Here is a 120989-nt window from a genome sequence, read left to right as displayed (position 1 = left end):
TTCCCATGCGCCTGCTGCCTTTGTCCTTCTAGGTGGAAGAGGTCGCAGGTTTGGGAGGTGCTGCCAAAGAAACCTTGACGAGTTGCTGCAGTGCATTTTGTAGATGGTACACACTGCAGCCACAGTGTGCCGGTGGTGGAGGGAGTGAATGTTCAAGGTGGTGGATGGGGTGCCGATCAAGCGGGCTGCTTTGTCCTGGATGGTGTCGAGCTTCTTGAGTGTTGTTGGAGCTGCACTCATCCAGGCAAGTGGAGAGTATTCCATCACACTCCTGACTTGTGCCTTGTCGATGGTTTGATAGCTGGTAAGCGGAGCAGCTGCTGCCTGCAGGGGATGGATGGGTGCAAAGGAGAACTGCCCTGCTTGACACTACTGGGCACTCTTCGCTAAGGACAGCAGTTCACTCTCCCTGGCAGCAGACTGTTTACACTAACAGCAGGGACTTGGGATCAGCTGCAGAAAACAGCACATTTTAAGAAAGGCTTGCATTTATATCGCGCCTTTCATGACCCCGGGACATCTCAAAGCGCTTCACAGCCAATGAAGTACTTTCTGAAGTGTAGTCACTGTTGTAATGTAGAAAACACAGCAGCCAATTTGCACACAGCAAGCTCCCATGAACAGCAATTTGATAATTACCAGATCATGTTTTTTTGTTATGTTGGTTAAGGGTTAAATATTGGCCAGGACACCGGGGGTAACTCCCCTGCTCTTCTTTGAAATAGTGCCACGGGATCTTTTACATCCACCCGAGAGAGCAGATGGGGCCTCGGTTTAATGTCTCAGCAGAACGACCAACTGAGACATGGCTGGCTCGAAGGAATCTGCCAGTTTGAGATGACCAGACATTACCCTGTATCCGGTAGACAGCCTGAGATTGTATGTGACAAGGTGTGGACTCTCAACATATTTCGCATTCCCCGATTACCCACGTCAAGCCCTTACACAAACTTGCAGCTCAGTGGGCAGCACTCTCACCGCTGAGTCAGAAGGTTGTGGGTCCGAGCCCCACTCGAGAGACTTGAGCACAAGAATCTAGGCTGACACTCCAGTGCAGTACTGAAGGAGCGCTGCACTGTCGGAGGTGCCGTCTTTCAAATGAGACATTAAACCGAGGCCCGTCTGCCCTCTCAGGTGGACGTAAAAGAGCCCATGGCCACTATTTCAAAGTAAACGTCCCAGGGCGCTTGACAGGAGCGATTATCAAACAAAATTTGACACGAGCCACATAAGGAGATATTAGGACAGATGACCAAAAGCTTGGTCAAAGAGGTAGGTTTTAAGGAGCGTCTTAAAGGAGGAGAGGCAGAGAGGTTTAGGGAGGGAATTCCAGAACTTAGGGCTTCGGCAGCTGAAGGCACAGCCGCTGATGGTGGAGCGATTAAAATCGGGGATGCGCAAGAGGCCAGAACTGGAGGAGGCGCAGAGATCTCGGAGGGTTGTATTCCTACCCCAATAGTGATTTGGGCATCTTAACGTCAGAATCTTAAAATACTAGATTGAGTGCAATGTTTGTTTAAATTGATTAATCATTCAATGTTATCAGAGCGTATTGCAAACCCTCTTTTCAGTGTTTTGGAAAGTCTTTTTATGGCAACATGCGCGATCAAAACAAATCCACTCAGAGCCAGCTTCATGTATAAACATTGGACAGACATAATAATTGGGGCTCGTTTAATTATATAGCCCTTTAAATTTAATGCGGCCTTCATTAGATAATGTTTTAATATTTTAACGGGATTTATGAAATTTTAATGGGCTATATTTGGAGGGAGCACGAAAACTATTTGATGTGTTACTGACTGCCAAACCAGAAAGTATATTGGTGCATCGATAATAATTACGGAAGTCAGGTTTATTAACCAATTTAAAAGTCATTTAAAAAAAAAATCTGAATTTATTATTTGTAGTACAAAAAAAACCCAGGAGAAAACTAGGTCTCAAAAAACCCAGGTAAATTCAGACAAATTCAATAAAATAAAATATTTTAATTTTGAATGTGGCCAATGTTCAAGAAAAGTAGCTAGGGACTTCAAAATTGTAAACTCTAGTTAATTGATAACTCAATGATTTACAGTTCACTTTTACAAGGCTCACCACCACACTCTCACTTAACTCCTGGAACATTAAAAAAAAACTTAATGTTAAATTGAAAACCTGTAGCTCCAGCCACTTACCTGTTAAAAGAAAGACGTGCATTTCTATAGCGCCTTTCACGACCACCAGGACGTCCCAAAGCACTTCACAGCCAATGAAGTACTTTTTTGGAGTGTAGTCACTGTTGGAATGTGGGAAACGCGGCAGCCAATTTACGCACAGCAAGCTCCCACAAACAGCAATGTGATAATGACCAGATCATGTTTTTTTGTGATGTTGATTGACGGGTAAATATTGGCCCAGGACACTAGAGGTTAACTCCCCCTGCTCTTCGAAATAGTGCCGTGGGATCTTTTACGCCCACCTGAGAGAGCAGACTCCGAGCACAAAACCTCAGTTTTATGTCTTATCCGAAAGACGGCACCTCCGACAGTGCAGCACTCCCTCAGCACTGCACTGGAGTGTCAGCCGGGATTTTGGTGCTCAGATCTCTGGGGTGGGACTTGGACCCACAACTTTCTGACTCGGAGGCGAGGGTGCTACACACTGAGCCACAGCTGACCATGCAGGTGGGATAGTAAAATTGTTTGGATTATTCACAGGGGAATAGTTGCAATCTTGCTTTTTGTTGCCTTCAGACTCGACTATTCCAATGCTCTCCTGGCCGGCCTCCACCTTGCTCCCTCCATAAACCTGAGCTCATCCAAAACTCTGCTGCCCGTATCCTGACTCAAACCAAACCCCGTTCGCCCATCACCCCCATGCTTGCTGACCAACATTGGCTTCTGATCCACCAGCGCCTCGATTTTAAAATTCTCATCCCTGTTTTCAAATCCCTCCATGGCCTCGCCCCCTCCCTATCTCTGTAAACTCCTCCAGCTCTACAGTCCTTGGAGACCTCTGCGCTCCTCCAATTCCAGCCTCTTGCACATTCCTGATTATAATCGCTCCACCATTGGCGGCCGTGCCTTCAGTTGCCTGGGCCCCAAGATCTGGAATTCCCTCCCTAAACCTCTCCGCCTCTCTACCCTCCTTGAAGATGCTCCTTAAATCCGACCTCTTTGACCAAGCTTTTGATCACCTGTCCTAATATCTCCTTATGTGGCTCAGTGTCAATTTCTTTTTGGTAACACTCCCGTGAAGCCCCTTGGGGATGTTTTACTACATTATATAAATACAAGTTGTTGTCATTATAATTTTCTATAGCTCAATATTGCAGCCAATGGCCCAGAAATTCGGGTCTCCACGGGTGAGTACGCACGGGGTACTCACCTGTAGGCCCAATGGAAGTGCCGGTTTCCTGCATGCACTGCGCATGCGCGGGAAACCGGCACTTCCGTTCCCCTGAACAAAGGGGTTCAGAGGTCGAATGCGTGCGCGGGAGACGAACTTAGTTTTTTTTTTTTTTTTACAGGTTTTCCCGGGAGGGTAAGCCTGCAGAAGTTAGAAATGTAAAAAGCAGTTGTAAGGCCTGCTTTTCACAAGGTAATTGGTGAATTAATTAAAATTAAAACCTTTTTGCCACAGGTTTATTATTTTTAAATACTTTAAAACAAGGTAAGTTTATTTTTAGCCCCGTTAGAAAATAAAATTATTTTTTTCAAAAATTTAAATTATTGTTTAAAATAGTTATTTCATGTAATTTATAGTTTATTTAAAAAATGTGACTTAAAAAAAAAATTATTTGATGATTTAGTGCTATTTTAGGGCTGTAGTATTTATAAGTTTTGACAGCTCGTCCTGTCAATCGTATGAATGGAGCATTCCCTGCTCCGATTGGCTCCCCATGGCCCACGTGATCCCAGGGGACGCATCGAACTAACTGCGCCCCTGGGATACGCAAGCACTGCGCGCCGGCAGCTGGACCAGTCCCCGGATCGGAATTCCATGCGGGCCCACAGCTCAACGGCCGGCGCGCAAGGCAAGTGCAGGTTCGGGGGCTTACACCCGCGGGAAGCCCGACCCGAATTTCTGGGCCATTATCTTCTGCTCCTGCATTGGTGGCAGAGCCTTCCGCTGCCTTGGCCCCGACTCTCTCTCCACCTCTAAAAACATTCGCAATATCTATCTCTTCAACCCAGATGCAAGACAGCAATATACACATGCACCTCAGTTTTTTCCACAAGTGCGACCCTAAGCACACTGTGCCTTGCCACCTCAGCTTGTCCTTCCATTTCCACTCTGATTCCTCCATCTTTGACCCTCGTGCATTGTTCAAAACAAGCTTCAGGAACAGTGCGTCCGCTTTCAGCTGGGAAACCTGCAATCCTCCGGTCCAAATAACGGCCTGCATTCTGCAGTGGTGATAACGACGAAAGTTTCAACAACAACTTATATTTATATAGCGCCTTTCACGTAGTAAACAACCCCACGAGGCTGCACAGGAGTATTTTAAGCCAAAAAATTTGACACCGATCCCCATAAGGATAAATTAGGGCAGGTGACCAAAAACTTGGACAAAGAGGTAGGTTTTAAGGAAGGTCTTAAAGGAGGAAAGAGAGGTAGAGAGGCGGAGAGGTTTAGGCAGGGAATTCCAGAGCTTAGGGCAGAGGCAACAGAAGGCACGGCCACTAAAGGTTGAGCAATTATAATCAGGGATGCTCAAGAAGGCAGAATTAGAGGAGCGCAGATATTTCTGGGGTTGTGGAGCTGAAGGAGATTACAGAGATAGAGAGGGGCGAGGCCATGGAGGAATTTGAAAACAAGGATGAGAATTTTGAAATCAAGGCGCTGCTTAACCAGGAGCCAATGTAGGTCAGCGAGCACAGGGGTGATGGGTGAACAGGACTTGGTGCGAGTTAGGACACGGGCAGCCGAGTTTTGGATCACCTCAAGTTTACGTAGGGTAGAATTTGGGAAGCCAGCCAGGAGTGCGTTGGAATAGTCAAGTCTAGAGGTAACAAAGGCATGGATGAGGGTTTCAGCAGCGGATGAGCTGAGGCAAGGGCGGAGGCGGACGATGTTACGGAGGTGGAAATAGGCGTCCTTAGTTATGCTGTGGATATGACGGCTGAACTATTGTTCTGGCCCTGAAAACTAATTTTATATTTGTGGTATGTCAAATTTTTCCATTAATATGATAAGAATCACATGGCTTTTAATATAACTTGTTAAAAAATGTTTGTTTATATTTCAGCTTTTCCTTAATCCTATGTTTATGTCCCAATCTTTATTTCGTGCTCTGTAAAATTTATAAATAGTAAATTATAATCTGTGCCTTTTACTTCCTGGTTTGCGGTCTGTGAGAATTCTTCAATGCTGGACACTGGTGATTCACTTGATTTGGCGTCAGATTCAAATGAAGGTCGGGAGAGCTGAAATTGACGCCACAGAGGTCGCTAGACCTTGGTGGGCAGCTTCCTTTGCTTCGCCCCTGACCGCAAATTCGGGGCCAATGACGTTAGTAACTTCTGATCTTAGCTGCATCCTCCATTTCCCAGCACTTCACTTTTAACTCTAGGTTCTCTGTAATTTTCCAATCCTCCAATATTTTATCAGCTCCTATAACTTCCGCCTATTGCGTGTCTGAGATGGTCCTTCATATCATCCAATGATCACCTGCTTCTGTTTCAGTTTGAAGGCCATTCACCTACTAACGACTTCTCTGATTCCACGATCTGTTATTTGTTTCTACCCATTATTAAAATAGGTTATCATTTTCCATTCTTCAGTTCTGAAGGACACTGTCTGAATTACTAAGCAGTTTTTTCTCTCTTGACAGATATTGACTGACCTGCAATTTCTGTTTTTGCTTCGGTTCTGCCTGTGGCTAGTTTCTTACTCGCTGGTTTGTCTGGTGAGAATGGGGGCTGGAAAAAGGTAGCTCTCCACCCTATCACAGCCCGTCCCCATTCCACCCTATCACAGCCCCGTCCCCATTCCACTCTATCACAGCCCATCCCCATTCCACCCTATCACAGCCCCTTCCCCATTCCACCCTATCACAGCCCAGCCCTTCCCTACCCGTTCCACTCTATCCCAGCTATTCCCCATTCCACCCTATCACAGCCCAGCGCTTCCCCATTCCACCCTATCACAGCCCAGCGCTTCCCCATTCCACCCTATCACAGCCCAGCGCTTCCCCATTCCACCCTATCACAGCCCAGCGCTTCCCCATTCCACCCTATCACAGCCCAGCACTTCCCCATTCCACCCTATCACAGCCCAGCGCTTCCCCATTCCACCCTATCACAGCACAGCATTTCCCCATTCCACCCTATCACAGCACTTCCCCATTCCACCCTATCACAGCCCAGTCGTTCCCTATCCGTTCCACCCTATCACAGCCCAGCGCTTCCCCATTCCACCCCATCACAGCCCAGCGCTTCCCCATTCCACCCTATCACAGCCCAGCGTTTCCCCATTCCACCCTATCACAGCACAGCGTTTCCCCATTCCACCCTATCACAGCCCAGTCGTTCCCTATCCGTTCCACCCTATCACAGCCCATCACTTCCCCATTCCACCCCATCACAGCCCTTCCCCCTCCCCATTCCACCCCATCACAGCCCTTCCCCCTCCCCATTCCACCCCATCACATCCCAGCCCTTCCTTACCCGTTTCACCCTATCCCAGCTATTCCCTGTTCCACCCAATCATAGCCCCTTTCCCGTCCCACCCCTTCCCTTCCCCATTCCACCCTATCCAAGCTATTCCCCATTCCACCCCATCACAGCTCTTCTCCATTCCACCCCAATAGCCCTTCCCCTTTTGTTCTTTTCTCCCCCCATCCCTGGCTCTGTACTTGCTTAAAAACTGTTAAATCTCTAACATCTTCCAGCTCTGACAGAAGGTCATCAACCTGAAATATTAACTCTGTTTCTCTCTCCACAGATGCTGACCTGCTGAGTACTTCCAGCAATTGCTGCTTTTTTTTTCCAGATTTCCAGCATCTGCAGTATCCCGTTTTTCTTTAAGATCTTTTAGTAGTTGAGATATGTGTGGTAAACCACTGCTAACTCTGTACATGTCTGTGTGATAAACCACTGTTAACTCTGTACAGGTCCGGGCATGTCTCCGCCCCTGGCTCCACCCCTAAGCCCGGGTATAAAGGTGACTCACCACCCTTCCCCCGGGAGCTCTTAGGATGGATCCACTAGCAGAGGCATGCTCCAGTTCTTAGTCAATAAAAGCCTACTTCGTATAAGTTCAACTCGTAGTCTTTGGTGTTGTTGATAGTGCATCAATTTTATTGACTAAATTTTCGACATGGAGCAAATCTTGAAGCCAGAACGTTTAGACCTGGATCCTCAAGCAGCAGATGCAGCCAATAACTTTGAATACTGGCTGAGCTGTTTCGAAGCCTTCCTGGAGGCCTCCAGCACTACCGTCACTACAGATGACGCGAAACGGCTTGTCTTGAACTCACGGGTGAGCCACCGAGTCTACTCGATCATCCGAGACACCACAACTTACGCGGCCGCCATCGCGACGCTAAAGGAACAATACGTGAGGCCTATTAACGAGGTCTACACCACACACCTCCTGGCTACCCGAAAACAGCGCCCCGGGGAATCGGGCGCCGAGTATTTACTGGCACTGAGTCCTCGGCCAGGCCTGTAATTGCAAAGCGGTGACGGCCAAGGAATGCACGGAAGACCTGATCCGAGACGCCTACGTAGCCGGCATCAGGTCCAACTATACACGGCAGAGGCTGCTGGAACAGAGGGGGCTCAACCTGCAGAAGACGGTGGCCCTCGCTAACTCGTTAGACGTGGCCCTCCAGAACATGGACGCCTACCCCCCCTGACCGGATGGCCACGTGGATGTCACGGGAGCAGCCATCTTGGGACCCGGTAAGGCCACAAGCCGCCAGCAGCCCAACTACAGCTGCAATGACCAGAGGCCAGAAATGCTACTTCTGCGGCCAGGCCAAGCACCCCAGACAGCAATGCCCAGCAAAGGACGCGACCTGCTCCAAATGCAGCAAGAAAGGCCACTACGCGAGAGTGTGCAGGGCGAAATCGACCCCCAATTCCAGCAGCGCCGCGTGTGAACCGTGCAGGCCGCCATTTTGGACCCCACCAACCACGTGTGAGCCGTGCGGGCCGCCATTTTGGGCACCACCGGCCGCGGGGGAACCGCCCTCTTGGACACCATTTCGGGACCAGGCCCCCGGCGTGGGCAAATACTACAGCGACCCACCAACCTCAACGATGGCCTCCATCACCCTGGACCAATCTAGGCCCCATCAACTAGCCAGGTCCATGATGAACGTAAAGGTAAATGGCTATGCCACAAATTGCCTTTTCGACTGCGGAAGCACGGAGAGCTTCATCCACCCCGACACGGTGCGACGCTACTCCCTATCGGTTATGCCCACACGCCACCAGGTCTTTATGGCCTCAAAGTCCCATACGGCGGACATCGGCGGCTACTGTGTAGCGACTCTGACAGTGAACGGCGTGGAGTACAGAGATTTTAAATTCCTTGTCTTGCCACAGCTCTGCGCTCCCGTACTGCTAGGATTAGACTTCCAGTGCCACCTGGAGAGCGTCACGATGGCATATGGCAGGCCCCTGCCCCCACTTACAGTCTGCAGCCGGCAGAATTTAAACACAGCGCCGCGCAAAGTATGCAGCCTGTCCACCCTGAAGGTCAAACCCCCCCCGTTGTTCGCTAACCTCGCCAAAGACTGCAAGCCAATTGCTACTAAAAGCAGGCGGTACTGTGCCGGGGATAGGAGCTTTATTAAATCAGAAGTAGAAAGACTCCTGAGGGAAGGGATTATCGAGGGCAGCACCAGCCCATGGCGAGCCCAAGTGGTGGTAGTAAAGACCGGCGAAAAACAGCGCCTGGTTATTGATTACAGCCAGACGATCAATCGATACACGCAATTAGACGCATACCCACTACCCCGCATATCTGACATGGTCAACCAGATAGCACAATATCAGGTATTCTCGACGATTGATCTGAAGTCGGCATACCACCAGCTCCCCATCAGGCCTGAGGACCGCCAGTACACGGCCTTCGAGGCTGACGGTCGCCTCTACCACTTCCTCCGAGTCCCCTTCGGCGTCACCAATGGGGTTTCGGTCTTCCAAAGGGAGATGGATAGGATGGTTGACCAGAACGCGCTGCAGGCCACCTTCCCCTATCTAGACAACGTCACCATCTGCGGCCATGACCGGCAGGACCACGATGCCAACCAAGAAAAATTCCTCCGTACGGGCCAACGGCTGAATCTGACATACAACAGAGAAAAATGTATGTTCCGCACCGCACGCCTCGCTATTCTTGGCTGCGTGGTGGAAAACAGAGTCATCGGCCCCGACCCCGACCGAATGCGCCCCCTCCTGGAACTACCCCCCCCCCACTGCCTAAAAGCCCTGAAGAGATGCCTAGGGTTCTTCTCTTACTACGCCCAGTGGGTGCCCAACTATGCGGACAAAGCCCGGCCCCTCATCAAGTCATCTTCCTTCCCCTTGACGGCAGAGGCCCGTGCGGCCTTCACCCTCATAAAAGAGGACATTGCGAAGGCCACAATGCACGCAGTGGATGAGTCCATCCCTTTCCAAGTGGAGAGCAATGCATCCGACTTCGCCCTAGCCGCAACCCTTAACCAGGCGGGGAGACCCATGGCCTTCTTTTCACGGACCCTCCAGGGCCCTGAAATTCGACACTCCTCAGTCGAGAAGGAGGCCCAGGCGATAGTGGAGGCTGTACGGCACTGGAGGCATTACCTGGCCGGTAAATTTTCACCCTGCTCACTGACCAACGGTCAGTAGCATTTATGTTTAACAACAGACAAAGGGGGAAAATCAAAAATGATAAGATATTGCGGTGGAGGATCGAGTTATCCACCTACAACTACAATATCTTATACCGGCCCGGGAAACTTAATGAGCCCCCAGACGCCCTATCCCGTGGGACATGTGCCAACGCACAAGTCGATAGGTTACGGACCCTCCACAATGATCTCTGCCACCCGGGGGTCACCAGGTTCTTCCACTTTATTAAAGCTCGCAACCTGCCTTACTCCATCGAGGAGGTCAGGACCATGACCAGGAACTGCCAGGTCTGCGCCGAATGCAAACCGCATTTTTATAGGCCAGACAGGGCACACCTGATTAAAGCCACCCGCCCCTTCGAACGTCTCAGCGTCGATTTCAAGGGGCCCCTTCCCTCCTCTGACCGCAACACGTACTTCCTCAATATTATTGACGAGTACTCCCGTTTTCCCCTTCGCCATCCCCTTCCCGGACATGACCAGCGCCAGTGTCATCAGGTGCCTCAACAACCTGTTCGCCATATTTGGCTTCCCCAATTACATCCACAGCGACAGGGGCTCGTCGTTCATGACCGACGAGCTGCGCCAGTACCTGCTCGAGAAGGGCATAGCCACGAGCAGGACTACCAGCTACAACCCCCGGGGTAACGGACAGGTAGAGGGAGAACGCAACGGTGTGGAAGACCTCCATACTCGCCCTAAAATCCAAGGGCCTCCCAATCTCCCGCTGGCAAGATGTCCTCCCCGATGCGCTCCACTCCATACGATCACTGCTCTGTACTGCCACAAACGCCACCCCTCACGAGAAGATGTTCGTCTTCCCCAGGAAATCCACCTCGGGGACATCACTACCACCATGGCTGACGTCTCCGGGACCCGTCCTGCTCAGGAAACACGCGAGGAGCCATAAGACGGACCCCCTGGTCGAAAAGGTTCACCTCCTCCATGCCAACCCACAGTACGCCTACGTGGTGTATCCTGACGGGCGGGAGGACACAGTCTCAATTCGAGACCTCGCACCCTCAGGTGCCACCCGAAACACCATCGATCACCATCCACTACCTCCACCCACCACCACTACCCACGACGCACCACCGGGGTGTCTACCACGAACTGACGACATGCCGGTGCCATCCCTACCCCGAGAGGACGACACGCCAGTGCTCCGTCCCACGCGAGAAGCGGCCGCGGGCAAAGAACCGCCGCAACCGGCACCGCGAAGATCATTACGGCAGACAAGACCCCCGGAGAGACTTTCGTATACGAACTTTTGAAACACTTCACCCCGCCGGACTCTTTTTTAAACGAGGGGTGAATGTGGTAAACCACTGCTAACTCTGTACATGTCTGTGTGATAAACCACTGTTAACTCTGTACAGGTCCGGGCATGTCTCCGCCCCTGGCTCCACCCCTAAGCCCGGGTATAAAGGTGACTCACCACCCTTCCCCCGGGAGCTCTTAGGATGGATCCACTAGCAGAGGCATGCTCCAGTTCTTAGTCAATAAAAGCCTACTTCGTATAAGTTCAACTCGTAGTCTTTGGTGTTGTTGATAGTGCATCAATATGTACGTGCAAATTAATAGGAGCGTGGAATTAAACTTTACTGGGGTAAAACGTGTCTTGGGCAGTAGCGCAAAACAGACCATAGCGAATTGGCCGTGGGTTTTACACACAACCCGATTTACATCGGCGTCAATGGAAATTAAAAAAATCGGGCGGTGCGTAAAACAGGCGGATGAACCGCTACCACCCTAGACTATTTTCAGCCCTATACGCAGTGAGGCTCCATGGCGTTCACTGGTGTAACAATGAAGACAAAGAGCTTAGACACGCTGATGTAGAGCATCCAGCAATTTACTTTAAGCAAGGGAGGCATTTTATACAATTAGTCCGGCCATTGCAGTTATTTCCATCCCTCTTTGAAGCAGCACCTCACCCTCCCCATCTCACACTCAGTTTCCCCAAATAATTTTGAAGTACTCAAGTCTTTAGACGGGCGACAACCCCTGTACAACTCACCTTCCCGCTGTCTGCTTCGGTACAAAAGCATCCGCTTCGGCCCGAAGCAGCGTTTGGATAGCTCCAGCGAGCTGCACCTTGCAGGAACTACTGTGGCCCATTCCCAAACACAACTTGGAAACGCCATCCTCACCCTCGCAACAGCTCGACTGAAAGCGCAGCCAGGACTGAAAAATGCCACTCTCCCAAATTTTCATAATGTATAAAGAGGACAGTCGCCCCCCCCCCAAAAGCAGAGATAAAACATAATCAGAATAGGGTCTTGGATAGTTGTAAAAACACTGCACCCCACCACTGAACACGTTTACAGCCCAACAACCCTGCAAATCTACTGAGCAAAAGTTTGGCTCCATTTCTCCCCTAAAGAACATTATTTTGCAACCCCCCCACCCCATTAATGAACAAGATTTCAAACTCTACCCCTGTTGGCTACATTTCCCATCTCAACCCATGCACTGGCTGCCAATCCCTCCACCTCCTCCCACTCTCACTGGGTGCAATCGTCTCTCTCCGATTACCCCTACCCCACTTCAATTCCTCTTTTACAGTAACCCCCATCACCAACTGCATTTCCCCTCCACAGTACCACCTCGACTGACTGCATTTCTTCTCCCCCAATGGCTGGCTGTTCTATGCCTCAAACCACTTACCTTCACTGCACTGAATTCTGCTTCCCCAGTACGCCCTTCCTCTCTCTCTCTCTCTCTCTCTCTCTCTCTTCCACTGTCCTTTTCCTTCCCTCTCTCCCTCCCCCGACTTTTCACATCTCTGCTCCTGCCTCTCACACCCGGATTTTCCTCCTCCTCAATTCCCTTTCTCCCTCCCCACCTTGGTATTCCTCACCCTCTAACCCTGCGTGAGCTGAAAAATCCAAATTGGTCTCAAACATCTGTACACAATACCACAGGGAATCTTTTGAGGGTGGGAAAAAATATACAATGCATACATATTAATTTGCTAAATTTATTTGAACAAATCAACTTAGAAATTCATTGCATTTTAACAAACTTTAGAACATGTAAACATACTTGCTATGTTTCTGGAACAGGTATAAATACATTTGTTTAACTTTAGTAATCAAGGTAATTACAAAAGCACAACAAATACCACGTCATAACCAATTAAGGCAGGTTACTGGGAGCATAATGACACTCATTATTTAAACTTTGCAAAACCTTAGGAATCTGGTTGCCACCAAACTAAGTAACAGTCATGAGACAGTAGATTAGTGGACGAGGAACCATTAGTATCCGCTCGTTTTAAACTTATGCTCCATTTTCTTTCGCTGTGCAGCACGAACATCTTACACCCATTCAAAAACAATAATCATGGCTTACGATGATCAGGTTAACTCAAGTAGGTGGTGTAAAATACCATGGTCCTTATCGAGAGAATGTACATTTGGTAAAGTTATTAAACAATGCACATGGCTTTGCATGCACGAGTCATCTCTTAACAATACTCAGATGCCAACACTGCAAAGTCAAAACTGGAATTTTTTTTTTTTTTTTTTTTTTTTAAAACCTGCAGCAGGGTTATGGTTTAGGTTCTAACCAGACTATTTAAGTTTAATATTTTGTATTTTTCTCTAATATCTGTGCTTTAAACTCGGACCTCTAGTTTTAAAACCTTTTATTTCAAGTATTTCCATTTGTTCTTAACCAATTAAATTGTTTCCCCTCTCTCTGGCTTTCTCAACCGTTTGAAGGCACGAGTAACGAGGCCCTCTGACCAACAGCAGCTCTGTTGGCTGCGACTGATCGGTATCCGTTTGATTTATGCTGATTGCCGAAGTCTAGTGATCGACCATTGAACGGTGTTAACACCCACCAGTCTTTTGGGAGTGGGTGGGGGGTGGGGGCAAATTTTCAGCAGAACCAAATTGCAGGTTAGACAATCCCACTTTAATCATCAGCGGGATGGCATCTGGAGATTGATTTTTTTTTTGTAAAAAAGAAAATATCTGTCTAAACATCTGGATATTTTGTAGTGCCTGTCCAATGTTAATTGACACTAAACACCACACCACCATATGCAACTGCTAATTTCTCCCCACCCACCCTCCCACTGTTATGAATCAGCATTTAATGATTCTTAGAAAACTGTCATTTCCCTTTAGGTTATCTAAACACATTTCTCTCTACACACTACAGGTTAAGGCAGTAAAATGTCATTCCTGATATAAATTGAAATTCTGTCCACAGATATTAAAGCTATCTAAGTGTTTTCTTCCCTTTTTCCTTCTGCTTTGCGCTCAACCCGAAACCGTCTCAACACCATGTGATCTACAATTAACTGTGGTTTTCTAAAAGTGATGTGCTCACTGCAGCGCAGACTCTCTCCCGCTCCCGGCCGGAAACAACTTGCAGTCTTCACGCCGTTGAAATTAAACCCGAGTTTGGGGATAGGGGTGGGGTGGGGTGGGGAGGAGGGGGCGACGAGAGGCAGAAACCGAAAAGCGAAATCTTGCCGTGAATTACTCCTCATAAGACCCAGTTTTCTGAATTTGAACGTCGACTTTCAGTTGTAAATTTCTAGTGTGGAGCGAATGGTCATAATATATGATTTGGTTCTGCACAGATTTTTCCTAATACCTTAAAAAAAAATTAAAGAAAAAGACAAAAAAAAAATCACACGTTTTCTAGTGTCAACAAACTTAGACCCAGCATAAAGGTGGCTGTAGACAGCATCAGTGTGTTTCACTTGAAGTTTGTTACATTGTACCAAATCAAGTTGCTCATGCGCATCACAATAGGTTTTAATAAAAATTAGTCAAATTTTCTTCTATAAAATTCTGTACATTTTCACAAATTATTGCATAAACAGATTTTTTTTCTTCAAGATCATTTTGCATAACAACTGACCGCTGAATACAAAAAAACACACAACTCATGTTTCCCTTCTTGCTCGCTTCTTCTTCTTGATCTGCTTCGGCGACTCCCAGCTATCTTCCGATTTCGCTGAAACGAAGAGAATATAGGATTGGGACAGCGGGCACCATTAGTCACAATAACGCGTACCTTTGATCAAAAAGCACGACCGCCGTAAACAGAAACAGGAAAAGCAGCAGCGCCACATTAATCGCCTTCTGAATATTTAACCGCAAGCCATGTTAACAGAGCAGCAATAAATGTTCCCATTAATTCTTTTTCTTCCGGGTGCGTGGCCCCTTTAACGGGCTGCGCCGCCCATCGAAACGTCTGCGCATGGGTGGTTATTTCGATTGAAAATCTGGCCTGCACGGCCGTGCGGCTTAACAGGAACATTGCAGGGCAGTACTGTTTCATTCCCCGTTGACTGATGAGACAAGCATCGGAGAAAGACACATTATTCACAGATTCGAATCATTTTTAAAAGCTATATGAACACACATGTAACCAAGAAACACCTGTCTTTAAAGTCAGAGTGATTTTAAGGTTAGTGCATTGAGCTCTTTCTTTACACGACGCATTGCCTCTGCCGAAGACAACTTGAAATACACTTCAAACTATTTTCTTTGTCTAGAGAGGTGGTCACTTCATAGACGCGTGACCGGGCCCATTCGTATATAAGAACATAAGAAATAGGAGCAGGAGTAGGCCATACAGCCCCTTGAGCCTGCTCCGCCATTCAATAAGATCGCGGCTGATCATCGACCTCAACTCCACTTTCCCGCCCAATCCCCATATCCCTTTTTTTTTAGTGCCCCCAAAATCTAGCGATCTCAGCCTTGAATATACTCAATGATTCAGCATCCACAGCCCTCTGGGGTAGAGAATTCCAAAGATTCACAACCCTCAGTGAAGAAATTTCTCCTCACCTCAGTCCTAAATGGCCGACCCCTTATCCCGAGACTGCGACCCTTAGCTCTAGACTCACCAGCCAGGGGAAAACAGCCTCTCAGCATCTACCCTGTCAAGCCCTCTAAAGAATTTTACATATTTCAACGAGATCACCTCTCATTCTTCTAAACTCCAGTGTTTTGTGTTAAACGGGCCTCCGAGCCCTTTCGGGATGCATCTAGCACTATGAAGAATGTGGGTGTGGAACTATTACTACACACGTCCGATGTGTGATTCTGCCTTGCCTGTGTCTGGTAAACGTCGACTGCCTACTTGAAAATTCTCTGCTCTGTCCTTCCCCCTCCCTCAAGCGGATTCCAGCCAGGCTGCGCAGAGTGAGCGTGCGTTTCAGCATTTCTAGGCCACGGCACTTGTCTGCCACTTAAATTCTATTTGGCTACGATAGCATTTTAACAGATTGTGTTGTACAAGGAGTGATCTTCGGAAGGTAAGAAGCAGCCGCCTCAGGACCATTAAAGATATTCTAGTTCAATTAAAAAAATAACTACTGAAACATCTCAAAAACAGCTTTACAGCAATTCCAAAATGTGCTGCTCTTAAAATTGCACAATCTGTGCCTTCAAAATTGAACTGGTTTTCTTCTATTTCTACAGCGCCTTTCATGTCCTCGGGACGTCCCAAAGCACTTTACAACCAGTGAAGTACTTTGGAAGTGGAGTCACTGTTGTAATGTGGGAAACACGGCAGCCAATTTGCGCACAGCAAGCTCCCACAATCAGCAATGTGATAATGACCAGATAATCTGTTTGAACGAGGTTGGTTGAGGGATAAATATTTGCCCCAGGACACCAGGGAGAACTCCCCTGTTCCTAGGCCTCTATGAGCTATTTCAACACTATTCATAGAGTACATGTTCACTTTTTTAAAATCTTTCTTTGTAAAGTACTTTAGACTTGTCTACATTAAGCTGCATCTGCCATCGTTCTGCTCACTTGTACATTTTACCCAAACTATTGAGATTTCTAAGCTACCTCCCGATTCCACTGGCATCCTGGTCTAGTATCAGCTGCAAATTTGATCACTTGGATCAAGTTTCTGAATTAGGACATTTAGGTAAACCAGAAACAGCAGTGGTCTCAACACTGAGTATTGGGCACCCTACTCAGTACTTCCCTTTCCACCTCAATTTTTTTATTTTTTAAAAACTCGTTCCTGGGATGAGCAGAGAAGGTTGAGAGGAGATTTGATAGAGGTGTTCAAAATCATGAGGGGTCTGGACAGAGTAGAGAGAAACTGTTCCCATTCATAGAATCATAGAAATTTACAGCACAGAAGGAGGCCATTCGGCCCATCGTGTCCGTGCCGGTCGACAAAGAGCTCTCCAGCCTAATCCCTCTTTCCAGCTCTTGGTCCGTAGCCCTGTGGGTTACGGCACTTCAAGTGCATATCCAAGTACTTTATAAAAAAAAAAAAATGTGATGAGAGTTTCTGCCTCTCCCACCCTTTCAGGCAGAGAGTTCCAGACCCCCACCACCCTCTGGGTGAAAACATTTCTCCTCAAATCCCCTCTAATCCTTTTACCAATTACTTTAAATCTATGCCCCCTCTGGTTATTGACCCCTCTGCTAAGGAAAATAGGTCCTTCCTAGCTACTATATCTCAGCCCCTCATAATTTTACACATCTCAATTCGGTCTCCCCTCAGACGCCTCTGTTCCAAAGAAAACAACCCCAGCCTAGCCAATCTTTCCTCATAGCATATCTTCCTGCAGTCTACAGCTTTCTTCTTCATTATCAACCACACGGCTAATTTTTGTATCATCTGCCAGCTTCTTAATCATACTTCCTACATTCAAGTCCAAATCATTGATATATACCACAAAAAGCAAAGGACCCAGTACTGAGCCCTGCGGAACCCCACTGGAAACAGCCTTCCAGTCACAAAAACACCCTTCGACCATTACCCTTTGTTTCCTGCCTCTGAGCCAATCATGGATCTAACTTGCCACTTTGCCACTGGCGGAAGGGTCGAGCACCAGAGGACACAGATTTAAGGTGATTGCAAGAAAAAACTTTTTACTCAGCAAGTGGTTAGGATCTGGAATGCACTACCTGAAAGGGTGGTGAAGGCAGACTCAATCACAGCTTTCAAAAGGGAGTTGGATAAGTACCTGAAAGAAAAGCATTTGCTACGGGGAAAGGGCGGGTGAGCGGAACGAGCTAAGGTGCTCTTGCAGAGAGCCGGCACGGGCTCGACGGGCCAAATGGCCTTCTTCCGTGCTGTAACCATTTTATGATTCTAATGATGTGGGCGCCGCTGGCAAGGCCAGCATTTATTACCCATCCCTAATTGCCCTCGAGGTGGTGGCAGTGAGCCGCCGCCTTGAACCGCTGCAGACCGTGTGGTGAAGGTACTCCCAGTGCTGTTAGGGAGGGAGTGCCAGGATACTGACCCAGCGACGATGAAGGAATGGCCGATATATTTCCAAATCAGGATGATGTGTAACTTGGAGGTGGTGGTGTTCCCATGCCCTTGCCCTTCTAGATGGTAGAGGTCGCGGGTTTGGGAGGTGCTGTTGAAGATGTAACGCCTCAAATGAGCATTTATTGTTTTCTACCCTTTAACCGATTTCTTATCCATTCCCAGAGTTTATCCTCAATTACTGCAGCTTCAAGTTTAATAAACAGCCTATTATGTGGTACATTGTTAATTGCCTTTGGAAGTCAAAGTACGCCACACTGTAGGACTTTTTATAGTCCATTTGGGTTGTCACTTCCTTGAAGCTGAAGAGGTTGGTCCAGATCCATATTTAAGAAGTCACACAACACCAGATTATAGTCCAACAGCTTTATTTGAAGTCACAAGCTTTCGGAGCGCTGCTCCTTTGTCAGGTGAAGTGGAGAGATGCATAAAGACACAGCTTATATAGTCAGAGAATAATGTCAGATGTTTACAGGTAATCTTTGATGTAATGTTTTCCTGACTGACCTGTTTGGACACCATTCACACCTTTAATTGCTGTGATTATCTCTCTGCCGAGGTGTGATAAATGGCAGTTAGAAAGATTACCTGTAAACATCTGACATTATTCTCTGACTATATAAGCTGTGTCTTTATGCATCTCTCCACTTCACCTGACGAAGGAGCAGCGCTCCGAAAGCTTGTGACTTCAAATAAAGCTGTTGGACTATAACCTGGTGTTGTGTGACTTCTTACATTTGTCCACCCCAGTCCAACTCCGGCATCTCCACACCAGATCCATATTGACTGCTATTTACTGGTACGTACATAAGCTGTATATACCATGTACAGAAGCTGAGGGAGTGGAGTGGGATAAAAGTAGTGTTCTTTTGGCACTGGGGCCTTGTTTTATATCCATCCCAGGCTGAGGGAATGAAAGTCTCCCACTCTGTTGCTGAAACAAGTTTGAGCAGTCCCATCCCAGCTCAACTCAATAGATTCATTGCTCAAAATTATTAAATACGCAATGTCATTCAGTCAGGCCCCAGGGATGGGAGAAATGGGAAATGCCGAAACAGCGTGGGTACTTTTCTGAGGTTGGGGAAAGGCAAATTGCCAAAGAGCAGAAAGAGCTTTACTCCAATTCTGGTTGCATCATTTGCAACCTAGTGATGCTTTACGCTGCCACTCCAGTACGGAACCGAGTGGATGCGGAGTTATCGGAGGCCCCTCCGTTTGGGAGAGGTTTCCTCTGCCGGTTTTGGTGATTCAGGTGGTATTAAATGTTCTATGGCACTATTTGAAGAGGAGAACATTCCTCCCTCAACCACACAGTTTGATCGATCATTCATCCCATGGGTTTATGGGATGCTGTTAGCGCAGAATGGCTGCTGAGTTTGTCTAGACAACCATCACTGCACTTTCTTGAGTAATTCATGGTGTACATTGCTTAGCAATGTTTTGGTGTGAAAGATGCTATATTTGTTTCTGTTCGTTCCTGGGATGTGGGCGTCGCTGGCAAGGCTGACATTTATTGCCCATCCCTAATCGCCCTCGAGAAGATGGTGGTGAGCTGCCTTCTCAAACCGCTGCAGTCCGTGTGGTGAAGGCCTTGGACAACGTGGACCACTTTCCATACCTCGGGAACCTACTGTCAACAGGGGCAGACGTCGACGACGAAGTCCAACACCGCCTTCAGTGTGCCAGTGCAGCCTTCGGTCGCCTGAGGAAGAGATTGTTTGAACACCAGAACCTCAAACCCGGCACCAAGCTCATGGTCTACAGGGCAGCAGTGATACTCGCCCTCCTGTATGCTTCAGACACATGGACCATGTACAGCAGGCACCTCAAAGCACCGGAGAGGTACCACCAATGCTGCCTCCGCAAGATCCTGAAAATCCATTGGCAGGATAGGTGCACCAACGTCAGTGTTCTCGCTCAGGCCAACATCCCCAGCATCGAAGTTTTGACCACGCTCGATCAGCTCCGATGGACGGGTCACATCGTCCGCATGCCTGATGCGAGACTCCCAAAACAAGCGCTCTACTCGGAGCTCAGACACGGCAAGAGAGCCCCAGGTGGGCAGTGGAAACGCTTCAAGGACACCCTCAAAGCCTCCTTGAAAAAGTGTAACATCCCCATCGACACCTGGGAATCCCTGGCCCAAAGACCGTACAAACATAGAAGATAGGAGCAGGAGTAGGCCATTCGGCCCCTCGAGCCTGCTCTGCCATTTAATGAGATCATGGCTGATCATCCAAATTCAGTACCCTGTTCCTGCCTTCTCCCCATATCCCTTGATCGCTTTAGCCTTAAGAAATATATCTAACTCCTTCTTGAATATATTTAATGAATTGGCTTCAACTGCCTTCTGTGGTAGAGAATTCCACAGGTTCACCACTCTCTGGGTGAAGAAATTCCTCCTCATCTCTGTCCTAAATGGCTTACCCCTTATCCTTAGACTGTGACCCCTGGTTCTGGACTCCCCGGCCATCGGGAACATCCTTCCTGCATCTAGTCCTGTTAGAATTTTATAAGTTTCAATGAGATCCCTTCGTTCTTCTAAACTCCAGCGAATATAAGCCCAATCGACCCAATCTCTCCTCATACATCATTCCTGCCATCCCAGGTATCAGTGGAGGAGAAGCATCCGGGAAGGCGCCGAACACCTCGAGTCTTTTCGCCGGGAGCAAGCGGAAGCCAAGCGCAAACAGCGGAAGGAGCGCACGTCAACCCAAGCACCCCACCCACCTGCCCCTTCAACCACCGTCTGCACCACCTGTGACAGAGACTGTAGGTCCCACATTGGACTCATCAGTCACCTGCGAACTCATTTTTAATGTGGAAGCAAGTCATCCTCGGTTCCGAGGGACAGGGACAGACGGTGCTCCCACAGCGCTGTCAGGGAGGGAGTTCTAGGATTTTAACCCAGCGACGATGAAGGAACGACAATATATTTCCGAGTCAGGATGGTGTATAAATTGAATGGGGAACTTGCAGGTGATGGTGTTCCCATGCACCTGCTGCCCTTGTCCTTCTAGTTGGTAGAAGTCATGGGTTTGGGAGGTGCTGTTGAAGCAGCCTTGGCGAGTTGCTGCAGTGCATCTTGTAGATTGTACACACTGCAGCCACGGTGCGCCGGTGGTGGAGGGAGTGAATGTTTAAGGTGGTGGATGGGGTGCCAATCAAGCGGGCTGCTTTGTCCTGGATGGTGTCGAGCTTCTTGAGTGTTGTTGGAGCTGCAACTCATCCAGTGGATGAGTGCTTAGAGACATTTTGCTGTGAAAGATGCTATATAAATTCAATATTAGTGATGCATTCTTCTTGAAGAGCACAACAATTCAGCATAAAATTGGGAGGGGGAACCGCAAAAAGAAAAAGGTAGTAAATGACTGCTTTTTGTGTGGCATAGGCGCTCATCAACTCAATCTCAACTTCAATGTAACTCCTTGTTGCACTGCATAAACATCACATCTTTTCCATAACCAACACTTAGATGGTACAAGAGTGACTGGTCTTCACAACATAGTGAGAAAGGTCTCTTACTGAAGAAAGACTAAACTCAAAGAACGCAGATCTTTGAGGTATTTGTCAATTCAGGAAGGGACCATATGGACTGAAATTAAAACAAATAGGAATTATTCCATCTGAAAACATAACTATGAACTCTGCATAGAGGTTTTTTTTTAAAAATTCATTCATGGGATGTGGGCGTCGTTGGCAAGGCCAGCATTTATTGCCCATCCCTAATTGCCCTCCAGGTGGTGGTGGTGAGCCGCTGCCTTGAACCGATTTACCGCAGAAACATTTTATCTTGGAGTCCAATTTGTAGGTCTACATTTATGGTAATGCAGCTATTTCGCTCCCTCCTCCACTCTCTTCAGTGAGGAGAGAATCGTGGCAGAGTACGCTTATACGGCCACCAGCAGGCTTCTGGTACCGTACCAAGAGACCATTCTTCAGTCGTAACCCTACCAATGGATGCCAGCCGGCGATTCAACTGTGGAGTCATTCATTTGCTTCTCACTTGACATTCGCGCAGACTTGCCTTCCAGGCGGCATTAAGAACATAAGAAACAGGAGCAGGAGTGGGCCTAACGGCCCCTCGAGCCTGCTCCACCATTCAATAAGATCATGGCTGATCTTCGACCTCAACTCCACTTTCCCACCCAATCCCCATATCCCTTAATTCCCCTAGAGTCCAAAAATCTAACGATCTCAACCTTGAATATACTCAAAGACACAGCATGCACAACCCTCTAGGGCAGAGAATTCCAAAGATTCACAACCCTCTGAGTGAAGAAATTCCTCATCTAGGTCTTAATGGCCGACTCCTTATCCTGAGACTATGGCCCCTAGTTCTGGACACTCCAGCCAGGGGAAACAACCTCTCAGCCTAACAATCCCCTGCAGAATCTTGTATGTTTCAATGAGAATCAGCTAGAGTTGGAATGTGGGCTAATTTCTCTCCCCTCCTTTGACGAAGGGGTGTTGTAGCTCCCCCTAATGCTGCCTTGACCGAAATCAGCAAACTCAACAAAGACAGCAACTGAACTGAAGACCTTCCTGGTGCACTGGCTTAGCATTACACACGCCACACACACCACTCATACCCACGCGCACACTGTGCAGTTATCCCATGAGCCATCGTGCGACGACCTCACCGTCTTTATGACAGGAAATGCCAAAGCTGGTTACAATACTGCTAGTTATTTGTTCAGTTATTTTTTTTTATATTCGTTCGTGGGATGTGGGCGTCGCTGGCAAGGCCAGCATTTATTGCCCGTCCCTAGTTGCTCTCGAGAAGGTGGTGGTGAGCCGCCGCCTTGAACCGCTGCAGTCCGTGTGGTGAAGGTGCTCCCACAGTGCTGTTCGGGAGGGAGTTCCAGGATTCTCCATGCTAAATAGAAACTTTGTAAGTTGTAGCTTAATGTACCATAAAATTTGTCTGATCTTCATTACATCACATATACACACACGTTACTGGACTCGTAATCCCGAGGCCCGGACTAATGATCCGGAGACATGAGTTCAAATCCCGTCACAGCAGCTGGGAATTTAAATTCAGTTAATTAAATAAATCTGGAATAAAAAGCTAGTATCAGTAATGGTGACCGTGTGACTACCAGATTGTCCTAACACAGCTGTTCACTAATGTCCTTTAGGGAAGGGAATCTGCCGTCCTTACTGAGTCTGGCCTATGTGTGACTCCAGACCCACAGCAATGTGGTTGACGGTTAACTGCCCTCTGAAATGGTCTAGCGAGCCACTCAGTTGTATAAGGCGGTGGCTCACCACCACCTCGAGGGCAATTAGGGATGGGCAATAAATGCTCGTCTTGCCAGCGACGCCCACATCCCATGAATGAATTAAAAAAAAGTCTGATCTTCATTACATATATACATACAACCCTGGCCACATTTAGAGAGGTTTCAAACACTGACCTTGTGAAGGAAGCAGGCTGTTCTGTTTCGTGGCAGAAGCGGATGGTTCCGACTCTGATAGTGTGTCTGGCACTTGGGAAGGGATATCCTCGGAAGAACTTTCCACAATTACAGCTGGTTCTTGGGTGATGACTACTGGCTGTGCCTCTTCAACCTGGAAGGAAATGACAATTTAAAATCTCCTAAACCTTTTTTTTTTAAATAAGAAAACACAATTCTGCAAACGAAAGGAGGAAACGCTCGACATGTACGGATGTAGGATCCCACCTGAAACGTTAACCCATCTTTCTCTTTCAACAACTTGCATTTGTATAGCAAATTTAATGTCGAAAAACTTCCCTTGGCACTTGAGGTTTAAAGATGCGGAGTCCAAGAAGAGGAGATTGGGTGGGGGTGGCCCAATGTTTGGTCAAAGTGGTTGGTTTTAAGGAGGTTTAGGGAGGGAATTACCGAGCGTAGGGCCTAGCTACCAATGTCAGGTGAAGGGAGTGGAGGATGCACAAGAGGCCAAAGTTGGAGGAATACAGAGCTCTTGAGGGGTGTAAGGCTGAAGAAAGTTAGAGATGGGGAACAGCGAAGCCATGGAGAGATTTAAACACGATGAGGAGAATTTTAAATTTGAGGCACTGAGGGACCAGAAGCCAATACATGCCATCGAGCACAAGGTGATGGACGAGTGGAACTTGGTATGGGATAGAATACAGGCAGCAGAGTTCTGGATGAGGCGAAGTTGATGGAGGGCGGCCAGGGGAGCACTGGAATAGTCAAGTCTCCCGGCCGGCTTGCTCCTGGGCCCAGCAAAGTCAACCATCCACAGGTCCAGGATGCCTGGAATCGCCTCTGACTGCTTGTCCATATTTAAAACTGTAGTTTGCACTCGAGTGACCCTTTAATACCACCACAGTGTCCACTGGATACTCTGTGACCAGTGAGCACTGCGTGGAATATTTTGTTTGTCTTAAATCGCTTTAATTAAATTGTTAATTTTGTTGACTAGCCCTCCTTAAAACCTTTAATTGGAGGCACTCGATCTGCCTTCATAGGGATGGGCTTTTCCCAATCCTACATTTCCACAGGCCTATCGTAAAATAGGATTCTATTATCCTGTATATTTCATGTTCCCAACTTCCAAAATCTTACATGGGGCCAAAATGTGAGCAAATAGTTCTGATCACATTTACCTATTCTATTCCCAAATCCCTTCAACCACTTTTCCTTCCTCCACCTCTCCAATCTAACCTTGAATGCTGACGTAGTTTTCTGCCTCAATCACTAACCCCGGAGTGACTTCCACCACCTCACACCAACGCTCTCCTCCACTCTTGTAAAACTCTTACATTTAATCCTGTACCTATGATCCCCCTCAAAGCTGCAGGTTCCATGGGAATGGATAAAAAAAAAATGTGGAAGGGAAGATGAGGTACGTCAGGGTATGAGGGTAAGTATTGAGTGGTATGCCCAAGGGCTTGGTGTTGGGACCACTGCGGTTTGTAATTTACATAAATGACCCGGATTCAGAAACTCAACGCAAAGAGGTCAAATTTGCAAACGATACCAGTGGGGCAGTGGACACGGGGGAAGCAGCTTAGGAATGACAGAATATGTAACTGAGCAGAGCAATGGCTGATGTAATTTAATACAGTCAAGTGTAACATAGGAACAGGAGTGGGCCATTTAGCCCCTCGAGCCTGTTCTGCCTCTTCAATGAGATCAGGGCTGATCGGCCTTTGCCCCATATCCATTAATACCTTTGGTTAACATAACACAGGAATTAGGAGCAGGAGTAGGCCATTCGGCCCCTCGAGCCTGCTCTGCCATTCAATAAGATCATGGCTGATCTTCAATCTCAACTCCACTTTCCAGCCCTATCCTTATATCCCTCGATTCCCTTAGGGGGAAAAATTCAGTATCGCCCCGTTTGGGGCGCCATTACCGGCCGTGCGCAAAGTTTAGCGCCTGCCGCTAATTATCGCCTCCAACGGCAAACTTGGCTTTAATCGCCCCGGAGGTGATTGGAGCGCTAAATCAGGCGCTTCACACCTGTCTTAAGGCGCAAAGGCCGAGGAGTGAGGCGCTACCTCAGAGCGCTGGCGAAGCAAGGAAGGGCAAATCAAAATGAACCTGCAAAGTGCTGCTCAGTACCCAAAACTCCTTCACACAGCGTTGAATCTCTCCAGAAGTCTCTCTCTCTCTCTCTCTCAGAATGCGTGGTGCAAAAATGTCACCGACAAAAAAGGCAGGAAGCGGTCGCCTTTAAATAGCGCTCCCCCAGTCCCTTTCTGACAGCAAAACGCTCCCCTCAACTTGTCGTTGCTAGCGGCAGGCGGTAAGGCAGGGGGCGCCACTCAATATCCAGTCCGGGGCGTTGCATACTCGACTGACGTCAGATCTGCCGGCGCAGGAGATTGTGGCGGTAGTGTTTAGCGCCGCCGCAAAATGTCTAGTTAATTTCGCGAGCGGCGCAAACATCGCCGCGCCCGGGCGCTAGTTGCTTTGCGCCCCAATTAGTGCCCTAATGCACTAACGGGAGGCGCAAACAACTGAATTTTTCCCCCCTAGTGTCCAAAAATCTACCTACCTCAGCCTTGAATATACTCAACTCTACATCCCTTTTGGGGTAGAGAATTCCAATGATTCACAACCCTTTGAGCGCAAAAATTCCTCCTCATCTCAGTCTTAAATGGCCGACCCTTTATCCTGAGACTATGCCCCCTAGTTCTAGATTCTCCAGCCAGGGGAAACAGTCTCTCAGCATCTATCCTGTCAATCCCCCTCAAAATTTTACTTGTTTCAATGAGATCACCTCAAATTCTTCAAAACTCCAGAGAGTATCGGCCCATTCTACACAATCTCTCCTCATAGGACAACCCTCTCATCCAGGAATCAATCTAGTGAACCTTTGTTGCACCGCCTCTAAGGCAAGAATATCCTTCCTTAGGTATGGAGAGCAAAACTGTACACAGTACGCCAGGTGTGGCTTCACCAAAGCCCTGTACAAATGCAGCAAAGTGGTTACTTTACTAGACTAGTAATCCAGAGGCCTGGACTAATGATCTGGAGACATGAGTTCAAATCCCACCATGGCAACTGGGGAATTTAAATTCAATTCATTAAATAAATCTGGAATAATAAACTAGTATCAGTAATGGTGACCATGAAACTACCGGATTGTCACAACAACCCATCTGGTTCACTAATGTCCTTTAGGGAAGGAAATCTGCCGTCCTTACCCGGTCTGGCCTATATGTGCAACGCGGTTGACTCTTAACTGCCCTCTGAAATGGCCCAGCAAGACACTCAGTTGTCAAGGCAGCAGCTCACCACCACCACCACCATCTTCAAGGGCAATTAGGGATGGGCAATAAATGCTGGCCTTGCCAGCGACGCCCACATCCCGTGAATGAATATAAAAAAAATTTTCCTTACTTTTGCACTCCAATCCCCTTGTAATGAAGGCCAACAGACCATTTGGCTTCCTAATTGCTTGCTGTAGCTACATGTTAACTTTGTGTTTCGTGCAGGATACCCAAGTCTCTCTGAACACCAACATTTAATAGTTTCTCGTCATTTAAAAAAAGATTCTGTTTTTCTATTCTTCCTACCAAAGTGAATAACCTCACTTTCCTACATTATACTCCATCTGCCACCTTCTTCACTACTCACTTAACCTGTCCAAATCCCTTTGCAGACTCTGTCCTCCTCACAGCTTACTTTCCCACCTAGCTTTGTAACAAAAATCCACCAATCTCAGATTTAAAATCAACAATTGACCTAGCCAATATTTATCCCTCAACCAACATAACAAAAACAGATTTGGTCATTATCACATTGCTGTTTGTGGGACCTTGCTGTGTGCAAATTGGCTGCCGCACTTACCACATTACAACAGTGACTACACTCCAAAAAGTGCTTCATTGGCTGTAAAGCACTTTGAGACGTCCGGTGGTCGTGAAAGGTGCTATATAAATGCAAGTCTTCTTTCTAGCATCAACTGCCGTTTGCGGAAGAGAGTTCCAAACGTCAACTACCCTTTGCGTGTAGAAATGTTTCCTAACTTCACTCCTGAAAGATCTGGCTCTAATTTTCAGGCTTTGTCCCCTTGTCCTAGACGCCACAACTAGCGGAGAGAGTTTCTGTCTGCAGTAACGAGCTGCACACAGCAAGAACGCTGTTGAAATAGTTATGAAACAGAAAGAGACCCATGTGTTTCTGTAAACTCAATGCTCAGCGTATCCAACCAATGCAAGGCAGTCAACAATGGCAAATAGACGTTGAACTGTATAGTCAAAAGAGTAGAATTAAGTCAGAAGAACCTGGGACCAAGTTATATCGTGCTGAGGTCAGACAGCATACATTTCTCAGAGATGAAATGGAGACAGCCAAGTGCTGGAGGCCGTGTAAAGAAAAGGGAGGGGTGAGAATGCACTAGAGGCCAGAGTCAGAGAGATGGAGTGGGCGGGGGTGGTAAATTATATCACTGCAGTTGGTTAGAGATAAAAAGGCACAAAGCCATGGAGGGACTTGCACGAGAATTTTAAATTTGGGGCATTGAGGGACCGGGAACCAACACAGGTCACCAAGGGCAGGAGTGATGCGTGAGGAGGACGTGTTGCGTGATAGGAGAGAGCAGAGCTTGGGATTACCCGTCGTTAACTGAAGGTGGAGGAGGAGACACAGCAAAAGAACCAAATGAGGTGCTAAATTTTGAACTCGACAGAGCAGCTCGGTCTCGCACATCAATTAAAACCCCCGTCTCTGGAATCGGCAAGATTTCACACGTCAAATCCAACTTTTAAGTCTGCCATTTATTAAAAATTCACACGTTCCGACGTGCTAATTCTTACCTCAGCTGGTTCACTAGTGCATATGGTTTCAACGGGTGGAGCAGTCTCCTTTTCAGGCTGTGCTGGTACAACAAGCTGCTCCTGGTCTCCACTAATGGGCTCCTTGTCTTGCTCCTCCACCTCCTTTCATAAATACAGTAAACATTTTAAACACTTAAAAGCAGGGGTGAGAATTTCTTAACTTTTATTCCCTTCAGAATATTTTTGAAAATTAACGAAACAGAAAATTGCTTAATTAATATTTTGGCATTCTAATCCCTGCATGTAACCGAGGATTGTCCCTTTAGAATCAGTTTTGCCTCACTCCCTTTCTCTCCCACCAACCCCCCATTTATCTTCCCTCCTCTAGTGTCAGCTGCGGCTCAGTGGGCAGCACTCTTGCCTCTGAATCAGAAGGTTGTGGGTTCAAGTCCCACGCCAGGGACTTGAGCACAAAAATCTAGTCTGTCACTCCAGTGCAGTGCTGAGGGAGCGCTGCACTGTCGGAGGCGACGTCTTTCGGATGAGATGATAAACCGAGGCCCCATCTGCCCCCTCAGGTGGATGTAAAAGATCTCATGGCACTATATCGAAGAAGAGCAGGAGAGTTCTCCCCGATGTCCTGGTCAATATTCATCCCTCAATCAACATCACTAAAAATAGATTATCTGGTCATTATCACATTGCTGTTCGTGGGATCTTGCTGTGCGCAAATTGGCTGCCACGTTTCCTACATAACATAAGTAGGAGCAGGAGTAGGCCATACAGCCCCTCGGGCCTGCTCCGCCACTCAATAGTATCATGGCTGATCCGAAACTAAACTCACATCCACTCCCCGTAATTCCCTTATCAGCTAGGAAACTGTCTATCTCCGTTTTAAATTTATTTAATGTCGCAGCTTCCACAGCTCTGAGGTAGCAAATTCCATAGATTTACTACCCTCTGGGTGAAGAAGTTTCTCCTCATCTGTTTTGAAAGGGCAGCCCCTTATTCTAAGATTATGCCCCCTAGTTCTAGTCTCACCCATCAGTGGAAACATCCTCCCCGCATCCACCCGATCAAGCCCCCTCATAATCTTATATGTTTCGATAAGATCGCCTCTCATTCTTCTGAATTCCAATGAGTAGAGGCCCAACCTACACAACCTTTCCTCATAAGTCAACCCCCTCATCTCCGGAATCAACTGAGTGAACCTTCTCTGAACTGCCTCGAGAGCAAGTATATCTTTTCTTAAATATGGAAACCAAAACTGCACGCAGTATTCCAGGTGTGGCCTCACCAGTACCCTGTATAACTGCAGCAAGACTTCACTGCTTTTATACTCCATCCCCCTTGCAATAAAAGCCAAGATTCCATTGGCCTTCCTGATCACCTGCTGTACCTGCATACTAACCTTGTGTTTCATGCACCAGGACCCCCAGATCCTTTTGTGCTGTAGCACTTTGCAGTTTCTCTCCATTTAGATAATAACTTGCTCTTTGATTTTTTCTGCCAAAGTGCATAACCTCACACTTTCCAACATTATATTCCATCTGCCAAATTACTGCCCACTCACTTAGCCTATCTATGTCCTTTTGCAGGTTTTTATGTCCTCCTCACTCACTGCTTTCCCTCCCATCTTTGTATCGTCGGCAAACTTGGATATGTTGCACTCGGTCCCTTCCTCCAAATCGTTAATATAGATTGTAGATACATTACAACAGTGACTACACTTCAAAAAGTACTTCATTGGCTGTAAAGCGCTTTGGGACGTCCCGAGGCCGTGAAAGGCGCTATATAAATGCAAGGCTTTCTAGGGATGGAATCACATCACTTACTGTGATCAGGAATGTACTATGGCCAAGTCAGGAGCTACTGTATGCAAACCACGAGGATTCCAGTAAATGCAGCAGTTAATAAAACTAATGTTTTCCAACAAAGGCTACAAGACAAAACACATCATGATGTTTAAAAATAGAAATTAAATTTCATTACAATTTCTGTGACCAATTTAACCCAATGGAAAAAACCCAAAAGGGCCGATCCAAACTAGTACATCCACATATTGTACCATGACTACACAATGCAATAGGTTTAAAAAAAACCTAGGCCGTGGGCCATTTATACAAGACAGCTTCACTATGTATCACATCACCTTCAGCTGCCAAGGCCCTAAGCTCTGGAATTATCTCCCTAAATCTGCCTCTCTTCCCTCCTTAAAACCTACCTCTTTCTGCCCTAATATCTCCTTATGTGGCTCGGTGTCAAATTTTGTTAGTTAACGCTTCTATGAAGTGCTTTGGGATGTTTTACTAAGTTATAGGTGCTATACAAATAAAAGTTGTTGCGCACTGTTTGCTCTGGTTTTCCACATGGTCTTTTCCCCATGCAAAGCCATTCCATTACCTTTGGAGGGCATCACTCAAACCATGGCCCACATATCCTGCCCATTTAAATCTTCTCACGGCAACTGCATGCAAGTCCCTCCTTCTCATAACACTAGTGCTAGTTATTTTGTTCCTTGTAGCTCATATCCAACATCCTATTTGTACCAGGCAAATTTTTGACAGCACCTCCCAAACCCGCAACCTCTACCACCTGGAAGGACAAGGGCAGCAGGCGCATGGGAACACCACCACCTCCAAGTTTCCCTCCAAGTCACACACCATCCTGACTTGGAAATATATCGGCCGTTCCTTCATCATCGCTAGGTCAAAATCTTGGAACTCCGTCCCCCACAGCACTGTGGGAGCACCTTCACCACACGGACTGCAGCGGTTCAAGGCGGAGGCTCACCACCACCTTCTCAAGGGCAATTAGGGATGGGCAATAAATGCTGGCCTTGCCAGCGACACCAACTGGCTACTCTCACTCGAACTACAGCGAATGTAATAAAAAAGGGCATTTCAAAAGCATCCAGATTTGCTTGCGTCAGAATCCAGCTCTCAAAACTGTAGAGACATCCACTGCACACTAGCCTCCAATACATTTCTCTGTTGCACATGTCACAATGCATCTTTGCTCCTCCACAGCCTGTCAACAGCACACGGAGCTGAAGCAATGTGTCTCGGCAACTCTCGCTTACAGCTCTCTCTGCCTGGCATACTAATTGCCAGGTGTACCAGCTTCTCCATCACATCCACCCCCACACCATCAACGTCTCTATTCTTCAGTCCTCATACTTCGCTGCTCTCCCTCCTACGGGCACAACCTAGATTTCTTTTGGAAGCTGGTTGCGAGTCCCCCCACTTCTTTCTTTCATTCACTAGCCAGCTGACTTATGACACCAAGGTTCGAGTGAGAGTAGCCAGTCCGTTACGAGGCTCTGGGCTGTCCTTAACCTTTAGGCTCATTCACATTCACTGTCTAGTTCCCACTCCCTGGTTCATTACAATGCTGCACAAGGTGGGTAATGAGATGCAGTCTTGCAAGACTTCGGTCTTCACTTCAAATCTTTTTCCCTTCAATCACGATACAAGTCTTTATACTCTCAATTATCTGCTTTAGTAGCCAAGTCGTCTTTCAAGTTACTCCCAGGCACTATGGGGGCAATTTTAATCTTAACCCGAACGTCAGGAGGCTGACAGGATCGGGTGCAACGCTGGTTTTACCCCCTACCATTGGGAGCAGTTTAGGATTCAGCAAAGGAGGACAAAGGGATTAATTAAGAGGGGGAAAATAGATTATGAGAGTAAGCTTGCAGGGAACATAAAAACTGACTGTAAAAGCTTTTATAGATATATGAAGAGAAAAAGATTGGTGAAGTCAAGCGTAGGTGCCTTGCAGTCAGAATCAGGGGAATTTATAATAGGGAACAAAGAAATGGCAGACCAATTAAATGCATACTTTGGTTCTGTCTTCACAAAGGAGGACACAAATAACCTCCCAGAGGGGTCAGGGAACATAGGGTCTAATGAGAGGGAGGAACTGAAAGAAATCAGTATTTGTGGGGAAATGGCGTTAGGGAAATTGACTGGATTGAAGGCCGATAAATCCCCAGGGCCTGATCTACATCCTAGGGTACTTAAGGAAGTGGCCCTAGAAATAGTAGATGCATTGCTGGTCATCTTCCAAAACTCGATAGGCTCTGGAACAGTTCCCATGGATTGGAGGGTAGCTAATGTCACCCCACTATTCAAAAAAGGTGGTAGAGAGAAAACGGGGAATTATAGACTGGTAAGCCTGACATCAGTAGTGGGGAAAATGCTAGAGTCCATTATAAAAGATGTAATAGCAGAGCACTTGGAAAACAGTGACAGGATCGGACAAAGTCAACATGGATTTACAAAAGGTAAATCGTGCTTGACTAATCTACTGGAATTTTTTGAGGATGTAACTGGTAGGATAGATACGGGAGATCCAGTGGATGTGGTGTATTTGGACTTTCAGAAGGCTTTCGATAAGTTCCCGCATAAGAGATTAGCGTGTAAAGTTAAGGCACATGGGATTGGGGGCAAGGTACTGACTTGGATAAAGAACTGGTTGGCAGACAGGAAGCAAAGAGTTGGAATAAACAACTCTTTTTCCAAGTGGCAGGCAGTGACTAGTGGGGTACTGCAGGGATCGGTCCTAGGACCCCAGCTATTCACAATACATATATATATATATGATCTAGATGAGGGAACTAGATGTAATATCTCCAAGTTTGCAAACGACACAAAGCTGGGTGGGCGTGTGTGCTGTGAGGAGGATGCCAAGGAACTCCAGTATGATTTGGACAGGTTGGGTGATTATACTGCATCTGCCATGCTTCTGCCCAATGTGGATAAATGTGAGGTTATCCACTTTGGTGGCAAAAACAGGAAGGCAGATTATTATCTGAACGGCAATAGATTGGGAGAAGGGGAAGCGCAACGAGACCTGGGTGTCCTTGTGCACCAGTCGCTGAAGGTAAGCATGCAGGTGCAGCAGGCGGTTAAGAAGGCAAATGGTATGTTGGCCTTCGTAGCGAGAGGGTTTGAGTACAAGAACATGGATGTTTTGCTGCAGTTGTACAGTTGGTGAGACCACACTTTGGGTATTGTGTGCAGTTTTGGTCACCTTATCTGAGGAAGGATGTTCTTGCCATGGAGGGAGTGCAGCGAAGATTCACCAGACTGATACCTGGGATGGCAGGAATGATGTATGAGGAGAGATTGGGCTTATACTTGCTGGAGTTTAGAAGAATGAGAGGGGATCTCATTGAAACTTATAAAATTCTAACAGGACTGGACAGACTAGATGCAGGAAGGATGTTCCCGATGGTTGGGGAGTCCAGAACCAGAGGTCACAGTCTAAGGATAAGGGGTAAGCCATTTAGGACAGAAATGAGGAGGAATTTCTTCACCCAGAGAGTGGTGAAGCTGTGGAATTCTCTACCACAGAAGGCAGTGGAGGCCAATTCATTATATATATATTCAAGAAGGAGTTAGATATATTTCTTAAGGCTAAAGGAATCAAGGGATATGGGGTGAAAGCAGGAACAGGGTACTGAATTTGGATGATCAGCCATGATCGCACTGAATGGTGGAGCAGGCTCGAGGGGCTGAATGGCCTACTCCTGCTCCTATCTTCTATGTGTCTATATTTCTGCCCAATTTCACACTCTGTTGAAGTCAGCGTAGTGTGATATTGGGTGGGGTGTAAAACCGCCGTTCCACCCGATCCTGTGGGGTTCCCGCCGGCGAGTCAGGTTAAAATGACCTACCATCAAATTTCCCACTAAGCTGCGCGGCAGCACAGCGGTCTGCAGGTCCCGCGCGGGCCGCTCACCGGCTTTTATATGGCAGAAACCTTACACGCGCAAAAATGTGAAGGGGCCGCGCACCCAAAAAATAAAGCAAGCGGGAACATTGTGTGTCTCCACACTCGGGAATTGCTAGATGAAAAAAGACCATGGCTCATCGAGTTCGCCTTCTACCATCCAGAATGTCGCGTCATACAACTGCAGGTAGACTATCCTTTATCCGAAAACCTTGGGACCAGCCGTGTTTCGATTTTCGGAAAATTTCGGATTTCGGAAGGTGGGTCGGCGGGGGTCCACGGGGGGGTCCGCAGTCGTGGCTTGTCCGTCGCTGCTAGCCTGGAATGCAATGAAGTTCCGCATTTCCACCAACAGGTCGTCGTGCTCGGTCGAACAGGGGCCGGCACCGCCGCGGGCTCAGAGCTCTCGTTGCTTTCGAGCCTTTGGAAGAGAGTCAGGTGGTTCCGCGGGGGGGGGGTCGGCGGACTTACGCTGACCGAAAAAACCTTCGGTTTTTAGAGGGTTTCGGTTTTCGGAAGTTCGGATAAAGGGTAGTCTACCTGTACTGTATAATGGAGTTGTTGACTAAGCATGGCAAATCAATCTCTATCAATTAGTTTACAACAGATCCTGACATGAAGCGAGGAAAATCCCCAGTGGGAACCATGACACCCGTTCCTCCCACGCATGCTACACTTACTATATGCCATGTCTCAAATTACTCACAGTTTGTGAAACAAGTCGATCTAATTTGCATTTGAACGAATCAATATCTACTTCCACTGTCTCCCTAGAGAGCCTGTTTCACAGATTTACCACTCGCTCACGGAAACAATATTTCCGCAGATTAAGTTTGAATTGACCCTCCTTCAAGCGCAGGCCATGTCCTCTGGTTCTACTGTCCTGGGCAAGGTGAAATAGCTGGTCATGGTCTACATTACCGAGTCCTTTCAGAATCCTAAAAACAGCCATCACATCAGCGCTCAACCTTCTGCTTTCCAGCGAGAATGCTCCAGGGCAGTACTGAGGGAGTGCTGCACTGTCGGAGCTGCCATCTTTTGGATGAGACGTGAAACTGAGGCCCCGTCTGCTCTCTTGGGTAAAAGATCTCATGGCACCATTTCGAAGAAGAGCAGGGGAGTTCTCCCCGGTGTCCTGGCCAATATTTATCCCTCAATCAACATCACTAACACAGATTATCTGGTCATTTATTACCTCGCTGTTTGTGGGAGCTTGCCGTGCGCAAATTGGCTGCCGTGTTTCCCACATTACAAGTGACTAGACTTCAAAGTACTTCATTAGCAGTAAAGCGCTTTGGGACGTCTGGTGGTCGTGAAAGGCGCTATAGAAATGCAAGTCTTTCTGCATCATTTTTATACTGCAGAGAAGTGTACACACTATGCCAAGTGCAGTTGCATCAATGATGTATAAAGTGCCTGGATTACAACACGATTTTGGCTCAATATTGAACTTTTAATGTATCCTAACATCTGATTTGCTTCACTCATCGAGCACTGATGTGATAGTTTCATTTTGTCACAGGATACCTCAGATCGTTTCCATTTTCCATACAAATTATTTTCTTTCCATTTAAGTAATAGTCCCTTCCTGGGTTCTGGTCCCATGTGAAGTAATTTACATTCCTCTGTATTGAATTTCATCTGCCACCTGTCTTCCCAATTCCCAAATATATTCCGGCTTATCCTGTTCAGTTTTGCAGCCTACCATCTCCGTTAGCTTTGCATCGTCTGCAAACCTAGTCACTGGGCCTGTGAATCCTAGCTCCAGATAATTGATCACTCCCAACACTTTCCCATAACATCTCAGCGTGATGATCTGGTTGGTGCATCCACACCTCATTCTGAAGACACCCCCATTTCCCTGTGGCCTTTCATCCGACGGAGGAACATTTCAGCTAGCGCCTTCCAGTCCCTTTCCCCACCCCCCCCCACTTGTAACAAAACTACTGCGTCCAGTTACAAAACCGACAACACTTTCTGGGTCTCCAGCCTGTTTTGGATGACATGCTGAAGCTTGCACACCACCATAAATACTTTGGTGGCAACTCTGCACACATTCAAAACTTGATCCCTGTTCCGCTGCTTTGCTATCGGTACAACCTCCACCAACAAAACTTGTGTCACAGCCTGCCATTACTACAACCAGCGCGCCACTGTGAGCTCTCATCTCCACCAGATAGATCATCGCTGGAACCATTTCATAGAATCATACAGCACAGAAGGCGGCCATTCAGCCCACTGTGCCTGTGCCGGCTCTTTGAAAGAGCGATCCAATTAGTCCCACTGCCACTGTTCTTTCCCCAATAGCCCTATAATTCCCTCACCCCACGCCCCATAAAAGTATTTATCCAATTCCCTTTTGAAAGTTACTGTTGAATCTGCTTTCACCGCCCTTCCAGATCATGACAACATGCTGTGTGAAAAAGGTTCTCATCTCCCCTCTGGTTCACTTCCCAGTTGCCTTAAATCAGTGTCCTCTGGTTACCAACCCTCCTGCCACTGGAAACTGTTTCTGCCTATTTACTCTATCAAAATTTATCTGGCTTTTGATAAAGTGCCACATAATAGGCTTTCCAGCAAAGTTGAAGCCCATGGAATAAAAGGGACAGTGGCAGCATGGATACGAAATTGGCTAAGTGACAGGAAACAGAGAGTAGTGGTGAGCGGTTGTTTTTCGGACTGGAGGAAGGTATACAGTGGTGTTCCCCAGGGGTCGGTACTGGGACCGCTGCTTTTCTTTGACATGGGTGTACAGGGCACAATTTCAAAATTTGCAGATGACACAAAACTTAGAAGTATATAGTGAACAGTGAGGAGGATAGTGATAGACTTCAAGAGGATGCAGACAGGCTGGTGGAATGGGTGGACACGTGGCAGATAAAATTTAACGCAGAAAAGTGTGAAGTGATACATTTTGGTGGGAAGAACAAGGAGAGGCAATATAAACTAAAGGGTACAATCCTAAAGAGGGTGCATGAACAGGGAGATCTGGGGGTATATGTGCAGAAATCATTGAAGGAGGCAGGGCAGGTTGAGAAAGCAGTTAAAAAAGCATACAGGATCCTGGGCTTCATAAATAGACATGGTGTGGAGATGCCGGAGTTGGACTGGGGTGGACAAATGTAAGAAGTCACACAACACCAGGTTATAGTCCAACAGCTTTATTTGAAATCACAAGCTTTCGGAGCGCTGCTCCTTCGTCAGGTGAAGGAGGAGCAGCGCTCCGAAAGCTTGTGATTTCAAATAAAGCTGTTGGACTATAACCTGGTGTTGTGTGACTTCTTACATTCATAAATAGAGGCATAGAGTACAAAAGCAAGGAAGTTATGAAGAACTTTTATAAAACACTGGTTCGGCCTTAACTGGAGTATTGTGTCCAATTCTGGGCACCGTAATTTAGGAAGGATGTGAAGGCCTTAGAGAGGGTGCAGAAAAGATTTACGAGAATGATTCCAGGGATGAGGGCCTTCAGTTACGTGGATAGGCTGGCGTTGTTCTCCTTAGAGCAGAGAAGGTTGAGAGGAGATTTGACAGAGGTGTTCAAAATAATGAGCGGTCTGGACAGAGTAGAGAGAGAGAAACTGTTCCCATTGGCAGAAGGGTCGAGAACCAGAGGACACAGATTTAAGGTGACTGGCAGAAGAACCAAAGGTGACATGAGGAAAAGCTTTTTAACGCAGCGAGTGGTTAGGATCTGGAATGCACTGCCTGATAGGGTGGAGGAGGCAGACTCAATCGTGGCTTTCAAAAGGGAATTGGATAAGTACCTGAAGGAAAAACATTTGCAGGGCTATAGGGAAAGGGCGGGGGGAGTGGGACTAGCTGAAGTGCTCTTGCAGAGAGCCGGCACGGGCTCGATGGGCCGAATGGCCTCCTTCTGTGCTGTAACCATTCTATGATTCTATAAGCTCTCAATTATTTTTTTAATTTTTTAATTTTTTAAAATTTCCACCTTCTCTCTTTGTAGTGAGTACCTCCCTTGCCGTCTCTACCACAGCCCCCTTTTAAAACGAGACCGTAGGCTGATTTTTTATATCTCCACTGAACACAGCACACGTGCTTACTTGTGCAGGAGTAGTCACATCTTCACCCTTCTTCTTCTTCTTTTTCTTCTTTTTTGATTTGTTGCTTGCAGAACCTTGCAAACCCGAGTCTGCCTTTTCTTTATCTTCATCTGACAGCTGCAAATGGAACATCTCTGTTTTTAATACAGTCTGTAACTTCATCAACATAGGAACATAACATAAGAAATAGGAGCAGGAATAGGCCACTTGGCCCCTCGAGCCTGCGCCGCCATTCAATAAGATCATGGCTGATCTTGGGCTCAAAGCCACTTCCCCGCCCGCTCCCCATAACCCTTCACTCCCTTATCTTATAAAAATCTCTATCTCCACCTTAAATGTATTTAATGACCCAGCCTCCACAGCTCTCTGGGGCAGAGAATGCCACAGATTTACAACCCTTAGAGAAGAAATTCCTCCTCATCTCAGTTCTAAAAAGGCGACCCTTTATTCTGAAACTGTGCCCCCGAGGGGGAAACATCCTCTCTGCATCTACCTTGTCGAGCCCCCTCAGTATCTTATATGTTTCAATAAGATCTCCTCTCTCACTACAGTTCAGTCCTCCGCAAAACTGTAAGCCTCTTCCTCAGGCTACTGGGCAGGCCTATTTTATTTGCAGATCAGGACTGAAGCACCACAAAATAGAAATGAAAAAAAAAATCCATTCCATCCTGGAATCAATATAAGAAATGGATTCTAATCCTGCATGCAGAACTTCAAATTCACCCTTCTGAAACTATCAACTTATCATCTTATATAGAATCATACAGCACAGGAGTCAGCCATTTGGCCCATTGCGCATGTGCCGGCTCTTTGAAAGAGCTGTCAATCATAGAGTCATAGAGTAATACAGCACGGATAGAGGCCCTTCGGCCCATCGTGTCCGCGCCGGCCATCAAGCCCTGTCTAATCTAACCCCATATTCCAGCATTTGGCCTGTAGCCTTGTATGCTATGGCATTTCAAGTGCACATCCAAATGCTTCTTAAATGTTGTGAGGGTTTCTGCCTCCACAACCCTTTCAGGCAGTGAGTTCCAGACTCCAACCACCCTCTGGGTGAAAAAGTTCTTTCTCAAATCCCCTCAGTCCCACTCCCCCGCTCTTTCCCCATAGCCCTGAAAAATTTTACCTTTTAAAAGTAGAGATCTAATTCCCGTTTTGAAAGTTATTACCGAGTCTGCTTCCACCGCCCTTTCAGGCAGCGCATTCCAGAGCATCACAAGGTGCCGAGTAAAAACATTGCTCACCTCCAATGTTCCCGCGGATTCTTTTTTGGATGCATGGCCCCTTTAACGAGCTGCGCGCGGCCCATTCAATTTCCCACGCAAGCTCGATTATATCAGTGTTAAAGCCATTGAGCGGCCTGCACGGGAAACACTGCTCATCTCCCTCCCCCCCCCTGACCTTTTTTTTGGTTGGCCAATTATTTATTTTGCCTAAATTTAACATCGATCTTGTAGGAGATATTTTAGATTGTTATTTACCCTTCTGTCGAACTCTGCTATTTTCCTATTTCCAGAGTCAGATGGGGAGCCGCTCAGCTGACATCATTGAGCGTCTCAAAGGGAAAACAATGCTAATTGATGCCTTTTTAGCCCCAGGTGCCCGTTGGGATCAGTAGTTGCTAAAGGTCTGCAACTCAGATGGCTCCCCAATGCCATCTGATGCCATTAAGGACACCAATTCACATTACTCCTGTGGTGCCATCACCGACAGGCTTCGTTGCTTATGACAGCTGTGCAGCTCCCCACTGGCTACAAGAACCCAAAAATAGCAAATCGCTGCGGCAGAGAGAAATCAAAATATTGTAAATATCAAAACATCTGTGCGATAGGACTACACCAAGACTTTTGGGTGGGTTTGAAGAGATGGGCTTAAGACTGAAAGTACCGCTAATCCCCTTCACTCATGTTCTCCTTTAATCCCATTTTCATCATTTACCAGCTTCTCGCATTCAAGAAAAATGTTGTTGCTAAAAATAATTCAAGCTTGATTAAATTATTTTTTCACATTGTGTTTTGGTGCTAGAGGTAGCTGCAGAATTGGCGATCCCCAAGACAATTAACACGTTCCTAACACGATTTGTTACGTAAATGTACTTGCATTAGTGCAGATTGAACAAGAACACTACAAGTGTCTATACTTAATTATTATATTCATTGAGAGCTCTCAGCACCATGAATTTATTTTGTTCTGTTTAAGCCGTGTTGCGGGCTATAATCCATTTGAAAATTAAGCCAGCTGCTAGAGAGACACGGAATAGCACACTGCCAAAGCACTGAAAGATGTTCGGAGTGGTTTCTTGGGAGAAGCAATCCACCCACCGCCCCCCCACCAAAAAAATTCAAGTGCTCCAATGCTCAACACAGCTGGGAATTCCTCAGTAACACATGGCACGGCTGCAAATGTGAAGGCCCTGCTACTTCAGCTCGACTCTGTTCAGAGAGTTTCTCGTGTTGAAAAGAGTAATGATGCTATCTGGCTAAAATTCAGACTAGTTTTCCAGCGAGAGTGGAGTTCTTCAGCTTACCCTCGACTCTGGAGTGGGGGCTCGGGGGCAGGTAGGGGTCAAAGAAGCAGACATCATCAGATCTATCTAATTCAGTAATTTTCTCCTCACATTCTTTCATTTGCTTCCTTCTTATAATCTTTACTTATTTATTTACTGTAATTACTTTTCTTTCCTTTGGGCTTTGATTTGTTTATCTCGTTTTTGCAATCCTTTATCTTTCCTCCACCAGTTTCTCATTATATTTGCCCTTTCACTTTTTCCTCTTCCATTTCTTTACTTTCATCTTCTAGCGTGCATTTTCTGTTTGTTATTTGTCCCTTCCCCTATTTTGTCTCCATACCATATTCCATCTGCTTCACCCCTAACTGCCCTTAGCCGAGTGGCTTGCTCGGCCATTTCAGAGGACAGTTAAGAGTCAACCACATTGCTGTGGGTCTGGAGTCACATATAGGCCAGACTGGGTAAGGACAGCAGATTTCCTTCCCTAAAAGGACATTACTGAACCAGATGGGTCTTTATGACAATCCGGTAGTTTCATGGTCACCATTACTGAGTGTTTCCACTTGTGGAGAAAGAGCAAAGCTGGAGACCATCAATATGATAGTCACCAAGAAATCCGATAGGGAATTCAAAAGAAACTTCTTTACCCAGAGAGTGGTGAGAATGTGGAACTCGCTACCACAGGGAGTAGTTGAGGTAAATAGTATAGATGCATTTAAGGGGAGGTTAGATAAGCACGAGGGAGAAAGGGATAGAGAGTTATGCTGATAAGAGTTAGATGAGGAAAGATGGGAGGAGAAATAACAACAGCAAATGCTGGAAATACTCAGCAGGCCAGGCAGCATCCATGGAGAGAAACAGAGTTAATGTTTCAGGTCTGGGACCCATCAGTTCTGATGAAGGGTCCCAGACCTGAAACGTTAACCCTGTTTCTCTCTCCACGGATGCTGCCTGGCCTGCTGAGTATTTCCAGCATTTTCTGTTGTTATTTCAGATTTCCAGCATCCGCAGTATTTTGCTATTATAAAGATGGGAGGAGGCTTGAGTAGAGCATAAATGCCGGCATGAACTGGTTGGGCCGAATGGCCCGTTTCTGTGCCGTATATCCTATGTAATCATAAGTAAAATGCTAAAGGACACAAAGGCCACAGGGTCCTTGTTGCAGTTCATCGCTGTTTGAACTCACGCCAAAAATACAGATGCGCATCAATGAGCATTTGCCAACAGGCATTCCCACTGTTGAGCCAAGCGTGTGTGTGTGAAGTGAAGGTCGCAGGAGGAGAACTCCGCCACAGTGGCCAGGGCTACTAACCTTCTGAGCTTCTGCAACAGCCTCTTCAGGCTGCGCAGTTGACGCAGCTTCCTCCTCTTGCCAATTTCCCCACTCTTCTGTCGGGGCGTTCCAGTCCGAGCTCGGGTCAGCTGTCGAAATTCCATCTATAGAACGACGGGCAAAATAGGAAATCAAATCAATCCGAACAACTGTTGAGGCAATTCAGCTTTGACTTCTGTTAAGTCTGTATGATATAAATACACAGTGAAGATTTAAGGACAGTAATTCCAAAGGGCTTTATTTTAAGGTTCTTCAAATAAGGGATATTTAAAACGGAGGTAAAATCTTGTACGTAGCAATTATTCCGATTTCAAATGTTAAATATTTGAACTTGGTACTTAACATTTACCAAGGCAGGCACATAATTCTTGGGCTAACCACTACTGGGAGAATGAGAGATGAATGAAACGGTTGCTATTTCTATTGATACCCTCGATCTGTCTTTATCTTATCCAGCTTTTAAAAAAAAAAACCAGCACCAATTAGGGGGCCAGATTCAGACAGATGGATCATAGCAAATGAAAAAAAGTTAGCGTAGAAAAACTACCATCCAAAGATGGAAATAGCCAACAAAGGCGCAGATAAGAATCAACTTATTGTACATCAAGTCAGCTGCAGAACAGACAGAAACAAATTGCAAATTCAAGATATGTGATAAAGGCAGGGTATAAATTTATTCTTTCATTTATGTACAAGGAATCAGAACACTGAACAATGAAAAGGTAGAAAGGCAAACAGGAAGGAAAAGAAAAAAACCAAGACACTCGCGACATGCAAGTTAGAACATTAAAAAAAAACTGCATTTGCTTTCATCTCCCATTGGTTTTGGAGTTAATATTGGCAGAGCAACACAGAACAGATCCCTAAAATAAATCCTAGAGGGAATTCTATTACTAGTAAACACAGTTTAGAACCGCGCTGGGGAAAACAGCAATTATAACTGCTACTTGCTATGGCTGCATAATAGAGCCATTTAAAGATACACTCATGTAAAGTACACAGTTGTAGATGTGCCTCAAAACAGCAGCTGTTAAATATGCCTTAGCCTTTCAAAATTATCTACAGTTCGAAGGCACCTCCGCAAATGTGATTGCGGGTTATTTCACCTCAGGAGATTGAATGCATACATGTGATCAGGCCAGAGAAACCCTACAGTGGTATCGGATGGCCAGGAGTAAATTTAACAAAGAGCGTTGAAGGAAAAAGGCCACTCTGTGAGGAGAAATTGGTGAAATCACAACAAGGAGTGGGGATTAGTAGCCAAATACTGGATACCAAACTTGGCACTGATCTTGACATAGCATCAGTAAAAAGTTCAGTGCTAACTGGAAACCCCAAGTGCCAGCCAATCATAGAATGGTACAGCACAGGAGGAGGCCACTCGGCCCATCGAGTCTGCGCCGGCTCTTTCGAAGAGCAATCCAGTTAGTCCCGCTCCCCTCGCTCTTTCCCCATAGCCCTGCAGTTTCTTCTCCAATATTTATCTTGCTTGAACCCGATCTGCCAGGGATCGGCTTCAGGATCAAGGGATCAGCTTTGATGTGCTGAGCGGCCGTTTCTGCTCCTGGGCTGGTGTTCTTAGGATAATTATTTAGGCTAGGAATTATAAATTCACGTGTTGCAACAACAGCCAGGCAAAGGCACTCCCACCTACTGATCACTTGTGAACCGGAAAACCTGAATAGGTACACTTCCACACCGCTCTTTTTAAAAAAAAATAGGCACAAGTGGAAAACTTTACATAGAAGCTCGAGCAAGTCCTTACCTGACATAGGAACATAGGAAGGAGGCGGCCATTCAGCCCCTCGAGCCTGTTCTGCCATTCAATGAGATCATGGCTGATCTGTTTTCCAACTCTATCCACCCATCTTGGCTCCATATCCCTTATTATCCTTGGGAGCAAAAATCTATTGATCTCAGATTGAAAAATATTAGCTAGCATCTACTGCTTTTTATGGGACACTTCCACACTTCTACCACCCTTAGCGTGAAGAAATGTTTCCTAACTTCTCTCCTGAATGGCCTGGCTCTGATTTTAAGGCCATGTCCCCTTGTCCTAGACACCCCCATCAGTGGAAAAAGTTTCTCTCTATCTAACCTATCAATTCCTTTCAAAATCCTACAAACTTCAAACCAAATCACCCCGTAACCCTCTATATTCCAGGGAATACAAGCTGACATTCGCTTTCAACATGGGTCTCTGGTTAGCAATCATGAATCCCGACCAATTTTAAATGATTTACTTTCGCTAGTTTTTGTAGGGGGAATACTTCAGAATCAAAATAGTTCCTCCATCAAGAGAAATTTCCTTAAAAAAACCACTAGCCAGCAAGACTTGATCATAACTTCTTTCTTCCTCCTTCTCCTGCCAACGTTCCACCTTCCTCCTCTTCTGGAGTGTCAAGTCCTCGATGGGGCATGCCCTCCAATACCTTCCCCAAGTGGCCGTTGTTGATTTTTGAGTCTAGACAGCGAGATATGTCAAGCTATTCAATTGGGGGGGGGAGGGAGGGGAGGGAAAGAGAACAGGGAAATCAATGTTCCCTTTAAACTGCGCAGTTGCGCAGCGGTCTGCAACTCCCGCGAAGGCGGCTTGACGGCTTTTCATTTGGAATAACCGTGTATGCACGAAGATTTGAATGGACCGCGCACCCAAAAATAATTACAGGGAACACTAGGGGAGATCGCATAAGAGCTCGAGCCAGGCACCCACTAATATTCGCTTTCGACACAGGTCTCTGGTTAGCGACCGAGAATGCCGGACAATTTTTAAACCGTGCTAAACAAGGGCACTAAGGCCAAGTTACTCATGGTCTTAACTTGCTGAACCAACCGGGGTTGGTGGTGGGGGGGGGGGAAAAAGAGAAGAAAGGGAGCCAAACTGAAATGAGTTTCACGCAGATTGAAGCCAGTTCTCAATTAACAGATTTCCACGGCAAAACCAGTCTCCAATTTAATGATTTGACTCAAAAGGGTGGTACCAGCGCAGTGCACACACCGACTCTTATGGTGCGACAGTTTGCGGTTTAACTACATGGTTTGTATCAAAGATTTTGGTAACAAGATGAGGTCACTTAATACGCCCAGTGCTACTTTTTGATTAGCTGGCAGCTACACTATATTGCAGGTTTCGATAATTTAACAACCCCTTGCTTTTTTCCCCCCTCCTGGTCATCAAACACCCAGTTTACTTTGTCCAACGTCCGCACGGGATTTACTTGCAACTAAAGCATACACGGCGGGATCACATACTTATCCCAGACCAGGCGTCGTCAATGGAGCTGGGAGCCGGTGTGGCGTCCCACTGACGGTCAGCAGTGCTTGGCTGGGAGGCTGGCTCATTGGTGGTAGCTGAAAAAGGGAGACGAGGAAATTATACACGATCAAAGCGACATGAAATAACAGCTTTCAAACATAACTACTGTACTCAAATTGGCAGGGACGACCTATTTGGATTCTCGATTCTGGTTGACTGATGGGGGATTCTTGGCGAGAAGTAGTGTCAAATGAACCAACTTTTGTTGCCATCAGCTGTGGCTCAGTGGGCAGCACCCTCACCTGAGTCAGAAGGTCGTGGGTTCAAGTCCCACTCCAGCGACTTCAGCACAAAAATCCAGGCTGACACGCTAGCGCAGTGCTGAGGGAGTGCTGCACTGTTGGAGTGCCGTCTTTCAGATGAGACGTTAAACTGAGGCCCCGTCTGCTCTCTGTAAAATATCCCGCGGCACTATTTCGAAGAGGAGCAGGGGAGTTATCCCCAGTGTCCTGGCCAATATTTATCCCTCAATTAACATCACTAGAAACAGATTATCAGGTTATCACATTGCTGTTCGTGGGAGCTTGCTTTGCGCGATTTGGCTGCTGCTTTTCCTACATTACAACAATGACTGCACTTCAAAAAGTACTTAATTGGCTGTAAAGTGCTTTGGGACGTCCGGTGGTCGTGAAAGGCGCTGTATAAATGCAAGACTTTCTTTCTATCGGCAAAAACTTAATTACATTCTAATCATCTAAATTTTTTTTTTTTTTTTTTTATAAATGGTTACTAGTAGTCACTCAAGACTCGCAAGCAGAATGCTAAACAATCGGAAGTGTCAAGAATGCTCTTGGTTAGAAGGAATGGTTCTGACAGGGCCCTCTAATCCCACAGTTCCTTTAAAAAACATGCCCCCGCTGAAGAGAAATGGACAAAGATTTTGGCTGGTGACTTCAGATAATAATAGTCGGGTACAATTTTAAGAATCAAATTACAAGTCAACTTTAAAATAACCAGTTCATTATCACCAATTTTAAACTCAAAAGCTATCTTCGACTTGACTATCAGGAGTCTAGTGGAATTACCCGACTATCAGCAGTGCTAGAATCCATGATGTTCAGCTGGAATGTTACCTAATTAATTACTTAGCTTAGCAAATTAAGAATTTGATTTATTATTCATGTATTGCACAAGACATTCTCAACTACAGTTGTGCGTTTTCCTTTATAAACAAAAATAAGGGCCTTGTTGTGGATGAAATGTAGACAACAGCCTCAGGCACTCTCACAGTCACAGGTCTCAATAGGGCCCAGCCATCACTAAGCCCTGGGGTGCCATTTATAAAATACATGTAACGGCTTTTTAGAGGTGTGTACAAGATTGCCAAGTTTGATTTGACCCAGGCTTATCATCTTGCACTATTGAGAATTTGAATCCATTTTAAAAAGGAACCAGTGCTAGATAGAAACATTTTCTCTTTTGTTACATTTCAAAACAATACAATTTGACCCATTTTCAATTCCCCTTTTCCATTCCAAAGGAATACAGGAACATAGGAACAGGAGTAGACCGTTCAGCCCCTCGAGCCTGTCCTGCCATTCAATTAGATCATGGCTGATCCAATTACCTGGCTTTGCTCTAGATCTCTTGGCAGTATTCATAGAAGAGCAGGGACGCTCTCTCAGTGTCCAGTCTAACACTCATCCCTCAACCATCACTAAAACAGTTTATCTGGTCATTTATCTCATTGCCCTTTATGGCACCTTCCTGTGTGCAAACTGGCTGCCACATTTGCCTACATCACAAGTGACTGCACTTCAAAAGTAATTTGTTGGTTGTAAAGCATTTAGGGCACCTTAAGGATAAGAAAGGTGCTTCATAAATTTAAATGGCTGCATTTCTTTGCAACTAAAGCCATTCAGCAAAGGAAGGAAAGGGATGTTGCATCTTTACATCCAAGTTTATTGTACAGGATTACACACCCTCAAATCAATACGTTTTTTCCCTGGGAGTTTCTGCAGTCAAGATGGGTGAATTTAGGTAGGGAGTGGGACATTTATCTCACAATTTCAGATTCAAGAACTTCCAGGGCAGATATAACCAGGGCCAGACACAGAGCAAAGTTCCCTTTATTCTGCCCCAACAATCTGTCTTATTTTCAATATCAGAATGCCATTCCCCAATGTACCAGCATGGAAATTTTTAATTTGCAACAATAGCCATCACTCAGCCTCAGTATGACTGGCAATTTAATCTTCTTTTGTGCTACCAGGAACATTAAAATTAAACAAAAATCAAAAACTTACTTTAGCAGTGCGTAGCGCGTGTAAAAGGGTACACTGACAAACACCTACACATCTGATCGATCAAATGAGCAATAAAAATAAAACTTGCATTTATATAGCACCTTTCACAACCACTGGACATCCCGAAGCATTTTACAGCCAATGAAGTACTTTTTGAAATGTAGTCACTGTTGTAATGTGGGAAACGCGGCAGCCAATTTGCGCACAGCAAGCTCCCACAAACAGCAATGTGATAATGACCAGATCATCTGTTTTAGTGATTGAGGGATAAATATTGGCCAGAGCGCCAGGGAGAACTCCCCTGCTCTTCTTCAAAATAGGATCATTTACGTCCACCTGAGAGCGCAGATGGGGCCTCGGTTTAATGTCTCATCCAAAAGACGACACCTCCGACAGTGCAGCACTCCCTCAGTACAGGAAACTCTTTGGTATCCGGCACCGACTGGACCGGGATGGTGCCGGTTGATTAAAAATTCCGGATGACGGAGAGGGTTATCTACCGAGGCTATTTTTAACAAACAAAAATAAAAAAAATCAAGAAATGTGCAGTATACAGTAATTGGCGGATCAGAAGAGACTACCGGCAGCGCGGGAGAGTCAGACTCCTGTTATTGAGGTGTTCGGACTTCCGACAGCACCAAGAAGCAGAGTAGTGGCAGTTTGGAGAACTACCCCCACTGACTAACTCGGCCACCGCGGGAGACTCGGACTCGGCAACATTTCCGGTTATTGAGGTGTTGTTTTCGGAGTATAAATTTTGCCGGTTAAGAGAGAATTCCGGATATTTAGGTGCCGTTTAAACAAGAGTTTCCTGTACTACACTGGGAGTGTCAATCTAGATTTTTGTGCTCAAGTCTCTGGCGTGGGACTTGAACCCACAACCTTTTGACTCGGAGGCAAGAGTGAACCCACCGACCGCGGCTGACAACAATGACTGAAATAGCAGCGTAACAAGAACAGGGTCATCAGTAACATGAAACGCAAGACTAATTTCTGACCTTACATTCGCAAAGGAGTGGATTCAAAACAGTTTTCAGATTAAATATCAAACGTAAAAGCAATATTTACTAGACACTGCAGCTTTCGCACCCAGAGTAGAGAAAGGTGGTTTCTTCTCCGAGGTAGTCATCCTTTCATTGACACCTGTCCAAGCCCCTGAAAGAACAAAATATGTTATAAATCTCATCATTCATCAAGAAACTACTCGTGAAATAACGCTGGACGGCCAGCTGGTGGCGCCGTCCAAGGAGTATAAATACTCGGGCGTCGGCCCCAGCTTTCCAGGGACATTTTGTAAGACAAGGAACTAGTGAAGTACAACTGGACCTCCATGTTCTGAAACAAGTTGATTAAAGCCTTGCTTTATGCTCAAACCAAGCGCGTAGTGAGTTTTATTACGTCAATATGTATTTACAACAACTGAGGTTCTCTGGAAAAGACAGAACAACTTGCATTTATATAGCACCTTTGACATAGTAAAGTGTCCCAATGCTCTTCATAGGTATATCAGCAAAGTTTGACACTGAGCATGGAGAGAGATATTAGAACAGGCGACCAAAAGCTTGGTCAAAGAGGTAGATTTTAAGGAGGGTCTTAAAAAGGGGAGAGGTAGAGGGGTACAGGTGAAAAACCAAGAACAGGAATAACTTTTGGAGTCATATACATACCATAATAATGAAATAATGCCAGGCATCACACTACAGAGGATGGTGCCCCAAGCTGTGCTAACAGCAACTCGAATTAGGCAAATAAAAATCCATCTTCAGCTTCAGAAAATCTCTGCCTGGTCACAACACGCTGAAGTAATGAGTCAGTTTAATTTCCCCCCCCCCCCCCGCCAGTCAAGTTACCTTCACTTGCCCTGCTGGGCAAAAAATGTAAATTTAATACCCACTTGGTGTCAAATCTTCTTTTACTATGCTCCCGTGAAGCGCCTTGGGATGTTTTACTCCATAAAAGGTGCCATATAAACACAAGTTGTTGATGTTATTTCTAAATTAAGCAATTTTAATTAAGAGAGGTGCAAGATTCAAAACTGAAGAACACTCACCAATGCTAGGGAACAGTGCATGCTCACTCCAAGTCTTGTCGACTAAGGGTACAGTCCAATCTTTTGCCCCTGCATTGGTATCACCACCTTCTTGGCCCCAAGCAGGCTGATCCGGGCTTCTTTTTGCATTTGCCAATACCGGGATTTGTCGCCATTTATCATCCTTCGTTGCGCTAATCTGAGTGGGCAGCTTCACTGGGGTCTCAAACCAGCCTCCTCCATTCACGGTTAGCGGTTCACCCCATCCAGGAGCAACTTTGAAGAAAACATCAACAAGCCTTACTCAGCATTGTGTGCGCCAGCCGTGGCTCAGTGGGCAGCACCCACGCCTCCGAGTCAGACGGTTGTGGGTTCAAGTCCCATTCCAGAGACTTGAGCACAAAAGTCTAGGCTGACGCTCCAGTGCAGTGCTGAGGGAGTGCTACACTGTCGGAGGTGCCGTCTTTCGAACGAGGCTGTTAAAGAGGCCCCCGTCTGCTCTCTCAGGTGGACGCAAAAGATCCCATGGCACTATTTTGAAGAGCAGGGGAGTTCTTCCCGGTGTCCTGGCCAATATTTATCACTCAATCAACATCAATGAAACATTGCTGTTTGTGAGAGCTTGCTGTGTGCAATTTGGCTGCTGCATTTCCTACACGGTGCAGCATGGTGGCATAGTGGTTAGCACTGTTGCCTCACAGCGCCAGGAACCCGGGTTCGAATCCGGCCTCGGGTGGCTGTCTGTGTGGAGTTTGCACATTCTCCCCATGTTTGCGTGGGTTTTCTCCGGGTGCTCCGGTTTCCTCCCACAGTCCAAAGATGTGCGGGTTAGGTTGATTGGCTATGATAAATTGACCCTTAGTGTTAGGGGGATTAAATACGTGGGGTTACGGGGATAGGGTGGGATATGTGTTGGTGTAGGGGTTACGGGGATCGGGTGGGATATGTGTCGGTGCAGGCTCGATGGGCCGAAATGGCCTCTATCTGCACTGTGGGGTTTCTGTGATTCTGTGATTACAACCGTGACTACACTGCGTAGAGGCCCACATTTCACGAGCGCCCCTGGGATCATGTGGGCCGGTCCAACGATTGACAGAAGGGGATCCCCGTTCATTTTTATCGAGATTCCCTATGTACCGAAACCCCATAATGAGAATGAATGAGAATACCCCAAAAAATACCTCTACACTTCAAAAAAAAAAAAAATCACATTTAAAATGAATTAAAATGGCATTTAATTAAATTTATTTAAAATATTTTGAAAAATGAATTTACATGTTTTAAAGGGGCCAAAAATAAACTTACCTAATTTCACAGGTTTTTAAATGTATAAATTATTGATAAAATTTTATTTATTTATTATTTTTTTTTGAAAAAGTCTTACGCTGGTAAAAGCAGGCCCTACGTCTGCCTTTACTAGGCGTAAGAACTTCACGGGCATTCACTGGGCAGAATAGCCCAGCTCTCCGCCCGCGGATGCCCTTTCCCCGGGGGTTCGCATCATCCACTTTGGTGGCTAAAACAGGAAGGCAGATTATTATCTGAACGGCAATAGATTGGGAAAAGGGGAAGTGCAACGAGACCTGGGTGTCCTTGTGCACCAGTCGCTGAAGGTAAGCATGCAGGTGCAGCAGGCGGTTAAGAAGGCAAATGGTATGTTGGCCTTCATAGAGAGAGGGTTCGAGTACAAGAACAAGGATGTCTTGCTGCAGTTGTACAGGGATTTGCTGAGACCACATCTTGAGTATTGTGTGCAGTTTTGGTCGCCTTATCTGAGGAAGGATGTTCTTGCCCTGGAGGGAGTGCAGTGAAGATTCACCAGACTGATACCTGGGATGGCAGGAATGACGTATGAGGAGAGATTGGGTCGATTGGGCTTATACTCGCTGGAGTTTAGAAGAATGAGAGGGGATCTCATTGAAACTTATAAAATTCTAACAGGGCTAGACAGACTAGATGCAGGAAGGATGTTCGGGGGAGTCCAGAACCAGGGGTCACAGTCTAAGGATAAGGGGTAAGCCATTTAGGACAGATATGAGGAGGAATTTCTTCACCCAGACAGTGATGAACCTGTGGAATTCTCTACCACAGAAGGCAGTTGAGGCCAATTCATTAAATATATTCAAGAAGGAGTTAGATATATTTCTTAAGGCTAAAGGGATCAAAGGATATGGGGAGAAGGCAGGGACAGGGTACTGAATTTGGATGATCAGCCATGATCTCATTGAATGGCGGAGCAGGCTTGAGGGGCCGAATGGCCTGCTCCTATCTTCCATGTTTCTATCCCAAGTTCTGGGTTTTAGCACATGCCTAAACCGGGAACCTGCAAGGCCCTGATGGGTGCGTACTCACCCGTAGGGGCCGCAAAATACGGCCCCTTATTTTCGGTTTGTTATTTGTAATTACTGATCTTTGGTTATGAAGAATATTCAGAGCAAGTCTGACCAAAATATCTAGAAAACACTATTAACAATTTAGCCTTTAAAAAAAAGAGATGAAAGTTCTAGAAGCACTGCTTTCTGGGAGTGGGCCACAGTCTCATAATAAAATGTTATTACAACTCAACATGGCGCTGAACTTAGCGTCCAATACTTCTACCTCATCGCACGGCATCTTGGGTTCTACCATAATTTTCCTGCACCTACATTCTATGGTTCCTAGAGTAAAATCTAGTGTTGTGTTTATTATCAGTAAGTCATTCCTCTACCAACCAACCTGCAGTTTCTACTCCTTTGCTCTTCCGAGGACCCAGCCCAGCTGAGGCCAACGTGTGTTGCTGTGCCGAAACCGCTTCAGATCCAACGGCAGGAAGGCTGGAATCCGCGGAGGAAGTTTCATTTATTCCTTTATCGCGTCTGCGTTGTTGTCGCTTTTCCCGGCTACTGATTTTGGTTTCCCACGTGCCTGCAAAAGAACCAAAGGAAGCCCAGATAACATTTGGATAAAGATTGGAAAACATTAAAAAAAAATTTTTTTTTTTTTATAAATATAAAAGAGAACTTTTAAATGGATAAATACTTGAAGGGGAAAAATTTGCAGGGCTATGAGGCAAAGGGCAGGGAGTGGGACTAATTGGATAGCTCGTTCAAAGAGCCGGCACAGCACAATGGGCCGAATGGCCTCCTCCTGTGCTGTGTCACTCTATGATTCAATGGGGAAAGAACAAAGGAATGGGAATAAGTGGACAGCCTCTTTCAAAAAAGTGTGGCACAGGTTGCATTGGACCTCCTTCTGTGCTGTAAAACTGGCCATGATAATATTTGTGACGGTTATATTTTACCCAATACTTCTTAGGCAGCAAGCCTAAAGGTGGACAAGCTCCAGTCATTTGACTCAATACCCAAATCTAAGCTATCAAAAAGCAGAAACATTCCTTTATCATATGTTTGGACGCAACCATATAGTTGCATTGTTTCGAGCATTTAACTGGGTGTTCCAGTCGAAGATATTAGATTAAATTACCTTGTTTTGGCAGGTGATTTGTCAGCTTAAAGTGCTGCACAGTATAAGAGAGCTTCTCTCTGAATGTCTTGCGACTTTTCCGGTCCAGTATCGGCAACTCAATTGGTATAATATGACCAAAAACAAAAAGTCAGTACATATTTTTAACCCATCTCCTCTTTCGGATGAGACATTAAACCGAGGCCCCGTCTGCTCTCTCAGGTGGACGTAAAAGATCCCACAGCACTACTTTGAAGAGTGGGGAAGTTCTCCCCAGTGTCCTGGCCAATATTTATCCCTCAATCAACTTATCTGGCCAGCATCACACTGCTGTTTGTGGGATCTTGCTGTGTGCAAATTGGCTGCCACGTTTCCTACATTACAACAGTGACTACACTTCAAAAAGTACTTCATTGGCTGTAAAGCGCTTTGGGACGCGAGATAGTCATGAAAGGCGCTATAGAAATACAAGTCTTACTTTTTCTTTCTACAGGAAACTTTGTGCTATCCGGAAGTTGAATGTCCGGCAACTTTGATCTAACGGCAGAAATCAGCAACCGTTTTGGTAAGGTGTTTTTTTTCCTCCTAGCATTCTTTTCACAGGCAGGCTCTGGAAAGCGTCTTTGTCGCTTAGCAACAGCTTCAGAGACGCTTCCAAGCTACTGGGCCGAGTGTTTACAAGCTGTTGCTGAGCAACACGGTGTTTGTGGTCAGACACGGCAGGCTCTAGAAAGCGTCTCTGTATCTTAGCAACAGCTTCAGAGACGCTTCCAAGCCACGGGCCGAGTGTTTACAAGCTGTTGCTGAGCAACAGTGTTTGTGGTCAGATACTGCGATGAAAAGCTCCTATCTGATAACATTGACGCTGGTCTATCCGGAGCTTTTAAAAAAACGGCAGTAGCTCGGTCCCATGGGTGCCGGATAACACAAAGTTTCCTGTATTAATAACGAGCGAATCTCGCAGTGTGCTGCTCATGGCTTGGGTCACAGTCTCAGAATAAGGGGTCGGCCTTTTAGGACCGAGATGAGAAATTTCTTCACTCAAAGGATTGTCAAAATCTGGTATTCTCAACCCCACAGAGCTGTGGAGGCTCAGTCGTTGAGCATATTCAAGACAGAGGTCGATAAATTTTTGGGAATTAAGGGATTTGGGGATAGTGCGGGAAGGCGGAATTGAGGTAGATCAGCCATGATCTTGTTGAATCGAATCCAGCCTCGGGCGACTGTCTGTGTGGAGTTTGCACATTCTCCCCATGTTTGCGTGGGTTTTCTCCGGGTGCTCCGGTTTCCTCCCACAGTCCAAAGATGTGCGGGTTAGGTTGATTGGCTATGATAAATTGACCCTTAGTGTTAGGGGGATTAAATACGTGGGGTTACAGGGATAGGGTGGGATATGTGTTGGTGTAGGGGTTACGGGGATCGGGTGGGATATGTGTCGGTGCAGGCTCGATGGGCCGAAATGGCCTCTATCTGCACTGTGGGGTTTCTGTGATTCTGTGAATAGCGGAGCAGGCTCCAAGGGCCAAGTGGTCTACTCCAGCTCCTATTTCCTATGTTGTGTTCTTATGGCAAGGTGGCCAATATGGCAGCTATTTTGTCAGGGAGACTATGACAAGAATAAGTTGGAGTAGGTCACTGTAGTGAAGAGTCTGGATTTCAATACAACTGTAATATAGGAAGTGATCTTATGGTGAGTTTAGGAGAGTTACAAAGAGATGAGGGAGAAAGTGTCAACCAGATCCAGTAAGGACACAGCTAAGGGTAACAAGGAGTGACTAAGCTGAACAAGTGTCCGCCGCTCCCGGGACTTGAGTACATAATGCCGATGGCACTCCAGTGGAGTACTACACCGTCAGAGGTGCTGGTTGTTTTTCAGACTGAAGAGAAATATAGTGGTGTTCCCCAAGGATCGGTATTAGGACCACTGCTCTTTTTGATATATATTAACGACCTGGAGTTGGGTATAGGGGCATAATTTCAAAGTTTGCAGATGACACAAATACTTGCAAATGCAGTAAGGAGTATAATACAAAAGCAAAATATTGCAGCTGCTGGAAATCTGAAATAAAAACAGAAAATGCTGGAAATGCTCAGCAGGTCAGGCAGCATCTGTGGAGAGAGAAACAGAGTTAACGTTTCAGGTCGATGACCCTTCGTCAGAACTGGAAAAAGCTGGAGATGGAACAGGTTTTTAAGCAAGTGCAGGGGCAGGGAAAGGGGGGAGGGGAGGAAAGAACAAAAGGGAAGGTCTGTGATAGGATGGAAGGCAGAAGAGATTAAAAGACAACAGGGATGATGGTGCGAGGCAAAAGGAGATGGTAATGGGGCAAGTTAAGAAACAAAAGATGAGTCTAGATGAGAGTTGCCATGAGAGAGAGAAAAAGATAGGGGCCGAGGTTATGATCTGAAATTGTTGAACACGATGTTGAGTCCAGAAGGCTGTAAAGTGCCTAATCGAAAGAGGTGGTGCTGTTCCTCGAGCTTACGTTGAGCTTCATTGGAACAATGCAAGAGGCTGAGGACAGAGAGATCAGAGTAGGAGTGGAGCGGAGAATTAAAGTGACAGGCGACCGGAAGCTCAGGGTCACCCTTACGGACTGAACGAAGGTGTTCCACAAAACGGTCACCCAATCTGCGTTGGGTCTCCCCAGTGTAGAGGAGACCGCATCGTGAGCGGCGAATGCAGTATATTAAATTGCAAGTACAACAAGTAAATCGCTGTTTCACCTGGAAGGAGCGTTTGGGGCCCTGGACAGTGGGAAGGGAGGAGGTAAAAGGGCAGGTGTTGCAACTCCTGCACTTGCACAGGAAGGTGCCGGGCGAAGGGGTGTTGGGGGTGATAGAGGAGTGGACCAGGGTGCCACGGAGGGAACAGTCCCTTCAGAATGCTGAAATGGGAGGTGAGGGGAAGAGGTGTTTGGTGGTGGCGGAAATGACAGAGGATGATCCGTTGAATGTCGAGGCTGGTGGGGTGAAAGGTGAGGACAAGGGGAACCCTATCGTGGTTCTGGGAGGGAGGGGGAAGGGGTGAGAGCAGAAGTGCGGGAAATAGAACGGACACAGTCGAGGGCTGTGTCAACCACGGTAGAGGGGAATCCTCAGTTGAGGAAAAACGAAGACATGTCGGAAGCACTGGTATGGAAGGGGACATCGTCAGAGCAGATGCGGCAGAGACGGAGAAACTGGGAGAATGGAATAGAATCCTTACAGGAAGCGGGGTGGGAGATAGTGTAGTCCAGGTAGCTGTGGGAGTCAGTGGGCTTATAGTGAATGTTTGTCAATAGCCTATCGCCAGAGATGGAGACAGAGAAGTCGGGGAAGGGAAGGGAAGAGTCAGAAAAGGACCATGTGAAGGTGAAGGAAGGGTGGAAATTGGAAGCAAAGTGAATGAAATTTTCTAGTTCAGGGCGAGAGCAGGAAACAGCACCGATACAATCATCGATGTGCCAGAAAAAGGTGAGGGAGGGGACCCGTGTAGGACTGGAACAAAGAATGTTCCACATATCCCACGAAAAGGCAGGCATAGCTAGGACCCATGCAGGTTCCCATAGCAACACCTTTAATTTGGAGGAAGTGAACAAGTCAAAGGAGAAGTTGTTCAATGTGAGAACAAGTTCAGCCAGGCGGAGGAGGGTGGTGGTGGACGGGGACTGGTTGGGCGTCTGTTCAAGGAAGAAGCGGAGCGCCCTCAGGCCATTCTGGTGGGGGATGGAGGTGGAGCGGGATTGGACATCCATAGTGAAAAGGAGACGGTTGGGGCCAGGAAACTGTTAAAGTGGTGGAGGGCATCGGGAGAGTCACGGATGTAGGTGGGAAGAGACTGGACAAGGGGAGAAAAAAGAGTCGAGATAGAGATAAGTTCCGTGGGGCAAGACCAGGCTGAAACGATGGGTCTACCAGGGCAGTCCTGTTTGTGGATCTTGGGAAGGAGGTAGAAGCGGGCTGTGCGGGGTTGGGGAACTATGAGGTTGTCGGTCATGGAGGGAAGATCTCCAGAGGAGATGAGGTCAATGATAGTCTTAGAAACGATTGCTTGATGTTCGGTAGTGGGGTCATGGTCCAGGCGGAGGTGTCAGAGAGTTGGCGTTCAGCCTCCGCTAGGTAGAGGTCGGTTTGCCAAACAACAACAGCGCCACCCTTGTCAGCAGGTTTAATGACAATGTTGGAGTTGGATCTGAGAGAATGGAGTGCTGCAAGTTCAGAGGGAGATAGGTTGGAGTGGGTAAGGGGAACAGAGAAATTGAGACAGCCGATGTCACGCCGGCAGTTTACAATGAAAAGATCTAGAGGTTAAGAGGCCAGAGGGAGGGGTCCAGGTAGAACGAGAATTCTGAAAACAGGAGAAAGGGTCAGCTGTGCGGGGGGTAAGACTCCTGGTCAAAGAAGTGGCATGGAGATGAAGGCGACAGAAAAAGAGCTCAGTAACAGACTTCAGGAGGACATACAGACTGGTGAAATAGGCAGACACGTGGCAGATGAAATTTAACACAAAGAAGGTTAAGGGGAGATTTAATATTGGTGCTCAAAATTATGAGGGGTTTTGATGGGAGTAGATAGGGAGAAACAGTTCCTACTGGCAGGAGGGTTGATAACCAGAGGACACAGGTTTAAGATAATTAGCAAGAGAACCAGAGGGGAGATGGAGAATTATTTATTTTTTATTTTTTTATAAATGCAGCAAGTTGGTATGATCTGGTTGAAAGGTTGGAAGCAGATTCAATAGTAACTTTCAAAAGGGAATTGGATAGATACTTGAACAGGGAAACTTTGCAGGGCTCTGGGGAAAGTGCAGGGGGGGGGAGCGGGACTAATTGGAGAGCTCTTTCAAAGAGCCGGCACAGGCACGATGGGCTGAATGGCCTCCTTTTGTGCTGAATCATTCCAAGCGGCTTTCTCGCCCACAAAGAGTGCTAGGGGCCCTGCACTCACGTGGGGCGGTGCCAGAGGAAGGAGAGCAGTTGTTGGGGGCGACAGAGGGGTGTCAGAGGGAATGGCCCTTTTGGAATGGTGAAAGGGGAGGGGAATGGAAAGATGTGTTTGGATTGTGTTGGAGCTGACCGGAATGGCGGAGGATGATCCATTGAATGCGGACATCCGAATCTAACTTATTAAAAGTTTTGAATAATAATCTATTATGACTGGATTTATGAAAATATTGAGAATTAATAGCTATACAAGCTATTGCACTTCAGCAGAGAAAGATTTACTTTCACAAGTACATAATTGGATGTAGTGCGAATAATACATTCAACTCAAAATAACAAGTACATTTTCTCTGGGGAATTGAAAATTACTCAGATCACTGGTTTTATTTTGCATATAAATTGCAAGGAAATGTTTCATAGCACATATTCAAAAAGGAATCAAAAGTAGGACATCTGCCAGTATATAAATTAGGATTAAAAATTCATTAACTGAGCAACCGGAGACGAACAAAACAAAATAGGTTACCAAATCTTCAGTTAGAAGAGTAGTGGATATTTGTTTGCCGTACAACAAGCATACAGGAATAGAGGAACAGGCAGTCGGCCATTCAGCCCCTCGAGCCTGTTCCACCATTCAATGAGATCATGGCTGACCTAACTCCATATACCATCCTTTGGCCCATAATCTTTAATACCATTGGTTAACAAAAATCTATCAATCTCATTTAAAATCAACAACTGATCTAGCATCAATTGCCGTTTGCGTAAGAGTTCCAAACTTCTACCACTCTGTGTGTAACTTCACTCCTGAAAGGTCTGGCTCTAATTTTTAGACTATGCCCCCTAGTCCTAGAATCCCAGAGTTCTTTTTAAACACTCCACTCGGAACTGACCTCCTGAGTGAGGAAGGAATCTATCACGTTTGAGGCTGGGCACAGAAATTAGTTTTCTTCATTCAATCTTGGTTCTTACCCATAATCGCAACAGAAGACGCTGGAAAAACTCAGCAGGCCAGGCAACATCCGTGGAGAGAGAAATAGAGTCAACGTTTCAGGTCGATACCCTTCAGAACGGAGAAAAAAAGCGCCTTTTTCCCCTCAGTTCTGAAGAAGGGTTTCGACCTGAAACGTTGACTCTATTTCTCTCTCCACGGATGTTGCCTGGCCTGCTGAGTTTTTCCAGCGTCTTCTGTTGTTATTTCGGATTTCCAGCATCTGCAGTATTTTGCTATCGTATTGGTTCTTACCCTTGTGGTACTGAACACAGGATGGTAACTGGGAGTCGAGGCTAAGTGGTGAGGGGTGGGGGGGGCGAGGGAATCATATTCCCATTCAGACATCTCAAACATAATGAAGGGTGAGATTTTTACAATTTAACTTACAATTCAAACTAGAAGCTACAATTGAAATTGAAGCTTCTTGCCCAACGCTTTGGGAGGGTTAGGCAAGAAGCCAGTGGTTGTGGTCTATGAGGGAAGTAATGGTTTTGGTAGGACCAGGAAAGGCATCTTATTCAAATGAATAAGAGCTGGTAAGAAGCAAGACTGTAAGGTTAGTATTCTCAGGAACAAACCTGTGCCATGTGATCAGCCCGACAGGCAGAGAGAAAGATTAAACAGCTGGGTGGGCAGCTGGAAGTGTGTTTTTTTGGTGGGAGTTTCAAGTTAGTGAGGCACTGGGGCCATATTTGGAACATGAGCTGGTTGTAGAGGAGCAGAATGCCTTGGAACCTAGATAAAGTGGTGGAGGTGAAGTTAAACTGGTAACCTCGGGTGGGATGGAGAGATTTAACGGAGAATATTGGAAAGAACATAAGAACTTGAGAAATACGGCCCCTCGAGCCTGCTCTGCCATTCAATAAGATCATGGCTGATCTTCGACCTCAACTCCACTTTCCCGCCTGATTTCCATATCCCTCGATACCCCGAGAGTCCAAAGATCTATCGATCTCCGCCTTGAATATACTCAATGATTCATCATCCACAGCCCTCTGGGGTAGAGAATTCTAAAGATTCACAACCGAGTGAAGAAATTCCTCCTCATCTCAGTCCTAAATGGCCAACCACTTATCCTGAGACTATGGCCTAGTTCTAGACTCTCCAGCCATCTACCCAGTTATGTTTCAATGAGATCACCTCTCATTCTTCTAAACTCCAGAGAGTATAGGCCCAATCTACACAATCTCTCCTCATAGGACAACCCTCTCATCCCAGGAATCAATCTAGTGAACCTTCGTTGCACCGCCTCCAAGGCAAGTATATCCTTCCTTAGATAAGGAGACCTAAACTGTGCACAGTACTCCAGGTGTGGTCTCACCAAGGCCCTGTACAATTGTGGCAAGACTTCCTTACTCTTATACTCCAACTCCCTTGCAATAAAGGCCAACATGCCATTTGCCTTCCTAACTGCTTGCTGTACCTGCATGCTAACTCTGTGCTTCTTGTACAAGGACACCCAAATCTCTCTGAACACCAACATTTAATATTCTGTTTTCCTATTCTTCCTACCAAAGTGAATAACCTCAGAGGTATCAACAATAGGTAAAGCTAATGGGCAAAGTAGATGAAAATAACAGAGGGGGCAACGGAGAGATATAACTCAGGGAAAATAGGAGCAGGGTAGTGGAGGAAAGAAAAAAACTAGAAGGGAAAGGGTACGGAGGAGGATGATGGAGTCTGGCCAACGGTCTTTATATTCAAATCATTAGAAATAAAAGCAGGAATCTTTGAAGCACGAATTAGAATAGAGTATCATGATGTAGCCTTGACAGAAACTTGGCGGCAGTCAGGTGGAACTAGAAACTAAATATTCCTGGCTACAAGAGAAGGGAAAAAAGAGGGATGACCTCATTAACTAAGAACACAATCAGAGGCATAAAAAGGAAAATTTTGAAACTGATGGCAGTGAAGTATTCTACAAAAGAGAATTGTTAAACGCAAGGTGGGTCCCGTGAGGAGGACAGTGCTGCATCTTGGGCCACCTGCTCATGTTGAATTACTGCTGCGGGGCTGATGTTTCAGAGCATACTTGGCCAACCCAACCAGCGTCCCTCAGGGATCAGTCGCAGCACCACTCCTTTTTAATCTGTACGTAAACAACCTGCCTGTGACCAGATTGGGGAAATTCATCTATGCCGAGGACAGTGCCGTCGATACTCAAGCTGGTGACTTCTTCACTGGGGCAGGCTTGATGGACCAGCTGGTCTTTTCCTGCCCGTCAATTTTGTACGTTCGTATGAAACCATTCGCTAATGATATGAAACAATGGTGCCTTCAACCAAGTACCACAAAGACTGTGTCCTCCGTCCTTCACTTCCTCAATGCTAGCGCCTCTCGTGAACTCATTAGCATACTAAAGAGTCATAATCATGAAGAAATTGTTTACTGTTTCCCTGTTTACTTGGGCGTCACCCTCAACTTTAAAAAAAAAAATTCATTCTCGGGATGTGGGCGTCGCTGGCAAGGCCAGCATTTATTGCCCATCCCTAACTGCCCTCGAGAAGGTGGTAGCGAGTCACCTTCGCTGCAGTCTTTGTGGTGAAGGTACTCCCACAGTGCCGTTAGGGAGGGAGTGCCAGGATTTTGACCCAGCGACGATGAAGGAACGGCGATATATTTCCACGTCAGCATGGTGTGTAACTTGGAGGTGATGGTGTTCCCATGTGCCTGCAGTCCTTGTACTTTCCAGGTGGAAGAGGTCCCGGGTTTGGGAGGAAAAAACTGGTCAGTAACCTCCAAAAACTATCTACTGAAAATGGCGGAGAAAGTCAAAACCCAAAATAATCCAAACACCAAACTTGCCAGCTCTGCCTGGGGAGGAAACGCCTCCACTTTATGCTCACCTTATCTTGCACTCTGCTATTCAGTTGCGGAACATTACGCTCCTGTGTGGGCTCACTCACTGCACAGGAAGCTGGTGAATAGTCACTTGCATTCTACTATGCGCCTTGTCTCATGCCCATTGTGCCCTCCCTCGGTTGCCAGTCCTCTGCAACATAGCTTCTCCACATTGTCATTGAGATGCAGTAGCAAAACTAGTGAATAGGCTGTGTGACAAAATCATATCGCCAATTCAGTCAGATTTGTTCTATCCGCCAAGGGATATGGGGATCGGGCGGGAAAGTGGAGTCGAGGTCAAAGATCAGTCATGATCTTATGAATGGCGGAGTAGGCTCGAGCGGCCGTATGGCCGACTCCTGTTCCTAATTCTTATGCCCAACAGTGCGGCTCTCTTCAAGACACCCAATATGGTCAACCTTTCACTATTCCTTTGCCTTTTCCTCAACAACGCACAACATGAACACTGGACAGCAGGTGCGGTTATAAATCACTGCATCATCTCCTACCCCTCAGTCCATCTACCAGGATTCAACTGGCCATGTCATAGCTGAATACTTCTCAACTGCTTCTGCTTTCCAATTGGACAGGGTAGTGCGCCTCAAATCTTCACTTATAGGGCCTTTGTGACAACGACAAATATCCTTTTGGACAAATACTGCTTTGGCTGATTCTGAAGTATCCTTTCAAAATGCATTTTTAGAAATATCAGCTATTTTGAAATGATCAGAAAATGCTCCACTGACTTCAATTTGAAAATATATTTCAGCAAATGTAGTAATTTGCCTGCTAAATTTTTCTTCTCAACTGAAAATATTATGCAGTCCTTTCTAAATAAAAACTCCCAAGTTTGACAGTTATTGTTTTTGCACCCACTGCATTTTAACCTGTCCCGAATCAGCAGTTGCTGTGCTACAACCGGCTTCAGGACCACCATGCTCGGGAGCAGAAAGCTATCTAGCAACCCCTGTTGGAAGTGTATGTGTGGAGGTCAACTGAGGAACAGATGATGAAATCTGCCAAAATAGCCGGTCCAAATTCAATGCTTTTTTAAAAAATTTTTAAATTCGTTTATGGGATGAGGGCATCATTGGCAAGGCCAGCATTTATTGCCCATCCCCAATTGCCCTCGAGAAGGTGGTGGTGAGCCGCTTTCTTGAACCGCTGCAGTCCGTGTGGTGAAGGTACTCCCACAGTGCTGTTAGGGAGGGAGTTCCAGGATTTTGACCCAGCGACGATGAAGGAACGGCCGATATATTTCCAAGTCAGGATGCTGTGTGACTTGGAGGGGAACCTGGAGGTGGTGGTGTTCCCATGTGCCAGAAGCCCTTGTCCTTATACTGTAGGTGGAAGAGGTCGCAGGTCCGGGAGGTGCTGCCGAAGAAGCCTTGGTGAGTTGCTGCAGTGCATCCTGTAGATGGTACACACTGCAGCCACGGTACGCCGGTGGTGGAGAGAGTGAATGTTTAAGGTAGTGGATGGGGTGCCAGTCAAGCCGGCTGCTATTTCTTGGATGGTGTCGAGCTTTTTAAGTGTTGTTGGAGCTTCACTCATCCAGGCAAGTGGAGAGTATTCCAGCACAGTCCTGACTTGTGCCTTGTAGATGGTGGAAAGGCTTTGGGGAGTCAGGAGGTGAGACTCTTGCTGCAGAATACCTAGCCTCTGACCTGGTCTTGTAACCACAATATAGATGTGGCTGGCCCAGTTAAGTTTCTGGTCAATGGCAACCCCCCAGGATGGGGGGGATTCGGCGATGGTAATGCCGTTGAATATCAAGGGGAGATGGCTAGACTCTCGCTTGTTGGAGATAGTCATTGCCTGGCACTTGTGTGGTGCGAATGTTACTGTATCAGGAATGGTCACTTGAGAGGTGCACTGGACCAGACACTCACTTGCAGAACTGTTCTCCAGCATGGAGTCAAGACCTTCAGAAGTTGGGGGAGGGGAGGAAGAGAAACTGGTCAAAAGTAAGAAAATGGCAATGCAAAAAAGGACTGAAAGATTTCCTTGGTACAATACAGATATTCTTTTCTTTCCCTTTCCAAAAACAGCAAAATTCCTTTCTGCTTAGCTAAACTGGAATCACAAGCCAGATTAATATATACAGGAAACTTTCGTTTAACCGGAAGTTAAATGTCCGGAAAGCTCTATCTAGCGGCAAAATTCAGGAGCCGTTTCCTATAAGTTTTTTTACTTCTCGTTGCTTTTTTTTTTTCTCCAGTCAGGCTCTGCAAGGTCTAGCTGAAGCTGTTGCTTAGCTACAGAGACGCTTTTAAGCTGCGGCCGACTGTTTTGAAGCTGTTGCTAAGCAACAGGGTTTGTTGATTCACACGGAGCTCAAAAGCTCCGTATGTTTTAACATTAGCGCTGGTTTGTACGGCAGTTTTGATGGTACGGCACCAGCTCGGTCCCGTCAGTGCCGGATACCAGAAAGTTTCCTGTATCTCATACAAGAAATGTCAGCTTTTGAACCAATTCTCTTCTTGTGGCTGTTGCTAAAATACGGTTCCACAAACGGCAACAGCAGATAGTACCTCATCCAACTCTCCACTGCAGCAACTCGCCAAGGCTTCTTCGACAGCACCTCCCAAACCCGCGACCTCCACCACCGAGAAGGTCAAGGGCAGCAGGCGCATGGGAACACCATCACCTCCAAGTTCCCCACCCAAGTCACACACCGCTCTGACTTGGAAATATATCGGCCGTTCCATCATCGTCGCCGAGTCAAAATCCTGGAACTCTATCCCCAACAGCACTGTGGGAGTACCTTCACCACACGGACTTCAGCGGTTCAAGGCGGCGGCTCATCACCACCTTCTCAAGGGGCAATAAATGCTGACCTTGCCAGCGACACCCACATCCCAGGAATGAATAAAAAAAATAAAAGACACCCTTCTTCTAGGACGCTAAACAGGCAGATTATGAACTATTCAAAACAAATAGTTGGGAGTTGAACAAATTAAGACGGAGAGCGAGAGAGTTTTGGATATTAAGGGAATCAAGGAGATAGGATGGGAAAGTGGAGTTGAGGTAGAAGATCAGCCATGAGGAGCCGAGTGACCTACTCCTGCTCCTACTTCTTGCGTGCTTAAAAATTCTTTTAGCTTACCAGTCGTAAAAAAAGTTGAGCAACACTGGGCACAATCGAAGGAAAATGCTGGTGCATGTACCAAAAAGATTTAACAGCCAAGGAAAGATCTGGCTTAGTAACAGTCCTAAACCCGGAGGGATCATACTTGGTTCAGATCATTATGATCCTGTGGGTTAGAATATGAACACTGTATCCGTTATTTCACATGACTTTATTTTTCCAATGACCGGTAGCTATTTGCTTTACTAGAGGGTTCCGATATATTTATTCGTTGTGGTCCTGTATGTTTGATTATTAGTTTGTAGTTTAAATTCTTGCACGTCTAGTGTAACCTGGCACTTAATAGTAGAACTACAATTTTTCCAGAGATTCTTTCCATCCACAAGCAAGGAAGGAAAGTACTTTTTTAAAAAAAAAAAATATGCAACTTCAGAACAGTTATAAAGCTCATCTTTTGTTAATTAATTATTACAAGCACATTCTACTCATCTTCATTCAAATGATCTTGTAATTTGAATTGAAATTGTATAAAAAAGGTCTCCTGTGCTGTTTTATTCAAATTGATTAATATGAACTGCTGAATTAATTTGAATTTTATGAGCAAAAACCGATTTTGAATTAACAGCGGTATATGGTGTTAGCATCACCCACCTTCATCAGTTTCTTTGCCTTCAGCCCGATTCTGCGGCTCATCTTGCAGATGTTTCATCTCTGCCTTTGGCTTCTTCTTGTTTTTCTTTGTCTATTTAAAAAAAAGGACCATTTTAAAAAAATAAACAGCCAACTCACGGCACAGAGCTGCTGAATATGGATGGTTTCAATCCATATTTGTGCACTGTGCTTATGAAGCATAAAAGTGTGATGTGAACTTTTCAGAGATGGTTTACTAAGGCAGCATGGTATGAATAGCTGTACTGTTCGACAAACACAGCCAATTTTACATCGTTTTTACAGCACAGAAACAGGCCATTCAGCCAAACTGGTCGGTGTTTATGCTGCACATGAGCCTCCTCCCACCCTACTTCATCTCACCCCATCAGCGTACCTTTCTATTCCTTTTGCCCTCATGCAACAGTGACTGGACTAATGATCCAAATCCCACCACGGCAGCTGGGGAATTTAAATTCAGTTAATTAAATAAATCTGGAATAAAAAGCTAAAATCAGTAATGGTGACCATGAAACTACCGGATTGTCGTAAAACCTCATCTGGTTCACTAATGTCCTTTAGGGAAGGAAATCTGCCGTCCTTACCCGGTCTGGCCTACATGTGACTCCAGACCCACAGCAATGTGGCCGACTCTTAACTGCCCTCTGAAATGGCCGAGCAAGTCACTCAGTTGTAACAAACCGTTACGAGAAACAATAATGGGCCAGAAATTCGGGTCCCCACGGGTGAGTTCGCGCTGAGTACTCACGCGTAGGCCCAACGAAAGTGCCGGTTTTGTGCATGCACTGCGCATGCGCGGGAAACCGGAACTTCCGTTCCCTTAAAGGAAGGGGTTCACAGGTCGAACGCGTGCGCCGGAGAGGCAGCGCGTACGCCTGGAACTTCCTTTTTTTTTTTTTTGCAGGTTTCTCCGGGAGGGCAAGTCTCCAGGAGCTACGCTTGTAAAAAGCAGTCGCAAGGCCTGCTTTCAACAAGGTAAGTGGTGAATTAAGTAAAATTAAAACATTTTTTCCACAAGTTTATTATTTTTAAATACTTTAAAGAAAGGTGTTTATTTTTAGCCCAGTTAGAAACTAATTAATTTTTTCAAAAAATAACTTTTAAACAATAATTTAAATTTATGTAATTTATAGTTATTTTAAAAATGTGATTTTTTAAAAATTTTTGAAGTTTTAGTTGTGTTTTGGGGCTGATTTGTATTTATAGTTTTGACAGCTCTTCCTGTCAAATCTATGAATGGAGATTCCCTGCTACCATTGGCTCTCCATGGCCCATGTGATCCCAGGGGACGCTTCGAACTAACTGCGCCCCTGGGATACGCAAGCACTGCGCACCGGCAGTTGGAGGAGGCCCAGGATCGCAATTCCACGCGGGCTCAACGGCTGGCGCACTAGGTAAGTGCAGGTCGGAGGCTTGCACCCGCGGGAAGCCTCCGACCCGAATTTCTGGGCCCATAATAAAACTGGATGGACCAACCAGCATTGACCTCGGCACCGGCTACGGACACGGCAACGGCACATCCAGCCCAGTCGACCCTGCAAAGACCTCCTCACCAACATCTGGGGACTTGTGCCAAAATTGGGAGAGCTGTCCCACAGACTAGTCAAGCAACAGCCTGACATCGTCATACTCACAGAATCATATCTTTCAGCCAATGTCCCAAACTCCTCCATCACCATCCCTGGGTATGTCCTGTCCCACCGGTAAGACAGACCCACCAGGCTGGCGGCACAGTGGTATACAGTCGGGAAGGAGTGGCCCCGAGAGTCCTCAACATTGATTCCGGACCCCATGAAGTCTCATGGCTTCAGGTCAAGCATGGGCAAGGAAGCCTCCCGCTGATTACCACCTACCGCCCTCCCTCAGCTGATGAATCAGTTCTCCTCCATGTTGAACACCACTTGGAAGAAGCACTGAGAGTAGCAAGGGCACAGAACGTACTCTGGGTGGGGGGACTTCAATGTCTATCACCAAGAGTGGCTCGGTAGCACCACTACTGACCGAGCTGGCCGAGTCATGACGGACAGAACTGCCAGTCTGGGCCTGTGACAGGTGGTGAGAGAACCAACGAGGGGAAGAACCTACTTGACCTCGTCCTCACCAACCTACCTGTCGCAGATGCATCTGCCCATGACAGCATTGGTAGCAGTGACCACCGCACAGTCATTGTGGAGACGAAGTCCCGTCTTCACACTGAGGACACCCTCCATCGTGTTGTGTGGCACTACCACCGTGCTAAATGGGATAGATTCAGAACAGATCCAGCAGCTCAAATCTGGGCATCGATGAGGCGCTGTGGGCCATCAGCAGCAGCAGAATTGTATTCCACCACAATCTGTAACCTCAAGGGCAGGTTGGAGAAGCTGGATTTGTTTTCATTAGAGCAAAGGAGGTTGAGGGGTGATTTGATAGAGGTGTACAAGATTATGACGGGTTTGGATAGGCTAGACGGGGAAAGGCTGTTCCCACTAGTTGATGGTACAAGGACTAGGGGACACAGATTTAAAGTTTTGGGTAAGAGATACAGGGAGGACGCGAGGGAAAACTTTTTTACGCAGCGAGTGGTGAGGACCTGGAACTCGCTGCCGACGAAAGTGGTGGAAGCGGAGACACTCGGGGAGAAATTGGGTGAGTAGTGCCACTTGTTAGCGCCTAAAGAGGCAGGCAGTGGCTGTAGCGCCACAGGCTGCGCCTCCTACGATATTGAGTTGGGGCGATAATGGTGGCGTTAACCTTCTGCGCTGCACCGCCACCGTCATCGGCAGCGCCCCATTCGCGATATTTGGTAGCGAACGGCGCAACCCGCGCCCGGTTCACGGGGCCTTACTGTGCAGGCAGCGGTGCAAGTTAAGGTGGAGGTGCGGGGCGGCCGCCTGCCAGCACCTCCGTCCCCGGCCTCCTAACCACCACGGCATTGCCGGCTGTTCCCCGAGAGCCCGGCACTTCTCCTTGGTGCCGGGCTCGTTTGCCGGCACTCGCGAGTGGGGAATCGCGCTGTTGCAGGCACCTCCCCCTTAACAATGGGAGGAAGGGCTGCAGTACCGCAGCGTGCCGTGCCGCAGCGTGTGGTGCTGCGGCACGTTGCGCAGCGATATTCAGTTTCAGCGCCCTAAGAGGGACGCGGAGCGCCTCGAGCCTCGCCCTGTGTCCCTCGAGGGGCAGTGAAACTGAATATCTGACGATCGCTGAAGCCTCGAACGCTGCACTAAATCCTGCGCTCAGGCGACTTTTGCGCCACTTTGGCGCCCCAACCCAATTTCTAGGCCTCAGTCTTTTGAAAGGTTGACTGAATAGGCACTTGAGGGAAATAAACTTGCAGGGCTACAGGGATAGAGCAGGGGAATGGGACTGACTGGATTGCTCCACAGAGAGCTGGCACGGACTCGATGGGCCGAATGGCCTCCTTCTGTGCTGTTATGACTCATGGCCTGGCATATCCCTCACTCTACCATTACCATCAAGCCAAGGAACCAACCCTGGTTCAATAAGGAGTGTAGAAGAGCATGCCAGGAGCAGCACCAGGCGCACCTAAAAATGAGGTGCCAACCTGGGGAAGCTGCAACACAGGACTACATGCATGCTAAACAGCAGAAGCAGCATGCTATAGACAGGGCTAAGCGATCCCACAATCAATGGATCGGATCAAAGCTCTGCAGTCCTGCCACATCCAGTCGTGAATGGTGGTGGACCATTGAACAACTAATGGGAGGAGGAGGCTCCATGAATATTCCCATCCTCAATGATGGTGGAGCCCAGCACGTGAGTGCAAAAGACAAGGCTGAAGCGTTTGCAACCATCTTCAGCCAGAAGTGTTGAGTGGATGATCCATAGTGGCCTCCTCCTGAGGTCCCCACCATCACAGAAGCCAGTCTTCAGCCAATTCGATTCACTCCATGTGATATCAAGAAACGGCTGAGCGCACTGCAAAGGCTGTGGGCCCCGACAACAGCCCGGTTGTCGTGCTGAAGACTTGTGCTCCAGAACTAGCCGTGCCTTTAGCCAAGCTGTTCCAGTACAGCTACAACGCTGGCATCTATCCGACAATGTGGAAAACTGCCCAGGTATGTCCTGTCCACAAAAAGCAGGACAAATCCAATTCGGCCAATTACCACCCCATCAATCTACTCTCAATCATCAGCAAAGTGATGGAAGGTGTCGTCGACAGTGCTATCAAGTGGCACTTACTCACCAATAACCTGCTCACTGATGCTCAGTTCGGGTTCTGCCAAGACCACTCAGCTCCTGACCTCATTACAGCCTTGGTCCAAACATGGACAAAGGAGCTGAATTCCAGAGGTGAGGTGAGAGTGACTGCCCTAGACATCAAGGCAGCAGTTGCCCAAGTGTGGCATGAAGGAGTCCTAGTAAAACTGAAGTCAATGGGAATCAGGGGGGAAACTCTCCACTGGCTGGAGTCATACCTAGCACAAAGCAAGATGGTTGTGGTGGTTGGTGGTCAATCATCACAGCCCCAGGACATCGCTGCAGGAGTTCCTCAGGGCAGTGTCCGAGGCTCAACCATCTTCAGCTGCTTCATTAATGACTTTCCCTACAACATAAGGTCAGAAATGGGGATGTTCGCTGATGACTGGCACTGAACGCTGCGCATTCACAACTCCTCAGATAATGAAGCAGTCCATGCCCACATGCAACAAGATCTGGACGACGTTCAGGCTTGGGCTGATAAGTGGCAGGTAACATTTGCACCACACAAACGCCAGGCAATGACTATCTCCAACAAACGAGAGTCTAACCACCGTCCCTTGACATTCAACAGCATTACCATCGATGAATTCCCCCACCATCAACATCCTGGGGGTCACCATTGACCAGAAACTTAACTGGACCAGCCACATAAATACTGTGGCAGTAAGAGGTCAGAGGCTAGGTATTCTGCGGTGAGTGTCTCACCTCCCGACTCCCCAAAGCCTTTCCACCATCTACAAGGCACAAGTCAGGAGTGTGATGGAATACTCTCCACTTGCCTGGATGAGTGCAGCTCCAACAACACTCACGAAGCTTGAAACCATCCAGGACAAAGCAGCCCACTTGATTGGCACCCCATCCACCACCTTAAACATTCACTCCCTCCACCACCGGCGCACCGTGGCTGCAGTGTGTACCATCTACAAGATGCACTGCAGCAACTCGCCAAGGCTCCTTCGGCAGCGCCTTCCAAACCCATGACCTCTTCCACCTAGAAGGACAAGGGCAGCAGGCGCATGGGAACACCACCACCTTCAAGACACACACTATCCTGACTTGGAAATATATCGCCGTTGGGTCAAAATCCTGGAACTCCCTCCCTAATAGCACTGTGGGTGTACCTTCACCACACGGACTGCAGCGGTTCAAGGCGGCGGCTCACCACCACTTTCTCAAGGGCAATTAAGGATGCTGGCCTTGCCAGCAACGCCCACATCCCAGGAATGAATAAAGAAATGAGCTGTGGAAGGGGCGGAGTTGGGCGATGTTGGAGGTGGAAGGAGGCGGTCTTAGTGATGGCGCAAGTTGTTGTTGTTGGTTCACTAATGCCCTTTAGGGAAAGAAGCCTGCCTTCCTTAAACATTCTGGCCTATACATGACTCAGTCCCACACCAACTTGCTTGGCTCCTACGAAAGCAAAATACTGCGGATGCTGGAAATCTGAAATAAAAACAGAAAATGCTGGAAATACTCAGCAGGTCAGGCAGCATCTGTAGAGAGAGAAACAGAGTCAGAACTGGAAAAAGTTGGAGATGTCTCATTGCTTGACTCTTAACTGCCCCGAGGTGGACGAGCAAGCCACTCCGCTGCATCAAACTGCAACAAAGAACAACAAGCATCGTGGGAGCACCTTCATCACACAGGCTGCAGCGGTTTCAGAAAGTGACCCACCAGCAATGTTGCCTCGAAGCAGCTGCGCACCAATCGGGGGGGACCCGCGCAGGTCGCTCACCAGCTGCTGCCGCAGGAAGGGATATCGTGCATGCGCGGCTGCGCAGCAAGTTTAAAGGGGCCACGCACGAAAAGAGGGAATATTGCCCACCAGCACCTTCTCAGGGGAACTAGGTACGGGCAATAAATGCCAGCGACTTAAGATTCCGTGGTATATTCAAAAATAACATTCTCCCTCAACCACCATTGCCAAAAACAGTCTAATTGGCCACTGATCTCATTTGCTGTTCGTGGGACCTTGCTGTGCAAAAATTGTCTCCTGTGTTCACCTGCACAATAAATAGGGTTTACACTTCAAAAATACACAGAATATATACATTCCAACGAGAAAGAAAAATTCCAAGGGGAGGACCCACCATCCATGGCTAACTAAAAAAATTAAAGAAAGTATCAAACTTAAAGAAAAAGCATATAATTGCGCAAAGATGGGTGGCAGGTCAGAAGATTGCTGTTTTTTAATATCCTGTCCAAAGAATGACAAAGATTAATAAAGGAGAGAAAAATTAGAAGATGAGAGAAAGCTAGCTAGAAATATAAAAACAGATAATAAGAGTTTCTATAGATATTTAAGAAAGAAAAGTTAAAGTGAGCATTGGTCCTATAAAAAGTGAGTCTGGGGAATTAATAATGGAAAATAAGGAGATGGCAGTTGAATTGAACAGGTACTTTGCATCGGTCTTCACTATAGAGGATACAAGTAACATCCCAGAAATAGCTGTAAATCAGGAAATGGAAGGGAGGGAGGAACTCAAGAAGATTAGAATCACCAGGGAAGTGGTACTGAGCAAATTGTTGGAGCTGCGGGCTGACAAGTCCCCAGGTCCTGATGGACTTCATCCTAGGGTCTTAAAAGAAGTGGCTAATGAGATAGTTGATGCGTTGGTTTTAATTTTCCAAAATTCCCTAGATTCAGGGAAGGTACCATTAGATTGGAAAATAGCAAATGTAACTCCTTTATTCAAAAAGGGAGGGAGACAGAAAGTAGGAAACTACAGGCCAGTTAGCTTAACATCTGTCATAGGGAAGATGTTAGAAGCCATTATTAAAGATGTTATAGCAGGGGCATTATAGAAAAGTTCAAGGTAATCAGGCAGAGTCAACATGGTTTTGTGAAAGAGAAATCATGTTTAACCAATTTATTGGAGTTCTTTGAGGAAGTAACATATGCTGTGGATAAAGGGGAACCGGTGGATGTACTGTACAGGAAACTGTGCTATCCGGAGGTGAGCTATCCGGCAATCTGGAGCCACCGGCAAAAATCAGCAGCCGTTTTTTTATTCTTTTTGTTTGTTTTTTTTGCTTTCTTTGAACAGTCAAGCTGTGCAAGGTCTGTAGCTATAGCAACAGCTTCAGCTACAGAGCTTGCAGGCCACACCCGAGTGTTTAGAAGCTGTTGCTAAGCAACAGTGTTTGTTGTCAAATACGGAGATAAGAATCTCCGTATCTCTCAACATTAACCCTGGAGAGTACGGCAGTTTTGAGGCAACGGCAGCAGCTCGGTCCCGTGGGTGCCGGATAGCACAAAGGTTCCTGTACTTAGATTTCCAGAAGGCATTTGATAAGGTGCCACATCAAAGGTTATTGCGGAAAATAAAAGCTCATGGTGTAGGGGGTAACATATTGGCACGGATAGAAGATTGGCGAGCTAACAGGAAACAGAGAGTAGGCATAAATAGGTCATTTTCTGATTGGCAAGATGTAACGAGTGGTGTGCCACAGGGATCAGTGTTGGGACCTCAACTTTTTACAATTTATATAAATGACTTGGATGAAGGGACCGAAGGTATGGTTGCTAAATTTGCTGATGACACAAAGATAGGTAGGAAAGTAAATTGTGAAGAGGACATAAGGAGGCTACAAAGGGATATAGATAGGTTAAGTGAGAGGGCAAAGATCTGGCAAATGGAGTATAATGTGGGAAAATGTGCAATTGTCCATTTTAGCAGGAAGAATAAAAAAGCATATTATCTAAATGGTGAGAGATTGCAGAGCTCTGAGATGCAGAGGGATCTGGTTGTCCTAGTGCATGAATCGCAAAAGGTTAGTATGCAGGTACAGCAAGTAATTAGGAAAGCTAATACAATGTTACCATTTATTGCGAGGGGAATTGAATACAAAAGTAGGGAGGTTATGCTTTACGATAGCAAAATACTGCGGATGCTGGAAATCTGAAATAACAACAGAAAATGCTGGAAAAACTCAGGTCAGGCAACATCCGTGGAGAGAGAAACAGTCAACGTTTCAGGTCGAAACCCTTCGTCAGGACTGAAAAAACACAGGAAATGAAACAGATTAAAAGGCCAGTTTGGGGGCTGGGAAATGGGGATGAGAGAACAAAAGAGAAGTGAAGTGAAGAGACATTAAGAGGTATTCAAAACCAGACGAGATGGTGATAGGACTAGTGGAGAGACAAAAGACGGCTCTAGATTAGGTGTGAAATGCTCTGGCAGAATGAGAGACAGCTGCCATGTGGGAGAGAGAAGAAAAGGGGGAAGGGCACAAAACAAAGGTGTGGATAAAAAATATATACAAAAATGTAATAGGGGCCGAGGTTATGATCTGAAATTGTTGAACTTGATATTGAGTCCGGAAGGCTGTAAAGTGCCTAATCGGAAGATGAGGTGCTGTTCCTTGAGCTTACGCTGGGTTTCCATGGGACAATGCAAGAGCCCGAGGACAGTGAGGTCAGAGTGGGAATGGGGTGGTGAATTAAAATGACAGGCGACTGGAAGCTCGGAGTCACATTACAGACTGAACGGAGGTGTTCCGCAAAAGGGGTCACCCAATCTGCGTTTGGTCTCCCCAATGCAGAGGAGACCACATCGTGAGCAGCGGATACAGTATACTAGATTGGGAGGACACGTAAAAATCAACATTTCATTGAGCAGTACACACGTCTGCTGCATATATGACAAATAAAATTGAATTGAATTGAGATTGCAAGAAGTATAGTTAAATCGCTGTTTCACCTAGAAGGGGTGTTTGAGGCCCTGGACAGTGGGAAAGGGGGAGGTATAAGGGCAGGTGTAGCATCTCCTGCGCTTGCACGGGAAGGTTATGCTTCAGTTATACAGGGCATTGGCGAGACCACATCTGGAGTACTGTGTACAGTATTGGGCTCCTTATTTAAGGAAGGATGTAAATGCGTTGGAAGCAGTTCAGAGAAGGTTTACTAGACTAATACCTGTAATGGGTGGGTTGTCTTATGAGGAAAGGTTGGACAGGCTAGGCTTGTATCCGTTGGAGTTTAGAAGAGTAAGAGGTGATAAGATCCTGAGGGGTCTTGACAGGGTGAATGTGGAGAGGATGTTGTCTCTTGTGGGAGAATCTAGAACTAGGGGTCACTGTTTAAAAATAAGGGGTCACCTATTTTCCGAGGGTCGTGGGTCTTTGGAACTCTCTTCCTCAGAGGGCGGTGGAAGCAGAGTCTTTGAATATTTTTAAGGCAGAGGTAGATAGATTCTTGATAAGCAAGGGGGTGAAAGGTTATCAGGGGTAGGTGGGAATGTGGAGTAATCGGATCAGCCATGATCTTATTGAATGGCGGAGCAGGCTCGAGGGGCCGAGTGGCCTACTCCATAATTTGTATGTAAAACTAGCTGGTTGTGAAGTACTTGAGAATCCAGAGGCCACGATAAGATGCGATACAAGTTATTTCTTTTATCGGTTTCCTCACTGCCTTCCTTAAACATTCTGGCCTATACATGACCCTAAGTCCCACACCAAGCCACACTCCTCTGCTCTTCAGTGAATCAGTGATCGATCCAATTTCTGTTCAGGCTCTTCAACCAACCCCATATTCACTTTGCGAGGTGGCAGTTTGCTCCGTATGTTCATTGAGTGTGAACAAGTTGCCCAGTTACATGTAGTTCCCATTCTGCTTAGCACATTAGATCTGTAACTTTGCCATTGTAAATTTTGGATACAATCATGCCACAATAAGTCATAGTAAAAATTATGAAGTGACAAACGTTTGGTGATCAACCAACCTTTATTTCTCACTTGCTTTCCCTTCTACTTCTATTACACAGAATCTACAGCACAAACAGGCCATTCAGCCTCCTCCCACCCTGCCCCCGTATCCCTCGATTTCCTCCTCCCTCATGTATGTATCAAGCCTCCCTTAAATGCATCAATGCTGTCTGCTTCAACCACTGTTCATTTCTCTCTGTCAGTGCTATGCTAATCTTGGATCTTTGCTCTTTTAGTTTTCCTTTCCTTATTCTTGATCTTTTTTAAATCTCTGTCTTCCGCATGTCTCTGTAAGCCATCGATGGGTGCGGGTGCGGCATTGGGAGATGGGCGGACACAGGCAGCGTCACTGGGAGAGGCAGCAGGGTTGGGAGTCGCTCTGCCGAGAGCTGAAACTATTGCCAACCTGGAGGAACCACTGCAGCCTCGCCCTCCCGCGACCTTTCAATGAAAATAAGAGATTTATGCAACACCTGCTTCACCTAAAATCGAATCTTCCTCCAGGCCCCAACTGCAGTCTTTTTCCAACTATTGATGCGCTATCAATTACTCATAAAAGACTGAGAGTTAGAAGAGTAACCAAAGGCTTTTATTAACAACAGAATGGAGGTCTGCCTCGCGTGGTCGACCGGTCCATGATACTAAGGGCTGGGGAGCAGTCACCTTTATACTAGGACCTGTGGGAGGAGTCAGCCGAGGCATGTCCAGGCATGTACACAGTGGAATACAAACAGGACAAACAGGAATACAAACAGTGGTTTACCACATTATGCAGGTTGATCATCCTTTTGCGGTCCAAGGAAGTTCTGTACAATTGGATTCTTGCCCAACAGCAATTACAACCTCCCTAATGAAAGTTAATGCTGGGTTTGGCATCAGGAAGAGTGCAGGAGGCAGCAGCGAGATTTGGCTGCAGCCCGCCTGCTTCTCCCTCGTGTCTTCCCCATGTCTCTGCAACAGGTGGACTTAGCACTCCGCTACAGAGTCCAACGTTTGAGGAAGTTGTTAGAACAAAAAATTTTAAAAAAAAAATCAGGAAAACAAAAAAGTTAAAGTTGCACTTGCTTAAGCTGTGGCAGTTTGTGTAACCAAGTTGCTTTGATAAAGATTATGGCCCGTAAGTTGCGGTCAGCTGCAAAGCGAAGGCAGTCGCAGCTGGCCCCGAAGTAAGCTTCGCGCAAAGATCTCACCATCTCTGTGGTGAGAAATTCGGTTTTTCTGACGTTCAGTTGAGATCAGTGTAAGTTAATGGGGAATCCCGAACATGAGCTGCTGTGACGTCAACAAGCTGTCAAAGTAGCCAATCACAATGTCGAATTCTCACAGACGGTGAACCAGGAAGTGAGTAAGCTCCTTTGATTCTAACTTTTTAAAAAGTGTTAGAGAGCAAAACAAAGATTGGGGCTCTCACAAGGGGAAAAGGTAAACTTGAAATATAGATGAACAAACTTTTTTTTAAATATATATTTTTTTTAAGTTTCTTAAAAATTGTAATTTTTATTAAAATGGATAATTTGACACTCCACAAAATTTAAATTAGTTTTCCAGAGCGTAATGTTTGCTTAGCAGTGAATACATTGTTTAAAAACTCAGTTACACCTAATCCAACAAGTTCTAACTTTTAATGGGATGTTTTGGTATTCCACTTTGGTAGGAAAAATAAAAAAGCAAATTATTATTTAAATGGAGAGAGACTACATAATGCTGCGGTATAGAGGGATCTGGATGTCCTCATACATGAAACACAAAAAGTTAGCATGCAGATACAGCAAGTACAGGAAACTTTGTGCTATCCGGCACCGACGGGACCGAGCTGCTGCCGTTCCCTCCAAACTGCCGGACACTCCAGAGGTAATGTTGAAACATACGGAGATTTTCATCTCTGTATGAATCAACAAACCCTGTTGCTTAGCAACAGCCTCTAAACAGTCGGCAAGCGTCTCTGTAGCGTCTCTAGCTGAAGCTGTTGCTTAGCTACAGACCTTGCAGAGCTTGACTGTTCAAAAAAAGCAAAGAAAATAAAAAACGGCTCCTGACTTTTGCCGGTGGCTCAAGCTTGCCGGACGGTTCGCCTCCGGATAACACAAAGTTTCCTGTAATTAGGAAGGGGGATGGAGTATAAAAGTAGGGAAGTCTTGCTACAACTGTACAGGGCACTGGTGAGACCACACCTGGAGTACTGCGTACAGTTTTGGTCTCCTTATTTAAGGAGGGATATACTTGCACTGGAGGCAGTTCAGAGAAGGTTCACTGGGTTGATTCCTGAGTTGAAGGGGTTGTCTTATAAAGAAAGGTTGAGCAGGTTGGGCCTATACTCATTGGAGTTTAGAAGAATGAGAGGTGATCTTATTGAAACATAAGATTCTGAGGGGGATTGACAGGGTAGATGCAGGGAGGATGTTTCCCCTCGTGGGGGAATCTAGAACTAGGGGGCCTAGTCGCAGGATAAGGGGTCGCCCATTTAAAACGGAGATGAGGAGGAATTTCTTCTCTCAGAGGGTCGTGAATCTTTGGAATTCTCTACCCCGGAGAGCTGTGGAGGCTGGGTCACTGAATATATTCAAGGCGGAGATAGACAGATATTTGAAAAACAGGGGAGTCGAGGGTTATGGGGAGCGGGCAGGAAAGTGGAGTCGAGGCCAAGATCAGATTGGCCATGATCTTACTGAATGGTGGAGCAGGCTCGAGGGGCCGAATGGCCGACTCCTGCTCTCATTTCTTATGTTCTTGCCACAGAGATATTAACACAGAAAAGCCCAAGTTTGTCACTTTCCCCGATTACACAGATTGGGGAGGGGGGTTGAGGGCCACAGTGCAGCCAGTGTCGGAGCAGTGAATGACTCACCACAACTTCAGGATTTCCGCGTTAGGGTGCGCAAGCACTAAATCCTGAAGTTGCGGTCAGTTCCAAAGGGGTAACAACAGCGAACGCTGTTCGTTTGCTGTTATTACCCACCACAAGTTCCAGGCCTTTTTTTTTTTTGGAGAAACCGTACTGGGGTAACTTTGTACAGTTGGGTAAAACTGAAAGTGCTTCACTACCTAAACAGCAGGGCAGGAGAGCGGCTTCAATCTGTTAGCAGCTGCTAAGATTTCCTACACTGCTCCGAGGTAGAGGCAGAACCTGGGGTTGCCCTTCCAACATCTACCCCAAAAGTGGGCCTCCCATATTTTAACAGGAACAAATAGGTCACACTTATAAATTCTACTGCAGGTTTTCTGGACCCCAACCTGAGCCACAGCTGACACTAAAGGCTAATATCCCACTTCTGACATTAGCCTTAAGAGCGTCAGCCATGGCTCAGTGGGTAGCACCCTCGCCTCTGAGTCAGGAGGTTGTGGGTTCAAGTCCCACAAATATCGAGGTGGACACTCCCAGTGCAGTACTGAGAGAGTGTTGCACTGTCGGAGGTGCCGTCTTTTGGATGAGACATTAAACCGAAGCCTCCTCTGCTCTCTCAGGTGCACTATTCCTAAGAAAAGCAGGGGGGTTACCTACCCCCAGTGCCAATATTTATCCTTCAATCAACATCAATTTAAAAAAACAGATTATCTGGTCATTATCACATTGCTGTTTGTGGGAGCTTGCTGTGTGCAAAATGGCTGCTGTGTTTCCTATATTACAACAGTGACTGCTCTTCAAAAGCATTGGCTTTAAAGCGCTTTGGGGCATCCGGAGGTCATGAAAGGTGCGATTTAAATGCAAGTCTTTCTTTCAACTAAATATTAGTTCTGGCTGCAATTTATGCAATAATGCCCCACCACTACACTGTGTAGCCATATTAATAGCACGCACCTGCTCAGGTCTCCAACAGTACCATACCAGCCGATTTGAATGATAGCGTATTCAAATTTAATTGGGCATTTTAAAACATTACACAAGCACGGATGAACTGGTCTAACAACAAATCAGAAACAACATTTAATAAAAAAATCTAATGAAGGATTTCAACTTGCAAATACCGTTAGTTTTTAAAAAAATTCATTTTCGTGTTGTGGGCATTGCTGGCAAGGCTGGTATTTATTGCCCATTCCCTAGTTGCCCCAAGAAGATTGTGGTGAGCTACCCTTTCGAACCACTGCGGTTCATGCGGATGGAAAGACTCATTCACGCTCAATCTTTCCGTTATTTACAAATACCTCATGCAGCTGAAGTTAATCCACACCTGCATAGAACATTTTTTGAATACGCCTCGGAAACTCTTGGGGAAGTTTTTATTTTTAAAGAACATAAATGCAAATTGTTGTCGCGTAGCAGTAATTTACGGCACAGAAGGAGGCCATTCGGCCCATAATGTCTGTGCCGGCCGACAGAGCTCTCCAGCCTAATCCCACTTTCCAGCTCTTGGTCCGTAGCCCTATAGGTTACAGCACTTCAAGTGCATATCCAAGTACTTTTTAAATGTGATGAGGGTTTCTGCCTCTCCCACCCTTTCAGGCAGTGAGTTCCAGGCCCCCACCACCCTCTGGGTGAAAAATGTTCTCGACTCCCCTCTAATCCTTCTACCAATTACTTTAATCAGCAGTTGCCGATTTGAGACAGCTCGTTCAGGATTGGTATGAGCTTACACACACTATACAGTACTTGAAAGTCAAAAGTTATCTGGCACACACAAAACCAACCAACCTTCTCAGTTTTCCTCTCAGCGTCCAGTTGTTGCTTTACAAATAACTGAAGAATCTCATCTTCCAATGGTTCGGCTCCTGCACGTCCATTCGGCTGTGATTTCTGGAAATCAATAACCAAACGTGAGTGTATTGCAGTTAGATTCTGCACGGAGGTTAATACAAGTCAAGCGATGTTTACTTTTCAATCTTTCTGTGCCAGTGGAAGAAACAGTTCAAACAGAACACTCCCTTCTAAAATTAAAAATGGCAAAAACCCATAGTAACTGCTCGTCCAGGACACAACATACTGTGAATATTCCTGGGATAAGTATTTCTCAACCAAATTATTCAACTTACATTTTTTTTAAATTTATTCATTCCTGGGATGTGGGCGCCAGCATTTATTGCCCATCCCTAATTGCTCAAGAAGGTGGTGGTGAGCCTCCTTGAACCGCTGCAGTCCGTGTGGTGAAGGTACTCCCACGGCGCTGTTAGGGAGGGAGTTCCAGCATTTTGACCCAGCGATGATGAAGGAACAGCCGATATATTTCCAAGTCAGGATGGTGTGCGACTTGGAGGTGGTGGTGTTCCCATGCGCCTGCTGCCCTTGTCCTTCTAGGTGGTAGAGGTTGCGAGTTTTGGGAGGTAAATAATTCCACAAAACAATCAGGACTCTCACGGAAAGACAATGGCCTAGAAATTCACTTGGGCGCGGGCAGCTCGCTCGCGCCCAAAAGTTAGCGCTGGGCGGGGTGGCATTAGCGCACGCCGTATATTTGTCTTCTGCGCCCCAATTCGGAAGCGGGCGCTATACCAGGGTGTGCCCGCCTCCGTTTGGGGTGCTGCAACTGAATATCGGCGCGCTAGTTGCCGCAGCGCCACCCGATGCGGGGCGGCAGGCTGCGGTGCTGCAGGCCTCCTCCCTCTCTTAAGGGGGAGGTGCCTGCAACGGCCGGAGCCCCGATCGCGAGTGCCGGCAAAAGAGCCCGGCACAACGGAGAAGTGCCGGGCTCCACGGAAACCAGCCGGCAATGCCGGGGGGGGGGGGGGGGGGGGGGGGGTGGAGGAGGTGCGGGCAGGCGGTCGCCGAAAAAGCGGCCGGCCGCACCTGCCGCCTTAAAGCGCCCCACTACGGCAGCAGGACGGCCCCGTTTTCTGGTCGCTGTTTGCGCCCGCTTCGGAGGAGGCGGCTGCAAATAAATATGGGGATCGGCGCGGTTTCGGGGCGTTACGGGCCACCGCGCACACCGATGACGTCATCAGTCCCGGCGCAGCGCTAACGGCTACCGCCGCCAATACCGCTGCACTCAATTTCCGCGCTACCACCCCGCCAGCGCAAAAGACCTCTTTAGGCACTAAGTGGCCGCAAGGCCCACTGAATTTCTAGGCCAATGAAATCAAACCCATAATGAAAATATACTCTGTGGCTACAACTTATACAGAAGCTTCAACTGCATCAAGCCAAGCTATAATTAGAACGGAACTGGGATTACCAACACATCATCTAATACCTGTCCAAGGGACAGAGGTGCTTTGTCAATTTTGTTATACTCCAATATGGAGTGGCAAAATGATCTCTCCAACGGTCTGTGGTGTAACGGCAGCACCCACCGTAAAACTAACCCACACGAGCCAGAGGGGCTCAGGCTCAATCCCTGCTCTCTGCTGAGTTTGTCAATAGAGCAGGTGGGGTGCGAGAATTGCCCTCATTGCCCCTTAGCGAGGGAGGGTTAAAAACCAAGGGCTTTCTTTCATGCTGGAAAGTGTGTGTATAGGCAGAAGACCAAGACTGAAGCCATTGTCTTCAGTCCCCGCCACAAACTCCGTTCCCTAGACACCGACTCCATCCCTCGCCCTGCAAACTGTCGGAGGCTGAACCAGACTGTTGACAACCTTGGGGTCATATGTGACCCCGAGATGAGCTTCTGACCACATAACCGCGCCATCACCAAGACCGCCCATTTCCACCCCCGTAACATCACCCAACTCCGTCCCCGCTCATCCGCTGCCGAAACCCTCATCCATGCCTTTGTTAGCGCCAGACTTAACTATTTCAACACACTCCTGGCCGGCCAGGACACCGGGGAAAAATCCCCTGCTCCTCTTCGAAATAGAGCCATGGGATCTTTTACGTTCACCTTCTATCCTCCATAACCTTGAGGTCATCCAAAACTCTACTGCCCATGTCCTAACTCGCACCAAGCCCCGTTCACCCATCACCCCTGTGCTCGCTGACCTACATTGGCTCCCAATTAAGCAACGCCTCGATTATAAAATTCTCATCCTGGTTTTCAAATTCCTCCATGGCCTCACCCCTTCCCGTCTCCTCCAGCCCCACAACCCTCCTGGATCTCTGCGCTCCTCCAATTCTGGCCTCTTCAGCATCCCCGATTTCTCCACCATTGGTGGCCGTGCCTTCAGCTGCCGAGGCCCTAAGCTCTGGAATTCCCTCCCTAAACCTCTCCGCCTCCCTTTCCTCCTTTAAGACGCGCTTTAAAAAACATATCCCTTTGACCAACCTGCCCTATTATCTCCTTATGTGGCTCGGTGTCAAATTTTGTTTGATAACACTCCTGTGAAGCGCCGTGGGACGTTTTACTGCATTAAAGGCACTATAAAAATACAAGTTGTTGTTGGTGAAGTCGGGCGATAGCAGGATCAAGCTCAACTGTAATGCCACCCATGGTTGAATAGCCTGCTGTCACTCACTGGGGTGAGGTACTGAAGGACTGTTGACCCAGCCCAGCAAGCAGCAGTACCTTCAGATAAGCTGGGTCAAAATTTTAAGGGAATAAATAAGTTAACAAGATTATTGATCTTATGAATTTCTTTCTATGGCTTGTTTTACATCTCTATTTATTTAACGTTACCTTATTTAGAAAGAAAGACTTACATTTATATAGCGCCTTTCACGATCTCAGGAAGTCTCAAAGCGCTTTACAGCCAATGAAGTATTTCTGAAGTGGAGTCACTGTTGTAATGTGGGAAACGCGGCAGCCAATTTGCGCACAGCAAGCTCCCACAGACAGCAATGTGATAATGACCAGATAATCTGTTTTTAGTACGATAGCAAAATACTGCAGATGCTAGAAATCCGAAATAACAACAGAAAATGCTGGAAAAACTCAGCAGGTCAGGCAACATCCGTGGAGAGGAATTAGAGTCAACGTTTCGCGTCGAAATGTTTTGAAAAAGGGTTTCGACCCGAAACGTTGACTCTAATTTCTCTCCACGGATGTTGCCTGACCTGCTGAGTTTTTCCAGCATTTTCTGTTGTTAATCTGTTTTAGTGATGTCGATTGAGGGATAAATATTGGCCAGGACACTGGGGATAACTCCCCTGCTCTTCTTCAAAATAGTGGCCATGGGATCTTTTACGTCCACCTGAGAGAGCAGACAGGGCCTCGGTTGAACGTCTCATCCGAAAGACGGCACCTCCGACAGTGCAGCAGTTCGGGGCCTGGAACGTCAGGACCCTCATGGACAACCCCAACAGCAAGAGAAACTGTAGGTCCCACATTGGACTCATCAGTCACCCGAGAACTCATTTTTAGTGTGGAAGCAAGTCATCCTCGGTTCTGAGGGACTGCCTAAGAAGCAGCAGCATTCCCTCAGCACTGCACTGGAGTGACAGCCTAGATTTGTGTGCTCAAGTCTCTGGAGTGGGACTTGAACCCACAACCTCCTGACTCCGAGGCGAGGGTGCTGCCCACTGAGCCACAGCTGACACTGATTTAGAACGATATCACTTATTTAGATCAAAACCCAAATATATATCAACAAGACTTAATACATGTCATAATGTAAAATACCAAAAAGGAAAACATGCCACATCGACTGTGGGTCGCCTATTTTATTCCCTGTATTAGACCGTTACCAAAAGTCTACTCGACTGACAAATTTAAATTTTGCTATTGCAAAGATAAAACTACCATGATGTCACTTCTGTTGAGGGGTTCGGGAAGGAGAACATCAAGGAATGGTTGGGGAAATTTTCAATTCACAATAAGCCATTTTCCTTCGAAGAACTGTTATAACCAGAAAGGAAGATCAAATAGCCAGCAGGTTTAACATAGAAACATAGAAGACAGGAGCAGGAGTAGGCCATTCGGCCCCTCGAGCCTGCTCCGCCATTCAATGAGATCATGGCTGATCATCCAAATTCAGTATCCTGTCCCTGCCTTCTCCCCATATCCCTTGATCCCTTTAGCCTTAAGAAATATATCTAACTCTTTCTTGAATATATTTAATGAACTGGCCTCCACCGCCCTCTGTGGCAGAGAATTCCACAGGTTCACCACTCTCTGGGTGAAGAAATTCCTCCTCATTTCAGTCCTAAATGGCTTACCCCTTATCCTTAGACTATGACCCCTGGTTCTGGACTCCCCGGCCATCAGAAACATCCTTCCTGCATCTAGTCTGTCCAGACCTGACAGAATTTTATAGGTTTCGATGAGATCCCCTCTCAATCTTCTAAACTCCAGTGAGTATAAGCCCAATCGACACAATCTCTCCTCATACGTCATTCCTGCCATCCCAGGTATCAGCCTGGTGAATCTTCGCTGCACTCCTTCCATGGCAAGAACGTCCTTCCTCAGATAAGGCGACCAAAACTGCACACAATACTCAAGGTGTGGTCTCACCAAGGCCCTGTACAACTGCAGCAAGACATCCTTGTTCTTATACTCTAATCCTCTCGTTGTGCAGGCCAACATACCATTTGCCTTCTTAACCGCCTGCTGCACCTGCATGCTTACCTTCAGCAACTGGTGCACAAGGACACCCAGGTCTCGTTGCACTTCCCCTTCTCCCAATCTATTACCATTCAAATAATAATCTGCCTTCCTGTTTTTGCCTTACATCGAAGTTCCAACACACAGACAGGTCATTCGGCCCAACCTTGTCTATGTTGGTGTTTGCCCTCCTCTTGGAGCAAGTGGCCCAAATCACATTAACCCAACCTATTCACAGATCCCATTTTCCTTCATCCACCTATCCAATTTAATCTTGAATGTTGCAATAGTTTCTGCCTCAACCACTAATCCTGGAATTACACAACCTCAACTCCATGCACAAAGAAATGTCTCTTGCTCGCTGTCCTAAATCTCTGACTCCACATTCTTGACACTTCACCCACAGCAAATACTCGGCTTCTGTCCAGCCTCTCAATTCCTTTCAGAATTTTAAACAAACACTTCTATCACATTACTTCCATAATCTGCATCACTAGAACAAAAAAAAAGCCCCATTTCACCCCAACTCGTTTGTTGTATTTGTATTTCCTTATACCAGCCAGTGGCTCAGTGGGTAGCACTCTCGCCTCGGAGTCAGAAGGCTGTGCTTCAAGTCCCACCCCAGAGGTTGGAGTACAAAAATCCAGGCGGACACTCCAGTGCAGTTCTGAGGTGCCGCCTTTCGGATGAGACGTTAAACCGAGGCCCCATCTGCCCTCTCGGGTGGATGTAAATGATTCCATGGCACGATTTTGAAAGAGAGCAGGGAAGTTATCCCCGGCGTACATAAGAGCATACACAAGAATTCTGAGCAGGAGTAGGCCATACGGCCCTTCGAGCCATTCAATAAGATCATGGCTGATCTTCGACCTCAACTCCACTTTGCCACCCGATTCCCATATCCCTCGAGTCTAACTTGGTTCCCCTATAGTCCTGGCCAATATTGATCCCTCAATCAACAGAACAGAGATTATCTGGTCATGATCACATTGATCTGCTTCTGGGAAAGGTGGGACTTGTACAAGTCGGACGGTTTACACCTGAACCAGAGGGGAACCAATATCCTTGCGGGGAGGTTTGCTAGCACTGCTGGGGGGGGGTTTAAACTAACTTGGCAGGGGGGTGGGGTACAGAGTGGAGCTATAGTAGGGGGTGATTTACAGCCAAATACAGAGGGAAAAACAAGTCAGCTGGGAAGGCAGAGCAAATATGTGAAGGCAAAAGAGAATATGGCAGGGCTGGAAGGCATTTATTTTAATGCAAGGAGTCTTGCAAATAAGGTGGATGAACTGAAGTTGTTGTTGAACACATGGGAGTACGATATTGTTGCCATCACGGAGACATGGTTGAGGGAGGGTCAGGACTGGCAGCTCAATATTCCGGGGTATAGAATCTTCAGGCGAGACAGAGGGGGGTGTAAAAGGGGAGGAGGTGTTGCAGTATTAATTAAGGAGTCAATTACTGCTGTAAGGAGGGATGATATATTAGCGGGTTCCTCTAATGAGGCCATATGGGTAGAACTTAAAAACAAAAAGGGGGCAAGCACTTTGCTGGGAGTGTACTATAGGCCCCCAGTCAGGGGGAGATAGAGGAACAGATGTGTAGGCAAATCTCAGAAAAGTGCGAAAATAATAGGGTAATAATAGTGGGGGATTTCAACTTCCCCAATATAAATTGGGATAGTCAGAGTGTGAAAGGCTTAGAGGGTGCAGAATTCTTAAAGTGCATCCAGGAGAGCTTTTTGAGCCAACATGTAGAAAGTCCTACAAGAGAGGGGGCGGTACTGGACCTAATTCTGGGGAACGTAGCTGGGCAAGTGGTGGAAGTGTCAGTAGGAGAGCATTTTGGCGACAGTGACCATAATTCGGTGAGATTTAAGGTGGTCATGGAAAAAGACAAAGACGGCCCGGAAATAAGGGTTCTAAATTGGGGGAAGGCTGATTTTAATATGATAAGGCAGGATCTGGCCAAAGTGGACTGGGAGCAGCTACTTATAGGAAAATCCACATCAAAACAGTGGGAGACTTTCAGAAGGGAAATAGAGAGAGTACAACGCCAACATGTTCCTGTAAAGGTCAAGGGTGGGACCAACAAGCAAAGGGAACCTTGGATGACAAGGGATATACAAAAATGCATTAGAAATAAAAGGGGGGCTTTTGGCAGTTACTAAAGACGGAAGAAGCCCTAGAGGAGTATAAAAAGTGCAGGGGCATACTTAAAAAAGAAATTAGGAGGGCGAGGAGGGGCCATGAAATAACACTGGCGAGCAAAATAAAGGAAAATCCTAAGATGTTTTATAAGTATATTAAGGGCAAGAGGATAACCAGGGAAAGGGTAGGGCCCATTAGGGACCAAAGTGGCAATCTGTGTGTAGAGCCAGATGATGTAGGCGGGGTTTTAAATGAATTTTTTGCATCTGTGTTCACTATGGAGAAAGTCGATGCAGACATAGAAATCGGGCAAGGGGACTGTGACATACTTGAACATATTAGCATCGAGAGGGAGGAGGTGCTAGCGGTTTTAGCAGGCCAAAAAGTGGATAAATCCCCAGGCCCGGACGAGATGTATCCCAGGCTGCTGTGGGAGGCAAAGGAGGAGATTGCAGGGGCTCTGACACAAATTTTCAGAACCTCTCTGGCCACAGGGGATGTACCAGAGGACTGGAGAACAGCTAACGTAGTACCATTATTCAAGAAGGGTAGCAGGGATAAACCAGGGAATTACAGGCCAGTGAGCGTAACATCTGTGGTAGGGAAATTATTGGAAAAAATTCTGAGGGACAAAATTAGTCTCCACTTGGGAGAGGCAAGGATTAATCGGGGATAGTCAGCATGGCTTTGTCAAGGGTAAATCATGTCTGACAAATCTGATTGAATTTTTCGAGGGGGTGACTAGGGGGGTGGATGAGGGAAATGCTGTGGATGTGGTTTACATGGACTTCAGTAAAGCTTTTGACAAAGTCCCGCATAGGAGACTGGTCAAGAAGGTAAGAGCCCATGGGATCCAGGGTGCCTTGGATCCTAAACTGGCTGAGTGGCAGGAGGCAGAGGGTGATGGTCGAAGGTTGCTTTTGTGACTGGAAGCCTGTGTCCAGTGGGGTACCTCAGGGATCGGTGCTGGGTCCCTTGTTGTTTGTGATCTACATAAATGACTTGGATGAGAATGTAAAAGGTATGATCAGTAAGTTCGCAGATGACACGAAAATTGGTGGGGTGGTAAATTGCGAGGAGGAAAGCCTCAGGCTACAGGACGATATAAACGGGTTGGTCAGATGGGCAGAAAAGTGGCAAATGGAATTTAACCCTGAAAAGTGCGAGGTGATGCATTTTGGACGGACAAATAAGGTAAGGGAATACACAATGAGTGGTAGGACCCTAGGAAGTACAGAGGGACCTTGGTGTACATGTACATAGATCCCTGAAGGCAGCGGAACAGGTAGATAAGGTGGTTAAAAAGGCATTTGGGATACTTGCCTTCATTAGCCGAGGCATAGAATATAAGAGCAGGGAGGTTATGATGGAGCTGTACAAAACGCTGGTGAGGCCACAGCTGGAGTACTGTGTGCAGTTCTGGTCGCCTCACTATAGGAAGGATGTGATTGCTTTGGAGAGGGTGCAGAGAAGATTCACCAGGAGGTTACCTGGGATGGAGCGCCTCAGCTATGAAGAGAGGCTGGACAGGCTGGGGTTGTTTTCCTTGGAGCAAAGAAGGCTGAGGGGGGACCTGATTGAGGTGTACAAAATGATGAGGGGCATAGATAGGGTAGATAGAAAGGAACTTTTCCCCTTAGTAGGGGGGTCAATAACAAGGGGGCATAGATTCAGGGTAAGGGGCAGGAGATTTAGAGGGGATTTGAGGAGGAACTTTTTCACCCAGAGGGTGGTTGGAATGTGGAACTCAATGCCTGAAAGGGTGGTAGAGGCAGGAACCCTCACAACATTCAAGAAGCATTTGGATGGGCACTTGAAATGCCATTGCATACAAGGCTATGGACCAAATGCTGGAAAATGGGATTAGACTGGACAGGGATGGATGGGCGGCACGGACACGATGGGCCGAAGGGCCTCTTTCTGTGCTGTAAAACTCTATGACTCTATGGTGTTTGTGGGAGCTTGCTGTGCACAAATTGGCAGTCGCATGTCCTACATTACAGCAGTGACCACACTTCAAAAGTACTTCATTAGCATTAAAGTGCTTTGGGACGTCCCGAGGTCATGAAAGGCGCCACAGAAATCCAAGTCTTTCTTTCTTTCAGGCAGCGTTCTAGTGAACCTACATTGTATCTTCTCGAACGGCTCAATATCCTTCCTATAGTGTGAAGCCCAATACTGCACACATAACTCTAACTGAGGACCTAGCAATGTTTTATGTAACCTCATTACCCCCTTTATTCTGTACCTCGCGATAAAACCTTGGATTCCATTAGCTTGGTTTTAAATAAAACGACCGTATCAACCTGAGGTGCTACCTTTAATGTCCCATTAAACTGTACTCCCAAATCCCGCTGCTCTTCCACAGCACCAAGCCTACTTCCATTCACCAAGCCTACTTCCATTCAGAGTATAGAAACATAGAAGATAGGAGCAGGAGTAGGCCATTCGGCCCCTCGAGCCTACTCCCATTCAATGAGATCATGGCTGATCATCCAAATTCAGTACCCTGTCCCTGCCTTCTCCCCATATCCCTTGATCCCTTTAGCCTTAAGAAATATATCTAACTCCTTCTTGAATATATTTAATGAATTGGCCTCCACTGCCTTCTGTGGTAGAGAATTCCACAGGTTCACCACTCTCTGGGTGAAGAAATTCCTCCTCATCTCAGTCCTAAATGGCTTACCCCTTATCCTTAGACTGTGACCCCTGGTTCTGGACTCCCCAGCCATCGGGAACATCCTTCCAGCATCTAGTCTGTCTAGTCCCGTTAGAATTTTATAAGTTTCGATGAGATCCCCCCTCATTCTTCTAAACTCCAGCGAGTATAAGCCCAGTCGACCCAATCTCTCCTCATAAATCATTCCTGCCAGCCCAGGTATCAGTCTGGTGAATCTTCGCTGCCCTGCCTCCATGGCAAGAACATCCTTCCTCAGATAAGGCGACCAAAACCGCACACAATACTCAAGATGTGGTCTCACCAAGGCCCTGTACAGCTGCAGCAAGACATCCTTGTTCCTGTACTCAAACCCTCTCGCTATGAAGGCCAACATACCATTGGCCTTCTTAACCGCCTGCTGCACCTGCATGCTTACCTTCAGCGACTGGTATAATTACTACTGCCACTTTTTAAACCAAAATTTACCACCTCACACCAAATGACATTAAATTCCATCTGCCACTTTTTAGCCCATTCCCCCCCCTTACCAATACCCCCTGTAGTTTTCTTTGGTCTTGTACAGAATTAACTAAATCTCCTATTTTGGCATCATCTGCTAATTCTGACAACAATCCCTCTAGACCTATACTAAAATCACATCCTCTCTGTGAGGGGACCAGTTCCTCATTTCACACAAAAACTTGGATAAAAAACACGAGATATTTGCTTTATATTTGAGACAGGCATGATTGAAGAGTGACCGTTCGACAGCATTGAGATTATCCACACTGGTCCTTGTCCTTAATCCGCAGTAATTTACATACAGGACAGTTTACTTTAAAAGGATTAACTCATCACAGCACTTATAGGCTTACTTAAGTGTCAGCCGTGGCCCAGTGGGTAGCACGCTCGCCTCGGAGTCAGAAGGTCGTGGGTTCAAGTCTCATTCCAGAGGCTTGAGCACCAAAATCTAATCTGACAATCCCAGTGCAGTACTGAGGGAGTGCTGCACTGTCGGAGGTGCCGTCTTTCGGATGAAACGTTAAACCGAGGACCAGTCTGCTCTCAGGTGGACGTAAAAGATACCGTGGCACTATTTTGAAGAGGAGCAGGGAGTTATCCTGTGTCTCCTGGGCCAATATTTATCCCTGAATCAACATCACTAAAACAGATTATCTGGTCATTGTCACATTGCTGTTTGTGGGAGCTTGCTGTGCACAAATTGGCTGCCGCATTTCCTTCATTACAACAGTGACAACACTTCTAAAGTACTTGATTGGCTGTAAAGTGCTTTGGGACGTCCGGTGGTCATGAAAGGCGCTCTATAGGAACAGCAGTAGGCCATTTAGCCCCTTAATCCAGTTCCGCCATTCAATGAAATCAAGGCTGATCTGCGACCTAACGCCATATTTTTTTTAAAAATTTGTTTTATGGGATGTGGGCGTCGCTGGCAAGGCCAGCATTTATTGTCCATCCCTAATTGCCCTCGAGAAGGTGGTGGTGAGCCGCTGCCTTGAACCGCTGCAGTCCGTGTGGTGAAGGTGCTCCCACAGTGCTGTTAGGTAGGGAGTTCCAGGATTTTGACCCAGCGATGATGAAGGATCAGCAATATACTTCTAACTCAGGATGGTGTGTGGCTTGGAGGTGGTAGTGTTCCCATGCGCCTGCTGCCCTTGTCCTTCTAGGTGGAAGAGGTCGCGGGTTTCGGAGGTGCTGCCGAAGAAGCCTTGGTGAATTGCTGCAGTGCATCTTGTAGACGGTACACACTGCAGCCACGGTACGCCGGTGGTGGAGGGAGTGAATGTTTAAGGTGGTGGATGGGGTGCCAATCAAGCAGGCTGCTTTGTCCTGGATGGTGTCGAGCTTATTGAGTGTTGTTGGAGCTGCGCTCATCCAGGCAAGTGGAGAGTATTCCATCACACTCCTTACTTGTGCCTTGTAGATGGTGGAAAGGCTTTGGGGAGTCAGGAGGTGAGACACTCGCCACAGAATACCTAGCCTCTCACCTGCTCTTGTTGCCACAGTATTTATGTGGCTGGTCCAGTTAACTTCCTGGTCAATGGTGACCCCCAGGATGTTGATATTGGGGGAATCGGCAATGGTAATGCCATTGAACGTCAAGGGGCGGTGGTTAGACTCTCGCTTGTTGGAGATAGTCGTTGCCTGGCACTTCTGTGGCACGAATGTTACCTGTCACTTATCATCCGCCTTTGGCCCTGATCCCTTAATACCTTTGGTTAACAAAAATCTATCTATCAGATTTTAAATGAACAATTGATCGAGCATCAATTGCTGTTTGCGGAATAGAGTTTAAATATCTACTGTCCTTTGTGTGTAGAAGTGTTTCCTAATTTCACTCCTGAAAGGTCTGGCTCTAATTTTTAGACTCTGCCCCCTAGTCCTAGAATCCCCAACCAGTGGAAATAGTTTCTCTCTATCTACCCTACCTGTTCCCCTGAATATCTTGAAAACTTCGATCAAATCACCCCTTATCCTTCTAAATTCTAGGGAAGACAACCCTAATATGTGTAATCTAGACTTGTCATTTAACCCCTGGAGTCCGGGTATCATTCTGGTAAACCTACGCTGCACTCCCTCCAAGGCCAATATATCCTTCCTAAGGTGTGGTGCCCAGAACTGCTCCCAGTGCTCCAGGTGTGGTCTACCCAGGGTTTTGTACAGCTGCAGCATAACTTCTACCCCCTTGTATTTTAGTCCTCTAGATATAAAGGCCAGCATTCTATTAGCCTTTTTGATTATCTTCTGTTCAGGATATTTGAATGATCTATGTACCTAGACCCCCAAGTCTCTTTGGACCTCCACTGTTTTTAGCTTTGCACCATTTAGAAAGTACCCTGTTCTATGCTTTTTAGCTCCAAAGTGGATGACCTCACATTTGCCTATATTGAAATCCATTTGCCACAGTTTTGCACACTCACTTAATCTATCAATATCCCTGTGTAATTTTATGCTTTCTACACTGCCTACAATGCTGCCTATCTTTGTGTCATCGGCAAATTTGGATATGTGGCTTTCTATCCCATCATCTAAGTCGTTAATAAATACGGTGAATAGTTGAGGCCCCAACACAGATCCCTGCGGGACACCACTAGTCACACCCTGCCAATTAGAGTACCTGTCCATTATCCCTACTCTCTGTCTCCTGCCGCTCAGCCAATCTCCTGACCAACTCGATAATTTTCCTTCAATTCCATGGGCTTCAACCTTAATTAACAGTCTCGTATGAGGGAGTTTATCCAGTGCCTTCCGGAAATTCATATAAATAACATGCATAGACATTCCCCTGTCCAGTAATTTAGTCACCTCTTCAAAAAATTCAATCAGGTTCGTCAGACATAACTGACCTTTTACAAATCCATGCTGGCTCGCTCTGATCAGCTGAAACTTTAAAGGTGTTCAGTCACCCTATCCTTATAGACTCTAGTAAACTTCCTGACAACAGATATGAGGTTAACTGGTCTATAATTTCCTGGCTGCCCTCTCTCACCATTCTTAAATAGCAGAGAGACAGACGCAATTTTCTAATCTAAAAGGAACTGTTCTTGAATCGAGAGAACTTTGGAAGATTAGTTAGGGCATCTATATAAATTCAAGTCATTCTTCCTTTACGATAGGTGAGGCATAACATTAATGTATCTATTACAATGGGTAGTTGATGTAATTACTGGATTAAATACAAAGAGCAAAACCTCAACATTTATTTAATGAAATATTGAAACACTTCACTTTGAAACTGTCAAGTACAAAAGAAAACAGCAACAGGAATTCCACCCATTGTGCCGCCACCATCGTGGGATGTAGCGTTCTACTGGGGAATACGATTGAAACATCAACTGGTTTTGTTGCACAGCCTGTTACTGGAGTTCTTACAGCACAGCAGGTGGACTTTCGACCCATCCTGCCTGTGCCGGCTCTTTGAAAAAGCTCTCCAATTCGTCCCGCTCTTTCCCCATAGCCCTGCAATTTTTTTCCTTTTCAAGTACAGGAAACTTTCTGGTATCCGGCACTGACGGGACTGAGCTGGTGCCGCACCATCACAACTGCCGTAGAAACCAGCGCTAATGTTAAAACATACGGAGCTTTTGAGCTCCGAGTGAATCAACAAACCCTGTTGCTTAGCAACAGCTTCAAAACAGTCGGCCGCAGCTTAAAAGCGTCTCTGTAGCTAAGCAACAGCTTCAGCTAGACCTTGCAGAGCCTGACTGGAAAAAAAAAGCAACGAGAAGTAAAAAAAACTTATAGGAAACGGCTCCTGAATTTTGCCGGTAGGTAGAGCTTTCCGGACATTTAACCTCCGGTTAAACGAAAGTTTCCTGTATATATCAAATTCCCTTTTGAAAGTTACTATTGAATCTGCTTCCCCCACCCTTTCAGGCAGTGTGTTCCAGATTATAAATGCACTGCTTAAAAAAAAAAAAATCCCCTTATCTGAGGAAAGAGCGGGGGAGTGGGACTAACTGGATCGCTCTTTCAAAGAGCCGACAGGCATGATGGGCTGAAAGATCTCCTTCTGTGCAGTGCGATTCTTTCCTTTTATCTCCTCTGGTCCTTTTGCCAATGACCTTAAATCGGTGTGCTGTGGTTACCAACCCTTGTGCTACAGTCTGCTCTCGAATTGAACTGAGGGTCTATTAGCAGCAAGTAGCCTCTAATTGACCCAAGGAAGGCAAACCAGACCTTCCAATTGACTTTGGGAGTCCATTTAGAAAGAGAGAGCATACATTATTTTTTTTGAAGTATCCATTAAAAAACTCCAGTGCAACCTTTAACGATCTAAGAATCTTCAAACAGCAATCAGCATCTAATCACCGAGGAAGCAACAATTACACTGCTTGCCCTTAAAAAGACACACTAAGTTACACACTGTTGCACTTTAACAAAACAATTAATTGTAGCTACATGCTAGAATGCTACTGTCCTTATAAAATAGCGTATACTCCAACCTGCTGTGAACAGATATTTTACATATATAAAAATATTAAAATGAGATGAATAGAACACTAAACTGTACTCCCAAATCCCGCTGCTCTTCCACAGCACCAAGCCTACTTCCATTCAGAGTATAGAAACATAGAAGATAGGAGCAGGAGTAGGCCATTCGGCCCCTCGAGCCTACTCTGTCATTCAATGAGATCATGGCTGATCATCCAAATTCAGTACCCTGTCCCTGCCTTCTCTCCATATCCCTTGATCCCTTTAGCCTTAAGAAATATATCTAACTCCATCTTGAATATATTTAATGAATTGGCCTCCACTGCCTTGTGGTAGAGAATTCCACAGGTTCACCACTCTCTGGGTGAAGAAATTCCTCCTCATCCCTGTCCTAAATGGCTTACCCCTTATCCTTAGACTGTGACCCCTGGTTCTGGACTCCCCGACCATCGGGAACATCCTTCCTGCATCTAGTCTGTCTAGTCCTGTTAGATTGGGCAGTTACAGGTGAACCAAGGTAAAACACAATACTCTCGCTCTAAATGTCATCTTTTGCTGCCAATCTGTAGAAAAAAAGTTAAAAAAACAAGTGGAATAGTTTTTCTTTTTTCTAGTAAGTTAGTGGCCATTTTGTGTACACAGTTATGGGGAATAAAGCCTGTAGCCGCACATTCCTGCCCACCTACTACCCAATGACATTGCCCTCTCGCAACATGGGTAATGACAAATGTGACAATGAGACTCTTTTTTAAATCCATTCCTGGGATGTGGGCATCGCTGGCAAGGCCAGTATTTGTTGCCCTCGAGAAGCTGGTGGTAAGCCACCTTCTTGAACCGCTGCAGTCCGTGTGGTGAAGGTGCTCCCCAGGACTGTTAGGGAGGGAGTTCCAGGATTTTGATCCAGCGACGATGAAGGAACGGCCGATATATTTCCAAGTCAGGATGGTGTGTGATTTGGAGGGAAACTTGGAGGTGGTGGAGTTCCCATGCGCCTGCTGCCCTTGTGCTTCTAGGTGGTGGAGGTCACGGGTTTGGGAGGTGCTGCCGAAGAAGCCTTGGCGAGTTGCTGCAGTGCATCTTGTAGATGGTACACACTGCAGCCACGGTACGCCGGTGGTGGAGGGAGTGAATGTTGAAGGTGGTGGATGGGGTGCCAATCAAGCAGGCTGCTTTGTCCTGGATGGTGTCGAGCTTCTTGAGTGTTGTTGGAGCTGCACTCATCCAGGCAAGTGGAGAGTATTTCATCACACTCCTGACTTGTGCCTTGTAGATGGTGGAAAAGCTTTGGGGAGTCAGGAGGCAAGGCACTGCTGAGACCGGCTGTCTTCTGTTGCATTTACCCGACTTGGAAGCAGGCTGGGAAGAGGTAGGATTGGGCAGTTACGGTTGAACCAAGGTAAAACACAACACTCTCGCTCTAAAAGAATGAATGAGGCTACATTACAGATTTTTGGACTCTCGGGGAATCAAGGGATATGGAGATCGGGCGGGAAAGTGGAGTTGAGGTCGATGATCAGCCATGATCTTATTGAATGGCGGAGCGGGCTCGAGGGGCTGTATGGCCGACTCCTGCTCCTATTTCTTATGTTCTTCTGCTCCCTTGTGAAAACAAAATATACTGCTCAAGTCTCTGGAGTCTCAACCTTCTGGCTCAGAGAAATCCCTTCCATTTTACCCCAACAATGGTCTTTAACCCCAGCCTCAGAAGAGACTTACAGCTGAATGAATGAATGTGACAATTTCTAATACCAGCCATTTTGAGCCCAGAATGAGACCGCTAATTTAGCTCACCCCACCCACGGGAACTAATTGTAGAAACTCATTTCACTCAGGATCAGCTCGGAGTTGAATTGCCATATGTAATGAGAAATGCGAAAGAACTGTTGAACCAACAGTTGAGTTTTTTTTTAAATAAACGTGTCAAAAATGCAACAAAGCATATTTGACAAATCAATGATTGTGCCATTATCCTGGGACTTACTGTATCCACAGCAGGAGTATTGTGTCCAATTCTCCACACTTTAGGAAGGATGTAAAGGCTTTGGAGAGGGTACAGAAGAGATTTCCTAGAATGGTTCCAGGGATGAGGGACTTCAGTTACGGGGGGAGACTGGAGAAGCTGGGGTTGTTCTCCTTGGAGCAGAGAAGGCTAAGAGGAGATTTGATGGAGGTTTTCAAATCATGAAGGGTTTAGATAGAAAAATAAAGAGAAACGGTTTCCAGTGGCTGAAGGGTCGATAACCAGAGGGCACAGATTTAAGGTGATTGGTAAAAGAACCAGAGGTGACATGAGGGAAAACTTTTTTACACAGCGAGTGGTTAGGATTTGGAATGCGCTGCCTGATAGGGTGGTGGACACAGATTTAATAGTAGCCTTCAAAAGGGAATTGGATAAATACTGGAAGGAGAAACAATGGCAGGGATATGGGGAAAGGGGGCGGGGGAGTGGGACTAACTGGATTGCTCTTCGAAAGAGCCAGCCCAGACTCGATGGGCTGAATGGCCTCCTTTAGTGCTGCACTGTTCACATAATTGTAATTGAAATGACTTGATAGAAGTCGTTAAAATTACCAAGGGGTTCGATAGGGTAGTTGTAGAGGACCTTTCCACTTGTGGAGACCAAAACTAGGGGCCCTAACTATAAGATAGTCACCAATAAAACCAACAGGGAATTCAGGAGAAACTACTTTACCCAGAGAGCGTGGTGGGAATGTGGAACTTGCTACCACATGGCGTAGTTGAGGCAAATAGTATAGATGCATCTAAGGGAAGGCTAGATAAGTACATGAGGAAGCAAGAAATAGAAGGGGTTAGACAAAGTAAGGTGGGAGGAGGCTCGTGTGGAGCATAAACATCGAGAGAGAGCAGCTGGGCCGAATGGTCCGTTCCTGGGCTGTAAACTCTTATGTAAAAGTAGACTCAACTTTCAGTGTGGCAATGCTATAAAACACCAATAGCATACTAGGATATAGGTCTAAAAACATTCGAGTCCAAGTCTACACCTGTTATGCTAAAGCTCTATAATACACTGGTTAGCTCAAACCGAGAACTCGGCGCTCAGTCATGGTCATTAGGATACAGTTCGAAAGGATACAAAAAACACAAATGTAAAAGGTTGAATTATGAAGAAAGTTGAGAGGGATTAAAGTTTCACAGTTTTAATGGTTAAGGAGGAACCATTTCAGATTGTGTAAAATATTCAATGGTTGTAGACAAGTAATCCCAGATCAACAGTTCAGAGTGCATCAAGAAAACAGGAGCAGAATAGAAAGAGGAAAGACATTTATATAGCGCCTTTCACGACCACTGGATGTCCCAAAAGCGCTTTACAGTCAATGAACTACTTTTTGAAGTGGAGTCACTGTTGTAATGTTGGAAACATAGCAGACAATTTTGCACACAGCAAGCTCCCACAAACAGCAATGTGGTAATGACCAAATACAGGAAACTCCCTTTTAACCAGCACCTAAAATATCTCTCTTAACCGGCAAAATTCAGGAGCAGGTTCAGGTAAGTTTTACTATATATTAGTGGCCGTGTAACCGGGGTTCCTGCACCTGTGGCCGTGTAACCGGGACTCCTGTACAAGTGCCGTGTAACCGGGACTCCTGTACAAGTGCCGTGTAACCGGGACTCCTGTACAAGTGCCGTGTAACCGGGGCTCCTGTACAAGTGCCGTGTAACCGGGACTCCTGTACAAGTGCCGTGTAACCGGGACTCCTGTACAAGTGCCGTGTAACCGGGACTCCTGTACAAGTGCCGTGTAACCGGGGTTCCTGCACCTGTGGCCGTGCAACAGGGACTCCTAGATCTGTGGCCGTGTAACCGGGACTCCTGTACAAGTGCCGTGTAACCGGGACTCCTGTACAAGTGCCGTGTAACCGGGACTCCTGTACAAGTGCCGTGTAACCGGGACTCCTGTACAAGTGCCGTGTAACCGGGGCTCCTGCACCTGTGGCCGTGTACGGGGCTCTCGTAGCTTAGTAAGTATACCTCTCTGTAATCCGGACTTTTTGATCAACCGGCACCATGCCGGTCCCGTCGGTGGCGGATAAAAAAAAAAGTTTCCTGTAATCTGTTTTAGTGATGTCGATTACATAGAAGATAGGAGCAGGAGTAGGCCGTTCGGCCCCTCGAGCCTGCTCCACCTTTCAATGAGATCATGGCTGATTGAGGGATAAATATTGGCCCAGAACACCAGGGAGACCTCCCCTGCTCGAAATAGTGCCATGGGATCTTTTACATCCACCCGAGAGCGCAGACAGGGCCTCGGTTTAACGTCTCATCCCAAAGATGGCATCTCCGACAGTGCAGCACTCCCTCAGCACCGCACTGGAGTGTCAGCCTAGATTTTTGTGCTCAAGTCTCTGGAGCGGGACTTGAACCCATAACCTTCTGACTCCAAGGCGAGGGTGCTGCCCACTGAGCCACAGCTGACACGATGGCACACAGATGAGTGGAAAGCAAATTTTGAGCACATCAGGAAAAACTTAATTACTGAGAATGAGAAATAATTGGAACAGCCTACCATCTATTGGCAAAAAACACACCCGGGTTATTAAAAATTACAATTATGATAGGAGGAGTTAATCTACTGAAAGGATGGGCTTCAATGGATCAAACAGCCTCTCTCAATCCCGACATGTTATTCTTTCTTACAAGTCAAACTTTCATGGAGAGGGTGGCCGAGATGACCATTCCCTCATCAGGTCTCATCACAAGCAACACTGATCAAGCAGACAATTGAGTTATATGCCTCACAGGTGCAGAGGGTCACCATACCACAGCTTTGACCATGATACTCTATTTATAAACAGTTATAGTGAGCGAAAATCAGTGCAGATAATCAGCGCCAGTGAAGGAAAGGGCAACACAAAATCCAGCTTTATACCACACCAGTGAAAAAGGTTCCCATCAGCATTTCTGCAGCTTGCCTACAGAGTGCTTGCAGTCATGTCGTTACAGTGGTCTTTTGTTCAGACTGTGCAGGGTGAAGGGACTGGTGGTGCAAAGTTACAAGCTAGATTCTGCTACCACATAGCAGCATACTGTGTGAAACGCTCGATTAAAATTAGGTCTGCATTTGCGAACAAATTATTTTGAAACTGACCGTCTTTTAGGACTGTATCCCTTTGAATTTTCAGGCAGAAGCCAGCAGAAAGGCTGAACGGCAGACTCAGGATTAACTCTTGGCAGTTCCCCCCCCCCCCCCCCACCCACCATTTGATATAAGGCACACCTCTCTCTCGCAGGAAGAACTATGCAATACTCATGTAGACCCAGATTGTTTTGAGCAGTCAACCAAAAGTACAATTTTATTCTTTGAAAATCTTATAACCTACAAAATGCTACTTTTAAAATTAAAAAAAGTTAAGTCACAACTCAACAATGATAAATAAGCAACTATGAACCATACAAGTTACTGAGAGGAGATTGACAGGGTAGATGCTGAGTGGTTGTTTTCCCCTGGCTGGAGAGTCTAGAACCAGGGGGCATCGTCTCAGGATAAGGGGTCGGCCATTTAAGACTTAGATGAGGAGGAATTTCTTCACTCAGAGGGCTGTGAATCTTTGGAACTCTCTGCCCCAGAGGGCTGTGGATGCTGAGTCGTTGAGTATATTCAAGACTGAGATAGATGTAAGATTTTTGGACTCGAGGGGAATCGAGGGATATGGGGATCGGGCGGGAAAGTGGAGTTGAGGTCGAAGATCAGCCATGATCTTATTGAATGGCGGAGCAGACTTGAAGGGTCGTATGGCCGACTAAATTCTTATGTCTTCAATGTACCAGATTATGGATGTAGTGTGTTTAAATTTCTGAAGTTACCCAGGAGTATTCCTCTCTCTTCCCCAGCCCCCTTAAAAACACACGGAAATGATTGTATGATCCGCCACCTTAAACTTCTAATTTGATTTACAGCACCCACAATATAATGTTTCATCACTGCCTCTTAGATAAACATGCCTTAGGATAATAGATGGTTGAGTAAAGTGCTTTAAAAAGGGTCTTAAAATGAAACTATAATGGAATTACTCTGTATCTTAAAATGTCAGCAGTGACTCATTACCAAGCTATACGAACCCCTGGGCCAGGTCTATAACAGAAAACCCAGGTACTGCATTCTGAGCCATGGGGTTTGCCACTACTATAACATCCAGACATTTTGTATTTTTGTTTTTAAAAAAGTGTGTAAATGCTCTAAAAGCAAGGCCATTATTTTTGGTCCGCACCATGAATTCTACTCCCTTGTCACCAATCCCATTCCCCTCCCCAGTCACTTGCCCTGACTAAGTCACAATTCGGCACCGTTTGGCCAAGGGTGGAACTTTGAACCGTCACCAAGACCACCTAATTCCACCTTAGCAACACTGCCCATCTTCGTGCGCAACTCAACTCCTCCATCACGAAAATCATTAACCACACTTCCGTCCAAAATACCGCTGCCCTCACCCTGTGCTACACCAACTCTCGTTCACTCTGTCCCAGCTGAATTAAACAACTTGCATTTATCCAGCGCCTTTAACGTAGTAAAACGTCCCTAGGCGCTTCACAGGAGCGATTATCAAACAACATTTGACACCGAGCCACATAAGGAGATATTAGGGCAGGTGACCAAAAGCTTGGTCAAAGAGAGAGGTTTGAAGGAGCGTCTTAAAAGAGAGGTAGAGGTGTTTAGGCAGGGAATTCCCGGGCTTAGGGCCTTAGCAGCTGAAGGCACGGCCGCCAGTGGTGGAGCGATTAAAAGCTGGGATGCGCAAGAGGCCAGAATTGGCGGAGGCAGAGAGATCTCGGGCGCTGTAGGTGGCACTGGCTCACCAACATATTACATTATAACTCCCGTCCCAAACCCCACGACGACCTTGCTTCACCCCATCTCCGCCCCCCCTTCCCGTCCCGCCTCTGTCCTTTCGTGTAATTCCCCCACAGTTGGTGGCGTTCTTCATTGTCTTAGCTCCAGAGAATGGGATCTGCTTCCTAAACATCTCGACCCCTCTCTGTCTCTCGCCTCCTTTAAAAGCCTCAAAACTCATTTTTTTGAACTAGGCTTTGTCACCCCTCCTACCGCTCTCTCTCTGCATTTTTAGAAGTGCTTTGTGACTTTCTTTTTATTAAGCACTAAAAAGGTGCCAGACAAATATAAAATTGTTTTAGTTGCAAAGATGCGATTCTGAAAACTGTCAGCATCTCAACCCTTCCCGATATCAAACCAAACTTCAAAGATGAATTGAGATTGCAACAGATTCGTTATTAAAACCCTCAAAATATACCTAAAGCATTCTGCAGAAAGAGAATGTGAAAGATTCTACAGTTAATATTTAAGAAAATACACAGTATTTAACTAGTATCCTTTGACATTTTAGAGTATCACTGAACCTTGCCACTAACCGCTCGCAGTAGAAAATACAAGGCTAACATTTTTATTTGCTCAGTCAACAAGCGCGTTTATGGCTAACTATCTGTTTGCAGATAAGACACACACGTTTTAACTGTTCTTTAGCAAATCGCTCCAGTTAATCCACACTGAAACGGAAGTAACCATTAAATGTATATCTGCAATAAATTTGCCCGTGAATGCGCAACGACACACAAAAAAAACTCAACATTTCTGCGTTCATAAATTCAGTTGTGCCACGATATTCTTGCTCTCACTGTCTTGAAACTGCCACATCACACAACTGGTTCTTGGATACTGGCCTAACCACACTCGTGCCTTGTCGACAAGGCTCGGGCTGTTCAGAAAGCAGATTGAGAAGATATACTTTAGATTCCCCCTCCTCCTCTCTCAAGCTCTTTGGCTACTTACTGACAATAAAAGAACACACTTTAGCAGAGGGTCAACATAACACCATTTTAAACTCCCTCCCGGGACCGAGAGGCTTTCCTGTGAATTTGTTTAGGGGGAGGAATGGGGGGGGCGGGCAGGAAGGCTAACGGAAAAGCTTCGGCCTCAGATTTAACACAAGAAATACCCTGTAACTGAGCGGGGGCCCCGCAAGGTTACACTTTCAAATAATAGCTTAAAAATAAAATGTTCAATGAATATCCCAGGCTGATCAGGAGAGCACTGGCGTGTTAATTATATGGCGGTCAGGGTGGATACAGGAGTTGTTAATTAAAAGGGGTTCAGGGGTTTGTTAATTCAAGAGGTACAGGGAGGTTATTCATTTTAAGGGCTTCAGGGTGGGCACAGGGGGTTTGTAAATTATAAAGGGGTTCAGGTACATACAAGGGGGTTTGCTACTACAAGGGGTACAGGGGTTGTTAATTATAAAGGAGTCCATAATAGGTTCCAGGAATTATTATAAGGGGCTCAGGGAGATTATTTATTTTAAGGGGTTCACGGTGGGTGCAGGGGGTTATCATCATCAGGGGTTCAGGGAAGTTATTTTATTTATAAGGGGTTCAAGTGGTTATTCATTTAAAGAGATTAAGGGTGTGGGTAGGGGTTTATTAATGTTATAAGGGGTTCAGTTCAGGGTGGCGGGCTATTGAGGGGTCCAGGAGTTAATTACAAAAGGTACAGGCAGTTATTCATTTGAAGGGGTTAAGGGTAGGGATGAGGGTTATATTAAGGGGTTCGGGGTTAGTGTGTGTTAATTTTAAGGGATTGGGAAGGTGTGTGTTAAATTTTATGGGGTTGAGGGTGGGGGGGGGGGGGGTTTGTTAATTTTAAGGGGTTGGGGAGGGTGTGTGTTTATTTGAAGGAGCTCAGGGTGGGAGGTTTGTGTTCATTTTAAGGGGCTGAGGGTTTGTGTTCATTTTAAGGGGTTAAGGGTGGGGGTTTGTTAATTTTAGGGGGTTGGGGAGGGTGTGTGTTCATTTGAAGGGGCCGAGGGTGGGGGTTTGTGTTAATTTAAAGAGTTTCAGGGGGTTTGTGTGATCTGTCGCGGTTTCTTTCGCCCATTTTCTCACCTTTGGCTTCTCCTTCCTCTTGTTTCTTCTCTTCTGCTCTTCGATCCGCTGCTGCTGGACGTCGCCGGGGGTTTTGTCTCGGTTCCTGGCGCCGCCGCCGCTCCTCCGCCCGCCGGGCGCCGCCGCCGGCTCCAAGGCCTCGGCGCCCGCTCGCCGCCGCCGGCCGAACGCCAGCAGGAGGCAGCGGCCCAGGCAGGCGGCGGCCCACAGCACGGCCAGCGAGAGCAAGAGCAGCAGCAGCCAGCCGGCCGAGCCGGGCGCCTGCCGCCTCAGCCAGGGCTCCAGGCCCAAATCGATGCCCAGGCCGCTGCGCAGCAGGCCCAGGCCGGCCCACACGCCTTCCTCCAGCCGGCCCAGCAGCAGCTCGGCCTTGTCGGTCAACACGTCCTGCCAGTTGGCCGCCATCTCCGCTCCTCCTCCCCGGCTCCGTTACATGGTTCGGCGACGCGGACTAAGGAGGCTGGGTGGTGGGGAAAATTTAGCCCGCAAGGCCCGTCCGTCCGTCCCACTCGGGGCCTTCGCCGACTTAAAACGACAGGGCGAACGGCGCTGCTGCCTCCCGGGCGTGAGTGCATCCAGTCGCAGCTTCGCACTCAACTCCAGGCCCGGCGCTACCACCGGGGCCTCCACACCCGCCCCGCGACAGCCCGCCTCCTGCGGCGCGTCCCTCCCACCGCCAGTGGAGCTGGAGGACTCAGTCCGCTCTATCAGCCTGGGCTGGTGATTTATCTCCTCCCACCGCTACTGGCGCTGCAGCTGGAGGACTCAGTCCGCTCTATCAGCCTGGGCTGCTGATTTATCTCCTCCCACCGCTAGTGACGCTGCAGGTGGAGGACTCAGCCCGCTCTAGCAGGCTGGGCTGGTGATTTATCTCCTCCCACCGCTACTGGCGCTGCAGCTGGAGGACTCAGTCCGCTCTATCAGCCTGGGCTGCTGATTTATCTCCTCCCACCGCTAGTGACGCTGCAGGTGGAGGACTCAGCCCGCTCTAGCAGGCTGGGCTGGTGATTTATCTCCTCCCACCGCTACTGGCGCTGCAGCTGGAGGACTCAGCCCGCTCTAGCAGGCTGGGCTGGTGATTTATCTCCTCCCACCGCTAGGGGCGCTGCCGCTGGCTGACTCAATCCGCTATAGAACGCTGACCTGGTGATGTATCACCTCCCACGGCTAGGGGCGCTGCAGCCTTGACCTTCAGTCCTTCGAGGAAGAGTATTCTCCCTACAGTACACCCCTCCCGCCACTCGCGGCGCTGCCGCCTGGCCCGTGTTTTGGACCCTCCCACCGCTAGGGGGCGCTGTGCCTTTGGCCGACAGGCTCCTGCACAACAGTCTCGCCTGTAGGTGGCGCTCGGTCTGTCTGGTGTGTGTCCAGGGAAGGAGGTTGTGGATAAGAGTGAAACTTAGCTTGTTTTTAACCGAATAGCTGAGATAAATCAAAATGAGTAACATCTTTTAGAATAGATTAGAATCATAGAACGGTTACAGCACAGAAGGAGGCCATTCGGCCCGTTGAGCCTGTGCTGGATCTCTGCAAGAGCACTTCAGCTAGTCTCCCTCCCCCGCCCTTTCCCCGTAGCCCTGCATTTTTTTTCCTTCAGGTACTTATCCAATTCCCTTTTGAAAGCCATAATTGAATCTGCCTCCACCACCCTTTCAGGCAGTGCATTCCAGATCCTAACCACTCGCTGCGTAAAAAAGTTTTTCCTCATGTCGCCTTTGGTTCTTCTGCCAATCACCTTAAATCTGTGTCCTCTGGTTCTCGACCATTCCGCCAATGGGAACAGTTTCTCTCTATCTACTCTGTCCAGACCCCTCATGATTTTGAACACCTCCGTCAAATCTCCTCTCAACCTTTTCTGCTCTAAGGAGAACAACCCCAACTTCTCCAGCCTATCCACGTAACTGAAGTCCCTCATCTCTGGAACCATTCGCATATATCTTTTCTGAACCCTCTCTAAGGCTCTCGCATCCTTCCTAAAGTGCGGTGCCCTTGTCATTCGTAAGTAACTGATGCTTAGTACATAGTCTGAGTTAGTAGGAGAGCGAGAAAGAAAGAAAGATTTGCATTTATATAGCGCCTTTCACGACCTCAGGACATCTCAAAGCACTTTACAGCCAATGAAGTACTTTTTGAAGTGTAGTCACTGTTGTAATGTAGGAAATACGGTAGCCAATTTGCGCACAGCAAGCTCCCACAAACAGCAATGTGATAATGACCAGATAATTCTGGCCCATGACACGAGGATAACTCCCCTGCCCTTCTTCGGAATAGTGCCATGGGATCTTTTACATCCACCTGAGAGAGCAGACAGGGTCTCGGGTTAACATCTCATCCGAAAGACGGCACCTCCGACAGTGCAGCGCTTCCTCAGTACTGCACTGGAGTGTCAGCCTAGATTTTTGTGCTCAAGTCCCTTTTGGCAACCTTCTGACTCAGAGGCAAGGGTGCTACCAACTGAGCCACAGCTGTGAAGGGGATGTTAAGGTTGTCCCAAGTTAATAAGAAAGAGGCAGGTGATGTGCGAGGCAAAGGGACAGTGGGCAAGAGGACAGAAACACCAACTATCAGGTCCTACCCATACTTTCAGACAATGGCAGGGTCAGAGATATGGTGACAGGGACCAAGGTTGTCTGTGAGGTGACATGAGAAATGAGAGGAGAGACTGGGGCTCAAGATACAGCCTGTGAAGTAATGGAAGAAAATGGGTAATGGAGATGAGTGTCCAGTTAATACCAACTTTGAGGTAAATGAGTCTGGGACAGTAACTGCGGTATTCGGGGAGGGGATGGGACACGACTTGCTGTAAATTTTGCTGTAACTTGAAAAGTTGACCAAATTTTATGTACCATCATGCTTCGTGAGGACAGAAGACTGGTTGCTGTGAGAACTTAGCAAGATAAACTGTTTGACTTGTGAACTGTGAAAGCTGCCAATTGTCTTTCAACAGATATGGAAATCAAGCTTTTAAAGTTCTGTGGGAACAGACTATTGAGCTGTGGCATCAGTGCAAAAACAGAAACATCTTCAGACTAGCCTTGAAACCTGCGGAGGCTCAATGAACTAGTGGTAAGAGGGTCTGAGAAACAATTGATGACTATTATGCCGTATAGTTAGGGACACGTACGCAGTGGGAGGGTTGCCAAATTTTGGGGGATAAAAGATGCTGTAAATTGACCGCTCACTGCTGTAGCCAGGCAACCTGGTCAGTTGCCAGAAATCATACGTTTAGTCACTAGCCGGATTGACCACTCGCTGGTGTTAGTACGTATGTAGTGTTTTGCTTGAGCATAAAGTAAAGGGATAGCTCTGTGTATGCTGAGGTATAATTGGGAATTATTATACTGTGGCGTACCGATCACAGAACGGACACAATCCGCTTTCCGGTCCGTAGACTATAAATCAGGCGTCATGCCTTTAAGAAGGATCACACCTTTAAGAAACTCGATCTGCAACATAGTTAAGCCCAGAGCGGGGGAGGAGCAGTCGAAGCTGTGGACTGATGAAAGGCAGTCGTACTTTGTGTAGTCTCTGACTCCATTTCGTGTTCAGCATGCAGCCTCAACAATTAAACCTTTTCTGTTGAACCTCTCCGAGTTCAGTATTTTTTGCTAGGAGTACGTAGACTCCTACATTGGTGACCCCGACGCTCAGGACGACTCCTAAGCGTAACCATGGCTGACACAAATGCAGTTTCTGTGAAGCGTAACCATGGCTGACACAAATGCAGTTTCTGTGAAGCTGCCGGAGTTCTGGGAGAACCTAGCCACCGCCTGGTTCCTTCAAGCCGAATCGCAAATCCAACTCCGCGGCATCACCGCCGACGCAACGATGTACGACTACCTCCTCGCCTCCCTGGGCAGCTCCACAATCACGAAAGTCTGGACAACACTACAAAACCCTCCGGAGGAAGGCAAGTACGCACATCTCAAGGCCGCGCTCATTAAAAAATTCACAGCCTCCCAATTCTTGCGCAACTGCCACCTCCTCGACCTCCCGGGCCTCGGTGACTCCACGCCGTCAGACTTGCTCTCACACATGCTTGCTCTGACCGACGAGAAACCGCCCGGCTCCCTCTTCCGCACGCTCTTTATCCGCCAACTACCTCCCAGCATCCGCCCGGCGATCGTGGCGTCCAGCCTCATGGACCTCGAGGCCCTGGCCGACGAAGCCGATAAGCTCCTGTCCGCCAGCTCCAACCACGCCGTCACCCCCGACCTGGCCTCCGCAGCGTCGACGCGCGCTCCACCTTCTATCACGTGGCCACACAGCTCGGCCACGAGGCCCCCCAGGCCCGCACATCCCCCAAGCCCTCCGACCCAGGGCTGCTGCTACTTCCATACCCGGTTCGGCGCACGGGCACGCAGCTGCAGCCATCCCTGCACGTTTCCAACTGCCCCCACACCGGCCTACACATTACGGATAGTGCCTACGGACGCCGTTTCCTATGCGACACGGGCGCGCAGCGCAGCATCATCCCCGCGTCCGCCCTCGAGATCCAGCGAGGCGGCCGCGGACCTACGCTGGCTGCCGCCAACGGCACCGACATCCGGACGTACAGCACCCGCACCGTCATCATCGACCTCGCAGGCCGCCGCTACCACTGGGAGTTTATCACCACCAAGGTGCTCTCCCCGCTCCTCGGTGCGGATTTCCTGTGCGCCCACGGCCTGTTGGTCGACAGGCCTCGGCGCCGCCTCGTGGACATGAACACCATGTCACCTATCCCGGGCGCCATGGCCCCCCCCCCCCAACCCGCTGAAATGGCGTGGCAGTGCCGCGCCCGCTCAACGGACGACTACTCAGCACTCCTGGCTGAGTTCCCAGCCCTCACCAACCCGCCCTTCTCCGCGAAGGTTGCCAAGCACGGGGTAGAACACTTCATCCCCACCACAGGCCCACCGGTGTATGCCCACGCCCGCAGGCTGGACCCGGCCAAGCTGGAGATCGCGCGGGCCGAGTGCGCCACAATGGAACAGCTCGGCATCATCCGCCGCTCCAACAGCCCCTGGGCCTCCCCACTCCACATTGTCACCAAACCTGACGGGGGATGGCGCCCCTGCGGGGACTACCGGCGCCTAAACGACGCCACCACGCCGGATCGGTACCCCATACCGCACATTCAAGACTTCTCGGCTAGACTGGCCGGCCGCTCAGTCTTCTCCAAAGTCGACCTGGTGCGCGGTTACCATCAGGTGCCAGTCCACCCCACGGACGTTCCCAAGACGGCCATAATCACCCCTTTTGGGCTATTCGAGTTCCTCCGAATGCCCTTCGGCCTCAAAAATGCGGCCCAGGCCTTCCAGCAGCTCATGGACTCGGTCCTCCGGGACCTGAAGTTCCTCTTTGTCTACCTGGATGACATCCTGGTAGCTAGTTCCTCCAAGCAGGAACACATCGAGCACCTCCGCACCCTGTTCCAGCAGCTCAGTGAGCACGGGCTCATCATCAGCCCGGCCAAGTGCCAATTCGGCCTCAGCAGGATCGAATTCCTCGGCCACCACATCACGCAGGACGGAGCCATTCCCCTGCCCGCTAAGGTGCAAGCCGTCCAGCAGTTCCCCCGGCCTACCACCATCAAAGGCCTCCAGGAGTTCTTGGGGATGATCAACTTTTACAACCGCTTCATTCCCAGAGCGGCCTCCCTCATGCGGCCCCTATACGAAGCCCTCCGGGGTAAGAAAGACAGAATGGCGATCGAGTGGTCGGCGGACATGTTGACCGCTTTCGACTCGACCAAAAAGGCGCGCGCCAACGCCACCATGCTCGCTCACCCACAGCCCAACGCCAGGGTGGCCCTCACCACGGACGCCTCCGACCACGCGGTCGGTGCCGTGTACGAACAGTGGGTCGACGGGGCCTGGCAACCGCTGGCCTTTTTCAACCGCCAACTGCGCCCCCCGGAGGCCAAATACAGCGCCTTTGACCGCGAGCTCCTCGCACTGTACCTGGCAGTCCGCCATTTTAGATTTCTTCTGGAGGGCCGCCCCTTCACCGCGTTTGTTGACCACAAACCATTGACATTCGCGATGGCGAAATCTGCGGACCCGTGGTCAGCCAGGCAACAACACCAGCTCGCCGCGGTGTCCGAATTCACCACGGACATCCGGCACGTCTCCGGTTGAGATGACGTGGTGGCTGACTGCCTATCCCGCCCCGCCGTCCACGGCGCCCACCTGGCAGTGGACTATGCTCAACTGGCAGCGGAGCAACGCACCGACCCCGATCTGCTCTCCGCGCCCACAACCCTCCCAGGGCTGGGACTGACCGACATCGCCTGTGGCCCGTCCGCCGTCACAGTCAAATGCGACACCTCCTTGGCGCAACCCCGCCCCGTAGTCCCGGTGTCCTGGCGAAAACGGGTGTTCGACATCGTCCACGGCCTCTCACACCCCGGCACCCGCGCGTCTATTAGACTGGTGGCCAACTGATTTGTCTGGCGCGGCCTGCGCAAAGATGTGCGCGTCTGGTCCAGATCCTGCATAGCTTGCCAGCGTGCCAAAATCCACCAGCACGTCAAAGCCCCACTCGAGGAGTTCACCGTGCCAGAAAGAAGGTTCGACCATGTCCACATCGACCTCGTCGGCCCCCTGCCGCCATCACAAGGTCACACGCACCTGCTGACAATCGTGGACCGTACCACCCGCTGGCCCGAGGCCATTCCGCTGACGTCCACCACCACCGCCGACATCGCGAGGGCGTTCATCGGTACCTGGGTCGCTCGGTTCGGCGTCCCCTCCGACATGACGTCGGATAGAGGCCCGCAGTTCACCTCTGATTTGTGGGCCGCCATCGCCCGAAACCTTGGGGTGGCCGTTCACCGCACCACGGCTTACCACCCCCAAGCCAACGGACTGTGCGAGCGATTCCACAGGTCCATGAAGGCGTCCCTCCGCGCCAGCCTCGAGGACGAGGCTTGGATCGACCGCCTCCCGTGGGTACTACTCGGCCTACGCTCCGCGGTCAAGGAAGACCTGCAAGCCTCGGTGGTGGAACTCGTGTACGGCCAGCCGCTGCGCGTACCCGGAGAGTTCCTGCCCACCGCCACGACCCCCTGGTCGGCTGACCAGCAACGCCGCGCTTTCGCCAACCGAGCACAACAGTTCACTCCGGTACCCACCGGCCGGCACGGCGAACCAGCAACCCGCGTACCACCTAGCCTGCACATGGCCAAATTTGTTTTCGTGTGCCATGACGCCCACCGAGGACCTCTATGGCCCCCATACGACAGACCCTACAAGGTACTCCAGACGGGGAACAAGTTCTTCCTCCTCGAAGTGGGCGGCAGAACTGACAAGGTGTCAGTCAACCGGCTCAAGCTGGCGCACCTAGAGCCCGACGAACCCGTTCAAGTGGGCCAACCCCCACCGCGGGGCAGGCCGCCTAAGAGCCCGACGCGTCCGACCGCCCCGCTCCCGACACCAACCGCCAAGAGCCGTTCCGGCCGTGCCATCAAGCCACCACGCCGGTTCGTACACTCCCTACTAGCGGATTCTGGGGGGAGCTGTGTGGCGTACCGATCACAGAACGGACACAATCCGCTTTCCGGTCCGTAGACTATAAATCAGGCGTCATGCCTTTAAGCAGGATCACACCTTTAAGAAACTCGATCTGCAACATAGTTAAGCCCAGAGCGGGGGAGGAGCAGTCGAAGCTGTGGACTGATGAAAGGCAGTCGTACTTTGTGTAGTCTCTGACTCCATTTTGTGTTCAGCATGCAGCCTCAACAATTAAACCTTTTCTGTTGAACCTCTCTGAATTCAGTATTTTTTGCTAGGAGTACATAGACTCCTACAATACGCTACATAACTGTCTTAAGGCTAAAGGGATCAATGGATATGGGGAGAAAGCAGGGACAGGGTACTGAGTTTGGATGATCAGCCACGATTTCATTAAATGGTGGAACAGGCTCGAGGGGCCGAATGGCCTACTCCTGCTCCTATCTTCTATGTTTCTATGTATCCATGTAGGCACGGGTCCCTGCCAGCCCCACGCTAATTATGTCCCCCTCCCCTGGCCCTGCGTTCTCTGGCAGGGTCAGTGCCCGAGAGCATGATCTCGGGGTAAGTTCCAGGTTTGCAGTTCAATGTTGGAACCCCCTTCTTTTCTCTTTCAGATACGGTTGGGTCTGCTGTATATTGCCAATATTTATTTATTTTAGATTTTCAGTAGTTCCAATTTTTTCCCCTTATACCTCCCTTATAACTCCTTTCTTCGGCAGCACCTCCCAAACCCGCGACCTCTACCACCTAGAAGGACAAGGGCAGCGGGCGCATGGGAACACCACCACCTCCAAGTCACACACTATCCTGACTTGGAAACGTATCGGCCGATCCTTCATCGTCGCTGGGTCAAAATCCTGGAACTCTCTCCCTAACAGCACTGTGGGAGCACCTTCACCACACGGACTGCAACGGTTCAAGAAGGCGGCTCACCACCACCTTCTCAAGGGCAATTAGGAATGGGCAATAAATGCTGGCCTGGCCAGCGACGCCAACGTCCCAGGAACGAATAAAAAAAAAGATAGCACAGCTGAGGACAGCACAGCTGGGTAAATCATGTGCATGAAATCTGATCCGGTCACTCCGCGTAACAAATTAGCACAATAATGTGTTGCATCAGCAAACCATCCCTTCGAGGTGTCTTCACGATCCCCAACATTTTACGCTCTCTTCAACTTGTTTTACTTTCTTCCACGTGTTGGTGTCTAAACAGCCGTTTCCAGTATGTCAGTCTTGTATTTCTTAGTTATAGACTAAACAGAAAAACATGGGGGAATATTTTCTCTATTCGCTCTTTGTAGCGAAATTACAAACGAGAATAAAGGATGCTTCTTGGTACCATCGAACAACAACAACAGCTTGTATTTACATAATAACATAAGAATTAGGAGCAGGAGTCGGCCATTTGGCCCTTCGAGCCTGCTCCGCCATTCAATAAGATCATGGCTGATCTTCAACCTCATCTCCACTTTCCTGCACTTGATTCCCTTAATATTGAAAAATCTATCGATCTCTGTCTTGAATATCTTCTTCTTCTTAGGCAGTCCCTCGGAACCGAGGATGACTTGCTTCCACATTAAAAATGAGTTCTCAGGTGACTGATGAGTCCAATGTGGGACCTACAGTCTCTGTCACAGGTGGGGCAGACGGTGGTTGAAGGGGCGGGTGGGTGGGGTGCTTGAGTTGATGTGCGCTCCTTCCGCTGTTTGCGCTTGGCTTCCGCTTGCTCCCGGCGAAGAGACTCGAGGTGTTCGACACCTTCCCGGATGCTTCTCCTCCACATTGTGCGGTCTTGGGCCAGGGATTCCCAAGTGTCACTGAGGACATTGCACTTTTTAAAGGAGGCTTTGAGGGTGTCCTTGAAGCGTTTCCTCTTACCACCTGGGGCTCTCTTGCTGTGTTGGAGCTCCGAGTACAGCGCTTGTTTTGGGAGTCTCGTATCGGGCATGTGGACGATGTGGCCCGTCCATCGGAGCTGATCGAGCATGGTCAAAGCTTCGATGCTGGAGATGTTGGCCTGAGCGAGAACACTGACGTTGGTGTGCCGATCCTGCCAATGGATTTCAGGATCTTGCGGAGGCAGCGTTGGTGGTACCTCTCCAGTGCTTTGAGGTGCCTGCTGTAAATGGTCCATGTCTCTGAAGCATACAGCAGGGCGGGTATTGTAGTGTATGCACTTTGAAGAAGGAACTATATTCTGCAGCCCCTGTATCCTGCAGTACCAGTAGTGACCACCCCTGTATATAAGCCTGTGTAGTAACTTTGCATAGTAGTTCCAGTTTTGTCTCCACTCAGTAAAGACCTGTTATAACCAACTCCTGCAGTCCGTGTCTCAATTACACGCGGACGTAACACTGGCGACGAACAGATCCGAACTTACCTACAGTTCTGCACCACCTCATGGGGATCCATCCCTGAAGCGAAGTTGTTAGAGGTCGAGGCCAGAAGGTAATCCAAAAAAAAAAAATACAAACAGAAGAAACGGGCGTCGACCGTGGGCAACCGCCTCTGATTCATCGGATTTGAAGATTTGCAGGAGAGGCTGTCGAGAGCGGGGCTTGGTTGTCCTGTCTATGGTGTTCCAGCTAATCGGGCTGGTGGCAGGTAGTACACTGATCCTTCCTGGGCTGCGGCGGGCTAGAGCTCGATCGGGTGGCTTTTCAACGGGGCCGAGCAGCGTTGTCGGGAAGAGGAGAGAGAGAGAGAGAGGGTGGAGCACACAGGGCGCGGCCGGTGCTACGAAGCCGGGCAGCGTACGGACCCGAGAAGAGGGAGGAAAGTGTCCCGTAGGGTTTGCTCTGACGACGGGAACAGTAATTAAAATAAAAGAAATTGGAAGCGCAGAAAGCCGCGAGGAGCTGCAGTTTGCCACGGGGACCGCGGAGAGCGGCGTTAGCAGCAGCGCGGGGGGGAAGTGCGCGAAGATGATAGGGCGTCGCCATCAAGGCATAAAAACACCAGCAACAGCGCTAGCAGCAGCGGAGAAGACAGAGAGTGCGGGAGGCGCCATCTTAATCCAGTGGGGAAGAAGGCAAAGCGCGAGAGGCGCCATTTTGTTCAATCGGGGAAGAAGGCAAAGCGCAGGAGGCGCCATCTTAGATTTCCAAGATGCTGAAGACTGGCAATATCACTGCCTTCGATAATGCAATAGAAGACTGGACCACGTATGTGGAAAGAGTCGAAGTATATTGCAAGGCAAATGAAGTAGCCGATGAGAAAAAGGCATCGGTACTACTAAACGTAATGGGCGCAAGAACGTACGGCCTATTGCGGAATCTGATCACTCCAGCCAAACCGATGGCGAAGAGTTTTAACGAAATTGTTGATATCCTACAGGAACACCTAAATCCTACACCGCTGCTGATAGCAGAAAGATTTAAATTCCACAAGAGAAATCAGCATAAAGATGAGAGCAATGCTGATTACCTTACGGAACTACGCAAGCTATCAAAGCACTGCCAGTTCGAAGCAGGACTGGCAGATACCCTACGGGACAAATTTGTCTGTGGACTCGAGTGAAGGAACCCAGAAGAGGTTACTCTCAGAGAAAGAGCTGATGCTAGACAAGGCTTTCAGCGTGGCAGTATCGTACGAAGCAGCAGCAAGGGGAGCTGCGGAAATACAGCAAAAGCCACAGGAATACGGCACCCATGAAATGACACGGGGATTTGAAAAATGTTATCGCTGCGGCAGAACAACCCATGACCAGAAGGACTGCTGGTCCAAGGACAAAATATGCAGGCAATGCGGAAAGATGGGACACATTGCACGAGTTTGCAGGTCTGGGAAGAAGACTAACGACAACAAAAAGGCTACTAAGGAACAGTACAGGAAAGTACAAAAGATGACGGACAGTAGTTCCGAAGACCAGAAGAGCGATAGTGAATCCGGGAGCAAGAGACTAAGCTGTCTCAAACTTCACAACGTAATCGCAAAAGAGGATCACCGAACCATTTGGGTCACCCTCACGATAGCAGGGTCCCAAGTCAAAATGGAATTGGATGCAGGGTCAGCCCTGACCGTCATGAATCGACGAGACTACGAGCGGCTATTCTCACACATACCCTTGAAAGACACATCCATTGTCTTGAAGACGTATATGGGGCAGAAAGTATACCCCAGAGGGAAAATAAGGGTGCCTGTCGAATACAACGGCAAGGAAATACAGAAATTGGATCTGTACATACTGCAAGATGGTGGACCACCGTTATTGGGACGTGAATGGATCAGAAAGATAAGTTTAGACTGGCACTCCATTCAGGCACTGACTATGGCTGGTAAAAAGGATGACGACGTCACACCTGGACGATTGTCAAAAATCTTAGCTAACGCTAAAGAGGTATTTCAACAAGAACTGGGAACTCTTAAAGGTGTAACCGCCTCGATAAAAATAGAAGAGAATGCAATTCCCAAGTTTTTCAAAGCAAGACCGGTACCGTATGCAATTCGCCCAGCCGTCGAGGCAGAGCTGGAGAATCTGGAGAATGCAGGCGTGTTATCTAAGGTAGACTGGAGCGAGTGGGCGACACCCATCGTTCCTATCATGAAGAAAACGTTAAACAATAAGTCTGAGGAGCCAAGGAAGGTTCGCATCTGTGGGGACTTCAAGGTGACGGTGAACCCAATCCTTCACACAGTACAGTATCCTCTCCCGAGGATAGAAGATATTTTCGCCTCACTATCTGGAGGGAAGCGTTTTACAAAAATTGACCTAGCACAAGCATATTTGCAGATGGAGGTTGAAGAATCCTCTAGGAAGTATCTCAGAATAAACACTCACAAAGGTCTTTACCAGTATAATCGACTGGTATTCGGAGTAGCATCAGCTCCGGCGATATGGCAAAGAGTGATGGAACAAGTCCTGCAAGGGATTCCGGGGACTCAGTGTTACTTGGACAACATCCTAGTGACAGGTGAAAATGACAGTGAACACCTTGCCAACCTAGAGCAGGTGCTCATTAGACTAAGAGAACATGGGCTACGAGCCAATCGCCCCAAGTGCGAGTTTTTTAAGAAACAGATATCGTATTGTGGCCACGTGATTGATGAAGAGGGGTTACATAAGTCCCCTGACAAAATTGAAGCGGTAGTTAAGGCTCCAGCGCCTGAAAATGTGTCGCAACTGAGGTCATTCCTCGGATTGGTGAATTACTACCATAAGTTTTTGCCGAATTTGTCCACAATTCTGCACCCACTGAACGCCCTACTACAAACTGGAGTAGCATGGAAATGGAGCGATGAATGTAAGCGGGCCTTTCAGAAGAGTAAAGACCTAATCACTTCAAGAGAAGTATTGGCTCACTACAACCCATCACTACCGATAAGACTGGCGTGTGATGCGTCTCCCTACGGCATTGGAGCGGTACTGTCACATTAATTCCTTGATGGTTCAGAGAGGCCATTAGCTTTTGCGTCACACTCGTTAACTTCAGCCGAGCGTAACTATGCCCAGATTGACAGAGAGGCCCTCAGCCTGGTGTGAGGGGTGAAGAAGTTCAATCACTACCTGCACGGTCAGAAATTTACTCTACTAACTGATCATCAACCTCTTGTCTCCATTTTCAACCCTCAGAAGGGCGTCCCGATAATGACAGCACAACGACTACAGAGGTGGTCCCTTTTCCTAGGGGCACACCAATATGACATCGAGTACAAAGGAACTAAACAGCATGGGAATGCTGATGGATTGTCGCGCCTACCGTTGCCGACGGTGGAAGAAGCACCTGCAGTGGACCCTGTGGAGATATTCCACTCGACCATAGTCGAATGTCTACCTGTGACGAATGCAAACATAGAAAAGGAAACACGAAATGACCCGACACACTCCAGGGTCTATGATTTAACGGTGAAGGGATGGCCAGCACATGGCGAACCACTGTTGCCAGCATTCTCGCCGAGAAGAGAACAGCTGTCAGTGTGCAGAGGAACCTTGATGTGTGGATCCAGAGTAATAATTTCACCCAAATTGTAGGATAGAGTGCTCAATGAGCTTCATGAGGGTCATCTGGGAGGGGTAAAAATGAAGAACTTAGCCAGAGCGTTTGTGTGGTGGCCGGGAATCGATAGAGAAATCGAAGAGATGACCAAGAGCTGTACAGGATGCCAGAAGGTCCAAAACGCCCCACCACAAGCCCTTCTACATCCATGGGAGTGGCCCTCATCTCCATGGCAAAGGGTGCACATTGATTTTGCTGGTCCATTTATGGACTCGATGTTTTTAATTGCGGTGGATGCACATTCAAAGTGGCCAGAGGTAATAAAAATGTCCTCAACCACCACAGAAAAAACTATCACAGTCTTACGAACCATATTCGCCAGAAATGGGCTGCCTGAACAGATTTGCTCCGACAATGGACCACAGTTTGTGTCTGAAGAGTTCCGGAGGTTCTTAAAGAACAATGGTGTTAAGCATTACACATCCGCCCCATATCATCCAGCCACCAATGGATTGGCTGAGAGGTTCGTTCAAACATTCAAGAAGGCTATCAAGGCAATGTGTAATGAAGACATACCCCTACAACACAAGGTGGATAACTTCTTGTTTGCCTACCGGAATGCGACACATGCGGTTACCAACCAAACTCCAGCCATGATGTTCTTCAATCGAAGACTACGATGCCGCTTGGATTTGGTTAAGCCAAACATCAGAAGAGATGTGGAGAACAGGCAGTTTCAGAATATGAATGAAAGGCCGACCAGGAGTTTTAAGATAGGTCAACCAGTTTTGGCCCGGGACTACCGCACAGAGAAATGGCAGCCAGGAACGATCTGCACACGGCAAGGACCTCTAATGTATACCGTGGACGTTGGAGAGAGCATTGTAAGACGCCATGCTGACCAGATTCTAGAGTCACTGGAAAACGTCAACTCCACACCGCGATCCGATACACCTGGTGATGAAACCGAAGTACCAATTGCATCTACCTCAGAATCGGTGATATTGGAAGCAGACGAACCAAACAACGACGTTGATCCCAAATCAACTTTGCCAGAAGAACCTGATACCCCAAAGAGGCGTTATCCAGACAGAATCAGGAAGCCTCCTCAAAGACTGAATTTATAATTGCTTAACTTCAGCTAATGTATATAGCAACTGTAATTGTAAATATGTTATTTAATTATTAATCGAATGTTATGTACTGTTTAGCTAAAAGGGGAGGAATTGTAGTGTATGTACTTTGCAGAAGGAACTATATTCTGCAGCCCCTGTATACTGCAGTACCAGTAATGACCACCCCTGTATATAAGCCTGTGTAGTAACTTTGCATAGTAGTTCCAGTTTTGTCTCCACTCAGTAAACACCTGTTATAACCAACTCCTGCAGTCCGTGTCTCAATTACACACGGACGTAACAGGTATCACTACTGCTCTTTAGACCATGAGCTTGGTGCTGGGTTTGAGGTCCTGGTCTTCAAACACTCTCTTCCTCAGGTGACCGAAGGCTGCACTGGCACACTACTCAATGACTGAGCCTCCAGAGCCCTCTGGGGTAGAGAATTCCAAAGATTCACCACCGTCTGAGTGAAGAAATTCCTCCTGATCTCAGTCCTAAATGACCAACCCTTTATTCTGAGACTGTGACCCCTGATTCTAGACTCCTCAGCCAGGGGGAAACATCCCTGCATCAACCTGTCAAGCCCTGTAAGAATTGTGCATGTTTCAATGAGATCACCTCTCATTCTTCTAAACTCTAGAGAATATAGGCCTAGTCTACTCAATCTCTCCTCATAGGACAATCCCCCCATCCCAGGAATCAGTCTGGTGAACCTTCATTGCACTCCCTCTATGGCAAGTATATCCTTCCTTAGGTAAGGAGGCCAAAACTGTACACAATACTCCAGGTGTGGTCTCACCAGGGCCCTATATAATTGCAGTAAGACATTGTTACTCTTATACTCAAATTCTTCTTGTAATAAAGGCCAACATACCATTTGTATTTGTATAGCGTCTTTAATGTAATAAAACGTCCCAAGGTGCTTCACAGGAGTGTTATCAAAAAGAACATTTGACACCGAGCCACATAAGCGACGTTAGGGCAGATGACCAAAAGCTTGGTCGAAGAGGTCAGTTTTAGGAAGCGTCTTAATTCAGAATTCCAGAGCTTAGAGCCTAGACAGCTGAAGGCACGGCCGCCAATGGTGACGTATTTAAAATCGGGGATGTTCAAAAGGCCAGAATAGGTGGAGTACAGAGGTCTAGGGGGATTATAGGGCTGGAGGAGATTACAGAGATAAGGAGGGGCGAGGCCACGGAGGGATTTGAAAACAAGGATGAGAATTTTATAATCGAGGCGTTGCTTAATTGGGAGCCAATGTAGGTCAGCGAGCACAGGGGGTGATGGGTGACCAGGACTTGGTGCGAGCTAGGACACGGGCAGCAGAGTTTTGGATGACCTCAAGTTTATGGAGGGTAGAACGAGGGAGGCCAGCCAGGAGTGCGTTGGAATAGTCAAGTGTAGAGGTAACAAAGGCATGGATGAGGGTTTCGGTAGCAGATGAGCTGAGGCAAGGGCGGAGACGGGCAATATTCCGGAGGTGGAAATGGGCGGTCTTGGTGATAAGGTAGGAAGCTCAATTTGTGATCAAAAATGACACCAAGGTTGCGAACAGACTTGGTCAGCCTTAGACAGTTGCCAGGGAGAGAGATGGAATCAGTGGAAGGGGAACCGAGTTTATTGGGTGAACTGGAGACAATGGTTTCGGTCTTCCCGATATTTAATTAGAGAAAATGTCTACTCATCCAGTGCTGGATGTTGGACAAGCAGTCTGATAGTATGGAGCCGGTGGAGGGTTCGAGTGAGGTGGAGGAGAGGTAGAGCTGGGTATCATCAGCGTACATGTGAAAACTCACGTTGTGTTGCCGGATGATGTCATCGAGGGGAAGCACATAGATGGGAAATGGGAGGGGGCCAAGGATAGATCCTTGGGGGACACCAGAGGTGACAGTGTGGAAGAGAAACCTTAGAAACATAGAAACATAGAAGATAGGAGCAGGAGTAGGCCATTCGGCCCCTCGAGCCTGCTCCGCCATTCAATGAGATCATGGCTGATCATCCAAACTCAGCACCCTGTCCCTGCCTTCTCCCCATATCCCTTGATCCCTTTAGCCTTAAGAAATATATCTAACTCCTTCTTGAATATATTTAATGAATTGGCCTCAACTGCCTTTTGTGGTAGAGAATTCCACAGATTCACCACTCTCTGGGTGAACAAATTCCTCCTTATCTCTGTCCTAAATGGCCTACCCCTTATCTTTAGACTGTGACCCCTGGTTCTGGACTCCCCCGCCATCGGGAACATCCTTGCTGCAGGTGATTGCAGGTGATTCTATGGTTACTATCTAAGAAGAGCAGATAGACTTATTTTCGCCCCCATTATCTGTAGAATCCATGCATCTGCAGTCAGGAGCCAGGTAGGCAGGTAGCTTGCTTCCACTTTGGTCAGCTTAAAGGCTACGCAAAGGAACAACCCGGGCAGACTTGACCATCTGCTTGTAACTCCATTGTGCAAGGAGATGCATCAGTGTCCGACAGCACCTCCCACACCCGCGACCTCCTCCACCTAGAAGGACAAGGGCAACAGCCACATGGGAACACTACCACCTCCAACTTCCCCTCCGAGTCACACACCATCCTGACTTGGAAATATATCGGCTGTTCCTTCATCGTCGCTGGGTCAAAACCCTGGAACTCCCTCCCTAACAGCACTGTGGGAGCACCTTCACCACACGGACTGCAGCGGTTCAAGAAGGTGGCTCACCACCACCTTCTCCAGGGCAATTAGGAATGGGCAATAAATGCTGAGAGTCCTGAGAAATGAAAAAAAAAGTGTCCGGGGGGGAAATCAGATCTGTGGCTTCTTATTTTGTAATGCTGTGTGTGAATGGTTCAACACTGAACACCACTGTGCTAAATGCTAAATGTTTCCATTTTTGAAAAAGGTGAATGCAAGACTTGTTGGGATAATTCGCTTAATTAAGTTTCTATGTAATTGGGGGATGTAATTGATCGTACAGTTACAAGGCTTCTC

The 120989-nt window shown here is 47.4% G+C and overlaps 1 protein-coding gene across 4 annotated transcripts; it reads right to left on the bottom strand.

Moving 5' to 3' along the window:
- Positions 1 to 12798: 12798 nt before the first annotated feature.
- Positions 12799 to 104147, bottom strand: mtdha (metadherin a). Of its 4 annotated transcripts, none has more exons than XM_085992270.1 (12): positions 103463 to 104147; positions 80074 to 80175; positions 65520 to 65610; positions 52292 to 52480; positions 49598 to 49852; positions 48637 to 48702; positions 45238 to 45336; positions 41965 to 42089; positions 38144 to 38260; positions 28380 to 28502; positions 23536 to 23689; positions 12799 to 14809 (listed from the first exon to the last, which is right to left on the bottom strand). In XM_085992270.1, exons 1-12 carry the CDS (start codon positions 103865 to 103867, stop codon positions 14739 to 14741), a joined length of 1797 nt encoding a protein of 598 aa, XP_085848396.1. In that variant the 5' UTR covers positions 103868 to 104147; the 3' UTR covers positions 12799 to 14738. The 4 variants fall into 4 exon arrangements, with proteins under 4 accessions (XP_085848396.1, XP_085848395.1, XP_085848398.1 ...); XM_085992269.1 differs by having other exon boundaries at positions 48616 to 48702; positions 103463 to 104146; XM_085992272.1 differs by lacking the exon at positions 49598 to 49852.
- Positions 104148 to 120989: the final 16842 nt, after the last annotated feature.

The sequence above is a fragment of the Somniosus microcephalus genome, chromosome 7 (genome assembly GCF_052327205.1).
Source record: "Somniosus microcephalus isolate GS21.2 chromosome 7, FLI_Smic_1.0, whole genome shotgun sequence".
In the NCBI taxonomy this organism is placed as follows: Eukaryota; Metazoa; Chordata; class Chondrichthyes; order Squaliformes; family Somniosidae; genus Somniosus; species Somniosus microcephalus.
This window is presented reverse-complemented; position numbering and strand designations above follow the sequence as displayed.

Excerpts from the sequence above, each read along its gene's own strand:
- mtdha (XM_085992269.1), bottom strand. The coding sequence starts at position 103,867 with ATGGCGGCCAACTGGCAGGACGTGTTGACCGACAAGGCCGAGCTGCTG. Across the intron at positions 45,337-48,615 it reads TGCGAAAGCTGCAGTGTCTA|CTACCACCAATGAGCCAGCC; the intron begins GTAAATATTGCT and ends TCCCTTTTTCAG. Across the intron at positions 38,261-41,964 it reads CTGTTGCAGAAGCTCAGAAG|CTGTCAGATGAAGATAAAGA; the intron begins GTTAGTAGCCCT and ends TTCCATTTGCAG.